The sequence below is a fragment of the Populus alba genome, chromosome 3 (genome assembly GCF_005239225.2).
Source record: "Populus alba chromosome 3, ASM523922v2, whole genome shotgun sequence".
Taxonomy (NCBI): domain Eukaryota; kingdom Viridiplantae; phylum Streptophyta; class Magnoliopsida; order Malpighiales; family Salicaceae; genus Populus; species Populus alba.
This window is the reverse complement of record NC_133286.1, coordinates 4,711,445-4,840,895: the sequence shown is the minus strand read 5'-3', so window position 1 is coordinate 4,840,895 and position 129,451 is coordinate 4,711,445. Positions and strand designations below refer to the sequence as shown.

Below are 129,451 nucleotides of genomic sequence, written 5' to 3'. Positions count from 1 at the left end.
ATTTTTTTGACCCGATAAATAACAAGTAAAGTATGGAATATTGCTAAACCTAACTTGAAATCTGTCTTAACCTAACATAAAATATATATTTATATTATATAAAAATATTTATAGAATAATTAAATTTTTTTAGTACAATATTTTACATGCATGTATGCATACATACATTAACTAATTGTTTTATTTTTTTATTGATTAACAAATAATAATAAATAATGAAAACTCATTGAATACCGAAACATTAATGAATAATTTATGAATATTTAATTTTTTTTATCTAATGAATAATCGGTAAATTATGGATATCAAGAAATCCAACCTACAAGTACCCATTGTCATCTTTACTTTTGTTTTTCATATAAATAATTAGGTATAAAAAATTAAGGAGATAAGAGGGAAAAAAAAATGAATGAATTATATGAGCCATATTAGATCTACATAGTTATCACATGTCATTGTAAGAGAAAGCTGCCCCGTCAAGACTATTTCAACGACACTAAAAGATGTTACCATTAAAACTTGAAGAAAGTTGCATGCACCTTTATTTCCTCGCTTGTCCACACATATGGTATGGTTTCTAAGAAGTAAGATAATTAAACTCAATTAGAGCTGTAATCGGCAATGTGTTTTCAAAAATATTTTTAAAAAAATTTAAATTTTTATTTTTTTACTTTGAATTAATATGTTTTTTATGTTTTCAAATCATTTTAATATGCTGATCTCAAAAATAATTTTTAAAAAAATAAAAATAAATTACTGACATAATTTTTTGAGTGAAAAGCACTTTGAAAAGCAACCGCAACCACACTCTCAAACACACATATAGAACATGGGTTGAGAGGGTTTACCTGGTTCAACCATGGCACTAAAAGATATAATTTTTTCAGAATTTTTTGCTATAAAAATGCTAAATTAATATTACTTTTAAAATATATATTTTTTTTAAAATCAAATTAAATTTTTATCAGATCAATTTATTTGTAAGTAAACCTACCAAGTCGGTTGTCCCATATCTGGTCAGCACCAATAAATTTTACTTTGAAACTTTAATAAGTCCAGCATTCAAGTTGAAAGGTCGCAGTTATTAAACTTGACTTAAGCATTGTAGAAAAAATTCGTTGCATAACTCTAAGCAGAAAAGTAATTTCTCATCTTTGGCTAGAAAAATGTTTTCCTCCAAACCCATAATATTGAATGTCAAATCTTATAAAAGAATTTTCATCCAAACCATTGAAAAGTTTTTTTTTTTTATTTATTTACAAAGCTAATATAATATATATATATCTCGAAAAACCTAAATGGATCAACGCAAAGTTAGATTTTACATTTTTTTGGTATGAAATTCATATTTTAAATATTTACAGGTATAAAAAAATATATTTTATGATGAGATTTTAATAATTATCCCTCTAAAACACTATCCAGTTGTAAAATGAAAACAATTCTCAGCATATCCCATGTTTATTGAGTTTAAGTTTAAAATTATTCTTGTATTATATTTATTTTTTTATTGTGTTTTTATAATTTTATTTTTGTTTATTATGACCACTTACATTATAATCTGTTTATAAATGTGATTGTAGTTGTTTTTTAAATTTTTTTTATTTATAAATATATTAAAATAATTTTTTTTTATTTTTTAAAAATTATTTTTTATATCAGTGCATTAAAATAATTGAAAATACTAAAAATATATAAAATTAAAATAAAAAATAAAAAAAAATTTTTTTTTTAAATTATATTTAAAACATAAAAATAAATAATACTTTAATCTCTTTCTATGACCTTCGATGAGGACCGACACTAACATGTTTATGGTGATGCATGCCTTTTTCTTTTTTTTTTTTCCAATTTGCTTTTCAAATTTCTCTCTCTCTCTCTCTCTTTTCCTGTTTTTTTTTTTTTGTTACTTAAATATCATTAAGGAACTGCACACAACATTAAAAAAAAAATTAAAAAAAATCACCATTTTCTTTCACTCCCAGGTCGCATAGTGTGAGCTATTGTAATTCCGAGAGATACCCGGCCTCAAAATTTGTTGCTTAGTCAAGAGGTGAATAATTAATTATTAATTTTATTAAGATCCTCGTGTGCTAAAACTGTGATTACAGTCTAGATTAATTCCCCTCGTTGATTGAAGGCAGATATTTGTAGAGGAGTTGGAAATTACATATTTTGAATGGTAATATTCTAGCGGTTATTTTATAAAATATTTATTTAAAAAATTATTAAAATAATTTTTTATATTATTAAAAATTTATTTTTAACACTAGTATATCACACCGATTTAAAATTATAAAAAAAATTAATTTAAAATATAAAATAATATTTTTTTAAAAAACATAAAAAACAAATAAATTACTGGAAAAACTCTTTTAACTTTCCCTTAATCAAATTTCTTCTCGTTTCTCCACAAATCTAAGGCCAAACAACAAGAGAGGTGTTGTTGACTCAAAAAAAAAAAAAAATATATATATATATATTACTTATTTTAAAAAATTTATATTTAACACTAGGTCTCTATATGAAATTTAATTGAGATCCTGCATAAGTTTATGCTACCATCCACGTGCTAGGAAGTTTGAATTTTTTTTCCCAAGAAACAAAAATATGATAGTTTCTATGGCGGGCTATAAAACCTACGTGATATTTAGTAGATGTTTGGTAGTGTGGTTGCAGGTGAGGTTTACCCACAACCACACATTTTGATGTTTGGTTAACCAAACAAAAGCAATTTTGCTTGGTAGGACCCACAGCATTTCTGCTGGCCAGCCGCAGGAATTGAGAAGCAGCATTTTGCTGCTTATTAACAGTCGCCATGTCTTTTTTTTTTCTTTTCTTTTTTTTTTTTTAATTAGTAAGAAAATTTTATTTATTTATTTTTTTTTGAAAAACCAATGAGTAAAGTTTATTCCCCCCCAAAAAAAATCAGTGCAATTAATCGTGAATAATATATTTTTTTTATTTTTTAAAAAAATTAGTTTAAGGTTAATTAAATTTACTCGTACTGTAATATTAATTTTATTCATGATAATATTTTATCTAATTTTATTGCACGCTCAAAAAATCATGAAAATTGTAGTTCTTGTCGAATAACTTTTGTACGTAATGAAATTGTAATTTTTTTTAAAAAAAATTATGTTTTACTCAAAAAACTAGTATTTAATATTATTTAATAACACTACATAAATTAGAAAGATATCGCATGATGACGTAGCATTTATGGAATTTGATTGCAATTCCAATAATAAATATATCACAATCTTTATTATTTAATAACACTACATAAATTAAAAACTTCAGTTTTTGTTGTTACGCGCTTAAGAAACCATGAAAAATATAGTCCTTATTTGATAGATTTCGTATATAATGACATTACATATAGTTTAATAGAATAATAAAAAATATTTGATATTAATATTATTTATTTTATGATGTAATAACAATAGTTAAATCTACAGTATTTAAATTAAAAATTATTAATATATATATATATATTAATTATTTTATAACCTCAATTTGAAAAACATTTTTTTAACCAAACACATTAAACTACTTTTTGTTCAACCTCAATTTCAACCACAGTTTTAACCAAACATATATTTTTTCAAACCAACCTCAACTAAAAGTACTTTTTATAAAACAACTTTTTTAAAACCACAACCACAATACCAAACACACCCTTAAAATTATGGTGGATGTTATTTTTTAAATATATTTTTAATACTAATATACTAAAACGATAAAAAATATTAAAAAATTAAAAAAAAAAAAATTACGTTACCAAATACATTTCCATTATTGGTCCACCTAAATCCAAGCAAGCCTTTAATTCTAAAGTTTTTTTTTCTTGTAATTCACATCATTTTAGCTTTTTTAAAATAAAAAATTTTAAAAAAATATAATCTTGAATTAACTCATATCATCCAAATCCTATTCCATGTTAAATTTAATTATTATACGTCGGTGGGTTACTATTGGAAGAACACAACCTCTCTCTCTCTCTCTCTCTCTCTCTCTCTCTCTCTCTCTATATATATATATATATATATATATATATATAATTGTTTTATTTATTCATCCAGTTTTCTATTAAAAAAACTTCTCAAAATTATTAGTTATCATAACAATTGGTTTACTAACATCATTTTATTCTTCTTTTTTTTTCCATTATTACTAATCAACCTATTAAGTTAAGAAAATTTAATTCGATTACAACTAATCATTTTCATTGATAGTTATTATAATTATTAATTACCCTACTAAATTAAGAAATTCTATTGAAATTTAAAATAAAATAATGTTAATAAATTAATGTTTTGATTTACAATATATTATCAGTCTCTCTCTGTGACCTTGGATCAAGGACTGACACTAGCATGCTTTTATGGTGATGCATGCCTCTCTCTCTTTTTCTTTTTCTTTTTCCTTTCAATTTCCTTTTCAAATTTCTCTCTCTCTCCCCCCTTATTTTTCCTTTTTTTTTCTCCCTTCTCCCCACCTTGCCTAGAAATATCATCAAGGAAAACTGCACACAACATTAGAAAAAAAAAAAAAATCACCAAGAGAACTAGAAAATTGTTGTAGAAAATCTCCATTTTCTTTCACTGTCAGGTCGCATAGTGTGTGAGGCTGTGAGCTATTGAAATTCCAAGAGATATCAGGCCTAAAGATTTGTTGCTTAGTCAAGAGGTGAATAATTAATTCTTAATTTTGTTAAGATCCTTGTGTGCTTAAGCTATGATTACAGTCTAGATTAATTCCCCACATTGATTGAATGCAGATATTTGTAGAGTAGATTGGAAACTACAGATTTTGTAAACCGTGGAAATGTTGAAGCGGTTATTTTTTAAAATTATTTTTATTTTAAAATATATTAAAATAATATTTTTTATTTTTAAAATTTATTTTTGATACTTGCATCCTAAAACAATATGAAAAAATAAAAAAAACTAATTTAAAATAAAAAATAAAATAAAAATATTTTTAAAATACAAAAACAAATAAAATTCTCAAAAAAAAACTTTTTTTAACTTTTCCTTAATCAAATTTCCTTCACGTTACTTTATAAATTTGAGGCCAGACTTGCTAATTTCATAAAAAAAAATATATATATAAAAAAATTATTTTTAATTTAAATATATTAAAACAATAAAAAAACTCTTTAAAACACAAAATCAATCAGAAAAGTTTTCAAACTTTCCCCTAAATCAAATTTCTTGACATTTCTTTTACAAATCCGAGGCCAAACAACAAGAGAGATGGTCCCCCTCGTAAAATGGTGTCGTATAGGCGAAGCCATCTAACGCGACAGCCATTGGAGAAGAGGACTTGTTTAATTAATGAAGGTTATTATTAGCGAAGTGGACTGGCCGGTGCTTCCACTTCGCCTCCTTCTCTCCATGCCACGAGTCATTGCTTACGTCATTTATTTTGTTTTCTGTTTATATATTAAAAATATTTCAAAGTCATTCTTGAAATTAATTATTGAGGGGTAAATTCATCATTAATTTCTTGAATCCCAGATATAGATATTTTTCTACATTTTTTTTTTGGATTTAAAAATATTTTTATTAAAAATAAGCAAAAAAACTAAAAAAACAATTAAACTGAGAAAATAAAAAAAAATTAACTAAAAAAACTAAATCATGAAAAAAAACCGATTAAACCAATTAAAATTTTTAAAAAATCAACCGGTTTTGTTCAGTTTCAGTTTTATAAGCTTGAAATCGAAAAAACCGAACCAAACCCAAACCAGAAAAAACCGAGTCAAACTAAAAAAATCGGAAAAAACCAAGTCAAAATAAAAATCGAGCCAAACAAGTTTTTTTCCTAAAAAACCGAACTGAACTGAAATTGATCGATTTGAACCAGTTTTGATTTTTTTTTAAAAATTCATTTGATTGCTTTTTTTAATAAAAACCGAACCGAATCGAAAATAATCACCTCTAATTTCTTTTCTATAAAGCTTGTGTATTTATCTCAATTTTGATGAATTTTTTTTCTTTAAAAGAAAATAATGGAACAAGAATATATTAATTAAAATACACGTATTTTTTAGTCATAGAGTATCAATGTTTTTTTATTGTATATTTTAAAATACATTTCGGTATGTAAAACGTGGAGGAGTACATGGAGGTACTCTTGTCTCTTTTTAAAGTGTCAAAAGAATCCTCTCTGCCTACAAAAGAATCCAGAAATTTAATTTACTGCATAAGTCTATGCTACCATCCAAATCAGGCTAGGAAGTTTGAATTTTTTTCCCAAGAAACAGAATATGGTATTTTCCGTGGTGGGCCACAAAACCTAGATGGTGTTTAGGATAACTGTTATGAAACCCAGCTCGGCTCGGGATACGGTGGTTGGATCGGTCTGGATTTGTTAAAAAATCAGCCGGTGCAACAACTCAGCAGAACCCGGTGAACCCGGCGGGTCAACCCATGACTCGAGCGACGTTACTGAATCTGGACGAGACCTGATATTTTTTTTTCTTTTCAAATATGATTTTTTTTTCTTATACCCTTTTTTCATATTTTTTTAGTTGATTATTGATACTTTTTAAATTTTACTATATAAATATTAGAAAAAAAATTTATTTTTTCAATGTGGGATTTGAAACCCTTTAGTATATATATTTTTTGTTCCCAATAAAAAAAAAAAATTCAATGTGAAATTTGAAACTTTTTCATATATATATTCTATGTTCCAAAAAAAAAAGTTATTTTTTCAATGTAGGATTTGAAACCCTTCCGTATACATACTCTATATTCACAAGAAAAAAGTTATGTTTTTTCAATGTAGGATAAAAAACCTTTTGGTTTAAATACTTCAACTTAAAAGAATAACAAATTATCTTTTCAATATGAGATTTAAAACCATTTAATATATATACTCCATGTTTCCAAGAAAAAAGTTATATTTTTCAATGTGGAATTTGAAATCTTTTCATATATATACTCTATATTCGCAAGAAAAAAATATGTTTTTGTAATGTGGGATTTGACCTGGTCAAGGGGCCAATATTGGTTTACAATTATTAAACTCAATATGGTTCACTAGGTCAACTCAAAAATCAACTAATTTTTTATTTAGCCTATGCTGATGTCAAAGAGAAATTAACTTAGATTTAATTCAGTTTGCTACAAGCCAACTCATAACCTGATCAAAATCTTGTTTGACTTTTATTATTATTATTATTTTGCAAAATAACATCATTTTAGCATTTTTTGAATAAAAAAGTTAGAAAAATATTGTCTTGATTGACTTGGGTTAACTCATGTCAACCTACTCAACCCATGATACAAATCCTGAACCATGCGTAATCTAATTACTATACGTTGGTGGATTACGCTATTGGAATAACATAACCCCCCCTCCTCTCTCTCTATATATATATATAATTGTTTTATTTTTTTATTATTATTATTATCAATAGTTATCTTTTCTATTAAAAAAACTTCTCAAAATTCTTAGTTATTAAAACAACTGGTTTACTAACATCATTTTATTCTTTTTTTTTTTTCATTATTACTAATAAACCTATTAAGTTAAGAAAATTTAAATTGATTACAACTAATCATTTTCATTAATAGTTATTATAATTAACCTACTAAATTAAGAAATTCTATTGAAATTTAAAATAAAATGATGTTAATAAATTAAATGTTTTGATTTGCACGGGTTTAAAAAATATAAATTAAACTTAAAAAACTATATTTCAATAAGTTAAACTATTCCTATTGAATTGAGCTTTTTTTTCCTTTGTTACTTTTTTTTTTAAATAATCTTAATTGTATTATTTGAAACGAAAAGATTGTACTTGAATTTCATACAAATACTCATCAAATAACTATAAATTCTTCAATTTCCTTCCTTAGAATGATTGTGGAAATAATAATAAAAAAAGGAAAAAAAGCGTAAGAATGAACAATCAATTTATATCCTTTTTATTGGAGGGATGTCTCGGACTCTTAGTAGCAAAAGAATTGAAGGTTTCATATTTTTAAGATCTGAATTTCAATACCTTTGAACTTTCCTTTGTAACCATCATATGCTTTTCATGTATATAAGGTATTGGCTTCCGAGCTTTAGTGGCTGTTTGGCGTTGCGGTCGCAACAACGGTTGAAAACAAAAGCTGAAGTAAAGTATTTGGTTAATTCAAACTTCTCATTTTTTTACATGGGTCCCACCTAATAACTGAGGTCGAACCTCAGCTCATGAGAAGTAGATTTTATCTGCTTCTCCTGCGATACCTGTCTTCTTAGGAAGCACTAAAACAAGTAATTCACTCTCCACTGTGCACTTAAGTGACAGTGGAGAGTTCCTTCACTGTTCATATAAACAGTGGAGAATTCTTCCACTGTTTCACATGAACAGTGAATACCGGACCTGGTCCAAAACTATAAAAATGTATTGAATTGGGTCTGATCCAGTAAAAAAATATATTTTTTATTTTTAATTGTGTTTTATTTTAAAAAATTAGTGTTTTACATTATCCAATAACACTATATAAATTAGAAGAAGATCGCTTGATGACGTAATATTTATAGAATTTGATCACAATCCCAATTTTATTTCTGATGATATTTTACCTGATGTTGTTGGGCGCTTACAAAACCAATAAAACTATAGTCCTTATCGGATGTATTTTATACGTGATGGAATTGTAAATGGTTTAATGAAACAATAAAAAAATATTTTATATAAAATATTATTTATTTCATGATGTAATAACAATAGTTAAATCTACAATATTTAAATTAAAAACATATATATATATATATATATATATATATATATATATATATATATATATATACCTCAATTTGAAAAGCATTTTTTTAACCAAACACATTAAACTACTTTTTACTCAACCTCAGTTTCAACACACAAACATATATTTTTCCAAACCAACCTCAACTAAAAGTACTTTTTATAAAACAACTTTTTTCAAACCACAACCACAACAACAACCGCAATACCAAACACACTCTTAATATCGTCTCCTTTTCGAGGTTAAAAAAAATATATATGTGCTGGAAAAAAAAATTGATTTTAAATATCTTAACCTTAAACCCATAATAATCAATTAAATAAATCAATTAACAAATCTTTATTTCTAACAACACATCCAAAATCAATCATTTAACCTTAAACCCATAATAATTATGAATCAATTTTAATAACATAAACTTCAAATCATGTAACATATATTATTAACTATAAGCAAAATAGGGATAATGTAGTTGATGATGCATTATCTAGGAGGTATGTTATTCTTTCTACTTTAAATGCAAAATTGTTAGGATTTGAGTATTTGAAATATTTGTATACCAATGATAGTGATTTTAGTAACATGTATAATACTCATGATAAGTCAACTCATGAATAGACTTGATGATTATTTATTTAGAGAAAATAAACTTTATGTGCTTGATAATTTTATGCATGAATTACTCATACATGAGGCTTATATGGGTGGTTCAATGAACACTTTGGTGTTAGGGAGACTTTATAGGTTTTGCATGAACATTTTTATTGTCCTAAAAAAAAGTGTTGTCCAATACTCATTTACCTATACCCAATAAATCTTGAATCAATATTTTTATGGATTTTATTTTAGGTTTATCTAGGTAAATAAATGGTACAAATTTTATTTTTATGATTGTAGATAAGTTTTCTAATATGAAATATTTCATATCATGTCATAAAACTAATGGTATAACCAACATTGCTAGTTTAAAACTAAATTTTTGTTATTAATTATTTGTCATCTATAAATGGATGGTCAAATAGAAATAGTAAATATAACTTTAATTGTTATATTATGTACTATCATTTAAAATAATTTGAAAAATTAGAAGGATTGTTTGTCATTTATTGAATTTACATATAATAAGAGTGTGCATTTTACTATAGATCATTTCACCATTTGCAACTGTTTATGATTTTAATCCATTAATCTTTTTGGATTTGATTCCTTTACTTGTTGATGAAATGATCAGTTTTGATGACAATAAGAAAGCATATATGATAAGATAAAGACACTCCACAAGAGTGTTTGACAACATATAGAAAAAAAAAAAACAATATGCAAACTAACAAAGGTTGTGCATGCGTTCCTTTTTAACCAGGTGATTGAGTTTTGGTGCACATCAGAAAGGAAAGAGTTCTAGCCAATGTGATATTTAAGTTGCAATTTAGAGGAGATGATTCATTCCAAGTTCTTGAATGAATTAACAACAATGCATATAAAGTGGATTTTTTTATGAGAGAATGGTGTTAATGCTACTTTTAATATTTTTTTTTTTATCTTTCTCTATTCAATGTAAGTAATGATTTGAGATCGAATTATTTTAAGGAGAGGAAAAATGATGAGAACCGATAAACATCATCAAAGGATCCATTATAAATTTAAATTGGGTCAATTATAAGGTTAAAGACCAAGAAGATTAAAATGATTTTCAATGAGGTAATTCAAAATATTCGAGTTAAGTTAAGTTTTAAAACTTTAACAATGGATGGAAAAACTTTAATTAATATGATCCATGCAAATGAATGATATCTTTATTAAACTTAAATATGCGACAAAGCTTGGTAGCAAAGGGGGAGGCAATAGTGTTAGTTTCTTAATGGTTTGTGGACTTCATATAAGGCAACCTCTTTAATTTTATATGGAAAAATATTTTTGACAACAAATTGTTTCTTCATTTTACAAGGAATCCTAACTTTTCAAGGCTTCTTAGTTGGCAGTCTAGAATTAATTACTTAACAAGAATTCCTTATTTTATAGCAAAGTCAAAGTCGACAACATTATCCTTTTATTTCAAAGACATTACAGTCAATAATTAGGGAGTTTAACTTGCAAAGTTTTTCTAATTGTTTAAGGTCACAAAAGGTTAGTAATAATTTAATTTTACAAGTATTATATAAAGTTGATAGTCCAAGTTTTCTACAAGGAAAGTTTGAGAGCTTCTTTCTCTCCAAAGAAAATATATCACAACATGTTATTTTACTTAGTTTTGGGGTTTTGTTATTTATTTTATAATTTTGGGTTATTTTTAATTAGGTCTTAATGTCATCATACTAGTCCATCAGGGTTTGGTTATTTTGTAAACTATAAATACTCTATTTAAAGGGTCAAATGATTTAGCTTAGATTTTTTATTCAGAATAATATTGTATGTGCAAGGTTGCTTATACTCTTAGTTTTTCATTGAACTGTTCAAAACTTGTCAAAGATTAATTATCTTTGTAGTGTTCATCCTTATACTTTGATTTTTTGGTAAAGTAATAATTGGGTTGGGTTTTTTATGAATATGATTTTACCTTTCTTATGTTTTTTTTTTAATCTTGATCATGAGTTCTAGTGTTCCTACCCTCCAAGTTTGCACTACCTTGGTTAGAGGGAGGAGAGAGAGGGGATCACTAAATCCGATGGTAGAGAAAGAAAGTCATTGTTAACACTAATTCCAGCCACAAAAAAGATCGATCATCATGTCAACGAGTTTCATTCAATGAAGGAAGTTTAACTTGGGTATTATTTTACCTTAACATTGCTTGAATGAGTAGATCTAATGTCGAAAAGTTTTTGGGTTTCAAGTTAATTTTTTGTTTTGGATTGAGTTTTGGGTTGTTTGAAGGCATACACAAGTTTATCTAGGTCTTTATATTATTTTTAGGTGTTATTGAGTCAAACAAGGATTGAAAATTATTTTTTTTTGTTGAAAACGACTCTCCCGTCACCATATTATTGGCTTACAAACGACATGTCATCTATAGGCTCTGAAAATACGTTGTCTACATGAGCTAATAACATATCATTGGCATATATAGACGACACATCATCCCTATATGTAAATTGTACATCATTTGTGTTGTCTTTTCAAAAATAAAAATAAAAATAAAAATAAAAATAAAAATAAAAGTGCATTATGCATCATCTGTCATCTATTATTTGGGAACAAAAGCCTCTTTACATGTCTGGGTATATATATATATTATGTGTTCTTCATAGTTATTAATCCTATCTTAGGGTAAGGACTCGGGATGAGTCATGAGCTAGGCGGGTTAATCAAGAAAAAAAATTCATTTCATTTTTTTAATAAAAATATCAAAATGACATTGTTTTGTGTTTTTCAAAAGTTAACAGGTTTTAGACTAGGCTTTAACCAAATCAACCCTGGCTTTTGAACAGGTCATGCCATGTCAATTAGTCCCTTTATTTTTTTTTTTAAATTGACCTAATCTAGACCTTGGATCAACCGAGTTACAAGGTTAAACAGTTATATTGATACGAGTTTTATAAATATAGTATTTTCAATCCCTTGAACTTAAAAAAATATTATTTAATCCTTTTTTAATATTTTAAAGTCTGTTTTTTGTTTTTATTTGGTGTAGTAAAAGCATCTTCTTCAAATGTGTTTTTTATTTTATTATATAGGACTTTATTTTTAGTACTACGTGCTACCTATGTTTTTTTCTTTTTTGAAAATCTCCTTTTCGGTTGTTTGTATATATATAAAAAAAATCTTATGGTATAATTAAATAAAACATAATTCTAAAAATAAAAAATTGTTTAGTTCTCGAGTGTATAATCTAAATCACATATTTAATAGATTAATCTGAATTAATTTAATTTTTAATTTTTTTATTTTAATTTGACATTTTTGTTTTTAGTTTTATTTATAATTTTTTATAGTTTTCTTTTTATGATGTTAATAAATTCTCATAATTCAAGTTATAATTTTAATTGATTAACTAAGGTTTATCAATAATGTTTTCAATTATAATTTTTAGGCAAAACCGAAGGCGAAACAAACGACGGCAAAACCGAAGGCGAGCCCCAACGTCTGATGAAACAAAACAGACCGGCAGCATGCCACGTGTCAACAAACAACGGCCGATTCATCTGGACCCCCCACGATTATTTATTTATTTATTTCCCTCTTGGTGCATGGGTTTCTCCTGGCCTTAAGAAGGCGCTCTCTAGCCACGGGGAGACAGAGAGAGAAGGAAATCAAGGTTTAAGCAGGAAGCAGAGGTCAGGATTGCTCCCATATCTCCAAAAGGGCAAATCCTACAAAAATACTTATCCTATCCTTTCTTTTCATCGAAAAGCTACCTACTCTCACCAGGTTTTCCCCTCACTCGTTATCAATGGATGTTCTTAATTTATATAGCTAGTTTGCTCTCTCGCCCTCCCCTCTACACGCTTCCTTTCTTGTGTTTTCTTTAGCACTGATAACAACACCTCCATCAGGTTCATTGTTTTCTGGGAAAAAAAATGGGTATCTGAAATAGTGTGCTGCCGACACACACAGAGGTTTTTTCTTCATCTTTTTCCTCCTATTTCCAGTGCACAACGCGCACCTCTGGTTGAAGAGGAAGAAGAGAAACAATGGCGCCAAGGTCAGGGAGGGGGAAATCAAACAAAGCTAGAGCAGAGAGGAAAAGGAAGGAGGAGAAATGTGATTATACTACCTTTTTTTCTCTCTCTTTTTTTTTTAATTAATTTTTCGACATTGATATATGTTATGATTATAAATTAACTTGATTTGCAGCTGTTCCTAGTGTTGTTGATGTCACCGTGATCACTCCATATGAATCGCAAGTTGTGCTCAAGGTGGTGCCACTACTCCTGGTATTTTTAATCATTTGATTTCTTGAATATTTTAAGCCCTCTAAATTGATTATCTGGGCTCTCCTCTTGTAGGGCATCTCCACTGATAGGATACTTGATGTGAAGAAGTTATTGGCTGCAAATGTGGAAACATGTCATCTCACAAACTATTCCTTATCTCACGAGGTTTTCTACCATTTATGTCCTCTGTAAAGCATGTGTAGAGAGAGTTATTAGTAATATTATTTTTAATTTTTTTTTTTAAATTTTTTAGGTGAAAGGGCATGGGTTGCATGACAGAGTAGAAATCATCTCCTTGAAGCCCTGCCTGCTCAAAATCATCGAAGGTAGGTGAAGCTCCTTGCCAAACAACACCATCTCTCTCTCTCTGTTTTTTTAGAGGAATTTACAACTTTTTTTTTTTTTTTTTTTAAATACGTCCAAAAGAGCAAGGAACACAGAGCTCTAATTGTCGTATTATCATCCCATCATCCCAACAAACTATATTAAAATAATTTAGACACAAAAAGACAGTTCTCAGCTCTCATTGGAGACTCCCAAGGGAGAGGTCACCATGGAAGTTCCAGGAAATGGAGGGACATGCACTGAGCTCATGTCACGTGAGGTGGGTCCATGATAAAATGGATCTTGACAAAATCTCATGTCCTAAATCTTAATTAACTCAAGGGAAAACTCTAGATTTTATTTTTTTAATCTTTTAGATATTGAACACATATATCTTAGATGATCCTATCATTGTCACTTCCTACACGTTACAGTGTGTTGGTTAATAGATTTAGTTTAGAAATGGAGGTTGAGTTTTAGGTGTGGAATTTATAAAAAAACTAAAAAAGTAAAAAATATTAGTTTTTATAATTGAATTTTGTTTATAATTAGATTGTATCTAATCATAATTTCAATTACACAAACTAAAATAAACACTTAAATATATACTCTCATGTTCTTATTTTTTTTTATTTTTTTTTTGGGTATAAACAAAGGGTTTTTTTTTTTTCAGTTTTGAATTTTTTTTTTATTTTGTTTTAAAATAATTTATTTTAATATTTTTAAATATTTTAAAAAATAACTATTATTATACTACCAACCCTCCTTCTCTAAGAGAGATAAAAGTTAAGCTGCAAAATCTCAATAGATATCTTTATTTTCGGTTAGCTTCTTATGATATTTTTGTTTATTTTATATACACGCACATTGGGATGAATTTAGCTTAATTTGTTTTTTCAAATTAAGAATATATAAATTATTTCCATTTGCTCAATGATTGTTGCAAAATAAGGGAAGAAAGAGGTTTTGAGTTTGAATCCCATATTTACCGATTCCTGATTAATTTCAGAAAGTAAGTAGGGAAAATTATATTTTCATCCCTGTAGATTCCACTTTGTCTCCTATATTTAAATCTTAGAAAGGACTATATTGAAATTTTGTAAATACTGGGTCTGGTACTAAGAAAATAAAAAATTAGGGATCAAAGTGGAATATTAATGAATATATACAAGGAATAAACTATAGTTTTCCATAGAGGTAGCAAGATTACAGATTAGGTACCAGGATGTGTTTGTTTTAGCTTTTGTGGTTGAGGTTGTGGTTGGATACAATCCAATTATGCACAAAACTCAATCACAAAAGCTATTTTATCTTGTTTTTTATAGCTTTTTTAGTAGGTTCCACACCCAAACTCAACCTCAACCTTTAAAACAAACACACACTAGGGCAACGACCAAAAAAAAAAGAAGTTGTTACATGCAATGCATTTCACATGTCAAACCCTTGTTAACATATGCTTCTCATTTTCCTTTTTTTTTTTTAAAGCATGAATTTCACATGTTATGGTTGTGCAACTAAAATAATTTGTATAGAAATTATAATTTATTAATGTAACTAGTGCTCTACAATTATTAAAAAAATGCAAGTAATTTAAGCCAATTGAGTCAATAGATTTTTAATTTAGAAAAAAACAATGAAGTAATTGAAAAAAAATATCTAAAATGACAAATCTCATACAAAACTGAACAATTAACTAGAAGACAAAAAAAATTGATTACTTAAAAACAAAAAAAAGCTTAAGTGAAGGTATTTGTTTACATAATATCTTTAACTTTTAATGTAAATTGTGTAACTAATTATTTGAAAAAAAACAATTTACTGTTTTGTAGGACCCATAATTTTTTTTCTCAAACCACCATTTCGCACACAATAGCTAAGAGCTACTTTTTATATAATTCACATGGCATTGTTCACTTCAAGAAGTGACAATGCCCATGCCACGTGATAGTTCACCTGGCAACGCGAGAAGCAACAGTGACGGGGGAATTTATTGGCACTGTTTATATGAACAATGTTTATTGGATTGATAAAAAAAATTTAATTTTTTTTTAAATTATATTTTACTCAAAAAATTAATATTTAATATTATTTAATAACACTATATATAAATTAAAAAATATTGTATAATGACGTAACATTTATAGAATTTGAGTGCAATTCTAATTTTATTTTTGATGATATTTTACCTGATTTTGTTGCACGTTCAAAAAATTCATAAAAATTATAGTTCTTATCAGATGAATTTTATATGTAATGAAATTTATAGATAAATTAATGAAATAATAAAAATATTTAATATAAAATATTATTTATTTAATGATATAATAATAGTAGATAAATCTATAATATTTAAATTAAAAACTATATATATATATATATATATATATATTATAACTTCAATTTAAAAATCATATTTAACCTAAAAATAGTAAATTATTTTTTATTCAATTTTAATTTCAATTAAATATATATATCAAATCAACCTTAACTAAAAATATTTTTGATAAAATATTTTTTTTTAAACTACAACCATAAAAATTATCACAATATTAAATCTAAGATATTAAAAAAAAATAATAAAAAAAAAATAAAGTAAATCTGAGTAAATGTTTTCCCCCATAATTATCTGACAATTTTATATCTGAATTTGTCCAGCGAGTGAAAGAAAAGAAAATGACTAAAACATTACCCGACATTGTGAGTTAATTTACACACCTTGCCACTGTGCTTTTGTAATTGCAGAGGACTACACAGAGGAGTCGCAAGCCGTAGCTCATGTACGGAGGCTGCTGGACATCGTAGCCTGCACAACCAGGTTCTCCAACAAATCCAGGCGACCGTCACAGTCAATATCACAATCCAAACGGTCTAATAGTTCTAGGTCACCACGGACCAGGACTCCTGCAACGCCACTGTCCGACGATGCAGCATCCGAAACGACGTCGGTGTCGGCGGCGATGTCGGAGAGTATGGACATGGCGGCGATTCACCCGACGCCGAAGCTGTCTGAGTTCTATGACTTCTTCTCCTTCTCTCACCTCCCGCCTCCTATTCTCGGTAATTAATTAATTGCATTTTTAGCTTATTTTCCTAGGCTTAACTTTTTTGTCTCCTTTTTTTTTGTGTTAATTAGTTGTTAATTTTATATTGTTGATGATGTTGCAGATTTGAGACGATGCAGTGAGGTTAAGGATGGTGAGGAAAGGTCACGACCGGGTGATTATTTTGAATTTCAGGTTCATCGTCTTCTTTATTTTGACTTTTATCCTCAAGTTTTGGAATTCTGTAATGTTATCCTTATAGTTTCTAAAACGTTCCAACATGACCCCTGACCATTAAATATCTTCCTTTTGAATTTAGTTCTTTAGTAGGGAATAAGCATTTTTGCATGATATTACAAGGTAATATGCGAATTAAAATGAAAGAAATGTGATGAAAAATATGAAAAAAGGTTACATTTTTGTTTGTTATTTAATAGTAAAGGTTGACAAAGCTAAATTTTTTTTAAAGTGCAGAAAATCTTAAATTATAGGGTAGAAGCATAACATTGATGAATCTACAACGGGCTAAAATTTTCAAATAAGGACCAATTTGTAAATAAAATAAATTAGGGACTAAAATATTCTTTAAAATTCAGACACTATAAGAAAATTATCAGACTCCACTTCATTACTAATTTTTTTGCAACTAAATAAATGAATATAATAAATCATCTCATTACATTACATTACATTATATGATACCAAAGATGTCGTGAGTGCGAAAAGTGTAGATTACTTGCATAGAAATTTAACTTTTCATGAGCTTATGGCTTATCAATCCTTTGTCATGGTAACTGAAGCTGCATTGATGTGATTGATATATTCCAGGTTAAGATATGCAATGGAAAGCTAATAAAGGTGGTTGCTTCAGTAAAAGGGTTTTATGCAGTGGGAAAGCAATTTTCCCAAAGCCATTCCATGGTGGATCTTCTTCAAAATCTCAGCCGAGCTTTTGCCAATGTTGGTTTGCTTTCTTCCAAGTTCCAGCCATTCTCTTTTGTTGCATTTGTTTTGAAATCAATTGGCTTGCTATTTGCCTTCGGTTTGTAATTGATGGATGTGTTGCTGTGGTTACTACAGGCATATGATTCCCTTATGAAGGCTTTTGTAGAGCATAATAAGGTCAACTTCTTATACTCATTTAATATAATATAGACTTTTTCCATAGACATCATTACTGTTTTGAAGGCAAAAAATATGTGACATCTTATGTTTTTGCTTCTTCCTTTCCAGTTCGGTAATCTTCCTTACGGATTCCGCGCAAATACATGGCTTGTTCCTCCATCTGTTGCGGACTCTCCATCAAACTTTCCATCCCTTCCTGTAGAAGATGAGAGCTGGGGTGGCAATGGTGGAGGGCAAGGAAGATATGGTGGATATGATCTTCGTCCTTGGGCCACTGATTTCGCGATATTGGCTAGCCTACCATGCAAGACAGAGGAGGAGAGAGTGGTGCGAGACCGGAAGGCTCTTTTGCTTCATAGTCAATTTGTTGATGTTTCAATTTTTAAAGCTGTTGCAGCGATACAAGGTGTTATTGATTCCAATCTTCAAGCAAGAGATACAATTTCAGGCTCTTTCTTGCTTGAAGATCATGTAGGAGACTTGTCTATAGTTGTAGAACGTGATGCAGCAGATGCAAGCTTGAAGACTGTGGTCAAAGTCAACGGCAATCACTTATCTGGTATCCCTGCTAAGGAAATTGCTCAAAGGAATTTGCTCAAAGGGGTAACCGCAGATGAGAGTGTAGTTGTTCATGTAAGTATAGTTTCGTTTCCTTCTTCTCCCTTCAAAGCACCATCATTCCACATTTACTCGCATTGACATGCATGCTGTGGGACAACCTGCTATTACAAAATTGGATGTGTATCCATGGAAAAGCATCTCTAACAATAACAATTTTGGGTTCCATCTTATTTAAGGAAATAAGCTGTCTTCCATTTCTGATCTTATCACTCTTCCCCTCCCCTTCCTCTCTTCCTTGCTTGCACATTTCTATTTGTGCTGCACGACTGTTAGCATGAGGACTCATCTTTCCATTCTAAGTTCATCATTACCGCATTTTTCGCAGAGTCGCATTATGCCAGATGGCATTAAGTTTTCTTCCTGAATCGACATCCTCTTTAGCTTCACCTCCTTGTAGCGCTTCCAAACTGAAACTCCATGACCCCCTTTTACCATCAATATGATGATGGAAATGGAAATAGTGCAGCCAATTAATCTTTGTTGCACATGACCAAATGATCATCTCAACTGGGTTAATGTCTTCATTTAGAATGGCAGAAGCAAAGTTACATGTTTATATTTGTTCTGTATTTCAAAAGTACATAAATAGAGACTGCTGAAACAACAGCATTGATTTCTGCAGGATACCTCTTCATTGAGCACTGTCATTGTAAGACTTTGTGGATACACTGCAACAGTGAAAGTTGTTGGCAATGTGAAGAAGAAAAAGTTTGATGCTCAAGATATTGAAATTGATGATCTACCAGATGGAGGAGCTAATGCTCTTAATATTAACAGGTTTGAACTACAAGCTAGATCTCTAGTCAACCTAATATCAGTGTTTGGAAGATTGAGCCCTGTTGGATGCACATAGGATACACATGCTAATACTCAGAAATTGTGGAATTAATGGGAACTAGGATACATATGCTAATACTCAGAAATTGTGGAATTAATGGGAACGTATTCAGGTAGCCCAGGTCTTACACATATCTGTTATGAGTCTCTTGTTTGAGTTGATTGTATTCAGAGTCAGAGTATTAGTGTTGTTTCTGTAGATTATGTTGTAAAAGATATTTAAAAATGCAAGCTTAGGATCCCTGTTGAAAGGACAGCAAATTAGATTTATGATATTTGCTGCTCAGGATCCAATTGGAGAGCTGCATGCTCAGATTGCTTTCTAGTCCTAATTTGATGACCAAAGCAAAAGCTTGAAACATCTCTTTAGAGCATGTTTTAAACTCCTGCTTAAGGAATGAGGAAAACACAACACTACAAAAGTGAGTTAGCTTTTCTTCCTTTAATAGGTGAATATTTCATGATATATAAGTGTCCATTCTTCTAGCACATGGCACTAGACCCTGTAAATTGCTAGGATATTCAAGAAAGAAACAAATGGCTATTATGTGTCCTTCACTTGTCGAAAATTTTTATATGTTTTCTTCTAGCACATGGCACTAGACCCTGTAAATTGCTAGGAAAATCCTGAAAGAAACAAATGGCTATTATGTGTCCTTCACTTGTCAAAAAAAAATTATTTAGTGTCCCATCCTTCGGTTTCCTTATCAGATCTGAAAATTTTTGTCAGACATTACAAAAATAAGTTTCAAGTAAAATAACTTGTTTTCAAAGACTATAAAAGCTGACATTAAAAGAAAAGATAATCATGCAATTACGTTATTTCAGGAGTCAATTCTACATTTACTAAAATATAAAATTATTTAAATGCATTCTGAGAGTACAAGATTTTTTAAAGCAAGTACTCTTGATTCATGTACATGTTTTAATCATGCACTATGGACTTAAAGGGATAAGCTATCCAAACCTTCTTGCAGTTTAAGGGTGCTGCTGCACAAGTGTTGGAGTGCTGAATCATCTCTAGGACAGTCTTCTCACTCTTCTATGGAAGAGTTAGAAGCATCTAGATGTCTTATTCGGAAAGCAAGTACAGAGAGTTTAACCAAGCTAGAGGAGAAGCCAATTGCTTTAGAAAGGTCTATTAGATGGGAACTTGGCTCATGTTGGTTGCAACATCTGCAAAAGCATGAAGCTTCAAAAGATACCAATTCTAAAAGCCCAGAGGATAATAGTGAGAACGGACAAGCTGTGAAAGGTCTTGGAAAGGAATTCAAATTTTTGAAGAAGAGGGATATGAAGCCTACTGTGACTTCCACACATGATAGAGAAGAAATTGAATCTGGCATGTGCAGCCAAGCTATGGGAATTAATGCCGGACAACATAGCAATGATGAGTCCAACATTGGGTGCGAATTGAGGAGATTGGTTTCTGAAGAAGCCTTCTTGCGTCTGAAAGAATCTGGAACTGGCCTTCATTTAAAGGTTGACTTGTTTTGTCATTTTCATTGTTGTTGTTGATGTTGTCTTTATTATGACCTAAGTTTTCTTTATTGTTATTTCTGGGTCTAACTGTATTTTCTTGCAACAGTCAGCAGATGAGCTTCTTCAAACAGCATACATATATTATGATGAAGTTGCATTGCCTAAGCTGGTAATATTTAATTTATGCAGTGTCTTACTTTGCTGACTAGAGTTTTAATAGTTTATAATCCAGATCTTATACTTTATTAGGTAATGGATTTTGGCTCCCTTGAACTTTCGCCTGTTGATGGTCGCACGCTGACTGACTTCATGCATTTTAGGGGACTGCAGATGCGCTCTTTGGGACGGGTGGTGAGAATTCTCTCTCTGTCTGTGTGTGTGTCACCATATCTTTTATGCCAGTCATCTGACTCAGCCTCATCCATAATAGGAATATTTCCTCTGGGAAGCATACTGCTCGATGACTTTATTATTATCAGTCCTCTCGCTATACTTTGAACCTATCTATGTAGATGCAAGTTTTGGGCAAAAGCCACATTAATATCCTTGAAAAATTCTTCACTGTCTTATGCTTAAGTAAGTCGTTATGATTTTGTTGATTCTAAACTTCTTGCAAACAGGTTGAACTTGCAGAGAAGCTTCCTCACATACAATCACTTTGTGTTCATGAGATGGTTACTCGAGCTTTCAAGCACCTACTTAAAGTGGTTATTGCATCTATCAACAATAAATCAGACTTGTCTGCAGCCATAGCTTCATCCCTAAATTTCTTGCTTGGAAGTTGTGGGGTTGAAGGCAGTGATCAAACTATGAAGGATGACCATGCTCTCAAATTGCAGTGGTTGCGAACATTTCTTTCCCAGAGATTTGGTTGGACACTGAAAGATGAATTTCAGCATTTGAGAAAGCTTTCAATTCTTCGTGGACTTTGCCATAAGGTACCAATTGTTCTTTCTGCTGCTGGCTGCTGCATATGTCCCAATCATGGTTTTTACAATAAATTCCCCTGCCAGGTTGGATTGGAGTTGGTTCCAAGAGATTATGACATGGAGTGCTCAAACCCCTTTAGGAAATGCGACATTATCAGTGTAGTTCCTGTGTGTAAGGTGTGAAATTTTGTTCTAGATCTCTCAAAAATTCTGAGCACATAGAATTTCAACCTAAATTTGATATATGCACAATGCTTCACAGAATGTAGGATGCTCTTCAGCTGATGGACGGACTCTGTTGGAGTCGTCGAAGGTTGCTCTTGATAAAGGAAAGCTTGAGGATGCTGTTAATTATGGAACGAAGGTAATAATATCCCATCGAATCTGTATGTTAATGCTATATGAATTCCTTTATTCATTTAGACATCATTTCATCTCAAAAAATGTACTGCCTCCATTCAAGGCTCTAGCAAAGATGATAGCTGTATGTGGTCCCTATCATCGGACTACTGCCAGTGCTTACAGTCTTCTAGCTGTTGTTCTCTACCACACAGGAGACTTTAATCAGGTAACTAATATTCTCTTTAGCATTTTCTTTGGTTTTAGGGATTTGATTTGTTTCCTTTATGAAAAGGTACATCTATAATTAGAGTAGTGACTGAAAAAGATATAATAGAATGATGCTTCAAATTGGTTTTACTGCACATGAATGGTATTCTCGACTTCTATAGAATGGTTATTTGAAAAGGTGGGAAGTTGAACACGGAAGCAGCTGGAGTTTTGCTAGATTTTATGAACATGTTTGGTACTTCAATTTTGAAGCATTCATGCAATTCAGTAGAAAGTTCAAATGTTTTCACTTCTATGAAATTATTGTGAGCTTTAACCACATCACGCAGTTTTTTGGCATCTCTGTCTATCTTATTGAAATATTATATGAATCTAAGGAAAGCTACTTTTTGGTTGCTTTTATTTGTTAGGCTACTATATACCAGCAAAAGGCTTTGGATATCAATGAGAGGGAACTTGGTCTTGATCATCCAGATACAATGAAAAGCTATGGCGATCTTTCTGTGTTTTATTATCGTCTTCAACACGTTGAGTTAGCTTTGAAGTAAGTTCAAAGTGATCACCTTAAGAACTCATTTTGACTTGCTCACCTTTCATTATTGACGTAGTCATTCAAATTAACGATATCATAACTACCAGAGATTTTCCAAATCTAAATTTATGGTGAAATTGTCCCTTCACGTGTTTGTTTAATTAACTGTTACCATGAAAACAGAGTTTCTGTAAATTTAAAATTTTAATGGAAATCTGCCCCCTCACCTGTGTGCTCATAACGTATTCATTAAGTGATGTGCACAATCTGTAGTTCTGTTGTTGGACTTCTTGGAGTCTCTGATTGAACTGGATAAATTTCAACAGATATGTGAACCGTGCTTTATTCCTTCTTCAATTTGCTTGTGGTCTGTCTCATCCTAATACTGCCGCTACATACATCAATGTGGCAATGATGGAAGAGGGTATGGGAAATGTTCATGTTGCTCTCAGATACCTGCATGAAGCTCTAAAGTGCAATCAAAGATTGTTAGGGGCAGATCATATACAGGTTCTTTTCACTCACTAAATAACACCGTGCATGCTAATCTTGTCAAGAGGTGGACATTTTTATTTTGCACTTGTCTAAAACTTATGAAAAAGGATAAGAATGAACAAACACTTCTATTTACCTTCCTTTTCTTGGCCTGACAGACAGCTGCAAGCTACCATGCTATAGCCATTGCTCTTTCTCTGATGGAGGCATATTCCTTAAGTGTTCAACATGAGCAAACGACACTCAAGATACTTCTGGAAAAACTTGGAACGGAGGATCTTCGTACTCAGGTAACGGAAAATATGCAGTCGTGATCTAATTTACATGACTTTCCTCAAGGTAAAAAATATATATAAATAATAATAATAAAATAAATAATTAAGTAGAAGGATATTTTTTTACAGAGACTTGTTTTCCATTGGTTGGTGTGGGCATGCTTGGAAGTGCTTGATTCAGCTATCTTTAGGATTTTTGCAATTATTTTGGAGTGTTCAGCCTGGTTCCTGCATTCATGCCCAGATCTTAAGGGTCTAGAATCTGGATAACTTTGTTCATAATCATAATTTTGTTTTTTGTTTTGTTGTGTCAGTGCTGGTTGCTTATAATTTTCTGTTGTCAATCTGTGAAACTCATCATTAATATCTGCTAGTCTGTAACTCATCAAGGTGCTGTGTTTTTTAATGCAGGATGCTGCTGCGTGGCTTGAATATTTTGAATCAAAAGCCCTAGAGCAGCAAGAAGCAGCACGAAATGGAACTCCAAAGCCAGATGCATCCATCGCAAGCAAAGGTCACCTTAGGTATTGATATGGTATTCTCCACATTACTTGTTTCTTCATTTGCATTTATATGTTGGGATACCAAAGCCTGTGACTCTCTGCTGCAGTGTATCAGATCTCCTGGATTACATTAGTCCTGATCAAGACTCTAGAGGAAGTGATGCACTCAGGAAACAGCGTCGTGCAAAGGTAGTTAATGATGCAAAGCTGTTTGATTAGAAGTTTTAAACAAACACATTTTTTCTAATCTGCATCATTTTCAGATAGTAAACATGCTCCATATAGTTTTAAAAGCCAGAGAAATCCTGAAAATGTTATATTTCTGCTTCTTCTGAACATAATGTCACATCTCAAGTTCCTCTGGAATGTTACTGAATTACAAGTATCATCCACACCTGACAGCTCTCCAAAATCTGATTTAATTTATCTACTATATTATGAGAACATGACCCCTATCTTCCTTTAATCTAAATCCACAGGTACTCCAGGTTAGTGATAAGTCCTATCTAGTCCATCAAGATGTAGTGGTCAAAGATGGCTTGGGAAATGCAATGGTTATGACAGATGATGGCAACACTCAAGAACAAGGGGTGGATATGATTCATAATGAAGAAGCAGAGGAAAATGATGATATCACCAAGTACAGGCCCACAGTTGCGGGGGAAGTTGTTGAAGAAACAACTTCAGATGAAGGATGGCTAGAAGCCAATCCAAAAGGACGGTCATGGAAAGCTGCTGGCAGGAAATCTGGTCGTAGACGACCAGCTCTTGCAAAGCTAAACATAAATACTGCAGAATATTCAAGTAATAGAGAAAGAAGCTATAGGAGTCAAATCATTTCCCCAGCGCAAAGAAAAACTCCAAGGACAATTACAATGGAGGTGTCACCTGTGAAGCAATCAATTGAACTGCAGGCAAAAGCTACCGTCTCCAAACCTTTTTCTGCTCCGGCAAATCTCACTGCTATGGCATCAAAATCGCTCTCTTACAAAGAAGTAGCTGTGGCACCCCCTGGTATGGCTTTGAAGCCATCTCAGGAGATAGTAGAAGAATCAAGCGGGGCAAAACCTGAAACTCAGATATGCGGCGTTGTACCTGAGACATTTAAGGAGGAGGAAAGCAATGATATCCCTGTTATTGATAACAAACCAGGTCCTGATGAAGCAGAAGGAACTCATGAAAGTGAAACTCAACCCGAAAAATCTGGCCCTGAAGTTGAGGAAATTTCTTCTTCTAATCAGGAAAAGTTGATTGAGAAAAATGGAAGCAAGCTTTCAGCTGCAGCTGAACCATTCAATCCAGGAGTGTGCCCACTGGTTCACCCTTTAAACTCAGCTTCTGTACCAAGCATATATGATGAGACAGCTAGCAAAGGAATGCTTGTAGTCCCAGTGGCACCTCCACTTGCAAGAGTTCCTCGTGGGCCTAGATCTCCGCTTTATTTTAGAACTGCTCAATCTTACCACATGAGACAAGGTTTGCTGAAATACCGAACTCATTTGGCAACACAACCTAGAAGCATGAATCCACATGCACCTGAGTTTGTTCCCGGTAGAGCTTGGCAAACAAATCCTGAAAATGGAGATTCTGCTATTTCAACCGAGACGAAATCGTTGCTCGAGACAAGCAAGGCAAGAGAGGAAGAGGAGGACTTTGGTAAGGAATCCGGTAATGAAGTTCAAGACTGTTCTTCAAAAAGGACCACCTCTGAGACCGAGAAGGCAGAACTTGCAAGGCAGATATTGCTCAGTTTCATTGTGAAGTCAGTCCAGAATAATATTGATGGTGGAAGCGAGAACCTAGGCAGTAAAAGGTCTGACAGTTCAGAAAACTCTTCGGATGCAATAGCTAATGACAGTGCAATTATAAAAATCCTCTACGGAAATGAAGGAAAGACAAAATTGGTTACTCAGTCCAGCGACGGTGAACAGCCAAAAACCCCAGATGCTAATAATCACGGTGACGGTGAAGGATTTATAGTTGTGACAAAGCGGAGAAGAAACAAGCAGCAGTTCACAAACGGGGTTGCTGGGTTGTACAACCAGCAATCACTCTGCGCACCTGTTCTTTGAAAGAGTGAACAACTCAAAGCAGACGGCAGAAAAACGGTGGTGTTTTTTTCCATTGTCTTGTTTTTTATGGATAAAATCTCTTTGCAATTGCATCTCTAACACTGTAGAAATGATTAGAGGACGATGTTGAAGAGAGCCTGTATTTCGAGTCTATTGATTTTAGCTGTTCTTTACTTCCTAGGGTGCCAATAATCTTTTTGTATAAATTGCAAAGTTTTTCTCTTAAAAGATTTTGTTTGATTAATAAAAAGGCCCTCAGATTTGGCAACTTCATCTATATGATTTCCTCTCATGTCATCATCCCTCTTGTCTTGTACAGAAACAGCTTCAAGCCCTCCGTTCCATTACGCCATTGTTAGGGTTTGGCTCCCCATCCCATATTCAATTGGATTGAAGGGGTACAGAGAACAGCACCATACTAGCAGGCAGCCTCAGTGCAAGTTCACAAGTTCTTAAAGATCCAAAACATATGATTTCACCAGTCACAAGAAAACAATATGAACTTGGGCAAGAACAGGGTTTTTTGCGTCTGAGTTGAAAAAAACATCAAATTTGATATACTGATTAAAAAAAAACACAAAAAATGTACTCTGATAAACGCTGTCCATGCATTACCAAACTACCAAACACAAGTTACAGAGTTGCAGGCAACCAGCTGAGCCCCATGAATTTCCAGGATGGCCAGCTGATTTTAGCGTGCAGAAATTGATCATATCATATAAATTACAGATAGGATTGAAGTGTTGGTTGAAATTATTAAGCTTGTAACAAAGATAAGGATGGAAGCGTAATTAATAAAAAGTGTCAAATGGAAAGATCAGCCAAGTCAAAAGTCCTTTCAACAGCTTTGAACCACGAATCCACCTTCTTCTTCCTCAGCTCCTCATTTAGCTTGGGACGGAAAGTGGTGTCAGACTTGGACTTTTCTCCAGAAGCGAAGATCTCTTCTTCTGTCCAAACCCCGACAGCTAAACCAGCAGCATAGGCTGCTCCGAGGGCTGTTGTCTCGATATCAGCTGGTCTCACCACAGGGCTCCCTAGCAAGTCAGCCTGCGAGGGACGATCAAAATTGTTGCAAAACAGTAAATAAGAGCAAACATGATTGGTACAGTAATAAGAAGAAGGCTTTAAAGCTCAAACCTGAATCTGTATCAAGAGGTTGTTGACAGTAGCACCGCCGTCCACTCTAAGCAAGAACTCTTCCTCCTCGGAACCTGCGGCATCTTTATGCATTGAATCCAACACATCCTTCACTTGAAAACACATGCTCTCAAGCACAGCTCGAGCAATGTGAGCCTTGCTTGTGAACCTTGTGATCCCAATACAAACCCCGCGAGCATCATCACGCCACCATGGAGCAAACAATCCATTGAAGGCAGGAACAAAATAAACTCCACCGGTATTGTCAACCTGAGAAGCCAGTTCCTCGATTTCACTAGCGCTTTTAATCACTCCAAGACTGTCTCGGAGCCACTGAACTGCAGCCCCGGCAATAGCAATTGAGCCTTCAAGTGCATAGTTTGCTGGCGCTTTTGAGCCAAGCTTAAATGCCAAGGTGGTTAGAAGCCCATGCGTTGAATGCACCACCTCCTCACCGGTGTTGCGAAGTATGAAAGCACCAGTTCCATAAGTGCTCTTAGCCTCACCCTTCTTACAAGCTTGCCCAACCATCGCAGCGTGCTGGTCACCAAGACATCCAGCAATTGGGAAACCAACAAGAGGCCATCCCTCTGTGATCTTTCCAATGATCTCAGAATTACTGACAATTTTTGGAAGAATTTCAGCTGGGATTTTTAGGGTTTCTAATGTATGTTTATCCCACTCAAGAGTCTTCAGATTCATGAGCATAGTTCGAGATGCATTAGAGACATCAGTCACGTGTAAGCCACCGTTTACTCCGCCAGTTAAATTCCAGATCAACCAAGAATCTACTGTTCCAAACAAAGCATCTTTCTTCTTGATACCCTCTTTAACCGCATCCACGTTTTCCATCAACCAGATTAGCTTCATGGCACTGAAATAAGTGCTAATTGGCAACCCGCATGTCTCAACGAAATGAGTCCTTCCTCCTGGCATTTCTTTCTCCAGCCTCCTGTTAGAAGAAAATATGCTTACAGTAATTCTTGGAAACACAGCAAATGATCAAATATTAAAAAAAAAAAAAAGTCAAAATCTTTTTGAATCATAAATTTCCAGCAATAGCAATCAATCAAAAGGGATACATTAGATCCTTACAATAAATCTTGGAAACACAGCTCATGATCAATGATTTGATAAAAAAAAAGAGAGAGACAAAAAAGTCAAACCTTCTAGTATCACAAATTTCCAGCAATATCAATCAATCAAATGGGGGTAATATCAAAACGAAAGCAACAATAAAGAAATTCTGATAAAGAAAATCCTCAGTCATAGGAAAAAAAGAAAAGAAATAATTATGGAGTGAAAATGGAAGATAAGCGAAGTAAAGGAAACCTGCAAACAGAAGTGGTGCGAACATCCATCCAAACAATGGCATTATAGAGGGGACGACCAGTGGATTTGCTCCAAACAAGAGTAGTTTCTCTCTGATTGGTCAAACCAATAGCCTTCAAAGCAGCGTCCACATTATGCCCCTCTGCTGAAGCCTTGTCCACTGCCTTCGCCATGCACACCTTCACACTCTCAAGTATTTCCATTGGGTCATGCTCCACCCATCTACAACCACCACCAATATCATCATCATCATCATCATCATCATCATCATCATCATCATCATCATCATAAAGAAAAAGAAAAGAAAGGGAAATAATTTAGAGTACCCGGCTTGAGGATAGAGCTGGGTGAACTCAACCTGGTGAGATCCAACACAGCGAGAGTCACGGTCATAGATGATGAATCTGGTGCTGCTTGTGCCTTGATCAATGGAGCCAATGAAGGCAGCCTCCTTTGTTTTCGCCATTTCTTGATTGAGAGACGGACAGAAAACAAACACGAGAAAAAGCACTGCCTAAGAGCAACTCTTAAATGGAAAGCCACAAATTAAAGAAATATTTATACTATTTTTTAAAAATATTATTTTATCAATTTAGCTTTCAAAATACAGCATCTTCATTTATACTATTTTTTTAAAAAAATTACTATTTTATCAATTCATCTCTTCAAAATAACATTGGAGAGCTTGACGCGATAAAGAGGGAGGAGTTGATGAAAACAAGGCATGTTCCTGTACTTTTATTTATAGGATAAGGAGAGTTGCCTTGGGATCGTAGACTTGGTCGTTTATCCACCCACCATGTTTGGTGTTGCTGTTATCATGGATCTTCCTTGAGTCAATCTCCACGTCTTTTGCAATTCACTTATTCAATGCTAGGAATATTATTCTTTAAATAGTTTAAGGGTTAGTGAAAACTAGATATCTTCTTTATATTTTTAAATTTTTTTTAATGTAAATTGATCTAATTATTTATGTTAATATATATATATATATATATATATAAACTTCAATGCAATATAATACTTTTTCTCGTAACAAATGGTTTGTAACCACGCTTTAGAGCATCTCCAATGGAGAAGCTAAATGAATAGCTAAAAATAAAAAATTAATATACTGGCTTTTCTTTTGCTTATTTTTTATACTCGGGAAAGCTAAATAAAATGCTAAAATATCTTTTCTTTCCCATAAATACTATTCCTCTATATCTTTCAAAAGAGTCAAAACTAAGTGGGGCCAACAAAAAAAAATAAGCCAATTAAATCTAGCTATGTGAAAAAAAAAATAACATCAAAATCATTTAAAAAAAAATAAAACACTTATTTACTCAACTGTAATAGAATTGACTTTTCGAAATGGCTTTTTTCCATTGAAATATGCATGGTAAAAAAAACTATATTTATACTATTCAAAATGCTATTTTATTAATTTTTTTTTTAAAATAACATCTCTCATTGGAGATGCTCTTACTAAATTTTAATTTTTTCTTTTTTAAAAAAATTAGTTTGTTAATAAAAAAACAAAAAAAAAAAATCTTCAATACATTATCATAGCCTTTTCTCATAACAAGGTGGTTTGTACCACTTTTTACTAATTTTTTATTTTTCTCTTTAAAATTAGTTTGTTAATAAAAATACAAAAAAAAAAAAAATCTTCAATGTAATATCATAGACTTTTCTTATAACGAGGTGGTTTATAACCACGTTTCATTAATATTTAATTTGTTTTATATATATTTTTGATATTATAGACTTTTCTTGTAATGAGGTGGTTTGTAACCATGTTTTAATTTTTGATTTTTTAAAAAAATTAATTTGTTTTTTTAATTATTTTGATATATTTTTAAACAAAAAAACACATAAAAAAACCACACTTGTAACCATATTAATAAAAAAATCTTCAATGCAATATCATAAACTTTTCTTGTAACGAGGTGGTTTGTAACCACATTTTATTAAATTTTATATATTTTTAATTATTTTGATATATTTCTAAAAAAAACACATAAAAAAACTGCTGCCACCCTCTCAGGCAGCAGAGAAGAAGTTCAATCCGTCTTTTTTATATAGTAGAAAAGTAGACCGATAGGAGAGTAGGGTAAAAATAAAAGAATAAGTAGTGATGTGAAATCAAAAGATAAAATGAGCGGTGGAGATGGCGTGTGTGGCCCAAGACCACGGCGCATTGGAGATATCGGGACTTTTAGGTTTCCTATCCACGGGGATGGGATGGTTGGATTGACACGCCATGCTGGTGCGTCGTCACGAGGAGCATAAAAGTCAACATAATTGATTTATAAAAGTTTTATTCCTTAGTCTATGATTAGATTTCTTAAGATAAAAACATTCACAGCCTAAACATGTTTACTAATTTATAAAAAATCTTATTGGTCAGTCAATGATTGTTGATAACCAATTAGGCTTCCCAAATCATTTTTCTTTAGTCTACCAATTAAGAATTAACATCCTAATCCATCCAAACTAACCCCAAATTCCTGTCTTTCTTTTTTATTTGATAAAAATTATTTATAAAATTATATAAGCCTAAACAAGTCTGATTTTCAATTGAAAAAAATATATTAAACAATAAAATAAATCATGTTTTAGAATTTTACTTAACAATTTAAATTATTTAATTAAAATAATTATTTGATGTAAAAATAAAAATAAAAAAGTTATTTAGAAAAACGTTCTCAAGCCCTTAAAACTGTACTTCTTTCTTTTCCATAGAGAGAATACCATAGTTATAGCCCTCATTTATGGTTTGACCTAACTCAAATTTAATTTATTTTTATTTTAATTACTAAAATTACATATTTTTTTTATTTTTTTAAATGAAAAGATGTTTTTAAATAAATAAGTTAATCTGTTAAGTTTTATAATTATGGTGGAGTCTCCTAAATTACCGGGGACGGAGAGGAATTAAATTGAGCTTTCTTTATGAAATGTCATGGGGAAAAAAAAAAAAAATTAGCTTTAGGAATGCTAAGAAATTATGGACAGTCCCATCTACCGAGACACCAATGTCATTTCAATATTACTATTATAAGTCATCATTATAAGTCACCGTTACTGTCACCATCTCCATTATCTTTATTATAAATATTGCAATTCTTCTTATATTATTATCATTATTTAAAAACCATGAAAGAAAGATAATTTACTTTATAATCAAATATTTTCCTTAATACATCTAAATGATGAAGAAAAAAAAAAATCAATATATATATATATATATATATATATATATATTAACATAGGTTGTTCGAACTAACTTGCGCATACTTCAATTAATTCTACAAGTTCTCAAGTTAACGACCATATAAATCTCTAATGACTATTAATATTAATAACCACAATATTTGAATATAAAATAAGCATACCCTATGTACGAAGCTAATTGATTCCAACACAACATCAACACTTAAGGCTAGTGTATTATTAGTATTGTTAATCCTAAAAGCAATAGTTTTATTTTATTTTATTTTAATATGTAAAATTTATTCAATCTCTTATTCGAGAGTCTTGAGATGAATTAATATTGAATCAAGTTTTAAGTATAGTTTTAAGACTTGGTTTGGTTCAAGATCCGGGTTCTAGGTTTTGATTGAATCACCGAATTAGTTGGGTCAATTTTTTTAAAAAAATTAAAACGATGTTGTTTTAGTAAAAAAACAAAAGTCAATGGGTTTGTAGCCGGGTCTTAACCTGGTCAACCCGTTAGGTCAGCTAGGTCACGCCGGGTTTTTTCTTCTCCTATTTTTTCTTCAACCCGACTCGATTCTAGTCCCGGGTCGACTCGTTGAGCTGGGTCAAGTTTTAAAACTATAGATTTAAGTCATACTTTAAATAATTTGGGTTTTTTTAATAATTAAATTCATCAAATTTAATCACATCAATTTAATTATAAACCTTACCCCAGTTGGATGGTAAGATATTAGATTTTGAAGTAAACTTGTTAGGTTTGATTCCATCGTAAAAAAAGAGAGAGTAAATTCAAAACATCCGAAATCTCAACACATTTTTTTTAATATATAAAACGACATCCAACGAGGATCCAAGTTGTTGGGTTGGCTAACATTTTATCGAGGCATTTATTTTTCTGTCATGTTTGGCTAAAGTCTCAGCAACTACAATAAAAATTAAAAATATAATAATAAAAATTAAAAATACGATATGTATGATTTAACTTATCAGGTTTTAATTTAATTTTTAGAATTTATCAGTTCAAGCACCACAAATCTTAGAATTATTAAAAGTTTATATGGTTCACACAAGTTGACACCGGACATCCACATATATATATATATACATAAAAAATAAGAAGTAACTTAATGATCAAACTTTAAGTTTGCTCTCTAATGATCATAAGTTCAAATCTTCTCAGGATCACTGGAATCTTATATGGATGCTACCTTTAAAACTTGTGAGATTAATCAAGGTGCGTGCAAGCTGCTCTAGATAATTATATTAATTAAAACATGAAATAAAAAAGAGAGTAAGGATACAATTTAATTAAAAAAAAATAAGTTTAACATCTATATTTATATTTATAAATTAGTTTGCACAACAATAAAGGCTGTGTTTGAAAAAGCGGGCCAACCTATATTTTTTTAAAAATTAATTTTATTTTATATATTTTGAATTGTTTTGATGCGCTGATCTTAAAAATAATTTTTTAAAAAATATAAAAAAATTTATTTTAATATATTTCACAAAAAATATGTTTAAAAACAACCACAACCAAAATTGATTAAAGATTAAAAGTTATTTTTAAAGTATTAAATAATACACTTAAATATCCATGTAACAACAACGAGTCATATCAGACAAGAAAACTTGCCAACCACCATCTTCACCCTTACCCTAAATTTTTTTTTTCTCGTTTAATGTCTTCATCATAACCCCACCTCTGCATTTTCATGAAGCACTTGGTATTCTGCATTGGAATCCCCGTCCGGCGGAGCTGGCGAAGAACCTCGCTCCCCCTCCTCCCTGTAGTAAATAAATCAACAAATTCATTAGTTTTCAAAGGTGAACATACTAAGAAAATATTTTCTGATTTTCAATTATATATATATATATATATATATATATATATATGTGTGTGTGTGTGTGTAAGATCCTATGAATTCTTTCAAGTTAGGTCAATTTTTTTTAATAATTACATATTTTATTTATAAAATTTAAACTCGAGATTTTATTTTAAAATAAAAACATCAAATTACTTGAACCACAGTCGTTTATGTGTGTGATTTACACTCATGGCATAGAGTTAAAATTGATGAAGAAAAAAAAATAAACAAAAAAGTGGCTAAGATTATTAATTTTCTTATGAGCACAATTAATAGAGAGGATGAGAACATACGTTATCGAGTAAATGATTAATCCAATCGCTACAATTGCAAAAGAAAGAAAGTATAACCAATCAACCTGCAATTAAAGATTAGTTAAATACATGAATTAATTAAAAGAAAATAATATACATATATTAATTGTATTTTAGTTATTAATTACCTGTTGGTGGTAGAAAAAGACACGGAAAACGACAGCCCACATGTCGGATGTGAGAATAGACAGGTTGAACATTGTGGCTCCGCTTAACTGTATGCATTATAATTTCATCACAAAAAGATAAATATAAGACAATTCTTCAAATCTTAAATTGATTCTTTGTTAAATCCACAGATCAATTCAATTCCTTAAATTATTTTATTTTAGAAAATAACTATTTAATAATGGAACTTGAGGGAAAATCATGCATGTGTGTGTGTGTGTGTGTATATATATATATATATTTGCTGTTAGTCATGGTTTCTCATTAGAAAACCTATATTAAAAAGATTAGGAGTTTGTTTAAGAATGTAGTTTTGATTATTTTTTAAAATATTTTTTATTTGAAAATACATCAAAATAAAAATAATATATATTTTTAAAAAATTATTTTTGATAACAGCACATCAAAATAACCTAAAAACACCAAAGAAATATTAATTTAAAGTAAAGAAAAAATAAAAAAAATTTAATTTTTTTTTAAAAACATTTTTGTAATGTAAAAATAAATAAGTTCTGAAAAGCCAACTTCATCTATAAATTTAAGTTCGATCTTCAAAAATAACTTTTTAAAATTGATAGAAGCTTGATATATTATTATATTCTAGTTGTGATACACACTGCTCTCAATATAATTATTTTTTCCCGTTATTCATGATTTCTAATTAGAATTAAAACCTATATTAATAAGATTAAAAAAACAACTTAATCCAGAAATTTAAAACTTAATTCTTCAAAAATAACTTTATAGTTGTAGTGTTCTCCCTCGACTAAAAGCTAAACCTTCTTGAACTTACAAACTTAGAAACAACAAAGGGAGATTTTACCTTTAGAACGAAGGGAGCGAGAGAATAGAATAAAAACATGGATACAGTGTAGCCAGCAATGGCAAGTAGCTGAAACCAAAGTAAATATAAATGTCAAGGTCTAGTATATATCATTCTTATAGTTCTTAGCATATATATATATATATATAAAATACTTACAATATCTTTAGACCAGGTGACTGCTTCCAAGCTCTTTAGCTCCACTATAGATCTAAAATGAAGTTATGGAATATCGAAGATAATGTACGTTATATATACACACTCCAACTTATAATTATATTCGAAATCTTTGAAATTTAAAAAAAAATCAAGAAAGACAGGCACTACTTGATGTTTTTTCATATTTTTTTTTTTTGTAAAAAAATTGAGTTGACCTGAATTGTTCCCGAACCGGCCGGTCGGGACCTATGAACATATTCATGAGTTAGCTTTGACGTGTCTCTCCATATATTCAAGTATTTTCTTAATTATTATTAGCATATGAACAGGATACAACTCAACTGCACTCACTAGGAATCCATAAACACCGAGCATTGTCACCACTTCAACACGACCTTTTTTCTTCACGCAGAATTCCTAGCATTAATTTCATAGAAGAATTCGGTAAATATTAAGATTTAGTGTTTCAATTACTTTTAGTTGACGAATTAAAATTCTTCATAAGATTCATATTATTTGCATGCAAACAGGATTTACTAACCTCACCAACATTGCTCAAGGCGAAGAAAATTGTCCCAGCAATAACAAGGAAATCACCTAAAATGGGCTTTGAACCACCTGTAATAACGACAAAAATATGTGCTTGCAAAAATGATATTGCGTTTATAAGCATGTATTCTTACATAAAAAAAAAAACAGAGTATAAGAAAAGTGTCCCAGCAATAACAAGGAAAAGAGTGTGTTTATTGATTATCTAATGCTAATTATCTCTAGTTTGCGAGTAAATACGAACACAGTAACATGTTTACTTATATTATTTATACACGCACACAATGAAGGCGTCAAGGGAGCTGATTTTGTTCATCCCAAAGTATCTCTAAAATGAGTTAATTTGTGAGATAAAATGATTCAAAACCTAATTCGGATCAGTGAATATGTTTAAATGAATATATATCATTAATTATTTCTTTTAAAAAAATGGATCTAGTAACATGATCTTCAGAAATCTACAAGGATCTATATATCATTTTTTTCTTATTTTTTCAAGAAGCAAGGTAGATAGATCTTACTTTTAATTAATGGGTTTTGACCATGATTATCTATATATAGGAGAATATTCTGAATATATATGTCATTATGTCGTTGCCTAGTTTAGCTTATTTTTTACCTAGATTAGAGATGTATATTTTGGCAAATATCATGGACAAAGATAGGCCTTCTCTCTTCCATATATACATGTAACGCTCACAAGATTCATATAAGATAATATTGTTGTTTTTTTAATCTTCTTCATTATCTTTGATATATATACCTACAATATTTCCATTTATAGACACGTGAGTTATAAATCCCAAGAAGAAATCAAAATAAAGCAAGGACAAGATCAGTGATCATGAGCATATATAGAAATATAATGAACAAGGAAAAGTAGTTGCTAGACAAGGAAGTAATGTCACCTCCTCCACCCACCCCGGCATCGGAGAGGAGCACTAAACCAAGCCCTACAACGCAGATGGCAGCACCAATCAGCTGCCATAAGGTATAGCGAGTTCCGAGAAAGAACCAAGTGAGAGCTATAACCCATGCTACTGTCCAGCAGTCCAATAATGTCACGCTAGTTATTGATGAGAACTGGTATGCTTTGTTAACTACATGATCAAAGAAATCATTCAACAAGAAGCTAATGATTTTATTTAAAAAATAAAAAAAATACTTAGTTCTATTTTCAGAATGCAAATTTCAATCTTCAAATAAATTTAATAATAGCAATGAGATGAGTTTGGAGTGGCTTATACCTCATCCATCCCTGCTCTAATATTAAGCACATAAATATTGAATATAACCATTATCATTACCAGAAAATTAGCAAATACAAATGGATACACTAACAAAGTATTTTCGTTGGTAGATTGTGGTAAATTTTTTTGACTGGTTATGCCCTTGTAGTATCCATCGGTAAACATCGGCAAAAATACTCTTTTGGTATATACTGAGGGAATTACAGTAGGAAAAGAAGGAATGAAAAAAAACCCAAGAAGTACAATGACATGTCATTTTTACAGACAAAATTATTGAATGGGTGAAAAATATTTTATCTAAAGGGAATAGGTTGACTTTTATACTGCTAAATCCATGTTAAACCCCTCGGCCTAGGATACTAGAAAATTTGACAAGCATTCAAACTTCTACATGTTGTACTACCTTGAAAATATAAAGTTGATTGGGTGCAAACCATGTGGGCATGCTCGTTATAACCCAGAATTGGTAGCAGAATGACTTTTATCCCACATATAAACTTAGAGACTTTATAATCACACATAGACTGTAAAGGTTATTCATGTCACCAAAAACTGCTCAACACATGATATAACATCATTCTTATGATGCGATGGATGGAGTGATAATGCGCCCTTTTGATGGTGAAGCCTATAAACATTTTAATAAGGTGTATCCTAAGTTTTCAGTGGAATCAACGACATGTGTCTTAGGTTATATATGGACAAATTCAATCCATTCGAGTCATTTGTTGTTCCTTATTCTTGTTGGCCGATGATATTCATAGTTTACAACTTACCACCAGTGATGTGTATAAGGTAGAGTTCATGTTTTTATATACATTCATACTTAATCCTAATAGTCCAGGTTAGAGTATAATGATTGTCTTCATCCATTGATTGATGAGTAGAAGTAGTCGTGGTCATTTGGGGCTTTGACATATGATGTATCAAGAAAATATAATTTCTAAATGAAGGCAGATTTGATGTGGATTATCAATGATTTTTCTATGTTTGAAATAGTTTCTTATTGGAGCACGCATGACAAACTTGCATGTCCATACTATATAGAAAATAACAAGGCCTTCACGTTTACAAATGATGGTAAAATATCCTTTTTTTATTTCCATTGGTGGTTCTTACCAATAGATTATAAGTATAGAAAGAACAAAAATAACTTTTTTGTTGGCAGAGTTGAAAGGAATTTTGTATGATGTGGTATTAGAGTATGATAAAATTATGTTTGATCTTCAATTTGGTAAGCAAAAGTTTTTTGTTTTTGGTTTGACTTACAATTAGGTAAAATAAAATATTTTCTAGGAGCTTCTTTATTGAAAAACTAATTTACTCTGCCATAACCTTGATGTCATACAAATTAAAAAGAACATGTTTGAGAATATTTTCAACAAGGTTATGGACATGAAAGGGAAAACAAAGGATAACATCAAGGCTAGAATGAATATATCTTTGTTCTGCCACTGTAAAAATATGGGAAGACAAAGAACAACAACAATGGCCACATGTTAATAATTTTTAAAAAATTAATTTAAAGCAACATCATCAATTTCAAGTTTACAACAAACATTAAGGCTTTCAAAACCATAACATCGACAATGAAATCATCAATAAAAATTTCATGTTTTAATGGAGTCAGGTTTCCAAACATTCTAAATGAAAACCTATGATTGATGCATGATTTGGAAGGTTTAAGGTTAGTATTAATTTAAATAATTTTTTATCATGTTAATTTGGTTAGTTTCTTAACTTATTAATGAATTTTTTTCTTGTAAAACTTTTAACTGCAAGGAAAAATTTGAATGGGATAGAGCTGACAATGCTATTGCAAGGAGAGTTTGGAAGAATCACACTACAAATAGGTAAGATTGAAATCAAAATAAAATTTTTTAATCCTTTTATTTAATTTTATTATTCATTTACTAACAAATAATTCTTTTGTACTATCTAGGTTACATGATTTTTGGTACGAGATGCAAAAGAAAACTAAAAAATATAGAAAAGAAAAAAAGCTTATAGGCTAGAAGGAGGTGATGATTTGGAAGGATTTCAGATATCTGTATGTCTCAGAGGCTGTGTGGGCACAATCTATTCAGCATGTAATGCCTGATTATTTTATGTGACGATCACACTCCGATACAAAGAACTAGAATCGACGTGTTCATGATTCCATTATCACGCACACCAACGACTCCATTCCGTTCACTTTGCATGCAAAACAATTACATATATTTTTTTATTTGTTGTTTTTTTTCTATAAATATATTTAACTAACAATAATTTTCTCTTACCAGCTATGGTTCTTGGACGCGAACCAATCCTGATGGAGCTTTTTGTGAAAATACATGTGCGGATTGATGATCATAAAAAAAGGTGCAACAACTCGTGAATAGCCGAGCTCAACACTTTGTGGTATGTTGTTTTCAACCATTTTTTTTTAAGTTACTTATTTTTTTTGAATTTGCTGACTTTTGTCTTCTAGGATACATATAACACTCTAATCCTGATGGAGCTTTTTGTGGAAATGCATATGCGGATTGATGATCGTAAAAAAAGGTGCAACAACTCGTGAATAGCCGAGCTCAACACCTTGTGGTATGTTGTTTTCAACCATTTTTTTCTTAAGTTACTATTTTTTTTTTGAATTTGCTGAATTTTGTTTTCTAGGATACATATAACACTCCAATCCTGATGGAGCTTTTTGTGGAAATGCATATGCGGATTGATGATCGTAAAAAAAGGTGCAACAACTTGTGAATAGTCGAGCTCAACACCTTGTGGTATGTTGTTTCCAACCATTTTTTTTCTTAAGTAACTATTTTTTTTTGAATTTGTTGAATTTTTCTTTCTAGGATACATATAACATTCGGATGAAGGAGAGATACATTGACGATCTTTCAACTCATCTGAATCTTGATTCAGATTTGTGGTTGGAGGCATGATCGTTTGTTAGACTCGATAAAAATTGAGTGTATGGTCTCTTTAACACTACAACCAATGGCTCGTGGACGACTCATAGTGTTTCAACAGTTGGATGCCCGCAATCAGTTCTGAGCACTCAAACTCCAAAGTTCGAGGTGATTTTATACCAGCGACTTCAAGCTCGAATGATCCATCTTACTGCTAATTATTAATGACTCAGTGGTGAGACGACCAAACTCCGCCAATTGGTAATGAAGATGAGATCACAGATGAGTAGTACGCGTGCTCCTTCTTATTTGATCCACAATCTAGACCCTACTCCTTCAGTGCATCTTTTCTAGATTAATTCCATATGAACTTATAAATGTTTAAATTTATAATAAATATTTTAATTTTATATTAATTTATTTTTTTTTAATTATTTTCTATTTCTGTCTAATAGATTTTTTTTTTAAATATGTTTTTAAATTATTACTAACGGGGTTACCGACAGACTTAGTCCGTAGGTATATTCTAGAGAGTTGAAAAAGAATTACTGCAAATATCACTAACACTATTTATTCACTGACGAAATAATAGACGATCTGTTTGACAATTATATATTAAATTCATCGATGAAAATGTTGACAGATGAAAAAAAGTCACCGATGGAATGAAATATGTTTTTTTTTTTGTTAGTGATATTTTATATTCAGTGATGAAACTACTAATGGAATAAAAAAGGTAAATTTGTTTTTTGAGCGCATTTTGCCCATCGGTAAAATTATTACCAACGGACTCACCTATAAATTACAAATCACTGACGAGAGTTTTTCCGACAGATTATTTCTGTTCGTGAGCCTATTGGTAGGTTTCATGCCGATGGATTGTGAGTATAAATAAATACCCACAAGAAATTCTATTGATAAATATAAAAATTCTAATAGTATATTGTCATGCGTAGTTAAATATACATAATTAAAATATAAATCTAACAACACATTTATTTTAAAATATCAATAATTCAAGGAAAAAAAAACACAATGTATAGTCTAGTTTCTTACAGGATGGGAGGCATGCATCTCCATTTTGTTATCGCACCTCGTGTGGCTGGGTTTTTTTGAGTACCCATCATGAGATGTGATTTTGCCATTGATGCCTTAAAGAGCAGAAGCCAGAAGGTAGGGCTAGTAAGGTCATGTTTGGCAGTAAGATTTATTGACGAGTTGAATTCTTAAGAGGAAAGATTGTGGTGGTACATTTGCCTTTCAAATGGGTGTTTTTGGTGGGTAATTAATATTATCCTGCAAGCATGGATAGATGGTATTAATATTATTTTATAAAATATTTTTTTATTTTTATTTTTTAAAAATTATTTTTGACTTCAACACATTAAAACTATTTAAAAATACTAAAAAACTTAATTTAAAAAATTACATTTAAATTTTCTTAAAAATATTTTCAAAACACGAAAAACAAACATTGCCTCGGAGAGCATAAATGGCCATGTGGTTTGGTGTGTGTTTGTATTAGAGGTGGAGGTTAAGATTTGGGTGTGAGACCCACTAAAAAACTATAAATAACAAGAAAAATTAGTTTTTAATGGTTGAGTTTTGTCCATATATAAATTATATCTAACCACGAAAACTAAAACAAATCCACTCAGACCTATGACTCTAAGCAGCAACCAGCACTCACTCAAGCTTAGGTATCAACGACAACACATGCCATTCTTTTTCTTTAGGAAAATAAAATGATTGAAAGCCAATAGGTATTAAATTAAACATCCAATATCCAAAGCATCAATCTCGAAGGTGTCTTGATGTTCACCCACACAATGAAATGCAAGCATGATTAATTTTGCAGAGTGAAAGGAGAGAGAGCTTAGAGAAATAAGCCACCATTAACGATTAATTATGCAGAGTGAAAGGAGAGATCAGAGCTTAGAGAAATAAGCCACCATTACTTACCAAGATAATTTCCTTGAACATCAACTAAGCCTAGAAGGAGATACCAGTACCAAGAAACCTGCAGAATATCCCAACACAAACATGTTAATCATACCCTCCACCCCCCCAAGAAGAAAAGGAAGAAGAACAAGGTACCTGTAGTTTTTGGCGTCTGTACAGCAATACGCTGCCATAAATCAAAGCTAAGGCCAAGTAATTGAAGGATGATTGTGTAAGGGGCGCGTCAACACCTGCAGCCAGATGCCCACAACATGCAATATCTTGAAATCATATGTAAAGCTAACAAGAACAGCAGCAGAGCAGCAGTGAAGAGGTTACCAAGACTGGCCACTAGAGAAGAAGTGATACTGCCCATTGCAAGCACGAAAGACACCATCTGACCTAGGAACAGCAAGTACAGTGTCCACAGATTTACGTGGCTTCTCCACCACCTGTTTATTTCATACAAGCAGCTCATTCTTAATCTACACAAAACCAAAGCAGAAAACAGAGCCAAGACTAATACAGAGGACTCTCTCTCTCTCCCTCTCCCTCTCTCTCTCTCTGTATAAATATAATTTACACTTGTTTAGTCCATTTCAAGCTTTCATCTACCGTTCTTTCTCTGGCAGGGAAGACTGCTGGTGGTTGGGAAAGTTGTCATGTGCAACCTTCCCTATTGCTATTTATTTATTTACATTGGAAAAGATAGAAAAGTAATTTACTGCTGCAGCAGCAGCAAGCACGTTTTGGATCTAACTAATTAAAGTTATCTGTGATTGCTGTGGGTTAATTTTTTTTTTATTTTTTTTTAAATTATATATATAACCTTCATAAACAATATATTTACATATTTGTTAAGTTTATTTATTAAAATAATTTTTTATTTAAGAAAACGATAATAGCAATAGAGATACAAATTAAATTAATTGAATAAAAAAGAAATCATGCAAGGCTGCACATATTAGAAATATTATCTAAAAATAATTTTTTTATTTTTTAAAAATAAAGTTCATCCATACAAAAGATAAAAAAAATATAGATAAATAAAAAAACTCTTTAAATTTAAATGTATAACAAAAAAATAATCATCATTTAAAAGATGATCTCTAAACAAAATAAAAGAGATAAGGGGTATTAATCTAAATATAAATTAAGAAATTTTAAAGAAAAAACCATAAAAATATTACTAATTTAAAAAAAAATTAGAAAAAAGAAGAAGCAAAGGTCAGGTGTTGTTGCCCACTTGGCCTATTTTATTAAGGCTTGCACGACTGAGCACCTATTTTTTTATTGCAAAATCTATTTGAAAAAAAATATTAAACGATGCGTAGTTTGATTTCACTAGATTCCGGCTATATTAGTGGTTAGAAAATCAGGGCTTAAGTTGTTTTGACCCAAAAACATGTTTTTCAACCCCTTGTTTGATCCAAAACACCTATAAAACATTTTAAGAACTGTGATAAACTTATTCATGGCTTAAAAAAAAACCCTAAAAACTGTCTAAAAAATTAGAATCAAATAAAAAACAAAAAATCAACCTGAGCTTAGATCTATTTTTTTCCACAAACTTTAAAGGAAAAAAAAAAACCCATCTAATATGAACTCCCTTCATCAATTAGAATCATTTGACACAAATATCGTCTGTTTTGGTTGTCTAGATTGATGTCAACGACATGTTTCTCTCTCTACTGCTGAAATTTAGCGATCTCTTTCTCTCTCTCCTCTTTCAACTAGAGGCTAAAACATAACAAAAATAAACTTTTATACTAAAATTGAATTTGAAAAATATTGAGGTACCAAATTATATAATTTATGTTATTTCTAAATTTTGAGGACCAAAATATAGTCAAATGCCTAAGAAGAAAATAATAAAAATATGAAATTAATATCCTAGATATGCTAGAATCATATCTTCCACCCTTAAAAAATCCCAAATAGACTAAGAAATTTGATTTGAATGTGAAATTAATTATGAAGTTTTCTTGCCTTATTGTGTTTATTTTCCTTGTTTCACGTGGACAATTAATAAATAAAATCTTTCTTTTTTATACCTGTCAATTTAGTTTCCTTTCTAGCTTAGGAAATTAGATTTGGTAGTCCCCTAATATCAATTGTTGAATATGAAACTTTCTCATTTGTTGATAAATATTCTCCTAAATAATAGGTAAAATAATGAACAAAATTTCCTTGAATCTAGAAGAATATTTTGCTAATTTAAGTCTTTATAGAATTAGAAAATCAACCCTCAAACAAATCTGATCTAATCCCAACATCTTAATTAACCTAAGCTAACTTTAGACCTCTTGTGGCCCAAACTCATATTTATTAGTAGGGACCAAATAAGATAAAAAATACACTCCAAATAAACTTTCTTTGCTGTCTAAAACCATCTTATGCATAGCTTGTCCTAATCTTGATGAATTACTCGCAAAAAGAATTGGGCTGAACTCGTCATCCATAAGAACCTCAATGTAACCGAATGCATCCATAGGTAAGAACCCATCATGAAAAACCCAAGGCTGAACTATATACTAAATCATATCAACAACCAATCTTAAACACATAACTGAATGCTTACTATAAGGAATCCAAGGTTGAACCTGAACCGTATCATTCCCTCCCTCTTCAATAAGATTCACCCTCGAATCTTGAATATGATTAGTAGTGACTTCATTAGCCTTTTGTTTAATCCTTCAGTATTCCTTTATTATTAACACCTTTCTCCAATAATATTGTATGGAAGTAGTGACTGATAAGAATTTCAAATACACACATTGTACTAACCACTTGTGTATATATTTTTGAATGATAACCATAATAGCTCTCCTTCATCTTTTGTTCTTTTGGCCTTATACCTCATTACCCCATGAAGCTTGAAGTTCATAGAATAATCTTCTACACTTATCAATTTCTCATTCTAAAACCCTTAAACCATGACTTAGTTTGTCGCATCCTTGAGCAAGAATCCTCCTTCATTCCCTCTCCCTTACTGAATACATGACATAAATAGAAAAGAAAAATAAAAAAGAATAAGAAAATGAAGACACAACAAGAATAGAGTTTGCGACAGGAACAACACCGATTTAGACTCGAAATTGCAAATCTGACTTTTGTTTGGACCAAAACTGATAAAAAACAAATAGATGTGAAAGTGATGAAAATGACTTAAAAAACAGTCAAATATCCCAAATATGATTATAATAAACTGGAAGGAATGAAATTAATAAAAACAAAATAAGTTTTGAAAGCTAATGCAAAACATACTCGTTACGGCAAAACAAAACTTGATTCTAGAACCTAAAGAAAACTATATCCAAATGACCTCAAATTTAATATATTCTATGATTAGGACCCTTGGAAATAGAATATAAATTTTGAGCTAATTCCAAGTTGATTTGATATATTGATACGAAACAACCCCTTTAAAACTTGAATTTATAACCTACGCCCCATGATGTCCAAATGACTTGAAACTTGATATTTAGTGCAATTTCACACTTAATAAGCAGAATATAAATTTTGATATGCTATTGTGAAACATATGTGTTACAGACCTATCTTAACCCAAATAATGTTTTCTGATTACTTTTTTTATTTTTTTATTTTGTACTCAAAATAGAACACAATAAACACAAAATAACATGAGAAAGAAAACAAATACTAACCCAAAACAAAACAAAGATAGACAAAGAGAAGCTGACGTGAAAAAAAATAGATAAGGAAAACAAGAAGGATATAACCTGATTCTTAAGCCTAGCTCTAATAGCAACTGATATGAACCTCTTGATCACATGGTCAAGCAACCCTCAATGAAGATGATACTTCCCTAATAAAGCTGAAAATCAAGTTAGAGAAGTGTGACACAATGAAAACCTGTCCCAAAATACCAACACTATTGAAATTAAATCGAATGATGCCACGAGGTCAATTATACCTTGATTAATCAAATTTGATCTTTGTCGCCCCAAAAATAACATGTTGTATTATGCAAAACAAAATTTTATTTCATAAATCCATGGCTATTTGCTTTTCAGCATACAAAATACTTATATAATACTTCAAATAACCCCAATGGATCCCCATATATGGGTTGGTTTGAGTCTACTGATTAGTACTTAAAAGTGCATTTTTATCAAGGTTTTATATCATCATTTTGCACTTGAAGTATTAATAACTCTTTAACTAAAGCATGTTTTATAATAACATATCTAATAATATAAGATACCTTTAATTTATGGTAAATGGTCATCTTAAATGCAAGCCTATCATATAAATAAAAGAATTGATTGATGAGTTTAAGTACTGAAATTGAAAGGACAAATAGAGGGCCAAACTTATAAAAGAGATGTTGGTTCAGTTCAAACTGAAACACTGTTTGGTAATTGAGTCATATCTAGAGCTGTAGATTTCGGATTTAGGTCTGCTTTGTATGGATGAAAAGATAAGACATTGGCCTAAAACTTTCATGTGGAGTCCAAGATTTAAAAAGGCTATTTTCAAGTCCAAATTACAGCAATAACAGAGAAGTCCGAATTTATCCTGCAGCCTAGATACTGTTCAGTGTTCAACTCATATCTTGAATTCTAGAAGTCAAAATGACCTCAATTTTTTCCCCTAGAAAGATGAGACAATTTCCTAGAAATTTCATGGTATAGATGGTTCAAATTTAGACGTTATCAATGATGTTTTGTTCATACAAGAAGATAAGGATTGTCACCAAGTCAAAATGTGGCCACCCACTCAATAATTAGTCATCAAATCAATAGTTCTAAATTTTGGCCTATAAAAGGAGGCATTTGCCATGCATATAGGCATCTTGGTTGTTCAGATCAAGATCATGCTCTTTATTTCTCTCTTTATATTTTTGTAATGCTTAAGTTTTTCTTTCATTAATATCTTGTTTATGCTTTTCATTTCCTTTCCTTTACTTAGTTAACTTATATCTTATTTATATTCTTATCTTGTTTATTTATGTTTCTCTTCTTCATTATGTTTAACTAAGTTTATTATGTCAAGATGAAAAGGTTACACTAATGGTGTAAGAATAAGTATAATATAAACTTAATATGGACTTCAATGCTTATATCCTAATCAACTTGCTATTAACATGTCTTATCATTTTTATCTTATTAATTCTTAATACCTTGCTTGTTAAATGGTTAATCTAGCTTTTTGTTGTATAACACTTGATACAACAAATGTTTGGCACTTTCATAGCTCAACCGTATGGTATAATCTACATCTGTGCTATGAAAGGAACTTGATTTGTTGTTAATATAAGTTAGCATTATGAATTCCTGACAATATTTAAAAGTTTGATGTTACTTAAATAAGATAATTAATATGATCATGTTAACAATTTATAATGAGCTATTAATGACAAATCATCTGATTGGAACCTCCTTTGTGTGTGGTTTCCAGTTGAGTAATAAAAAGAGTTTATATTATACTTGTTTGAAATACCATTAGTGGATCCTCTAACCTTGACATTTGTTTTTATCATTGTTTAATCATCACATTAATCAAACATCTAAAAGTCCTCTTGAACTTCTTCTTCTTCTTCTTTGTATCATCATCATCATCATCATCGTTATTATATAGTTAACCTCCCTGTGGTTCGACCCCAGTTTTGTCGGGTTATTTATTACTTTAACATTCCTACACCTGGGAGAAGATATCAATCTTTTGATCACGTCATCCATTTATAAAATTGACCTAAATGAGTAATAATAAATCAAATACTAAGAAGAAAATAATAAAAATAATAAAAATCTAAAATTAATATCCTAGATATGCTAGAATCATATTTGCCACTCTTAAGAAGTCCCAAATAGATTAAGAAATATAATTTGAATATAGAATTAATTTTGAAGTCTTCTTGTCTTGTCGTGTTTATTTTTCTTGTTTCACATGGAAAATTCATGAAGAAAATATCCCTCTTTAATACTTGCCAATTTAGTTTCCTTCTAGACTAGAAGAATCATTAATTAATCATTTCTATTTTAGAAAATCAGATCTGACAGCATCCCTAGCATTCTTTGGTGACCAGGAAACTTCATCCTTTGTTGATAAATATTATCCAAAATAATAGGAAAAATAATAAACAAAATTTTCTTGAATGTTAGGAGAATATTTTCCTAATTTAAGTCCTTGAAGAATTATAAAATCAACCGCAAACAAATCTGATATGATCTCAACATCTTAATTAACCCAAGCCAACTTTGAATCCCATATGGCCCAAACTTATATTCATTAATAAGGATCAAAACAGACCCAAAATACACTACAAATAAACTTTCTTTGCTACCCAAAAAATATCGCATGCATAGCATGTCTTGATCTGGTTGAATTACCCATCAAAAGAATTGAACTAAACCCATCATCTATAAGAATCTCAATTTGACCGAATGCATCCGTAAATTAAAACCCATCATGAAAAAACCAAAGGCTGAACCATGTAATGAACCTTATCAACAACCAATCTCATACACATGACTAAATGCTTACTTTAAAGAATCCAAAGGTGAATCTGAACCATATCATTAATTTACCTTTTACATTCCAAACTTGCACCAAAATACAATCAAGAAAAACTGCATATAATAATTTTATCTAATTAATAATTTATTTCAAGGTTTCAAATACCTACCTAGCACGAGTTAGTCTCATGTTGTTGATTGGGCCTGATGACCTCTCATGTACCAATAAAATCATGGCATCATTTGTTGTTCATCCATTATACCATTCAATTTCATTGTTCATATCAATTTTAAATTCTCACTTTATTATTGTCAAGAATTCCCATTCTAGTTATGTATAATATGCATATCTTTTCTTCTATTCATTTCTATTTTCTTTTTAATTGAAACATTTTTGTACAACTTGCTCATTATTTAATTTAACCGATCCAATTCGTTTACATGAGGTTAGTCGGGTTTCTTACCATAACGGATAAAAAATTAAAAATAAATAAAATTAAAAATATTAGAGTGATTAATTGCTATAAAAAGAACAAATCTAGAATAAAGAGAATACATATTTAAGATAATTTTTCATAAGAAAAGATATAGTGAAAGAAACATCATCCTTTTTTATGATATAAATAACTCCTTACTTGAATCTCTAGAACTAACTAGAGTTATTTATTAGAATTCCTAGTTTTCTTTTAATTATTTAGGGGGAATTTCAACTTTTTACAATATATTTTTCTTTTTGCTGTGACGACCACCGAGATGCGACAACACCATCCAAAAAGTACTAATGATACTGCAATTTGGTGCCCATACTACTGCAAGCCTGCAACTCCCATCTCCTTTTTATCTTCTTAATTATGCTGCTTAGCTAGCCCAAGGAACCTCCCTGCAGCCATGGCAGGTTCAAATGCTACCTAAAGCTAACTGAGCTACTTTCTCAGTGCAGTTAAGAACTCATCCTTTACTTGAATGAACTTAAAGCTCATCGTTAGCAATAAATTTTGGTGGTTCTTTCCCGTCCTCAATTGCCCAGCAAGCTGTAGATGTGCTTAAACTATCCAACCACACCTCGTCGGCCGAAAATGAGTTGGAATCATTGTTCCGGTGCCATGACCAGTGTGCCCGCGTTTCATCCATTATCCTCAACCTTCCATGCCCGAAGCTCGCCTCTCGATACAAAGAAAGAGGCGAAGCAGGATTTTTAAACCTAGACATTAACCGCAGATGATCAGCATGCTTGCAGATAGATTGGATAATGCGTGCAATTAGCAATTGATATTAATTTCCTATTTTCTATAAATTATCTGTTTGATAGCTTTAAGATGCTGCAAAAGTAAAAGTGGAATGGAGATCTGAGACTTACGTTAATGCAAGCCCTTCACGATTTCCACCATCTCCGATTGTTATATACACAGGGCCACATGGATCAACCTTGTTATCGTAAATCCTTGTCTGCAACAAAGCATAAACGAAAGACGGCTTGTGGGTAAGATTTAATTATTTTTCTAAGTAAAAATGTGCATGTAAAGTCAAAAAATTGAAATAGAGAGGCAAATATGACCGATTTTTTTAACTTGAGGGACGATGAGAAATGTATTTTACCTGATAAAGCAAATATTATATACTGAGTTAAGTGGACTTACAAATCGTTCATACGCATGGACATGCCCTGCAAACACGACATCGACTCTTGCCTCGTACAGCAACTCTTCCATAGCTTTTCTCATGCTCTCTCCTTCACCTTGATGTGCATTATTGGTATTATACCAGGGGGCATGCAACAACACGATGACCCACGGCGTCTTCTTCCTATCAACGCTGCCCAAGTCAGCTTCAAGCCACTTATACTGCTGCGAGTGCTCGTCAAAATCCGTGTAAGATCCTAACATTATAACATGAGTGCCAACGACGTTGAATGAGTAGTACAAGTTTGAGCTTGAATTGCTCTCCTCGTATGGCATCAGCCACCGTGCATTATAGGCCTTGAAGCCATGTGGCTGTATAATCGGGAAGATTTCGGTCTCGTGGTTTCCTTCAGTCACCATCCACGGCCGCTGGCTGGCATATTTCTCCACGAGGCGGCCAAATGAGTCCCACAGAGGTTGATTGGTATCTGCGTAAGATAAATCACCCGGTAGCAATAACACATCGTAATCACGGCTGTTGATATGTGCTAAGGTCGAATTAGTCCATCCTGTTTGCCCGAGATCACCTGTAAATTAAGTTGAAACAAGCTTGTTTAACAATTCTTCCAGGGAAAACAATTCTTGAGATAATTAGTTCATAACTATTGTCATATTTGTTACGATGTATATATAATGTAATTTATTTCCGGATATTTTTGCTATTTAAAGGATTCTATGCTAATATGTTTTTAGCTATTAATTTCTTGTGCTACTATAACCATAGTTATTAAACCAAGTTAACTCAATAATTTACTTACGTAAAACTTAATCTTGACTATTTATATCGAATCAAATTAAAAATTAATTTGAATAAACTTGACCGAACCGATCCATCCATCTTCTTGGCTTGAGGTTAGAAGTATTTTTTAAGCCAGCTCACCCAAAGACTTCGCTTCAAGATGCCTAGGATATATTCCTTTTATGCCTTACACGTCTATCTATCTTTTGAGAGAGACATTTGAGAAATTGGGCAATTTGTTTTTGACTTGCAAGTGCTTAAAGAACCTTTTAATTCGCTTAAAGGTGTATATATAGTAAATGCTATGTGTAATATTCTTCTCACTCTTTGCCCTCTAATTAGCTAGATGTTGCTTACACTCGAAGCACTAACCTACAATCCAACCGATCTGCAACCTTCTAAGCTTTATCAATTAAGATAGGCTCGTGCAACAGTTTCTTAGTTTCCTGCATGACCAATTGAACCGAAATTCACTTTGGTCACAGTAACTATGGATTCATTACTTATAATGTCGAAGATAATGGGCATTGTAATTAATATGTGGTCATGAAATAATTTAAAAAAAGGCTCACCAATCACAACGAATTCAAGCGGAAGAGTTGCAGGAGGGGTCTTGAAGGATAACTCCGGGCCAGAACCTCCACATCTGTAGTAATAAGTTGTTCCTGGCTCCAACGGTCCGATCTTGACATGGTGTATCTTGCCTGAGCTATAGAAGAAATAACGATAGGAAGTGTGGTCTCCGGTTGCCATTGCATTATATGTTCCCGGTTGCTTTCCATATTCTACCGTGGACGGTGCATGCTTATCATCAGTAATCCATGTGACTCTCATGTGGTCTCTCCCCACCAGCGAAACGTGCACCTGAAACCATACATCTGTTATCCTCTGCCGTTGAGCTAAACATATACGATAAATTACGCATTGTATAATATCTGTAACTAGATGGAGGGAGAGAAAGAAATTAACCTGTTGGGCTTCAGGTTCCGATCCGTGATGATCAGTGAAGATGATGTTGCGAGCAGGAGGTCGAGAGTAACTTTCATCTTTTGATGCGTAGCACTGCGAGGTGAATTGGAGGAGGAGGAAGAAGACGCTAGTTATTAGAGCATGCAGAGATTTCTCCATCTTTCTTTCTTTCTTTCTTCTTGTTTTGAGATGACAAGGCTGGCTATGGATGGAGGGATATTTAAAGACGGGTTTCAGAGCTTGAAATAATATTTTATCAGATAGCAATGGCGTCAAGGAAGTTACTAGGAATAATTATTGGATATGCTTGCAGCAATAAAACTACGAAAATGGAAGCAGCTTCTTGAGGAGCTTGGCTAGCTATCGACTTAGCTAGCCAGCTTTCCTTAGCTCAGAAGGCCCATGTATTGTCGGCAAACATATGGACATCATTGTACCATTGAATTTTTTGTTTTTTGTTTTTTTTTTTTCCCGTCTGTATACATGGAGTTCATGCCCGTGATAGGGCCAGCTCTTAGCATGGTAATATAAAGTCTACAAGTGAAGTTTTGATATTATAACGTCCATAAGTTTAACTTAGTTGAGATACGCATAAGTTAATCTGAATATTTATATTAAACTAAAATAAAAATAAAATCTACAAGTGAATTTTTCATATTATAATTATAATTATAAACAGAACTAAAAAAAAAACAGGAGTTGGTAGTGTTTATATTAAAGATGAATTACATTAATATTTTTCTTTAATTGTTTTGATAATAACTTCAGTTGGTTGACATGCGGGGCTTGCTTATGATTGCAGCTTCAAGCGAAAGGAGACTTGTCTCCTGTCATGTATTTTTTGTGAAAAACGGGTTGTTATGTATAAATAAAATGCAGGTTAACCACTATTAAGTATTTTACTATACAAGAGCTGACATTTACATAATTCCCTTTAAATTATCTTAATTATATCAACTGAAGTGTTCAATCGGAAATCAGTTTAAAATATCTTTTAAAAAATATATATTAAACAGAAATAGAAAAATAATAAAAAAAATTAAAATAAAATAAAATAAAATAAAATATATTAAAATAATATAAAAATTAAATATTTATTACAAACTTAAATATTTATATGTTCAAATACAATAAATCTAATATTGAAGTGGTGTTGGAGGAGGAGGAATAAATCTAAAATAGAGGCGGCGCTGAAGGAGAAGGTGGAGGAGGTGGTCATCGTTAAGACCGTGGGGCCAATAAGAAGAAGCACATAGATCACCTATATGTGATCTCATCTTCATTTACCATTTGATAGAGTTTTTCATGGTCTACAGTGAGTCGTTCATATGTTTCATTAAGATAGGTCGTCCAATCATATACTTGCTGGTTTAACATCACCTCGAACTCAAGAGTTTGAATGCTCGAAATCGATTATAAGCATTTAATGGTCAAAACACTACTAGTCATTCTCAAGTCCTTAGTTGTAGTGTTAGAGAGTCTGTACACCATATTTCTATCGGGTCCACCATACGATTCTGCCTCCAACCATAAATTCATTTCGAGATTCGAATAGATTGAAGGATCGTCCCATTATCTCTCCTTCAAGAGGTTGTTGTATGTATCTTGGAAAGAAATAATAAATTCAACAAATTGAAAGAAATTATAACTTAATAAAAAAAGAGATGAAAACCAACATACCACAAAATGTAAAGTTCGGTTATTTACAAACTATTGCATCTTCTTTTGGCGGCCATCACTCCATATATGTGTTTCAACAAAAGTTTCATTAGGTTTGGCTCACATTTAAGAACCATAGCTTGTAAGATAAAAATATTGTTAGTTAAATATATTTATGAAAAATAACAAATAAAAGTAGTAAAAGTAGTAAAAAAATCTTACCATTCGCTTCACATGCGAAACAAATAGAACAGAGCCACTAGTGTGTATGGTAACAAAACCGTGAACATGTAGGTGCCGATTCTCCATACCAGATTGTGACCATCAAGTGAAATACGTGGACATCATGTGTTGAATGTAGTCCATCCATACAACCTTTAAGATATATGACGATCTGAAATCCTTCCAAACTGCCACATCATTCTAGGTTGAAAGCTTCATGCAACCATATTATTCGATAGTTTTACCCATATTTAACTAGTGTTTTGCCTATGTTTTTTTATATAAAATGCCTTGATATTCTTCATTTTATGTTTTGAAGGTGCTTTTGGATGAAAGATGCAAAAAGAAGTAAATTGGAGGTAATTAGTAGATTTGACCTTCAGTCGATGTTTTGTGCAAAACGTGAGCTCTAGAGGTCAAAATGAAGTGATTCCAGTGGCATTAAAAAGCTAATATCCATATCTTTCTGTACATCTAAGGTGAGAAAATAAAATAAGGTAGAGGATGGAGATCACATCTTTCAAAGTCAAATATCGCAATCTGTCAATGTTGACCTTTGACTATTCTGATTTGAAAATCTGGAGCTATAGAAGTCCAATTAGCAAACTCAATTTTTTTAAATTTCTAACTCAAAAGCCTATTAACGCTCCAAATTTCATCCAAAAAATATGTCATATAAGGGAGATATGATTTTTCAAAGATGACAATTGAATTCTGCTAACAAACAGGTTTTGTGAAGAAACAAGCCTAAATTACATTCCGAAGCATCTAAACCGATATCCAAGTTTTTATTTTAGCAATTTAGCTCCTCTAAGTCAAAGCTTGAAGATTTCATGTAAGGCTATTTCTTTTTTTTTTAGGAAAATAGTTACTGAAGTACTTAAATATAAACAATCTACTTAAGGAAGGGCTATTTTGTAAAATAGAGACTAGGGTTTTCTAGAATATAAAAAGAATGAGAGAAGAGAAGGGGGGTAGCCAGCCAAGAGGAGAAAAATGCCCCCTTCCTCTAAGAAACCCGAAATCATGCATTCTTCCTTTTTTTTTATTAGTTATTCAACAAACATGCAAGGCTAAACTCGTTTTCTTGGTTGCAAAGACACAAAAACCTTCGAATTTCAAGAACTATAAGATTTATTTAACCTTTCCTTTTCTTTTTAGTTTATATGACGAATATGCTTGTTCTCCTATACTTATTTTTCCTATGATTGTTTATTTTAATTGCTAGAATGGACTCTAAGTTATTATTGTAGACAATTTATTACTAAGTTTGTTATCAAAACCGGAGTAGTAATATATGAACTTGTGAAGCAATTGAGTTTAATAATTGTAGCGGATCTAGTTATTAATCTTAGGGAGAACATTCAATCAAATCAAATATAGACTGTGGATAGTTCTGTTTTCTTGATTAATCAACTTATCTAGTTCTTAAGGCTGCCATTGAATTAATTTACTAGTGCGAACACTGTGGTTGTTTAATGGTTAGGGTTAGTTATACGACAGATATTTGAACTAACAATTGTTAAGAAGAGATAAATATTCATAATATAAATTGATGTTTCATTTGCATGATCAGTTCTGATTTCTGTAGGTGGATGTGTGCTTGCGACCAAGGTTTGTTCTCTTGATAATTTTTTTATTTGATTTAATTTCGCTTGATAGTTTTTTTGTTTTCTTTTACTTTAGCCTAGATAACATCCAACCCCCCTAAATTACATATCATCTAGCATAAAAATCTGACTTGAACCTTCCTCATGGGATCGACCCCTTACTTGCTCTATACTATCTTGTGTGTTGTATTTGAAGTTAGGGTAATTAATTTGTGCGACCGTGACATCGCAAAAAAGCTCGCTTTCTCTCATATTTTTTTTTTGTATCCTGCTGTAAAGGGGCGCCCCCTTGATGTTACGACATCACACTCAACACTCTTGTGTCATGAGTCGATGGTTTTGCCTTATGTGCCTATTCTTGGTCAGCATCTAATGACTTATGGTCATCAATATCACTGCTAGAATAACTAGTAGTGATCTTGTCCTCACAACATGCAATGGATTTTCCTCATGGCATCTATAGAAATTAACAAAAAAAAAAAGAATTATATGATATCTAATTTTTTAAAAAAATCGCCAATACCACCCCTATACAGGAGGCTACCAAAAATTTATAAACCTGTAAATACACAACATACATGCCACAAACCAATTGATTCTATTCAATTTCTTCCAACAAATTAGAATAACTCAATTTTGCACAAAATTCTCATTTTCTAAGTGATAATATATGACACGACCAAAAGCTTGATGTCTCTTCCCAAGTGCAGGAGTGTCGAAGTAATAAATAACCCGGCAAGACCGGGGTCGAACCACAGAGAGGTTAATTGTATAAATTATAAATAACAAAACAACAACAACAACAATAATAATAACAATAATAATTACAATACTCAGTACGTGGCGTTGTTACACCTGAGAATGATCCAAAAGACCGGGTCACAGGTTTCCAGCCTATATACTGACTTTATGAAAAGATCAAAGATATATATTATATAATATAAACAGAATGTAAATAATAATAATAATAACAATGATAATAATAATAATAACAGAAGATGAAGAAATTAATGAGAACTTTGAGATAAAAGATTAACGTAAGGATTAAACAATGATAAAAACAAATGTCAAGGTTAGAGGATCCACTTATGGTACTTCAAACAAGTATAATATAAACTCTTATTACTCAATTGGAAACCACACATAAAGGAGGTTCCAATCAGATTATAAATTGTTAACATGATTACATTAATTATCTTATTCGAATAAAGCTAATACTTGTAAATGTTGGCAGGCATTCATGATTATAACTTATGTTAACAACAAATCAAGTTCCTTTCATAGCTCAGGTGTCGGTTAAACCATACAGTATGGGCTATGAAAGTGCCAAGTATTTGTTGTACCAAGTGTTACACACAACATAAATCTAGATTAACCATTTAACAAGCAAAGTATTAAAGTGAACAAGATAACAAATATAAAACATGTTAGTATCCAACGTTAAGGTCCATGTTAAGTTTATATTATACTTGTTCTTACACGATTAGTGTACCCTTTTCACCTTGACATAATTAACTTAGCTAGACATAATAAAAGAAAGAAACATAAATGAGCAAGACAAGAACATAAATGAGAAAGAAGTTAACTAGACAAAGGAAAGGAAATGAAGTGCATAAACTTGATATTAATGAAAGCAAGACATAAGCAATACAAAGAGAGAAAGCAAGAGCATGATCTTGATCTGGAAACCAAGATGCCTCAATACATGGTAAGTGCCTCCTTTTATAGGCCAAAATTTGGAACTATTGATTTGTTGACTAATTGATGAGTGGGTGGCCATATCTTGACTTGATAACAATCCTTATCTTCTTGTCTGAACAAGACGTCATTGCTAACATCATAATTTGCCCAGAATCCTCAGGAATGTTCTAGGAAATTGTCTCAGCTTTCCAACAAAAAAAAGATGAGGTTATTTGGACTTCTAGAACTCAAGATATGGGTTGAACACTAAATAGTGTCTGGGCTGCAGGACAGCTTCGGACTTCTTCGTTGTTCCTATATTTTGGACTTGAAAACGGCCTTCTTAGATCTTGGTGTCCAAATGAAAGTTGTAGGCCTATGTTTTACCTTTCCATACATATAAAATGGACTTAAATCCGAGATCTAGAGCTCCAGATATGATCCAATTACCGAGCACTGTTCCGGTTTGGACTGCACCGACATCTCTTTTCTAAGTTTGGCCATCTCTTTGTCCTTTAACTTTCAATGCTTAAACTCATCAATCAATCCTTTTATTTATGTGATAGTCCTGCATTTAAAATGAGCATTTACCATAAATTAAGGTATCTTATAATATCAAATTTGTTATTATAAAACATACTTTAGTTAAGGAGTTATTGATACTTCAAGTGCAAAATGATGATATAAAACCTTGATAAACATGCACTTTTAAGTACTAATCACACCCCCCAACCAGCTTATTACTAGTCCCTAGTAATCTAAAGCGTTAAAATAGAGAAACAATTTGCAAGTTCCACAAAGCAAGGCATTCATCATTCAACTTCCATTAATCTATCCAGATAAACAAACTCTCATTAAATTTATATTCCTGCTTCATACTTCTTAAACAAGATATTAATAAACCTTCTTTTTGTGTGCTCAATGAAAACATAGATGATGGGGCTTTTGTTGGAAGAAAACAATATTATGTTCAAATGTTTAAGGTGAACTTCCTTGGGTTGGGATTATTTTTTTTTCTTTTTATTTATATACACATACAACTTAAAACACAATGTATCTTTAACCCATGTAACGAGTTTTAGGCTAATGACTCCCAGACCAGTTGGTCTTAGGGCATTAGGAGTTGAGACACCCCTACGAGCTTAACAACTCGGGTTGCAGATACTAATACGTAGATAGTGCAATGTTTGATTCCCTTAAGCTTTTCTCCTTAACCCATGTAACAAGCTTTGGGCCAATAGCTCCCAAGTCAGTTGACTTTAGGGTATTAGGTGTTAAAACACCCCTTCGGGCTTAATTGCTTAGGTTATGGAGGCTACGAAACCAAACTTATCCACGTTTTATTATCATCAATACTATCTTTTTTTTTTCTTTTTCTTTTTTTTTTTTTTTTTTTTTTCTTCTTTTTTTTTTTTTTTTGCAAATTATATACTATCCTTTACCCTTAGTTGTTACCTTCAACAAAAGAACATAATTACTGTAATAATCCAATGTGCAACCCACAATCATATGTTAAAATGTGTGTGTGAAAATGAAGGTTTAATAATACTTGTTAAATGAGTATATGAGCAGAATCAAGTGATAACAATGTGAGAGTTTGTAAACCTGAATATTTCAAGAAGTATTATGATAGACCTTGGTAATGAAACTTACTAAGATGCGTCTCTAGAGTCAATAAAATTGATTCCATACTCTGCCATCCTAAGAACAATTTTGTCAAATGGTTTTAATAATAGCAAAAACAGTTAGCAAGTTAGTTTTTTTTTTTTTTTTTTTTTTTTTTTTTTGAAGTACTACCCTCTCCCCCCAACCAAAACGAGACATTGTCCTCAATGTTCGAAGGTAGAAAGATAGAGTATAGAAGACATCACCTGAAACAGCGAACAATGACAAACCTGAAATACACTTAAACAAACATAAGAAGTAACAAAACAAAATAATATGCTATTAATAAAACCAAAAGACACAAGTTTTCACAGATGAAGGCTCAAATCTAATCTAAGCTTTTTACGGCTTTCCTTAGTTGACCAATCTAGGCGACTCATGCAGGGATCAATGATAGGGATGAAAGATTGTAGTTGGTCAATCAATTGTTCAGCAGTAGCAGCAGAGATTATGATTTGTCGTGCCGAAGATGTTAGAAATTCCTGTTCCACAGCTTGATCAAGGAAAGACAACAACTTATCATAAAAACCATTAACGTTTAACAAACCTATAGGTTTATGGTGAATGTGCAGTTGGGCCCAAGATGAAATATGAAAGATCTCTTCCAATGTGCCCAGACCACCTGGTAAGGCAATGAAGGCATCAGCATGGTTAAACATGGTATTCAGTCGATCAGACATTGTTGGGACCTGTAGTTCTTCTCCAATTGTTTTTCCAATGATGTCCCCATTTGCTAAAGCTTTGGGGACAACCCCCAAAACTTGACTGCCTCCCAAAAATGCAGCCATTGACACACCTCCCATTAACCCAAGGCTACCTCCCCCATACACTAAATGAATCTTTCTCTCAGCTAGTACCCGACAAAGATGATTTGCTGATTCTAAAAACTCTTTTTCTTTCCCAGGACTGGATCCACCGAAAACACAAATATTTTTTATGTGATGACTTGAGGAACCTGCCATTTCTACACACTTCTATATTTGATGAATGTATGGGATGAGTAGAAATGAAGGGAAGGAAGAGAAGAATTTATAGATGAAAATTGAAAATGCAATCATACCACCTATATGTAGGCCAGCTGTAGTCTCACAAACTCTCTCTCTCTCTCTCTCTCTCTCTCTTTATTAATTATTTATTTTGAAAAAGCATGTGTATGTACAGGTAGTTGTGATTGTGGCTCACATCTTCCCTTGGTTTTACGTCCAAGAACGGCTTAAACGCCCTCTATGGGTCGGGGATAGGCTTCCCATCCAGTTTTCTTAAAAACTGGCAAACAGGGTCTTTTTTAGTCAGATTCCCAAGACTAAGTCGATCATGTTCTTTATGGAATTGTGGCCATAAATCATGAATTACACGATGCACATCTCCACTAGGATGCGTCTCAAGGGTCAATAAAAGATTATCTAAAGACCCCTTACTCAGGCCATCCTTAATGAATTGTATTTTATCTTCACGGTTTACAGATACCATTCCTAAAGAACGACATGTCGCATTACAAGTCCATCTGGCACATCGATGACAGACTTTCAGTCGTTTTGCACGACGTTTCTTTGCAAAAGTGCTTTTACCTGTTCCAGGCATGTGTGAAATGAAAGAATTGGAGGACTCACCTGATAATCGGACCTTTGCTTTAATTAGCCAGCGAATATCTTCAGGAATTCCATGATTCATTAACAACCTCAATCTTGCACACCTAGCACGGTAAATTTTTATAATCGCATTCTGAGGCAGAGCGGGAAAATACCTTTTCAACTTTTCAAGAGTGGTGTCCATTTTAAAATTAGAATTGGGGAAAATATTCAAAGAAGGGAGAAAGAGCAGAGAATTGTACAAATATATACAAATATCAGTTATTTGGGAAACTGAAAGAACCGACTTAAGAGTCACGGAGTACCGTTATCCGCCATTTGACCGGGGTGAGAGACTAGCAAAACAAAAGTCACACTAAAAAGCAACAAAAAAATGTGAGAAAAACAAAATAATCAACCTTTATCAATAAGATTATTCAAACCAATGGATTCATTTTCACTAGGAAACTCATCAAAGTAAGCTTTTAAACGATGTTCATTTACCTTCAAAACATTGTCATTCTTTGGATTCTCAATATCAAGGGCCCCATAAGGATACACATGTTTCAAAATAAATGGACCGCTCCATCTTGATCTTAGTTTTTCAGGAAATAAATGGAGTTGAGAATTATAAAGCAAAACTTTTTGACCAGTATCAACTTTTTGACAATTTTCACAAGTTTTGCAGAATGCATGTGTGTCCTTGAACATGGTGGGCCAATAAAATCCATTTTGTAAGATTTTTGCAGTCGTCTCTCTTGATGAGAATTGACTCCCACATGCTTCAGAATGACAAAGTTTAATGACATTACTTACCTCATTGTCGGGAATGCATTTTTGAAATATTTGATCAGGACAATTTTTGAATAAGTAAGGGTCATCTAAGTAAAATTTCTTCACTTCGTTCAAAAACTTTCCTTTGTCTTCGGTACTCCAGTGAGCTGGCAAATCTCCTGTTGCAAGAAAATTGATATTTTTAGCAAACCAAGGCATTGAACTTAGAGAAAGTAAGGATTCTTCAGGAAAGTAATCATCGATTGGTGTGATGTCAGATATCAAATTTGTTGTCACTCTTGACAAAAGATCGGCATCAATATTTTCGGTGCCTTTTTCATCCGTGATTTCTTCCTGAGAATAAATCATTTGCAAATCTTCATATTCATCCAACTCAATTTTACTCAAAGTAGATTCAAGTTGATCATGAACTAATTCTTCAATATGATCTACTTCTTGTAAATCATTATCATCTCCAGGCTGCTTGCAAACGTTGAAAATATTCATCTCTAATGTCATGTTTCCAAAAGATAACTTCATGAGTCCATTCCTACAATTAATCAATGCATTAGAAGTTGCAAGAAACGGACGTCCTAAAATAATAGGAAATGAATTACATGCTTCAACATGTTGCGTGTCCAAGACAATAAAATCCACAGGATAAATGAATTTATCGACTTGTACTAACACATCTTCAATTATTCCTCTAGGCACTTTTACAGATCTATCGGCGAGTAAAAGAGTTACAGAAGTTGGTTTTAACTCACCTAGATTGAGACTTTGAAAAACTGAATATGGAAGTAAATTCACACTAGCTCCAAGATCAAGTAAGGCTCTTTCAATTTTATGTTCTCCAATAAAGCAAGAAATTGTAGGACAACCAGGGTCTTTATATTTCAAAGCATTATTGTTTTGAAGAATGACACTTACTTGTTCGGCTAAAAAGGCTTTCTTTTTCACATTCAGTTTTCTCTTCACAGTGCACAAATCTTTCAAAAATTTAGCATAGGAAGGAACTTGTTTAATAGCATCCAACAAAGGTATATTGATCCTTACCTGTTTGAAAATTTCAAAGATTTCAGAGTTGTGACTGACTTTTCTTTGTTTGGTCATGGCATGAGGAAATGGAAGTGATGGCGGGGAATCAGCCTTTTCTTTGCAATGTTCAGGTTCAACCCCTTCCTTACCCTCAGAGATAGACTCATCATCTTTCTCACAAGGTTCAAGAATGGGTTTTTCAATAACCTTACCACTACGAAGAGTGATGACTGATTTGACTTGATCCATGTGTTGGCTTCTAGAACCACTTGCATTTGCATTGTATTGCCCCTTTGGATTTTGCTGTGGTTGAGAAGGAAACTTACCTTTCTCTTGGAAACTGAGAGCAGTTGTTAATTTTGCAAGAGCATCTTTAAAATCGGTCATGCTTTGAGCAAGTTGAGTATTGATTGTCTCCTGCTTTTCAATGAATGCATGCAATGTTTCCTCAAAATTTCTTCTAGGAGGTGGAGCATAAGGAGGTGCATATCCATGAGAATTTTGGAAATTATGGTGTGCTTGAAACGGTGGCTGTGAAGTTTGTGTATTATTGTTGTCACTCTTCCAACTGAAATTTGGGTGATTTCTCCAACCAGGATTGTATGTTTGCGAGTATGGGTTATGGTTGGGCCTTTGGAAACTGTTTAAAGCATGGGCTTGTTGATGGAGACATTCCTTAAAAGAAGGCAAAGTTGGACAATTATTTGTTGCATGCTCATTTGTTTCACAGATTTGACATACAATGTCTTGAACAGATTTTAATTGACCACTCTTTTTCAATTCTAGTGCCTCGACTTTTCTAGCTAAAGATGCAAACTTGGCTTGAAGGTCATGATCTTCCCTAAGGTTGTGCATACCTCCACTAGATGTATGAGGTTGAGTTTTACTTGGTGCCTCATAAGTACCTGTGGTATCCCAATTTTGAGCATTTTCGGCTAGCAAGTCTAGGTACTCCATTGCTTCATTAGGGTCTTTATCTTCAAAGGTTCCATTGCACATCAATTCAACCATTTGCCTATCTCTAGGTGTTAAACCTTCATAAAAATGTGAAACCAATCTCCATGTTTCAAAACCATGATGAGGGCAAGTATTAAGCAAATCTCGATACCTATCCCAACATTGGTAAAATGTTTCTCCTGGTTTTTGAGTGAAAGTGATGATTTGTCTTTTGAAAGAGTTTGTTCTGTGAGATGGAAAAAACTTCTTTAAAAATTGTTGTTGCATTTCATCCCAAGCATGAATAGATCCTGGTCTCAAATTTTGTAGCCATGTTTTAGCTTTATCTTTTAATGAAAAAGGAAAAAGCTTTAATCGAATGGTGTTCATGCTACAATTTGAGTCATTATAGGTATTACAGACCTCCTCAAATTCCCTTAAATGCAAGTATGGATTTTCTAAGTCTAAGCCATGAAAAGATGGTAAAAGTTGAATAATGCCTGGCTTAAAATTAAAATGAGATGCATCAGGAGGGAAAACTATGCATGAGGGTGCACTTGTTCTTGTGGGATTCATGTGGTCTCTAAGTGTTCTCATACGGTTATTCTCATTATGAAGTGATTGATTATCTTCTTCGGCCATATTTTCTGAAAATGATGAGGATACCCTACAAAGTCTACCACTTAATGTACGTGACCAAACTCTCATGCACGTGTAAGAAGAGAATAAAAGCAAGAAAAGAAAATAGAAGAAAAAGAAACAAAACAAAACAAAGGAAACAAAAATAGATAAAATGAAAAGTGAAAAGAGAAAATAAATTAAATATTATAATTTATACAAGAATTTACCTCCCCGGCAACGGCGCCAAAAACTTGACACGACCAAAAGCTTGATGTCTCTTCCCAAGTGCAGGAGTGTCGAAGTAATAAATAACCCGGCAAGACCGGGGTCGAACCACAGAGAGGTTAATTGTATAAATTATAAATAACAAAACAACAACAACAACAATAATAATAACAATAATAATTACAATACTCAGTACGTGGCGTTGTTACACCTGAGAATGATCCAAAAGACCGGGTCACAGGTTTCCAGCCTATATACTGACTTTATGAAAAGATCAAAGATATATATTATATAATATAAACAGAATGTAAATAATAATAATAATAACAATGATAATAATAATAATAACAGAAGATGAAGAAATTAATGAGAACTTTGAGATAAAAGATTAACGTAAGGATTAAACAATGATAAAAACAAATGTCAAGGTTAGAGGATCCACTTATGGTACTTCAAACAAGTATAATATAAACTCTTATTACTCAATTGGAAACCACACATAAAGGAGGTTCCAATCAGATTATAAATTGTTAACATGATTACATTAATTATCTTATTCGAATAAAGCTAATACTTGTAAATGTTGGCAGGCATTCATGATTATAACTTATGTTAACAACAAATCAAGTTCTTTTCATAGCTCAGGTGTCAGTTAAACCATACAGTATGGGCTATGAAAGTGCCAAGTATTTGTTGTACCAAGTGTTACACAACATAAATCTAGATTAACCATTTAACAAGCAAAGTATTAAAGTGAACAAGATAACAAATATAAAACATGTTAGTATCCAACGTTAAGGTCCATGTTAAGTTTATATTATACTTGTTCTTACACGATTAGTGTACCCTTTTCACCTTGACATAATTAACTTAGCTAGACATAATAAAAGAAAGAAACATAAATGAGCAAGACAAGAACATAAATGAGAAAGAAGTTAACTAGACAAAGGAAAGGAAATGAAGTGCATAAACTTGATATTAATGAAAGCAAGACATAAGCAATACAAAGAGAGAAAGCAAGAGCATGATCTTGATCTGGAAACCAAGATGCCTCAATACATGGTAAGTGCCTCCTTTTATAGGCTAAAATTTGGAACTATTGATTTGTTGACTAATTGATGAGTGGGTGGCCATATCTTGACTTGATAACAATCCTTATCTTCTTGTCTGAACAAGACGTCATTGCTAACATCATAATTTGCCCAGAATCCTCAGGAATGTTCTAGGAAATTGTCTCAGCTTTCCAACAAAAAAAAGATGAGGTTATTTGGACTTCTAGAACTCAAGATATGGGTTGAACACTAAATAGTGTCTGGGCTGCAGGACAGCTTCGGACTTCTTCGTTGTTCCTATATTTTGGACTTGAAAACGGCCTTCTTAGATCTTGGTGTCCAAATGAAAGTTGTAGGCCTATGTTTTACCTTTCCATCCATATAAAATGGACCTAAATCCAAGATCTAGAGCTCCAGATATGATCCAATTACCGAGCACTGTTCTGGTTTGGACTGCACCGACATCTCTTTTCTAAGTTTGGCCATCTCTTTGTCCTTTAACTTTCAATGCTTAAACTCATCAATCAATCCTTTTATTTATATGATAGTCCTGCATTTAAAATGAGCATTTACCATAAATTAAGGTATCTTATAATATCAAACTTGTTATTATAAAACATACTTTAGTTAAGGAGTTATTGATACTTCAAGTGCAAAATGATGATATAAAACCTTGATAAACATGCACTTTTAAGTACTAATCAATATATTTTTAATCCTAAAATTTACAAGAAATAATCTAAACTAACAAAAATTCAAAAATAATAATTAAAATTAATCCTACACATTTAGAATAATTGAAAAAAAAATTAAACAATTAAAATTCACACAAAATTGAACAAAAATAATGACAAAAAAATAATGAAAAAAAAAACACAAATAAATAAGAACAACGAATGAAAAATCCTTACTTTTATAGCGTGCTTAACATCGGTTGAGAATTAAAAAAATCAATGAAATATAATTGTTAAAACACTTGAAAATATAAAATTTAGAATAAAAAATGAAGAATACAACATACCTTAGGATGAGAAGAGAAGATGATGCTTGATTTTGGCTCGGGTCATAAACAAAAATAAGAGTGAAGAAGAAGATATAAAGTAGAGAAAGGATGAAAGAAGAAGAGTGAAGAAGATGAAGCTTGTCTGCTATGCTTGTGGTCTTTTATATTAGGTTTTACCAACATAATTCCTGACGGAATAGAAAAATATTAATATTTTTAAAATTTTTATCTGTGATTTCATTTATGAAGTCAAAACACTTTTTATCGGTATATCTATCGGTGCAAAATAGTGTTTGATGCTAGATTGTATATGTATTCCCTATTTATCTATCCTACAAATACTTAAATTTACAGCTACACACTCAACACAATAACGCTTGTTCATATCACAATAATAAAATAAATAATTTTTTTTGTCATTCAATAATATATTAACATTATTGTCATTACATTGAAGTGAATTTCATCCATAAATATTACATTATATTTTATGGCATTACAAATTAATGTTGTGCGAATTAATCAGAATTATTTTTTTTCTTCGTCAATTAACTCGTCCCAATCTCCATCGCAATCTTCTATGTTAATTTCATTGCTATCATCATCTTCCTCGACTTATGTATGTTCGATGGAGCTCAAAGCATCATTCAATTTCTCAACGTCAACATTAACAAAAATATTATCATTGATGTGAAAATTTAAATTTTCTTTTAAGTCATTAGACGAAGTAACTCGATATGGATCAACTAACTCACCAAGTTGAAAAACATATATCTCACAGTTAATTTATTGTTCCCATCCTGAACAACCTTAACACAACCTCTAGATTTGGTTTTCACTATAGATAACCAATCAACTCTTGAATGATCATTTCTAAATGATGGAGTGTATATGTAATAAACTTGTTGGCATTGCTTGATGAAAACATAAATACTATCAACGTTGTGGAGTTTAGCCTTTGAATTAATTTTGAGACCATGATGGGGATCTACTCTGATTCTTTTGTCAATGGTGTCATAACAATAACATTTGAATAAAAAAATTATATGTTTTTCGCTGTGATATTGCAATTCAATTATCTCTTTTAACTTTCCATAATAGTCAACTTTAAACTCAATAGAATTTGATCCCTTAATAGAAACCCCACTGTTATATGTCTTTCTACCATTCTCATATTTTTTAGTAAGAAACACACATCCATTGATAAAATACCTATTGTAGCACTTCACCTTTATTTGAGGACCTAGACTTAGTAAAGACAAAGTAACACTAGCATTCCTTCCCGATTGATAAACTCGGTAAATGAGGTACAACTACAAATAATTAACGAGAAATGTGTAATGAAATCAAATATCTCGAGAGATAAGAATAATTAAATAGTATTTACATGTGTTCTAAATTGAGTGACGAATTGTTCATCTTATAATCGAAAGATTTGAGATTCAGTCAGTTGCGAGTCTTGGAATAGTAAATATTGATGAAGTTGCCTATGAAGAATTCAACAATGTATCAATTTATGATATTATAAGAGATAAATTGGTAAAAAATAATGACATGTTAAGTAGTATACTTACTGAATAAAATGTCTTAGCTCGTCGTAATTAAATAACACATGATTATATACTTGTCTGAATTCTGTTTTAGATAAATATCTTTCCATCACATCATTTTTTGGTACATGCTAGCTAGGATAGGAGAATATTGACAAGTGCCTACTTGAAGGAACTTCCCTACCATCATCATTCCTTGGAATGCTATTAATTTTTGTTCTTAATTGAGACTTGAAATAGTACGAGATAAATATTGAGATTTATTCAATAATATAGGCCTTGCATATTGAAACCTTAACTATATTTAAAACCTCTCGAATGGATACATCCATTTATATTGGACCGGGCCTCCAACTTTTGCCTCAAACAATAAATGTATGGGTAGATGCTCTATTGAGTCAAAACATGATAGAGGGAATATCATCTCAAGTTTGCATATTGTTTGGACAATATTCATTTCAAGCTTCTTCATATGTTATGTCTGCAACTTGTTGGAGCATATATCTCTAAAGAAATGATTAATCTTCGTGAATGCATTTCATATCCCCTTTAACAATAAATAATGGTAAGTTGATGGAATGAGTATTTGCATAAACACGTGGCAGTCGTGGCTTTCAATTCCATACAATGTATAATCCTTCAAATTCACCAACCTTATTATGTTTAAGGCAAGTCCATTAGAAAAATACAAACTTTTAAGTTATTGGTAGACAAATAATTTCTTGTCTAAGGTGAAGCTGACATTAGGGTTTACGACCTATGACCCAACATAAATCAACTTCATATTTTTACGGTGACAAAATAAAGCTATATTGTTTCTAGCCTTGATGTTGTCATTTGTCTTCCCCTTCACGTCCATAATCGTGTTGAAAATATTCTCAAACATGTTCTTTTCTATTGCATCACATCAAGGTTATGGTGGAGGAGATTAGTCTTTCAATAAGAAAGCTCCTTGAAAATACTTTGCTTAGCCCAATTATGGGTCAAACCAAAATAAAAAACTTTTGCTTATCAGATTAAAACCCAAACATAATGTCATTGTACTCTGACACGTCATACAATTCCTCAGCTAAAAGAAATGACGGTACAACATCCCTTTCAACTCTACTAACAAAGAACTTATTCTTTATGTACTTGTGATCTGTTGGCAAAAATAGCTAGTAGTAGTAAAAAAAGACTTTATACCATCGTTTTTTAAGGTGAATGACTTGTTATTTTCCATACAGTATGAACATGCTAGTTTTCCATATTTGCTCAAACTAAAAACCATTTCATAAGCAGAAAAAATAATTGATAGTCCATATTAAAGTTGTCATCATCAAAAAATTATGTTTCCTCAATACATCATAAGTCAAAGCCCTGAATGATCACAACTGCTTCAACTCATCAATCAACGGTCAAACAAAAAAATCTATATTTTAACATAGACTATTAAGATTGGTCAAGTATGATTGTAGATAAAAATATGAACTCCAACCTCATACATATCCTCGTTGACAAGTTATAAGTCATGAGTATCACCAACCAACAAGAATAAGGAGCAACAAATGACCTGAATAGATTGAATTCCATTTGTACATAACCTAAGATGTTGGTTCCTTGATTCCACTGAAAACTAAGGGTGCACATTGTTAAAATGTTTTAAGGCTTTACCAACAGAAGGTTGTATCATCATTCCATCCATCACATCATGTGATTGGTGTCATATCATGTGCTTAGTAGTCTTTAGTAACATGAATAACCTCTATAGTCTAGATATGATTGAGAAGTATTTAAATTTTTTGTTTGTGATAGGAGTCCTTCCCCTTCTAGTTTTGGGTTTATAACAAGAATGCTCATATGTTCTACACTCGATCGACTTTGTAGTTTCAAGGTAGTTCAATATGCAGAAGTTTGGACACGTATTAATTTTTGGTATCCTAAACTGAGGGGTTTTATCATGAACTTAACATCATAGAAGTTCTCTTTCAGTTTGTTCCCTTCAGGTAAAATGTTTCTCGCCCATTCCATAATTTTATTATAACTAACCTCTTTCAACCTATGATCCGACTTAATGGTGAACAATTGTGCAACGACCAATTATTTATTATGATTTGTGCAACCATCCTATAATGGTTTGTCAGAATTTTTCAAAAGATCAAAAACCCTGGTCACGTCTGGTTTAGGTTCTTCATCTATGATTAGACATTGGTCGACATGACCTTAATTCATTTTCATCGCATCCATAACCATATTCCTATAAGAATTATTGTTAACATCTACAACTTCATGCACATTGCTAGCACTAGAAGTTGACTCATCCATATTCTCTACAATGATATTGTGAGGAACATATGGTTCTTTATGTGCATACCAACACAAATATTTCTCCATGAATCTTTTTTATGGAAGATGCATCGTTACAAATCTACATTGATAAATGTTTTATTCTTGCACCTCTTATATAGATATCAAATACCGTCTCCACTAATATTTCTTGGATTAGATAGTGCATAATTAATAAAACCTTGAACTTTATTACGATAATCCATTCTTCGTAACCCCTGGGGTGAATCTTGATACATCGATAAACAATCATCCATTACTTATATCAAACCTATTTAAATAATGATGACAACTTGTGCTAATTAACTACATTAACTAAATAAATTTACAAAAATATTCATTTAGCTCAATCTTATTCAATCTATTTTAATAGTTCTTTTAATTCATTATCAATTATATATCTATATAAATTTAAATTTCTACACATTTACTGAAAATTAAAACTTGGCAATTAAAAAAATATAAAAATAAATCCGTTAAATAAGCTATTATTTATTTCATCAAAAAACACCAAAGTTAAAAATTCGACATAAGTTTCATCAATTTTCAAGCAAATATAATTTTACAAAATATAAAACAAACCATAACATGTATAAATTATAAATCCATATAACAAAATTGTATGAGGAAAAACTATAAAACAAGTAAACACCCAAATAAAATACATATACTACAAAAATATGCAAAAACAAAAATTAAAAATTGTGTTCAAATAAAAAAATGGTAGATTTGCTTACTTAAGGTGGAGAATTCTCAATAAAATTTGAATAAGAACAAAAATACTGACAAACCAAATGTTGTGGTGGCTATATTTGTTGTTTGAAATTGAATTGTGTTGAGATTAATAGAGAGTGGTTGTTTGCGGAAAAAAAAATGCATAAGGAAGAAAGAGAAATGAGGGGGGGGTCAATCGTCAGGTCATAAATTAAATATTATTGATGAATTTACCAACAAAATTATTATGTCGAACATTCCTTTAGTTATTCTGTCGGTAAAAAGTGTCACGTCACCATACAATTTTAATTTTTTTAAAACTCACTGTAATATTGTATGTAATTTTATCGTTATATATTGAGGAATTATTTTTGTCGGTATATTTACAAACAAACTTTACCATCAAGTTTATTTTGTTGATAAATGTTACATGTCATTGTACTTTTCTGACTTTTTATTTCTTTTTTTTCCATTGCAATTCCCTTGGAATATACCAACATAATGTTTCTCTCCATTTTTATCGATGGATATAATGATGTAAATTTTTGTCGCCAAAACTCACCACAATATACCGACAGAAAAATTCCTTTAGCTATTCCGTTTGTATTCGCCAAATTTCTAGTAATAAATGCACATGGTTTTTGTAAATAGCCAATGACTTTTTTTAGTTAGCTCTTTGATTTTTTTTTGCTTTTTTTTTTTTTAATCAAATTCATGATTTAATGTTAGGTTTTTATTGAATTTTATCATTTGATATTGGGTTGATAGTAAATCTGTTTTTGTATTTAACATCATATAATAAAATTCAAAAATTAACTAAATTCAGTGGATTGACCTGGGCTTTATGGTTGAATTTGCAAAATTCGTGGTTTGGATCATGAATTCCATTGGATTTTTAAAAAAAAAAAAATTAAGAATTATTTTTTATTTAATGATATAATAACATAAATAGACTCTTGTAAAAATTAAGTATAAATTAAATCTTAAAATATTTGTTTGAAATTATAATAATTTTATAAAAAAATTGAAATAAATAATAATGCTCAATTCAAAATTAATAAAATATTAAATGATCAAATTGAAAGAAATTGAAAGAATTTTTTTTTGAAATGTAGCATTAGAAAAAAAAAGTTTTAAAAATATTTTTTTAAAAGAAATTGTAACGTATATGAACAGTGAAACACTCTTCGGCTTAACTTTTTTTTTGTGCAATTAAAGCTTTAGATGACTTTGAACTTTAGTCCTTGGATTTATAAAGACTACATGATAGTCCATTCGAGTTATTTTATTGATTTTAAAAAAGAGTGCACGACAACCTTAATGTTACAGTCGGTCATGCACATGTGTTTTATTAGAAAGCACGATTCCATTGAAATCTGAAGGACATAAATAAAATTAAATATCCAAGCACGATTCCATTTCTAAATTATATTAAAGGGAAGGGAATCTATTATTATTATTATTATTATTCAATCATTGATCGATGATGGCTGTCCACATATAATTTATTTATTTATTTAGAATATGCTAAGAATCTACATGAGAGAAAATTAATTATCGCCAGCTTTCATAGGATGAAGCTCCTGGTACTCATTTAAAATAATGTTCGTGCTAATCAATGATTATATAAAAGTCAACTTCCCTAATTTTAGAATTAGTCGCTTGATTCAAAGATAACTATAATTTAATCAGTTTCAAAGTCTCAATCAATCTAATTAATTATCACTATTTTTATTCTTTTATAAAGGTTCATCTACGTCAACAAGAGTTAGATTAGAACAATATTATTAAATACAAAGTAGCTTAAACAAGTTTTCTTCCTATTTAAATGGTTAAATGACCCGCTGCAATAATATATGTAACATTTTTAAACCTTCCTCATCCACCAGTCTATGCTTCCTTGTAACCCAAGAAAAAGTACATAAATTAATTTTGAAGGGTATAATTTAACTAGTCAGGTTCTATATTTATTTTCTATAAATAACCAGCTATTCGAGTCTCACAAATCTCAGAGCTACTGTAGACTTATATGGTCGTTAATTTCAGGACCTGTAAAATTAGTCGAGATACACACAACCAGTCCAGACACCTATATTAATAAAAAAATTTTTACAGAAACTAGTATGTCTTGCTTCGACAAAGGCATGATACTTTCAAGGTTATGATTCGGGAGGATCACAAGCATCATAGCTACAATTTAGACCTTGCCATATAGCAATTTTTTGGTGCACAGGGATCACCTTGCCACTACCTCTTCACATTGTAGTATGATCGGATATTTCTGTTTACTGAGAAATTTCTGGACAGTTGAGGTAATGCATGAAAACAAGAAAGAAAATGGCTCACCTGAGCCAACCCTGTCAGTCAACAACTCAGATACATTGTTGCCCAAAAGCCTTAGCTCCGATCAGATAATCTGAAGACAAATGTCTATATAATCTGAAGAAAGGATATGGATGATTTCTGCTGTGAAGGGCGTGGATTCATCGTCCAGCCTCCCTGTTTCCCACCGGTCGACTCCGAGAAAGAAATCAAATTTTGGGACATCGTCGAGTTCATCATAGTTACCATGCAAAAATCCTGCTCGGATCAGATACTTGTTCTTGCTGTGCGCGGGCTTCAAGGTGTAACAACTTGTGGTTCCATCAGGGAAGCTTCTGAGATTGAGATATTGCTTATATATAGTGCCTGTTGTGTTGATTTTGGATCATTAAAGTATATTGGCAGCGCAGCAGGTTAGTATAATTTTTTTAAAAAAAATATAAAAAAATATTAAGAGCATAAGAAATATTTTAATAGTATTATTAAATTTAACCAAGTGGGTTAATTTTTAAACCTCAACTCAACTCTTTACAAAATTCAAGTAATGTGAATCAAGCAACTATGCCAGATCCAAACACTTTTAGCTACCATGCCAGGCTAGCCCTATATTACTTAGGTTTGATATCCAAGTAAAACATAAGTTCGACACAGCTTTTCAATTTTCAAAATAATAAAATAATGTTAAAATGTTAAAATTTTATAAACAACAATGTGAAAGAAGAAATATACCCTTATATGTAAAGCTATTTTTTTCAAGACTAAAGATGTATTTTAACTATTTAACAGTTTATAAAATGTCGAAGAACTTGTGGGCAATAAGTCTTAATTTTGTTAACCTTGGAGATAGAATAATATTTTTATTATGCAAATAATTGTGAAAAGATTATTATATCCCCACTCAAACTTTTGATAACCAATCAACTTATGAAAAATACTGAAATATCCCAGCAACTAGGGCTTCAATTTTTTCAACCAATTGACAAAATGATAATTTAACTTTATATGAAAAAAAAAACAACATTAACCCCATCCCACACTTTCATAGCTTTGAAAATCCACTATACAAGTTTACAGTGGACTATGTCTTGGTCCACAATACACTTGCATGGGGTTGCCAGACCCAATCGTTATGGGCAAGGACGGAGCCAGAAATTTTTTTTATCCTGGGCTATAAATAAATATAAAAATATTTTTTAAGATTGATTATTAATTTATGTACATAAATTTTTAAAATTAATAGTAAAGTTTTAATTCAAATATACTATTCAAAATATTAAAAAATAAATTTGAAAGTACATAAAATTAAAGCAAAAGTAAAAATAAACTCACTATTAAAGTTACATCCTTCGATGTTTTGTGGAATATAATTCATCTATAATTGAATCTGAATCGATATTGTAACAACCCCTCAACAGGGATAAAATAACAATCTCATGTCAACTGAAAAATAAAGTAATTAAATTTTTTTCCTCTTTTAATTCCTTCTTCATTCACTTGATTCTTCCCTATATTAATATTTTATAAGTTGGACTTTGTTAGTTTACAAGGTTATTTTCTCACTTCTTATTTTTTTTTCCTTGGAATTTTTTAATGTTTTTCCCTTATTTTTTTCTATTTCTCTCTCGCCTTTTCTTTTCTTTCTTCTTCTATTCTGCTTCTGCTCAGTCGGCAACATATAAAAGGAAGGAGGAGCTTATTTGTTTTATTTTTTAATGGCAAATAACCATTTTACTCTTAATGAGTCATTTTGCTTTTATTTGACGATCCCTTTTTTTGTTAGCACTACTAAGCTCCGTTCATTCTAAAATCTTAACTAGATTTTATTCAATATATTTTAAGATCCCTCGTAAAATTTCAACTCAATCTGATGGTCGGATTGAAAATTACATCTAATAACGTAAAACTGATCAAATTGTGATTTTTCTCAAATTTCTAAATTTCTCTAAAAATTCTGAAATTTTAACCCAAGCTAAAATATCATATTAGAAGGCTCCACGTAAATTTTCAGAATTTTTTGATAACTTAATTGAGAATTATAAATTGTTTTTACATAAAACTAGTTAAAAAAATATTGATAAAATCTTGACCTAGGCTAAAGCCCACCCTAGCCTTTGGCATGCCTCCGCCTATGGTTATGGGTTTGGCAACTATGCCACACCCAAATATTTTGGGTCTAACAAACATGCCGGACCTACAACACTTGAGTCTAGCAATCATGTCAGACCTAATTTTCTTGGGTCTGACAAACATGCTAGACTCACATTACTTGGATTTGACATGTTTGCCAGACCTAAGTAAATGTGGGTTTGACGCAGCTTTTTGAATTTAAAAATAATAATTTTTTTTGAAAATACCAAAATATCCCTTATGATTATTTTAAATACTCGTAAATGCAAAGCTTATTTTTATTTTTTCGAAGGCTAAAGATGTATTTTTAACTATATAGCAGTTTGTGAAAGGTTCAAAAAACTTTTGGACATCAAGTCTTAATTTTTTTTAACCTTGGGGATAGAATAATATTTTTTTTTCTATGAAAATAAATTTGGAAAGCCTACCATAACCCGCTCAAACGTTTAATGACTAATGAGCCTATGAAAAATACTAAAATACCCCATAATCAAGGCTTCAACGTTTTCAACCAAAAGGCAAAATTTTAATTTAATTTTTTTGTTAAAAGATAGCATTAGCCCCATCCCAAGCCTTCAGAGCTTGGAAAATCCATTGTGCAAGTCTACAGTGGACTGTATCTTGGTTTATAGTTTACTTGCACAAGGTTGCCAAACCCAATCCGTTTGGGTTTGACAACCATAAGGTACTTGAGAATGACAAGCATGTCTAATTTGACAAATAACAAATAAAAAAGATTATTGTGCACTTTAGTTGTCAAGAGAGAGAAAAAAAACATAAATAATTAATCACCAACGACAATCCAACCATTATCTGTCTATACATGTCACACCATGTATATGGCTGCACATCTAGTTAGATGGCAGATGACTATATATATATATATATATATATATATGGCAATCGGGAAGCAACATACGCGTCTCCTTAATAGCATGGGCGCTGCTTATTTGCTAAGACGTGAGGAATATGTTTCAGTAGCTTTTCGTTTAAAAATAAAAAATAAAATATGACAATATTAAAACACCCTCCATGGTCCTTTTAATTACACACAAAATACTTATATAAAAATACCAAAATACCCCTAAAGGCAAAGCTTTTATTCTTTTCTTTTCAGAGGCTAAAAACGTTATTTTACTGTATACTGAAATTAAAAAAACCTGAAATATCCTAGTTCAACAGCCCATCCTTTTTTATTTTTAGGGCAAAGAAGTATTTTCACTGTTACGAATATTGTGAAAAGCTAAGAAAATCTTTGATCAACAGTTCTAAATTTTATTAATTTTTGGGGTAAAAGAGTAGTTTTATTGTGTTTAAAAATTGAAAAAGACGTATGCACCATTAAACAATTTTTTAAAGTCACTAAAAGCTAAAAAGATAATTTTACTATTGTAATTCATAGCAATATGTGTCTATAGCTACAATAAAATCCCAATACTATATAGTTTTCTTTTTAATATCCTTATTTAGACTAGTGTTTGTGTAATTTGCATATGAAATGTAATAGATGCATGTGATATTATCTTTTTTATAGCTTGAACCTTCTGTTATGCCACAGTCTATGCTAATGAAACCTGAAAGAAGTGCCTAAAACAAATAGTAGTGGCTTTACAGTGATGAGATTATTGAACCTCATTGATCTCAAACAAGCTGAGCTTTGAGTCTTCCTAGATAGCTTACCTGTTGCGGGCGGCCTGATTTAAAAATATAATATATATATATATATATATATATATATATATATATATATATATATATATAAGCATTGTAAGTTTATTTAAAACAAATATGAAAGAAAATAACAGCTCCACGTCATAGAGAAAGAACGGAAAAAATACCAATAGTCAATCCTAGAAATCCAAATCCTATAAATCAAAAATTAAGAAAGATAAAATCAGAAAAAAAAATCAATAAATAAACAAAGTAAAGAAAAGAAATCGGGGAAACCCATGTTTATCTAAAAAAGTCAAAAAAATCTGTTTGAAAGTGAGAAAAAAATATTAGATGATCCAAAAAAAAAAAAAATTCAAACCAACCCAACATAACTTCAATAACTTGCAATCCAAAGAATAAGATAGGATAACATCATAAAAAAATAAATCAGAACAAATCACAAAATTTAAGGCTTAATAAATCAATATCAAATAATGAAAAAAAAATCAATTTTTTTAAAAAAAAAACAAAGAAAAATTCTCAACGATAAAAAAATTGAATAAAAAAAATAAAGTATAATGAGGACTAAATCATGCATAAAAATAATAATTGAAAGAAAATAATTAGATATTAAATTGAAAAAAAAAATAAATGAAAAAAAAAGAGCAATATACAAATAAAAACCAAAATTGAAAACAAAATAATATTAAATTAAATTTTAAATGATAAAAAAATAATGCAAAGGATAAAACAATAACAATTAAAAGAATAATAACTAAATTAAATACAAAAATTATATGAAATAAAATGTAGATGGATGGAATTGAAATAAAAGAAATTCAAGAAGCTTTAAAATCAAAATAAATAAAAATTAAAAAGAATAAAAACTAATTTTAAAATAAATATAAATTGGAGGACATATTTGAATTTTTAAAGATTATAAACGCATATGAAAAGAATAAAACAAAAGGAGAAGAAAAAATCCCATCACCGTAACAGGTATTCCGCCACCAGTATCTCATGTATATTCGCATCTCTCCTTTGGCTAGGAGAGTGTCAACCTGTTGACACGTGCGTGTATTATGTCAACCTTTTATATTGACTTATATTCCTCCTACTCTTGTAAGTTATTAAAAAATCTTAAAACATAATAACCCAAAAATAAAAATAAAAATGAGAAATTTTCCTCTTAAAAACATGACGTTCCTATCTTTCTTCTTTTATATTATTATTTTTTTATTTAGAGTTTTAGATTTTCTTTTTAAGAAATTTATATAATAATAAAAGTAATTGTCAATAATTACTTTATAGATCCATTTTTTTTTTTTAAAAGGGACAAACAAATATGTAAGAGAAAATTATATTTGGTCCATCAATTTTTTTTTTAATCCTGAAATATAGTAATTGAAAGTAACACTAAAAATGAGATTTTTTTTTTTCTCTTTATGATTTTGTCAAGTTAGCAATTAGAATGCATTTACATGAGAATTCTTAACCCTTAGACGGGTTTTTAGTTGTCAGGTGTGAAATGTTTGGAATGGAAATGGAGGAATTGAAATGAAAATTAGAATTATATTTTAATTATAATATTGTACCTGGACAACAATAAATAACTAAAATGAAATTTTAAAATTTTTATGAGTCATTCTGAAAATAAAAATAATTAATAATTAAAATAATGATTTTATCAACTATAATATTAGTGAAAAATAATAGAAGTAATTTATGTGATCATGAATCTAGTTAGGTAGAAAAGAAAGGGATGAATAAATAATGGTGATGATAATATTAAAGTGATAAATTAATAATAATAAAATAATATTATTAATAAGTTTTATTTTTAAATATAATATTATCAACAATTAATTTTTTGATATAATAGTATCAAATTACATTAATAACTAAAAAAAATTAATTTTTTAAATCAAATTAATTTATTTTAGTATCTTTAAATTGTTTTGATATGTTAATATTAAAAATAATTTTTTTAAATATTTTTTAATATATCAAATTAATTTATTTTATTATTTTTGAATTTTTTTATATGTTAATATTAAAAATAATTTTTTTAATATATCAAATTAATTTATTTCAATATTTTTAAATTATTTTGATAAGTTAATATTAAAAATAATTTTTTTTAAAAAATATTTTTTTTAGTATATTTTTAAATAAAAAATATTTTAAAATTTTAAAAACAACCGTAATACCTAGCAGGCCCTTCCAATTTCGAAGCACCCAACCTGTATTTCTGCAACAGAGGAAAAGTCTTCACCCTCTTCCAAGACGACAAGTCTTCTCTCTTCTCTTGTCTTTCTTCCGTCGACAACGACAAAAAACGAAATATGATCACTTTAACCTCAACAAAACCCCATAATCACTTTCCCTCCCTTTCCTTCCATTTCCCTCCCTTCCCCTCCCTCTCCCTCTCAAGAAAACCTCCCCTCTCCGCATCCGCTCTCTCGACGCCGCCCAGCCATACGACTATGAGTCTCAGCTCCGCACCCAACACCTCAAGTCCCAATCCATCAAGATCGCCATTCTGGGCTTCGGCAACTTTGGCCAGTTTCTCTCCAAAACTCTCTCTCGCCAAGGCCACACTCTCCTAGCTTACTCTCGCACAAACTACACCGATGCCGCCAAAAGCTTAGACGTCACTTTCTTCAACGACCCACATGACCTCTGCGAGAGCCACCCTGATGCTGTAATCTTATGCACTTCGATTCTCTCGACCGAGAAGGTACTTCTGTCTTTCGCATTTCAGAGATTCAAACGTAGTACCCTTATAGTTGATGTTTTGTCTGTTAAAGAGTTGCTAAGAATATCTTGTTGAGATATTTGCCTCTCGAATCTGATATTCTGTGTACACACCCCATGTTTGGACCTGAAAGTGGGAAGAATTCTTGGGCTGGTTTGCCTTTTGTTTATGATAAGGTTAGGATTGGTAAGGAGGAGGATAGGATTGATAGATTTGAGAGGTTTCTTGATGTTTTTGCGAAAGGGTGTAGGATGGTTGAAATGAGCTGTGCAAAGCATGATATGTATGCGGCCGGATCGCAGTTTGTCACCCATACTGTGGGCAGATTGTTGAAGAGGTTTGGGTTGGAGACTTCTCCGATTAATACCAAAGGATATGAGACTTTGTTGGATTTGGTGGAGAATACGGCTGGGGATAGTTTTGAGCTGTATTATGGGTTGTTTATGTAGAATAAGAATGCTATGGAGCATTTTATTAGATTGGTTAAGAATTTATGAGATAAATTATATCCATCATGTGGTTCCATACAAGAGTTTTTGATAACGTGGTTGAAAATACTTTTAAAAAACATTATCTTAAAAATCACGAAATTGATGCAGACATTCTTAAAAGCACTTCAAAAGTACCAGGACAATAATACCAAACGATGCCTTAGATTTTAGCACCAATACCTTCAATCATATTAACGTGGAGCTAAATGATGGGAAATAACGAGGGAGTAGTTTTAGGAAACTTCTGCAGATCGATAATGTACATAAATTATCAATAATATACACGACATTATAAGGCAAGGTGTATAAAGATGATGTGATAAAAACCACAAGGCATCATGCTGATGGCAAAGCTCTAAACTTTTGCCACATGAATTGATCTCTTTCCTTGCTGGTAGTGTTCCCAGTGCACAACAGAATACCCTTTCACTTTCTTGTATATTTGTTTTCTTTCCTCGTTGATCAAACCTTCTTCTGGTCCAATCTCTTTATTTGGTTCAGGTGCGTAGAAGACAGCCACAGATATCCTCTCCTTCTCCGAGTTGGTCAAAACTCTATGAACTGGGCTCTTGAACATCCCATTAGTCATTATCTGCATTAACTTAGGTAATCAGTCACGAGATGTTTTGTATTACCAAAATTGCTTGTTAGAGTTTAAACTGTTCGAGACACCTGTTATGTAATACATTTTTTCCTTAACATTTATCTAGCCAAGTGAATTATGTCACTGCACTGGTCAAGATGTTTTTGCCAGATCCAGCATGTTTAGGCACAGAGCATTTGGCAAGCACCATGTGTTCCTGAATCTTAGAAACACCCCTTTCCAACTGGTTGTGACAGAATGATGGCTACCATAAAGGCTGCTTAAATTGGTCAAGCAAGAAGAGTGAAAACAGCATTTTCAAAACATAAATTCTCCTGGGGGCTTGCCTGTAGTATCAATGTGTCCCTATACTGTTAAGATCATATAATAGAGTAGCATCAACCATACCTCCATTTGATCACCCATGAGTACTAGGAGAGCATCAGAAATTGCAGGAACTGTGAACCATCGCTCATCTTTGAAGACCTGAAGACCTTCTACATCGTCTTGCAAGATAATGGTGTACCCTGATCCATCTGCATGGGATCTCAAACCTAGAACAAGATCAGGCCTCTGACACCGTGAGTAGTAGTTGAACCTTGCTTTTAGTGTTGCTTGTTCGCCAAACTGATTCAGGAAGCAATCTGCTTCCAAGTTCAATGACTTTGCCATAGCTTTTGAAACAAGCTCTGTGAATATTTGCATCCTAGAAGTGTATTCCTCTAAAACCTCTCTGCATAATTATGAATATGTTGTGTGCATATTAGAAGTCACAAAAATTCTGATCTGAATGCAAAATCTTTGAAATTCTGTGGAACAAGTCATTGTGAATCCTCTAGTTCTGCTTGCTAGTTTCGTATAATCAAGATCTTTTACCAGTTCTTCCCAAGAAAACTATCAGATTCTTTCCGAATCACTGTTGCTACTTATGATTAAGAAGATAATATGAAACATATGTTTAGGACATCTTACTTTTTAACTGTTCTGTCATGTGGAATGTTTTGTGCATCAATTAAATCACAGTTTAGAATTGAGAATACACACACACACATATATCTTGCTGGAGTTTATTGAGGATACAGGTTTTTTGATAATATATCTGAACTGCCCAAAGCTATTTTTGATATGTTCTAGCAGTCGATGTATACAAGGAGCATGCTGCAGACCTGAATGATTTTGGATTCTCAGGCCAAAACTCATGCTTCCTTCGATCTTCTGGGTATACGTTAAGAAACAAGCGATCAGACCAGTCAAGCGACTGTCCTTCTGCTGGGACAGGATCAGCTCCATATCCTTCAAACTCTTCCACTCCTTTAGCATGCCTTTTCTTCTCCTCCATTGGCTGCTCGAAGAAATCCCTTGCTACTTGGCGAATCTTATCAAGAAATGATTTTGGAATACCGTGACCTGTTGCCTGAAATCCACAAGTAGTTTTAACAACGTAGCATGGAGCACAAAAAGGAAATCAACTCAACAAAAAGCAAAAGAGGTAGCTTTTTCATTTTTTCTGTCAGGTTCTGGGTATATAGTTAGGGCATATAGATAATGATTCTGGATCTCTTGTTGAATATTCACGCTTCTAATGCAACTTGCCTACACATCCCTCGATCTTTTTGCTAAGATCATGCTTGACACTGGCTTTAGACTTCTAATTGGTGGTATGTTCGGTATTCTGGGCTATCATTTCAAGTCTCGGTCTCCGTGAAGGGTAAATAAAGTTCATACCTGAAAGCAGCCCCATGAACAAAGAGCTGATCTAAGCCGCTGCAGTTCTTGTGCAGAGCATGGCTCTGAAGAAGAGAGGAGGCTGAGGTCTATGATCGGAATCAGATCAGATGGGGGACTGGGAATTACTTCAATAGTGCCATCATGTCTACTGATGTATGGCTTTTGTGGTTCTTCATCGTTGAGGACCATTTCCTGAACACGCTTTGATAGCAAAATCTTTGCAGGGAGAGCTGAAACTCCAGCCATTTTTGTTAGGAAGTTCTGATGTGATTGCAAGTCTGGTCTTTCTGTGATTCTTGCTTATGTGTTGTGAGGTGTTGTGGTTGGTACCTATCAGGAAAAATCATGTAGAGAAGAGAGCTCAAGTTAGAGGAGCTATGGACAATCTTTATATGAAAGGTGAGGTGTGCTGGAGCTGGAGCTCAATGAACCGACTCCTGAGCTTAGTTTTGGAAGATTGGCTTGGCTGATTTGTCGTTGAGCTTGAGGTAGTTACTAGATTTGTGCCCTGTGATCCACCGAGGGGGCGCAAAATTTTTCTCATGAAAAATGCTAAGGAAAAAAAATAATAATATGAGAATCCAATTGTTAGTTTAATTGATAATTTAAATAATATGGTTTAAAAAATATATTAATAAAAAAAATTGATATAAAAAAAAAATTTATGTTTACCTGAATTATAAAATAACTCAATATTAAAAAAAAATCTCTAGTTAAAAAATCCTAAATTTACTTGAATTTTTTTAAAAGAAAATTCCTAGTTAAATTAAATCCACTCGCAAACTTCGTGATCACACAAAATTGATATAATATCATTAAAAAAAAATTCCAAGTATCTTCACTTTTCTTTTATATATTTATGGTCCTTCATCATATAATTGATTAGCATCTCCCCATCATTCTAACTTATCCAAAATACATGTTAGTTTCTCATTTCCACCCCTTTAAAAAGGGTAAATAGACTCTTATAAACAAATTTTATTTATTCTAGTCTAGTTTATAAGTTTTGAAGAGTTTTGTTCTTCAAATAAATTTCAACTTAGGGTTTACGTGACCCAAAAAAACCAATTAGGTTGACTTAAAAACACTGGTTCAATCTTGAATCATACCGAAAACTATGGTTTGACCTGAAATTAAAGTGAAATATACAATTAAACCAAAAATAGATAAAAACTAAAAAAAAAACATAAAAATATCTAACAAAACTAGATCAAACACCAAAAACATAATGAACATTCAAACCAAAACCTAACAAACACAAATCGCAAACAACATAATTTTTCATACAATCAAGGGCACAATTTTGTTCATGATCATGCATAAATCAAGAATCAAGCATTCATATTTTTTTTTTATTGATAATCAAAAGCCATAATTTGATCAAAATGTGTTTTGCCAGTCAAAAGAATCTTAGAATCTAAATGTATGAATATCTGTTACTGATGCATTTTAACCCTGCATTAATTGGTAAAGAAGACGAGCTAATATATCTATGGAAACAATTAACCTAAAAATTTTAAAAACAAGAGCCTAATGCAAACTTCATGCAAAGAATATGAACCCACAATCTAAAACTTTTTTATAAATTGAAGAACTAATGTCAAAACCCAGATTTGACATTTTAGGCCTCTAAACATACCATTTTTTTTTTCATCACAACCTAAATTACCAATAACAATCATAGTTGAATCTAAAAAATAAATAAATAAACATCAAATCATCATAAACATGTATTAAATTCGAACTCCAAAATTATAGCTCTAATAAAGCCAACAAAAACATCAAATTTCAATTCAAAACTAACTCTTCTAACACTTTAAACCCAACCATCCTTAGAAACCAAAAACATACACTAACAAAATAGAAAAGACGTTAAACACCCACTACCACCTTTTGGTAGAATCCAAAACTACCTTATTTTATCAATATCAATCACAAACATATTGTCTTGACACTTAGTAACATCAACAACAACTTCAAAAAAGATTAAAACAATAAAAACAATAGTTTTACATATCAATCAAAACAAAACTAGAAAATATCTTAACACTAAAACAAGTTCAAAAAAAATCAAAAAAGGTTTAAACATTAAGAAAGCATGAATAGGTAAGCCACATGAACTCCACCCTTGAGTTTTTACATGGTTATATCTTCTTCAAGCTTGCTGATTATAGGCTATTATTTTTCTACTCTTTTCTTTCCTTCTTTCCCTTTCACTCTCTTTCTTTCCAAAGCTTTTTAAACATTTCTATGTTAGGTCTATTAACATAGTATTTTCCTATGTTTTTCCTCTCCTTTCCTTCTTGTCTGATTTCCAAAGGTATTTTTAAAGTTTTCCTAGGTTTTGTCAGTGAATTCCTTCAAACATTAATCAAAACCTACCCCTTCAATCAAAGTGAGAGGGTTATAGACAAAAGCTAACATTTGGAAGCTCTTGTACTAGGTTGGTTTTGCAATGGTAGTTTTGGTTTTAAAGGTACTTGATGGTTTTGCTAGATTTAAAGAGAAAATAGTTATTTGTGGCCTTTTGATTTTGAGAATAAACTTTTAAAAGTCATTGATAAAAATCCTTTGAGAAGCTTTAAGTATGAACACGCGAAAAAAAAAATGGGCTTGTTTGAAAAAACAAATAGGTGTCACAATCAAGGTTGATTTGGTTGACCAATTTCAAGGCCTTTTCATAGCAACTCTAATGTAAATATAATCAGAAACCACCTGAAGTTAGTAAAGGAGATGCACATCTTTCATTTGGATCTAACCTTGCTCAATTTGGAGATTCATAACTTCACATTTATTCATTCAAATGAGCTAACTCAATCATCCTAGAATCTGAAAACATAAGGAAATGAATTGGGGACAAGATGTTGGAGACTTCTGTGGAAGAATTAGGGTGTAAACATCTAATTTTATAGGCATGCTACGTTGAACATGCTTACACAATCACCCAAAATTTCCAAGGAAGGACATGAACAATGGGTGAACAACACATCGTCTAGGTAAACCCTAAGAGTTAAGGTTTTTTTAAATTTAGGATTTGCTTAATTTCAATTTGGTCCTTACTCTTCCAATTCCTTTTAATTGCATAAAATTGCATCCTTGTGAAATTCCAATATCATCCCAAGAGTTCAACACCTTTTATAGACAAGTCATTGGTTTTTAATTTGTTTAATTTTATCCTTAATTGACCATAAAAATTTTAATTTCTTTCAATTTGACTCCTCATTAGACCAATTTCTACCCCTAAAATTACATGCCCACTTATAAGTTAGTCTTTGGTCTTGGAAATCTGCAATTAAGTCCTTAAATGACCTCTAAACTTTTTTTTTTTTCATAATTAAGACTCTGATTTAACCAATTAAACATTTCAAAGTCTAATTTCAATCACCAAACTTCAATTTCTTCTAATTAACACCCAAATTAACTAAAAAATGATTTTTCTTATATTAAACTAACCTAAGATCACTAAGTCATCATATATAAAGAATGTTATGTTTTAATCTTGTTACATGTTATCTTAATCGAGGTAACAAAATGGTAGATATTGGGTATAACATGAACTATATGAAGGTACTTGAGTGATTAGGAGAGGAATCATCACCTTAGGTGAATTAGGAAAAATATTTCATCAATTCTCAAATAATATTGATTGAGAAATCCTTAGCCAAGACGGAATGAGATTTGAAAAGGGTTTTAAATCTTATTCAAATAATCAATGACTATTATGTGGAGAACATGATTTAATATGACAGACATACTCCATACTTTAATGTTTAAATCGGAACATTATTAAAGAAATAATATTAAGTACACTGAGAAACCAGCCACTAAAAAGTTAAGTTAAATCACTAATGATTTTTCTAGTACTTGGGGGAACATGACACGTTACTAGACGATGCACTTGATCTTTAAATATAAATTAATTAATTATTGAATTGATAATAAATTAATTTATTTAAGTAGTATTGAAATGTATATTTGAGCCAACATATTAAAAGCCTAATAGGTCACATATATTTAGAATCATTAATAAGAAATTAAACTAAGATGATTTAATATAAGTTTAACTTGATTAAAAATATATTTTATAACTTAAGAACTAGAATATAAGTAATACATAGATTATATTTCTAGACCTAGAAAAATCAAGGACTTGATTGAGTTAATTTCTAAAATTCTCCTCAATTAATACATAAATATTATTTAGGGGGCAAATTAATATTTTGCCAATTTATATGGTTTTTAATATTTTTTTTATAAATAGTAAGTTATGCCTCTTATTTTAAAATGGAATGAGTGGTTGTCTATTAGATAGAAAAACTACATAAACACAATATTAGAGCTAGCACTCTAGGCATAACAATCCCTCTCACTTAAATAGAGATTTCTTATGAGTAGTTCGTGTGGATAATCAGAAGACTTATAGTTTGTGACAACCCAACCTTTAAAGAATTATTCAAAGTAAAAAAAGATCAAATTTTTAGATAATAAATCCCTAAATAATTATAAATCTATCTAACAGGATTATAAAAACTCCTGTATAATTTTGTTTCATAGTTTTCACTACGTGTAAAATATTAAGGAACCCAACAATAACACTTGGTTATTAAATTAGTTAAGAACTTATGAGATAAATATGTATCCATCTTGTGGTTGTATGCAAGTGTGTTTGACACCGTGGTTGAAAATGTTTTTTTTTTTTTTTTTTTTTTTTTAATGAGTACTAAATTGATGTTGAACAATAATGCCGAACCGTCCCTAAATAGATTTTAGCAGCAACACCTTCAATCATATTAACATGGAGCCAAATGATGGGAAATAACGTACATAAATTACCAAAAATACACACTACATTATCAGACATTGTGTATTAAGATGATATAATAAAAACCACAAGGCATCATGCTGATGGCAAAGCTCTAAACTTTTGCCACATGAAGTGCCCTCTTTCCTTGCTGGTAGTGTTCCCAGTGCACATCTGCATAGTCTTTCACTTTCTTGTATATTTTTTTTCTTTCCTCGTTGATCAAACCCTCTTCTGGTCCAATCTCTTTATTTGGTTCTGGTGTGTAGAAGACAGCCACGGAAATCCTCTCCTTGTCTGAGTTGGTCAAAACTCTATGAACTGGGCTCTTGAACATTCCATTGGTCATTATCTGCATAACTTAGGTAATCAGTCAACAGATGTTTTGTATTACTAAAATTGCTTGCTAGAGTTTAAACTGTTTGAGACACCAGTTATGTAATACTTTTTTTCCGTAACATTAATTTATCTAGCCAAGTGAATTATGTCACTGCAAAGGTGAAGATGTTTTTGCCAGATCCAGCATGTTTAGGCACAGAGCATTTGGCAAGCTCCGGCGAAAGCATTTTCCAAACATAATAGATTAGCATCAACCATACCTCCATTTGATCACCCATGAGTACTAGGAGAGCGTCAGAAATTGCAGGAACTGTGAGCCATCGCTCATCTTGGAAGACTTGAAGACCTTCTACATCGTCTTGCAAGATAATGGTGTACCCTGATCCATCTGCATGGGCTTTCAAACCTAGAACAAGATCAGGCCTCTGACACCGCGAGTAGTAGTTGAACCTTGCTTGTAGTGCTGCTCGTTTGCCAAACTGATTCAGGAAGCAATCTGCTTCCAAGTTCAATGACTTTGCTATAGCTTTCGAAACAAGCCCTGTGAATATTTGCATCCTAGAAGTGTATTCCTCTAAAACCTCTCTGCAGAATTATGAAAATGTTGTGCGCATATTAGAAGTCACAAAAATTCTGATCTGAATGCAAAATCTTTGAAATTCTTTAGAACAAGTCATTGTGAATCCTCTAGTGCTGTTTGCTTGTTAGTTTCCTATAATCAAAATCTTTGACCAGTTCTTCCCAAGAAAACTATCAGATTCTTTCCGAATCACTGTAGCTATTTATGATGAAGAAAATGATATAAAACATATGCTTAGGACATCTTACTTTTTAAATGTTCAGTCATGTGGAATGTTTTGTGCATTAATTGATGTCAAATCGTAGTTTAGAATTGAGAACACGCACACAGACACACATATCTTGCTGGAGTTGTTGAGGATACAGGTTTTCTGATAATATATCTGAATTTCCCAATGCTATCTTTGACATGTTCTAGCAGTCGATGTATACAAAGAGCATGCTGCAGACCTGAATGATTTTGGATTCTCTGGCCAAAACTTATGCTTCCTTCGATCTTCTGGGTACACGTCAAGAAACAAGCGATCAGACCAGTCAAGCGACTGTCCTTCTGCTGGGACAGGATCAGCTCCATATCCTTCAAACTCTTCCACTCCTTTAGCATGCCTTTTCTTCTCCTCCATTGGCTGCTCGAAGAAATCCCTTGCTACTTGGCGAATCTTATCAAGAAATGATTTTGGAATACCGTGACCTGTTGCCTGAAATCCACAGGTAGTTTTAACAACGTAGCATGGAGCACAAAAACGAAGTCAACTCAACAAAAAGCAAAAGAGGTAGCTTTTTCATTTTTTTGTCAGGTTCTGGGTATATAGTTAGGGCATATAGATAATGATTCTGGTCTCTTGTTGAATATTCATGCTTCTAATGCAACTTGCCTACACATCTCTTGACCTTTTTGCTAAGATCATGCTTGAGACTGGCTTTAGAGTTCTAATGGGTGGTATGTTCAGTATTTGGGCTATCATTTCAAGTCTCAGTCTCCGTGAAGGGTAAATAAAGTTCATACCTGAAAGCAGCCCCATGAACAAAGAGCTGATCTAAGCCGCTGCAGTTCTTGTGCAGAGCATGGCTCTGAAGAAGAGAGGAGGCTGAGGTCTATGATCGGAATCAGATCAGATGGGGGACTGGGAATTGCTTCATTAGTGCAATCATCTCTACTGATGTAGGGCTTTTGTGGTTCTTCACCGTGGAGGACCATTTCCTGAACACGCTTTGATAGCAAAATCTCTGCAGGGAGAGCTGAACCTCCAGCCATGCTTGTTAGGAAGTTCTGATGTGATTGCAAGTCTGGTCTTTCTGTGATTCTTGCTAATGTTTGTGAGGTGCTGTTGTTGGTATGTATCAGGACAAATCATGTAGAGAAGAGAGCTCAAATTAGAGGAGCTATGCGACAATCTTTAATGGTGAGGTGTGTTGGTGCTGCAGCTGGAGCTCAATGAACTGACTGCTGAGCTTAGTTTTGGAAGATTGGCTTGGCTGATTTGTGGTTGAGCTTTAGGTAGTTACTATATAAGTTGCTCACGTGCTACTTTTACGCGTGATACTTATAACTAGCCTTGGTACCCGCGCTATGCCGCGGGTCATTTTTTTTATATAAAAATATAAAAAAAAAAACAACAAAAATTTAAAAATCTTGGATTTTTTTGCAAGGCCATACCCAAGAATCTTGAGTTTGGCTGCAACGCCTGACCTAAAAGTAATATTTAGAATATTAATAATAAAATTAAACTTACATGACCCAAGTTTAAGTGAGCCTAATTGCAACACCGGACTCAAGAATTTTGGATGTGGGTCTGGCTATAAGGTCGTGTTATAAAAGTGTGATAATTAAATAAATTAATTAAAAAAAAAACAAAGAAAAAAATCAACAGAAAGGAAAAAACTAATGAAGAAAAAGAAAAATAAATAAATTAATTGGGTTAACCTTTTAAACCAGGTTATCCCGTAAAACCTGTGATTCGTGTAATGAAAGTTTGATAACTAAATAAAAAAAAAATAACGGGTTTATCCAGAATTAATTGGGTTAACCCATCAAATCAAGTTAACCTGTCAAGCTCAGGACACGTATCATGAAAGTATGAAAGTCTGATAATTAAATAGAAAGAAAATTAACTTTAACAAACTAAACTAAATGAAAAAAATAACTCGTCAAATCAGGTCAACCCATCAAACTCGAGATCTGTATCATGAAAATCTGATAACCAAATAAAAAAATTTAACATTAACAAACTAAATCAAACAAAAAAATTCATTAAAAAAAATTAAATTCTATTTAGTTATCAAAACTTTCATGACGCAAATCCCAGGTTTTACGGGATAACCTGGTTTAAAGGGTTAACCCAATTAATTTAATTTCTTTTTCTTTTCTTCATTAGTTTTTCTCTTTTAGTTGATTTTTTTTCTTTGTTTTTTTTCATTAATCTATTTAATTATCACACTTTTATGACACGACCTTATAGCCAGACCCACATCCAATATTCCTCGGTCCAGTGTTCCAGTTTCTTGACTTTGGCTGCAACACCTGACCTAAAAATAATATTTATAATATTAATAATAACATCAAACTTGCATGATCCAAGTTTAAGTGAGGGTGGCTGCAATACCAGATCTAATAGTCTTGGATGTAGGTCTGGCTGCAAGGTCGTGTCATATAAGTGTGATAATTAAATAGATTGATTAAAAAGAAAAAAAAAACTAATAGAAAAAAAAAACTAATGAAGAAAAAGAAAAAAAATGAATTAACTGGATTAACACGTCAAATCTGGAATTCGCATCATGAAAGTTTGATAACTAAATAAATAAAAAAATTAACGGGTTTACCTAAAGTTAATTGGGTAATGATAATAATAATATAATGAGTAAAGTGAGGTGAGGCTTAAAAAAAAAAAAAAAAAAGAAGAAGTCTTTCATTCATTTATGCACAGGAGGCGTGGGGAAAGCTACAGTACTTTCCCCACGCGTTTTAGAGTTCTATATAATTATGAAACAATTAAAAAAATATTCTAAAGATGGAATCAGGAGCAGATAACATTTAACGTTATATAATTTAGCTTTCAAGCAACAAATAAATAATATATAAAAACTTGTTTAATCTATCTTAAATTTTATATAAAAATTAAATTATAAAATATAAAGAGACATCAATCTAACATAATTATTATTTGAACAACTCAAAAAAAAAATGATATAATGAACAAAAAAAATATGAAGGCTCAGCTTTTGAGTGAGAAGTGAAGTTTCAAAAATTACTAATAACTAAAAAGCAACAAATGTTTATTAACTTCTTGTTATTGCAAAAATCTAAATAACTTGGTTAAGTGTATGCAAAAACATTTTATATATTCATTTGTGCCTGGAGCTAATATATAAAATGGGTATGGTAAATTTTTCTTCCAAGAAAAAACAACCTAAAAACACCTAAAGCCTTTAAATTTTTTTGGGAAAATATCAACCAAATAGTTCCCTCCATCAGATTCTATATATAGCAAAACAACTTCTAAATATAAATCAAAAAAATTATGCACACATCTAATTAAACAATCCAATAACCATGGTGTAAAGTAATAAAAAATAATTCATCAGCAATAAACAAAAATAAAATTAAAAAAAACCAAGAAAAAATAAAGATTAAGATATCTATCATCACAAAACATGTAATTTATCTGGTTATATTTAATAAATTTCTTTATCAAAATAATTTTTTAATAAAAAAACACATAAAATTTATTGAACAATAATTATATATTAAAAAAACAATGCAAAGCTACATATGTGAAAAATCTTATAAAAAAATCAATATTCAACAAAAACATTAATATATATAAAATTAAGAAAAAACCATAGATGAATCATACTTACTTCTTTAAAAATTAAACACAACTAATATCATTTAAAAATATAACAATCTAATTAAAACATAAACCAATATTTTATTTGAAAAATTATACACAAATAATGCATTAAGCAAAAAAATGAAGATCAAAGTATCTAATATCGCTACATAGGTAATTTACCTAGTTATATTTAATAAATTCCTTTATCAAAATAAATTTATAATAGAAAAAACACATAAAATTTATAATAGAAATCGACACACACATAAACTTTATTGAACAATAATTTTATAAAAAACAAAGCAATGCAATGTTGCTCATAACATATAAAATTTATTGAACAATAATTAAAAAAAAAAAAAAACAATGCAAGGCTGCATATATAAAAAAATCTTATAAAAATCAATATTAAAAAATAATCTATATAAAAAAATTTAAAAAAAAAAAAAAAACACAGATGAATCATACATAGCTCTCTAAAAATTAAACACACTTAATATTATTTAAAAATAATCACAATCTAATTAACACATAAACCAAAAATTTATTTAAAAAACATATATAAATAATGCATTATTTAAGAAACTAAAAATGTTAAAAAAAAAAAAAAAAAAAAACCAAGACAGGCGTTGTTGAGCCTGGTAAGTCAGGCCCAGCACCTGGCCTAATAAAGCAATGACCCGCATGCAGGCTTGCAATGCCAAGCCCAAGCATTAAAAAAATGACACGTCATCTATGTCAACAGACGATGAGTTGCCTAGAAAACCAAGAATCTAGCCACTATGGTGGCCGAAAAAATGGTCACACAAAATCTCATTTTCAACCACCCAATTTTGACCCAAAACACTCTACAGACATTGTTAAACTAATCCATGACCACCAAAAAAAGCCCCATAACCCGAAATCCACCCAAAATAAAAATTCTTCCCGATCTTAAATCTATTATTTTAGGTGTTTTCAAGGTAAAAAAAAAAATACCTAAATGTAACCCCTCTCATCATATGAAACCTCTTAACATAAAAATCATTCATTTTAGTATCCTGAATCTTTACCAACGACCATTTTCTCTTTCTAGATCGGAATCCAGTAACTCCCTCTCTCTCCTCCCAAAAGAAACGGACTAGAAAAAAAAATGAAGTAAGACATCAAAATATATTGTCTTGAAGTTCAAGGGATTGGCCACCTGATATCTAAAAAATATGAGGAATTAAAATGAATGTTTCAATAAAACTTTCAACCCGTCCCATGTTACCCAAAAGTTTTACTTCAATCCCTTATCTTTTAATTCAATCCTCCATCCTAAAAAAAATGTAATTGGGGGCTAATTTAGACTCAAAATAGCCAAATCACGTAAAATAAAAGTTTAAAGATCAAAGTGAAAATTATCAAAAAAAAATACATTGTTCCAATCCACAATAAACTGTGAGAAAGTGCACAGTATTTTTTGCTACAGTAAAAGGCTAATGCCTTTTAGTTTTTTGTTGTAACTAGATTTGTGCCTTGTGCTCCACCAAGGTGGGCAAAAGTTTCCTCAATGTAAAAGGAAAAATGATAAGAAAAAAAAAAACGAGAATTAAGTTATTGGTTCAATTAGTAATTTAAATAATATGATTAAAAAAATACATAAACAATAAATAAACTGATAAAAAAAACAAAAAAAAAATAAAAAGAACATGTTCTAAATCTATCTGGATTATGAAATAATTCAATGTTGAAGGATAAAATTAAAAAAAAAAACCCTAGTTAAACCGAATTAACTCGTAAACTTTGTGACCATAATATAAAATTGAGATAATATCATAGAAAGAAATGTAAGAAAAAAATTTGAAGATCAAATCATAAAAAATCAAATGAGAACATGATAACCTTAAAAATTATATATGGCTTGACCAACCAAACTTAATTGTCTCTTTGTCAAATAGACTATAACTGAGAACCAAAATGAAAATACAAAAATATCCTTACACACTTTTTCTTTTTCTTTTTTCTTCTAAGAGTAATTTCATCCATTTAAAATTTCTATTTTTAAGATTAGTGAGATTTATAGTTGAATCCTACTTTTAAGATTATGATCAAATGGTTGATGTGCATTTTAAAAAAATTCTCAATGTGTAGCATTACTCAAATTTGGAAATGCCTTTTTCGAATAATATTTAAAGCCAATTGTCATGAAAGCGATGAACATAGTATTTTATAAAAACAAATGTTTTTCACTAAAAGTTTTTAGTGATAATATTTTTCTATATTTTTTTTATATTAACAAATCAAAACCATAAAAAAACACATAAATAAATATTAATTTGATGAAATAATATTTTAAAAAATATGTTAAAAAATAAATAAATAAATAAATATAAGTGCATGTTTGGCAACATATTAAAATAATATAGTAGAGAGAGTTTTTAAAAAATATATATTTTTAATTGAAAATATATTAAAATAATATTTTCCTATATTTTGTTATATTAACAAATTAAAATCATAAAAAAAATATAAACAAATATTAATTTGATATTTTTTAAAAATAAAAATAAAACTAAAAAACATGCTAGAACAAAAAAAAAAAAAAAAAAAAAAAAAAACCTCCTCGTGTGCAAAGCTAAAATAAATAAATTGAACTTTGCACTATTTTTAAAGCTATATGGCTGGGAAGCAAGGTCGAAAGTTGGCTCATATATATGATTGTGGAAGAGCTAAATTAGGCTTATCCGGAGAACATTGACTAGGAGCAGGGGATAGCAGATATTTTGGTTGTGTAGCCAATGAGGATAGTGGAACCAAGCCATTCAGTACTGTAGAGGATGGGGTTCTTGATAGTGAAATGCATCATCATGATCCATAACCTCGCCTCAAAATCATTGAGGTGGTGTTTGATATATTGGATTAAAGGACCTACTAATACGGTTCAACCACGTGATACAATCCAAGTAAGGTCAGATTCGGATTTTGATGTAAAAAACGCAACAGTCCAGGTTTACAGCAACAGTCATAATTCTCAATCTGACCGTTGGATCGGGATAATATTTTATGTGGACTCTCCAGACATATCTTACTACCTTGGGTTAAAAATTCAGGTCAATCGGAGTTCGGGAAGGAACCGCAATACTGGTCAACGGAGGCTGTACGGATTTTGTTATTTACTTCCATTTGACTTGTGAACTTCCTATTTGGTTAGGATTCTTTTCCTACAAGGATGTGGCAACTGGTTTTGGAAATTTCCTAGTTCCACAAGGATCTTTAATGAGCTGCAATATAATCTACAAGTGTGGCAGTGATTCATTAATGTTTCAGAATCCTTTTCTTATAAGGATTCCTTATTCATCCTAGCTACACAAGGAAAGAAGGGCTGGTGGTATTTAATGACAGATTAGTTATTTTTATTATTTTCTTTAATGTTTGGGCTTAATTAAAACTTTGTTTTGAGATAGGGTCCAAGGCTTGTTTGGATCAGGTTATGGGCTTTTAAGTTTAGGGTTTTGGGCCAGTTTTGAGTGGACCTCATATAAGTCCACATAAGGGGTCCATTAGAGTTAACTTTTCAAGAACTATTTAAACTCATGTAAGCCACAATTTCGGCAGCTTTGATGATTATTATTCTAAATTTTTTCAGTTTTAACGTGTGAGAGTGATTCTTGCATTCTTCAGTTCTTGAACGAACTGAATCTGACTTATCGAAGATTAACTGGCTTCATGGCGTCATTCTACTCATTCCAATAGTGTTGGTGCCTTGGGGCAGGTTTCCATTGTGTCGCACTCATATCAGACCTATTTCGGCTTTCCGGGATCAGATCTCAATCTTGATTGTGGGTTGCGTGACCACGTGATCACGAGGTTCGCATCACCTACGATGATAATTTTGTGTGTATTTGAATGGTATAATTTTATTTTATTTTTTGGTAATGTGTAAATCTATTTTAGTGAAGAAATTTTTATTTAAAAGGAGTGAATAATCTTGTCTAATTCTTTAAAGGATTAACTGAGTTAATGTGTCAATAAAATGATAAAATTAATTATTATCAAAGTCTTAAAACTCAACTATGAAATTAATCAGGGTAAGGCTTAGATTATGGATCGGGTTGATTATTGACCAGAGTCAACTTAAGAATAAAAACATTTATTATTATAGTTTTAAAATCTGACTCAATGGTTGACTCAGGGCAAGTTCTAGGTTACATGTCAAGTTGACCATTGACCCGGGTTAATGTAAGGATAAAAATAAACTCGACTCAAGAGTCAACCCGGGTTTAGTTTTGGGTCACGAGTTGGGTTGATCATTGACCTAGGTCAATGTAATTATAAAAATAATTATTCTCGTAATTTTAAAACTCAATTAGGAAGTAACTCCAGGGTAAGACTCGGGTTACGAGTCAGAATGATCAACCCATGCCAAGGCCTAGATCAAGGGTTTGGATAATCAACTCAGATTGACTCGGGAAAATATAAAAATAAAAATGATTAATACCATAGTTTTAAAATCTAACTAGGAATCGATCAGGGTTACAGATTGAAAAGATCTATATAAGGATAAAATTAATTATTATCTTAGTTTTTAAATATAGAGGATTGACATGAGAGAAGGCCTAAGTCACGAGTTAAGGATTAATCCAAGTTAACTCAAATTAAAAAAAAAAAAAAAAAAAAAAAAAAAAAAAACCTTATTTTGAGCAAAGCAAATATATATTAATCTAGTATAAAACATACCAACCATAAAAACAAGATAGTAATTTGTCATTTACAATCTAGTTCTATCTAAAGAAAAATCTATTCCCTCTTTTTATCGTACATTAGATTGTTCATTACTTTTCGAGAACATTATTATTCCTTCTCCGTCATCACGTTTGTGACCAAATTACCAAACTAGTCTCTCTTTCTATCATAGAATCCTAATAAAAACTATTTATGAAATTTTTTATCTTAAAAAAACATAAATTCCAAAAGTCATGATATCATGAAGTGGACTAGATAAATAATATTACATGTAATATGATATATAAATAATTAATGTTCTATATAATGATAATAAAATTTTCGTATCATATATAGCAAGGCTAATAATAATATTTCCTAAAAACATGGGAAAATAAAAATGAAACATAATTTAACATAATCCCAAAAATTAAGAGAATACTTCATAATGTAGCATTGTATTTGTATATGGTTTTCCGGTTACAAGACTTTCTTGAAAATTTGATCATTTAATGTCACGAAATTTAAAATCCAAAAAACAAAAAAGTCTAAGGAGTCGTCTAATTTAGCCACTTTTAAAAAATTTGGAGTGATATCTATTAGGGGTAAGGAAAAAAAATCAATTAAACCGAGAAAATAAAAAAAATAACTGAAAAAACCGAACTGTAAAAAAAACCGATTAAATCGATTAAAATTTTAAAAAACCAACCGGTTCGGTTCACTTTCAATTTTATAAGTCTAAAATATAAAAAAAAATCGAAGCAAATTGAACCCAAACCGGGAAAAAAAAAAGCCAAACAAAAAAAAAATCAAACCAAATCGATATAACCGGTTTTTATCCTAAAAAATCAAACCGAACCAAAACCGGTTGGTTTAAATAAGTTTCAGTTTGGTTTTGGTTTTTTTTTTAAAATTCGGTTTGGTTATTTTTCTTTTTAAAAGACTGAACCAAACCAAAAATAATCAATATGTATTATTATAATTAAAAAAAAAAAAAAGTAAAAGAGCTATTAAATCACTTGGATTCAAACAGTATTTCTCACGAAAAATTTTGGGATGTCTCGTGAAAAGTTTTACTTCGTATTATATGAAGTTACTACGATAGTTGAGGAACTGGAAGAACAATTCTATTAGTGTTTTTTTTTTTAAAAAAAAGGTTATTTTTTTTATATGCCGATTGGTGACCATTTTTTTCTCTATGCTTTTTTACTTTTAGCAATGCTAAATCAAATCTTTCACTTCACCGGCTTTTAAATACTCATTTTTTATGCCCCTTGTAAATAAAAAAAAAAAAAAAAACCTAAAAGAGCTCATTAAATTACTGTACATTGTATCTGTTTTTATTGTCGATTCAAGTAGTATTTTTCATGAAAAATTTTGTGATGCCTCGTATATTAGCATTACTAACAACCATAAAAGAATAGGAAAATTACCCTCATCATCTTGTAATTTAGTTATATTTTAATTTTGTTTTAAATTTTTTTAGAACTTACCGTTTATATTCTGAGTCAATCCAAATTTTTAAATTGAACAAAATAACCTAAGAATCATTATATATATATATATATATATATATATATATATATATATTATTTTTAAAATTGAACTAAATGACCAATTTTTTTCACTTTGTCTCTCTTTTATACACCAATTTCTCTAACATTAATTGATCTGAACCCAAATCAAGGTGTTAGTCTAATGTTTTTAATAGATTTTTCTTACTTTTCTTGTCTTAAACAACTAAATACCTAAAGTTTTTAGAATAAATGTGAAATACATTTATAGTGCTTATGACCTTCTCATGAAATGGAAATTTTTTTTGTGGAATGCCATACCTTTACTAATGTCTCCCTTCGTAGGATCATTTGGTGGTGGATCTCAAGTGGTTGTTGGTGTTGGATGTGGTTGTCGGTGTACTACTATTGATATGTGATGTGCTACAACAATTAAAGAAATAAATTGTGTCAGATTTAAGCAATGGCTGATTTTGAAATGATAATCCTAAGAGTCATTAGTTGATCCTCGTACAAGAAGCACTTCATCTTTGTTTTAGCTACTTCTTACCTCGCAATGGTTGAGCCACAAAACCAAGCAAACTAATCTCCATTTTACCATATTGATACAGATGAGGATGATGACAATGTTAAGGAACTCAAACAAGATAAACCTAGCAAAGGTATTTTCATTGGTCACTTACTTGAATAAACCCTTTTTTTGTGAAGAAGAAATGATAAATCGATCATAAAACTACTATTGTTGTTGTCATTGTGCTCTAAAAACCATGTTCATCATATCTTCGTTAACCCAAAAGACAACACTAGGAACTTGTAATGCCCATAACGAGTCCTAAAAGCAATTTTAGGAATATCCTCATTCATAATCCTCAACTGGTGATACCCCGATCACAAATCAATCTTTGAGAAACATTGAGCTCCCTGTAACTGATAAAAAAGATCATCAATGTAAGGGAATGGGTATTTATTCTTAATAGTGACCTTGTTCAACTGCCTATAATCTATACATATCCTCATTAATCCATCCTTCTTCCTTACAAATAAAACAGGTGCTCCCTACGGAAATACACTCGGATAGATAAACTTTTTATCTAGCAAATCTTGAATATGCTCCTTCAACTCTTTTAATTATACTGGAACCATCATGTAAGGTGCCATAAAGATTGGTTTCGTTTCTAAAACTAGATCAATACAGAATGTGATCTCGCTATTAGGAGGTAGTCCAGGTAAGTTATCGAGAAAAACATTAATTGAACCTTTTTAATTGACTTTTTTTTGGAGTGATGTAAAGTGTTGTCGCACGTGCAGGCACAACATAACGTTGATGTTGGGATCGAGGAGTTGCCACCTAGTTACTTGGTTTAGAGTCATTAGAAGACCCAGTGGAGTAGTCTTATATGAAATTCTAGGATAGGGGGTTGGTTATGACTAGAGAATGTATTAACACCCTTAGCACATCTTACCTGGGGTAAGTTGCATTGTATGATCTAAATATGGCTTAAAGATATTAATGAGTTCCTAATTGATGGTCCATCCATGGCTTAAAACAAAAATTTACTCTCGAGAATAACTCCAATATTTTGAATTTATAATTGGCTAATATACCCAAATAAATTCTCGTTGGAAAAAAAATCCATATAAGTGCCCTAACAAGGGTTTTCCACAACTCGTTATCATGGTGAAAATACTCTCAATTAAAATTTGTGAATATCCAAAATAATCTTGAAAATTTTTGAATCAACTCCTGGTATTTAAATATCAGCCTATTTGTAGGTCCAATATTCATATAGAATGTTGACCATTAATTCTTTAAAAAAAAAAAAAAAAGAAGGTTTTTGAAAATATTGGTCAAGTTCTCATGAATTCAATAAACTGGTTATTAAATCTAAAAAATATATACTAAGATATTTTTAATTTTTTTGTATATAAAACAATTTCCAAATCATACCATGTCTTTTTTATATTTTGTTTTAAGCCAAAATACGTTTTATTTTTTTTTATTTTTTTGAGAGACTTGGTTGTATGCATACCAAATAAAACATATTTTTTTAAAAGAGAGAATTTTATAAAAATATTTGAGGTTTTCGATGAAAAGCGAGTATTTTAATAATAGGTCAACATCTTAGAGTATAAGTTTACAACCTTGATATTAAATAAAATTATTGAAAAAAACATGCAAAGGACCCATAAATAATTTTAAATTGGTCTTTAAATGTTTTTTTAATTTTTTGGAATTTATTGGGGGCCTATTTGGAAAAACAAAATCATTTTTATTTAAAATTGTCAAAATTGATCTGAATGTGTGTTTGCCAAAAAACCCTTTAGGCAAAAAAATTTCTTATAAAAAACAATAACAAACCAAACAAAACCTTAGTACCTGACCTTAAAAAATCAATCGGGTTGACTCGAAAACATTGGTTCAACCCTGAACCGAACCAAAAACTATGGTTTGACCCGAAACTAAAGCAAAACATATAGTTAAATTAGAAATAGATAAAAACTAAAAAAAACAAACAAAAACATAAAAATTTCTAATAAAAATATATCAAACACCAAGAACATGATAAACATTCAAATTGAAACCCAGCAAACACAAATAACAAACAAGACATGTCTTTTTGCAATAAAGGGTAAGATTTTATTTGTAATCATGCATAGATCAAGAATCAACACATTCATTTTCTTTTATTAATAATTAAAAGCTACGATTTGATCAAAATATATTTGGGTAGTTGAAAAAACCCTAGAATCTAAATGCATGAATAAATGTTATTGATGCATTTTAACCCTATATTATTTGGTAAAGATGACAAGCTAACATGTTTGCGCCAACAATTAACCCAAAACAATTCAAAAACAAGAGGCTAGTGCAAAATTCATGCGAAAAGCATAAACCTAGAATCTAAAAAAAATCCAAAAATTTAAGAATTAATGTTGAAACCTAGATTTAGCCTTTTACGCCTCTAAACACATTGTTTTTTATCCTCACAAACTATATTATCAATACCAAGCATGGTTGAACCCAAAAAACTAACAAAAAAATATCAAATTATCACAAACATGTATTAAATTCCAACTTCATAATTATAGCTCTAATGATAGCCAACAAAAACATCAAAATTCGATTCAAAATTGAAACCCAAATCATGCTCAGAAACCAAAAACATATACTAACAAAACAGAAAAGACATCAAACATCCATTGTCACCCTTTGGTAGAATCCAAAACTACCTTATTTTATCAAAATCAATCATAAACATATTGTCTTGACACTCAATAACATCAACAACAACTCTAAACTAGATTTAAAGAATAAAAACATTTTTTATGTATTAATCAAAACAAAACTAAAAAACATCATAATATTAAAACAAGTTAAAAAAAAAAAACCATTAAAAAAAAGGTTTAAACATTAAGAAAGCATGAATGGAAAGGCCACATGGACTTCACCCTTGAGTTTATACATTGTTATACCTTCTTTAAGCTTACTAACTATAGATTGTTCTTTTTTGTATTATTTTCTTTTCTTCTTTCCCTTTCACTTCTTTTCTTTCCAAAGCTTTTTAGACCTTCTATGTTAGGTCTATTAACAAAGTATTTCCCCATGTTTTCTTCTCCTTTCTTTCTCCTCTGATTTCCAAGGGTATTTATAGGGTTTTTCTAGGTTTTCTTGGTGAATTCCCTCAAAGATTGATCAAAGTTTACCCCTTTAATCAAAGTAAGAGGGTTCTGGACAAAAGCTAACATTTGAAAGCTCTTGTACTAGGTTGGTTTTGCAATTGTGATTTTGATTTTAGGGTGTTTGATGGTTTTGCTAGACTTAGATAGCTATTTATGACCTTTTGATTTTAAAAGAGAAGCTTTAAAGCCATTGATAAGAATCCTTTGAAAAGCTTTAAGTATGAACACACAAAAAAATGGGTGGTTTTTGAAAAATATATGTCATTGTCAAGGTTGATTGAGTTAACCATTTTCGAAGTTTTTCCAGAGCAACTCTAATGTAAATTTCATAGGAAACCACCTGAAGTTGGTAGAGGATGTCACACATTTCATTTAGATCCAACCTTGCTTAATTTGAAGGTTTGTGGCTTCGCATTCATTTGTTCAAATGTGCCAACTCAATTAGCCCAAAATCTAAAAATGCAAGGAAGCTAATCGCAAACAAGATATTGGAGACTTTTGTGGAAGAATTGGGATGTAAATCTCCAATTTTATAGGCATGAGGTTGTAGATGAGGTGTTTCTCAATTTAATTGGTGGTAGTTACAACCCCTAAAATGGTCGGAGACACCACATTCATTTCCCTAATTATGTTTACTCAATCATCCAAAAATTTTAAGGACAGAGATGAACAGTGGGTGAATGACATGTTGTCTTGGTTAAACCCTAGGAATTAAGGTTTTTTTTAATTTTGGTCTCTACTATTCCCATTCCTTTTAGTTGCACCTATAATTGTCTCCTAACTTTTAATTATATACAATTGCACCCCTATCAAATTCAAATATCAACCTTAGAGCTCAACGTCTTTTATAGACGAGTCCTTGGTTTTCAATTTGTTCAGTTTCATCCTTAATTGACCATTAAAATTTCAATTCCTTTTAATTTGGCCCTTGATTTGACTAATTTCTACCCCTAAAATTACATGCCACTACAGTTTGGTCCTTAGCCTTGAGAATCTACAATTAAGTCCTTAAATGGCCTCCAAACTTTATTTTTTTCATAATTAAGCCCACGCTTCGTCGCAAGCTTAATATTTGAAGATATCATTTTCTACCTTAAAATTAATATTTAAAAAGATATATTAAATAAAATTATTTGTAAATAACTTGATCTTGGTTAACATATACTAATTTAAAAATATACTAGATTTGTTTCCGACGCTTCGTCGCAAGCCATGTAATTGTTTTTTTAAGTAAAAAAGAATAATATGGTAAAAATATTTGAGACCTGAGTCATTGGTTCAATCAATAATTTAAATAATATGAACAGGAAAAAAAAAAAGCAACAATAATAAATAAACCGAGGGAAAAAACAATGAAAAATTGGTAAAAGAACCAGACCTGAGACCATCTAGATTACCAAACAATCAAATATTGAAAAATAAAACTGTAAAAAAAAAAAATATAGAAGAACCATGTTAAACCGAGTAAATTCACATAATCCACGACCATAAGCATAAGATTGAGATAATCTCATAAAAAATACAACAAAAAAAAATTGAATGATAAAATTAAAATAAATCAATTTAAAAAGGACAAAAAAACATAAATTCAAACTGTGTTAATCTTCAAAACCGGTGATCCTAGTCATGAACCTAAGGCTAACTTTATAGAAGGCAAACTATAAAAAAGAACAAAGTAAAACTAAAAAAAAAAAAACATTAACTTAAAAAAAAAAAAAAGAAGAAGAAGAAGCAAGCTCGGGTGAACCTTATAAACCTAGTCTTATCTCTAAAACTCATAATCTGTAAAATTCTAGATTCGAGTTCTATCATGAAACATAATTCACAACTAATTTATTTTTGAAGATGAAATCTTGAAAAAATATTAGTAAAAAAACTTGCAAAAGAAGAAAAAATAATAAAAAAAAACGAGGATAAAAGTTGATAAAAAAAAAAAACTCAAGGATAATGAAATTATATATAAAATAACAATTTTATAAATAGACCCAAACAAAATAAATAACAATAAAAAAATAGAGACTAAATTTGAAAGATTAAAAACCAAGGGTGAAATTAAAAAAACAATTGTGATTTTATAGACTATTCAAATTTAAAAAAAAATAGTAATAAAAAGAACAAATACTAAATGTGAAGGAAAAATAAATTGCAAGGACTGGTTTGAAATTTTTTAAAGGGTTGTCATAGAATTCGAGGTGGAGAGAAAGGAAAAGAGAGAGAAAATGGTCATGGACACCAAACTTGAGAAGCTTTAAGGACACGCATCAGCTCATCGTATAAAGGATACTGAATTCTTTTAAACGTTGTCATGAAAGATAGTGTTTGGTGACTGAACAATCCTAAACGCATATATAAAAAATAATTATGTGATAATAAAAATATCATATAACTCCAATATAGTTAAAAGGTATTTCTGCCATGGTAATTTCATCATTAAATAAATATTTCCAGGAGAATTAGTTTTTTTTTATTGTATAATAAATTTATCATTAAAAGAAAAAAAAGTTAGAGACATAGTGAACTGCTACTCATATGGATCTGGGGATTAGCATGAACATAAAATTCCTCGTCAGCAAGCAATCAGTCAATTAGGGGAATGGAATAATAATGCTTTGTTAAATCCGGTCGGGTTTTCAAGCATCGATGATGACCAAGTAAAATAAACCCAAAAAGCCATCCCTGCCTTGCTCTGCCCCTCCCCTCCCTTCCCCTGTCTTCTACACACACACACACCTCCGCAATCCTTCTCTATCCATTCCATCCTCCAATCGGTTCACCCATCTCTGCTTCACTCTCAGGTCTCTCTCTTTTCGTTCCGCTTGTTTGGTTGTCGGGAAAAAGTTTCATGCTTTAAAACTCAGTATACTGATTCTTTGTCTGAATTGTTTGTTTTTTCACTGAATCATAAATGATGAAAAGACGGGCTGAATTTTTGTTGGAATTTCCAATTTGGGGTTTTATGGGTATGATTTATATGATTATTACTGGCTTGAAATTTGTGTTTTGGTTAATGGGTATCGGTAACTTGTTATCTATGAAATGGTCCTTTTCTTTATTTAAATTTGTAGATTTTTTCTTTTTCTTTTTCTTGGTGAAGATTCAATGGGGACAGCCTCGTCAATGCTAACTCAGTATGACTTAGAAGAGGTTCAACTACACTGCCATAATCTATGTAATGTTGTTTTTTCCTTATCTTGTTTCTCCGTCTCTCTACTTATGTTATTTTGATGTTTTAGCTCTCAATTTGGTGTTTTTTTTTATTGAGAAATTTAGTCTCCCAGCAAGAAATAGTGTCACTGTATCAAAGGTTTTGCCAGCTAGATCGAAATGCAAAGGGGTTTATCTCAGCTGATGAATTCTTATCAGTGCCTGAGTTTGCAATGAATCCACTCTCTCAGGTAATCTTTTTGGCCCAAGTTTATATTAATTAATGGAGAACTAACTGGACATTGAATTTATGTTTTTTTTTTCTTTGTTCATTTTATGTTGAGAGCATGGGTGGATTTCTGGCTTCTTGCAGAGGCTGCTTAAAATGCTTGATGGCTTGAACTTCAAGGACTTCGTTGCCTTCTTATCTGCTTTCTCTGCTAAAGCAAATATGGAGCAGAAAATCACACGTAAGTATTTGATACCTTGATTTTACAATATTTGAATTTGATCACAACTTATTCATGATGATTTGTTTCTATTGGTTTTACCTTGTAGGTGGGAGTAAACTAAATAGTTTATAGATGTGTTATGAGGACTAGAGAAAGCATGTGGTGACTTGTAAGACATATTAGTCATGTTAAACTTGTTTTGAGAGCTTTATGATTGGAAAAAAAAAAAAAAAAAAAAAGAGGAATTAGTTGTTAATATGATGGAATTTATCCAGTTAGGCCAGCATTACGTGTATTACATGCATAATGCACCTTTTACCCTTGCCATTCTTTCATTTTGGGTTGCCATTTCCATGTTGATTGAGAATATTTATTGTCCTAACTCTGAAGAAAGGTAAATGTTCTGCTGTTTTTGGTGTTATTCTAATATTATTGAATGTCTTTGTCCCAGTTATTTTCAAAGTATATGACTCGGATGGGAATGGAAAAATATCTTTCAACGACATACTAGAAGTTCTTCAGGATTTATCTGGTGTATTCATGTCCAATGAGCAAAGAGAGGTATAACCAAACACTTCCTGTTCTGTTATCTGATCCTGCTATTTGCAACACCATAAGATTTGAGGTTTGATATTTGCAGCAAATATCCCGAAAGTTCATAATGCATGAAATCATTTATGAAAGACATTATAGATGAATGTTTGGGAATTATTGTAGATGGTGTCTTTGTCATTAAGGGATGAAATGATCAGGTCATGACTTATTTGAAAGGAGTTAATTCAATGTCTGTCTGGCTGATGACCATCATATTGATCCATTTCCTTTAATGAGATCATCATGTTTTATGATGGTTTCCACTTGATTTAATATTTCTTTATGGCTGGTTATTTTGAAATTTGCAATTTGTTCGAACGAGGGAATCATCTATATGCTAGCATCTATATTGTTAATATATTGGTATTTATCTGGACCTTTTTTGCTACTATTTTAGGTAAAAACATAGCATGAGTAATTTTGTGTTGCTGCCACATGTCACTGTTTCTTCAGATATCACACTAGCATAATTAATTCCTTGCACTTTCTCTCATTTGTCCTGCAGAAAGTCTTGCTCCAAGTTTTGAAGGAGGCGGGTTACACAAGGGAATCATACTTAATGCTGGATGACTTTATTAAGGTGTTTTACATTTTATTTGTATTTACTTCTGCTAACTTAATTGTCTAGAATACAGTATTTCTTATTACAATTAAATGAAATTTAATTAATTAATTTGATTTACTTCTTATTGACTAACAAAAGAGTAGAGTCGAAGAGAGCGAGGATACATGCATCTCTATCAGCACCAATAGGTTAGAAATGAAATTTGATTAATTTTATTTTGACTGGTAGAATAAAGAGTTGTTGCGAGGATCATCCACACGAAAGCTACATATTACATTATCTTCTGTACCTTTCTTTGCTAAAACATGTGTTAGCTAGCATTGGCAGATTTTTATGAATACAAGGGTAAGATAATTCAGGGGGTTGGAAAGGCCTGTGTGCCCTCGTAAGGGATTTAGAACTGATATTTTATTCTTAGAAAATTACAGAATAATTCAGTGCGAATCTTAGACTCTAAAAGTTGCCATAAATATCAATGTTTGGAAGATAGTTCAAACTGCATTATTTTGTAATGCTGCTGCATTCCCAGATAAGCACAAAGAGATCGCACTATCTTAAGAACTTTGGTATTCAGGGCTCATACAGCATGAAATTCCTGTTGATCTTACAGGCCATCCTGCTGTCTGTAACTGTCTATTCCCATGCTGTTCATTCGAGTGCTATTTTTCTGGCGTTTAGTCCTGTATTTTTTCTAGAGACCTTGGGTGGTCGTTGGCTAGGATGCTCCTTTCTCAGTAATGGATTTTAATTATTATTGTCTTTTCTACCAGCAAATACTTTTAGCCGTCTTAAGAATGGGTTGGAATTTTCATGTCTCAGTTTTCTTTTTCTTCGTTTAATTTATTCTATATTATTTATTTGTGGGAAAGGAGGAAGAGGGTGGGGGTTGTTCTTCCTTTTAGTGAAGTTTTGATGTGAGAAAACCTGTAATAGAGACTAGACTAACGCAGCAGTGTACATTTCATCTTGAGTTCTTGTATATAGTTTTAGGTCTTCAATTGTTTATTATTATTATTATTTACTCTTTTCTTTTTCTACTCTCTTTTGAGTGAAAAGGCAACCGAGGGTTGAAGAACAAAAATGCTTGGTTTTCCTTAGTTGTCCCGCTCTAAAATTTCTAAGTTTTCTCTATTGACACGCATGAGCATGATGCTAAGTTAAGATCATCGTATCTGGTAATTTCATGTAGAAACCCACCTAAATGGTCCGATCCAGTCTACATGTTCCTTGCAATATCCTTTTGAGCTATTCAATGATGGATTTTGCTTTGTATGCGAGGCAGGTTTTTGGAAATTCTGGCCTAAAACTGGAGGTCGAAGTCCCAGTTGACTGAGCAACCCAGCAGTCTCTCCATGCTCAATGTACGGAAAACAACCCTCTACTACAGTGATCTAATTGGCATGACACACACTTGTAATAATGTCTTGTATCCTTGAGGAACAGATTGAGCAGCCTTGTGTATTGGAATAATCTTTTGGCTTCCCTGTAAATGGTTCGTTATCACAATGAAATTTTCCAGTCTCTCATGGTATGATTAGCATTTAGCAGTTTACAAATTCTTGTTCTGGTGCCATGCGTTTTATTCAGAAAGGATTTGTTTAGTTTATAAGGTTTGTGGGGTTGTATGGTTGCTACTACTATTGAAGGTTTTGGAAAAATAAATAATTTTCTTCGTTAATTTTTTTATATTTTGTATTGTTATATTTTCTAAGTTTTTTTATTTATTTATTTGAAAGGAATATTTTTTATATATAAAAGGTTGTGAGCCTTCTAAGTATTTTGAAAGTCTTCTCATAGCAATGATGTTCTTGTTTTTTTAAGTGGTTTGATTTGTAATAAACTTTGTTATTAATCACTCTTGTTGTGGTATTACAGCTATGTGTCAATTGATATCAAAGCTTAATAATTTCCGTTGATTTTGATTGGAGGTTGTGTAAAACATGTATCAAAGCTCAATGATTTTTAATAGATAATTGTGTGATGTTGAAAAATCATTGTTGGAAGAAATCACGGAATATAACGTGCTTGTGTAAAAAAGGATGAGGAAATTTCTCCTTGGAAAAAAGATATTTTTGAATTAATTAATTGTTTTTATTTGAGGTAATTGTTATTGAAAATTTTAATAGTATGATTTAGAATAGGTGATCTATACAAAGGTTTTATGTTATAAATTTATGATGAAATGATTCATACAAAGATATTGGGTTAGGAATTCATGATATGGGTAGCCAACACAATATATTAGGGATTTAGGATAGAGTGAATCACATGCATAAAGATGTTTGTAGATTTTTTTATTTTGTATTATTATATTTTTCTAGATTTTTTCTTATTTGGAAGGAATAGTTTTTATTTTATTTTATTCTTCTTATCCAATATTATTATAAGTGTTTTCTATTTTTTTTTTTATATAAAGAGTTGTAATAGTTGTTTGGTAAGTAAAGACATAATGAATAAAATTAAGTATTTTGAAAGTTCATAATAACAATGATGTTCTTAATTTTTAAGTAATTTGACTTGTAAAAAAACATACTATCATTAAACCCTATCTAAGTTAGTTGGTATTAGAGTTATGTGTCAGTTGGTATAAGAGCCTAATAATTTTTGGTATTTTTTATTGGAGGTCACAGAGAACATGTATTAGAACTTAATGATTTATAGTAGTTAGTTCTTGTATGTTGTTGAATAACCATGGTTGAAAGACATTGGAGAACATTATGTGCTTGTGTAGGAGAGAATAGGGAGATTTTTCTTAGAAAAAATATGTTCAAGAACTAGTGTGTTGTTTCTATTTATGTCAATTATTGTTATTGGTGTGACTCATGATGGGGTAACCTATATAAAAATATTATGTTATGAATTTATGATGAGGCTTAGGGGTGTTCAAAAAAACCGATCAACCGATTAAACCGAAAAAACAGAGAAAAAATTAACCGAAAAAACCGAACCGATAAAAAAACCGAATAAACCGATTAAAAAATAAAAAAAATTCACTTGGTCCGGTTCGGTTCCGGTTTAAAACAACTTAAACCGATTAAACCGACCCAAACCGAACCGGTTTAAAAAAAGTATAAAAAACAACCGCCCCCTCATTTCCAGCCGCCCCCCCCCCCTCATTTCCAGCCTTCACTTCGCTTCCATTTCCCTTTCCCCCTTCTCAACCACCCCACCCCATCCCCCTCATCTTCAATCCTTAACACAAGAAACACTAACCTTAATTGCTCAAGCCCCTTCGAAACCATAGTCACAAGATTTTGCTATATACAAGCCTCAAATCTTTAACACACCCGTTTCTAAGAAAAAAGAGGGGGAATTTTGGAGTTTTTGCAGAGGCAGGTTTTGTTGAAAAATTCGAAGGGAGGTTAAGGGAAGTGGAGACAACGGAGCTTTGTATTAGATTTCAAGCCATTTGTGGAAAGTTCAGAAGGTTTGGATTGCAGTTTTGGTAGGAAGGAAAAAGGATGTGGACTGTAGAGTATCTCTTCTGATGAAGTTTGTTTAGGCTTTGAGTGGTGGTGGTTGTGGTTCTTGGCTCTGCTGTCATCTTCTTGAACTTATTTGATTACCCTTGCAAAGAACAAATCCAGAAGCAGAAGGGTCGGTTTTGGCAGACAATAGTCATTATCAAAGGGAAGCGAGTGAACAATGATTATCGCTGTTACCATGGAACAATCCGGTTTTTTTGGGTTTTTTTGCTAAAAAACCGACCCGAACCGAACAAAACCGGTTCGGTTTGAACCGGTTCTCGGTTCGGTCCGGGTTGTTAATATATAAAATACTATTTTTCGGTTTGGTTGTATTTTTAAGTTAAAACCGGACCGAACCGGACCGTGAACACCCCTAATGAGGCTACTCACATATATGTATTGTATGAGAAACTCATGATGGAATAGCTAACATAAAGGTGTTAAAGACCTAAAATAGTATAAATCACACATATAAAAATGTTTGTTAAGGTTTGAATTTTTTGAAAAGTTACTTCCAATCCAAGAGAGATAGGTGCATAAGCTTTTTTAAAAAAAATAAATATTTTTCTTAGTTAATTTTATTTTTTTATTTTATATTATTATGATTTTCTAGTTTTTTTTTTATTTGAAAGGAATAGGTTTTATATTTATTTTTTCTATCCAATATTATTGTTAATATTTTTCCATATAAAGAATTGTAATATTTTTGTAACAAATAAAACATGAATCAATAAAATTAAATATTTTAACAAATTTAATAATCCTTTGCCCTCGTCAGCATGACGTACTCTTACTGGAGAAAAGAGGGATGGAGGGTTTCGATGCTACCATGAGCTTTGAAGTTCTAAGTTGCTGTTAAATATCACTTTCGTTTCCTTCAAGATGAAGCATATGACCTAACCTCTCCGTTAATGGAGCCAAACTTCGCCTCCCTAAATATGATAATAAGCCAAAATATATTGCTGCTAAATGGCTGCAGTTCCTCAGGTTGCAGACATGTTAACCACGTCAAGTAGCAATCGCCTACATTTAACAACAGAGGCAGATCAAGAGTGAAGACATTTTCTTGCAGCTGCTTGGCAATTTCCCATGGACCTCCTCTCTCTCTGTGACAAAAGGGTCTAGATAGTAGATACTGCGCACCACTCCTTGCATCCCTGACACTCACCTTCTCTTGCAAGAAAAGCGAAGGGAGGTCCAGAAGCATGTTCTCGGTGTTTTCGAGCATGGAAACTGTGTCAGGTAAGCAACCATCATTTAACCATGCACTCTGCTATACTCCCCAACCAATCTCTTTGTCTACCCAGATATTTCTCTTTTATTCTAGTTTTTATATCTTGGATTGTCCAGCGAGCCCTTTATAGCTCTTATTTGGCTTCTCATGGTGATTGCGGGATGGCTCTTATGGTTATTCTTTGATGGTTTTGCCGTTTCCTGACATGTCAACTGTTCCTTTGTTTTCCTGGTAGGTAATAAACAATGGTCTTCTGATCAACTTGGTGCAGGAAATTTGCATGCCTTGCAAAAACTTGGAGGAATTCTGCATTGCAATAAGATGCAGATCGCAGCACTCGAGTTACAGAGTTTTTCCTCACCGAAAAACCTTTCATTTTCCAAGCTTCTGGAGAGCCCTGCAAGTATTCGTAAGCATAGAGCTGGTGATGGACTGAGGTTTTTGGATGAGATTGGAAAAGATTTCAGAGGTACAGATGCAATGGAAGAACAGCGAAGAGAAATGTTTAGGTTGATGAATGGAAAGAACCTGCTAACAGAATCAAGGGCCTCGAGTTCAAACGAGCTAGTGGAAATATCGCCAAAGAATTCTTCAAGAGTTAAAGCTTGCAGTGATTCTTCTAAAGGCAAACAACTGAAACAAGTTTCAGAGGCTGGTAAGATCAAGCAGCTAAGTAAGCGATTGAAGACTCTTGAAGAAGAAACTGAACCTATGAAGCAAGAGTTTTTCCAGCACATGGAAGAAAGAAAAAAACTGGTGGCTGAAATACACCAGCAGTTTCAGACAATCCACCATTTTCTCCAATTTGAAAATCAAGAACTTGAAGAGGGATCACATGATGATGGACCTTCGATTGTCGAATTTCTCAAGGTAATATATCCTCTCTTGTCCAAACACTAGAGAATTCCTGCAGGGTTTTTTTTCTTCTATTAAGTTATGTTTCTCTCAATTGTTTCACGTACAACAATTAGTCATCCAAATCAGGTATTATGTATTCACTTTTCCTCAAAGTTCTCATACATTTTCCTGATGAATGCTTGATTTTTGCGAGGATTACACAGACATGATCAATTACTGATTGCTTACTAACTGATAACGATGCAAATGGTATCAAACAGAAAGCAGGATTGGGACTGGCAGGGCAGAAGTACTATACTGATAGGCATCAAGATCATGCATTGTCTGAAGAGGACATGGAAAGACTAATAAGGTGGCTGCAAGAAGCTGCTGATGCAGAATCAGAACGCGTTGCTTTCAAAAAATGGATGAGAGGGCTGTCTAACTAACCACGTATAACCCTTGCCTGCTTGATAGTTTTTTATGGCCAAGGATTTGTAATTGTTGCATATATATATATATATATTATATAATATATATATATATATATATATATATATATATATATATGTTTGCGTCTGTGTTCTTCAAGATTCCACCGAGTATATTTACTTTAGTGATGTGGAAAGGGTACTGGGAGAGCATGGCATGATGTGCACTTGTTCTTTTTCTTTGTCCTATCAAAACTATGTCGTTTTTGGAGTGTGATTGTTCTCTCATTCTCTTCTTGAGCAGCACTTGTGTTTCATTTATGCCGTCGTATATATACTTGCCATCCATTGTGTACCTTATAAATAAAAGGAATCAGTACTATTTTGTATAATTAAGATATTTTGGGTGTGCTTTTTATTATTTAATTTATTTTTGGATTGTTTCATATTTGCTGTAATTGAAAGAGGGTATTGGTATATATTATTAGTTTGGGGACTGTTTGGTAATTGACAGCACATGCTAGAGCTAAATTTGAATTGTCAAATATAGACAAAAGGTGGAAATATGACGGTCCACGTGACCATAAAGTGTCACCTCTTATTTCAATATTAGAAATTTATAGATATAATTAAAACGAAAGAAGAAGACAAGAAAAAGGGCGTTTGGTCTAGTGGTATGATTCTCGCTTTGGGTGCGAGAGGTCCCGAGTTCGATTCTCGGAACGCCCCTTTTACTTTTTTAAAATTCTCAATTTCGGTGTGCTTGCGTTTTCTTTTCATCCATCCTCCACGTCATCAATTATTCAATTACTTTTTAATGGCATGGATTGGAAAGATAACAATCGCTAGGTTTTTTTTTTTTTTCTCATTTGTAAGCAAACAATAAATAAGTGTTCTTATGATTAAATCGTAGTTTATCTAATTTAAAACTTGAATTAATAGATTTGTAGATAACATGATGAAGCTACATCTTGTGGTACAAGGAATATCTCTAACCTATCACCTTGTTAGAAAATGTTACCCTTCATTGATTTAAGTGACAGATTTTGTCATTAACTTTCTAATTTAAGATTAAAGATGGATGTTTCATAGGTGTTTTTAGCATAAAAATAAGTAAAAATAAGTTATTTTCTTTGCTGGTCAAAATTTATAAGAATAAACATGTCATTTATCATAATAAATGACGTGAAATTTACTTTAAAAAGAAAAACATATAACCCTTGTAAAAAAAATTAATAATAATAAAGTCCAAGTATATGGGTCTGCTCAAGCACATTAAGCCACTCATGATGTTTAATTTTTTTTTTTTTTAGTTTTATCTTTTAATATTGAGGTTTTTATTATCATAATCTTTCAATGTTTAGTTGATTTTGGATTTGATTTTATAATTTCTTTTGTTTTAATTTTTGTAAGTTCATAGCAATATCAAAGAAATGTCTCAATATTTTGTTGATACTCAACTTTACTAGCATTTTTTTTTTATCATATAATTGAATAAAAAATAGTTAAGAAAAACAAAATTATTAGACCTAATAAAATCCATGACTCAGGTCATAAATTTAGTAAGTTAACTTATCTAAAAATTAATCTTTATAATTTGTTTTGACTTGTTTTATATAAAATTACAGTAACCTTAACCAAATATCCTAACATTGCAACTATTTTTATTATCATGTAATTAAATAAAACCTACTAAACCTAATAGCATCCATTACTCGTTCACGTTGAGAATTTGACGAATTAACTTGAGTTTATTTAAAATTTACATTTATAATTTGTTTTGATTTATTTTTTATAAAATTATTTCAAACAAACATCTTGCCATCAAATTGTTACTCAACTTTGCAAACGACTATTTTTATTATTATATAATTAAATGATTATTAATTATAATTAAAATTATTTTCTATAGGGTTATTTTTTTTCAACTTCAGTTGTCTAACTATCATAATTAAAATTAAAACTTAGGCTAAACAAATATCTAGGTTAAGAGGTTTCAAATTTAACCGCTAAACATAACACAACAAAAAGTTCCCAGCAGAATAAACTTTTTTTTTTATGCTAAAAACAGAATTGGCCTGGCTGAGCCAATTATCTAGAATATTCCATAATGGGTAAAACTGCTGACGAAATGGAACCAGCAAACCAGGTCCTACTGAAGCTTCTTAAGTTTACCAATAAAGATTAGCCTAAAACGCAAGAGCCCTATGGAAAAACAATGAATCAAGCTCAAGAGTAAGCCACTCGGTTCTCACACAGGCATTCTCCAAGAGCAAGAAGAAATCCCACTACCGCCACCATTCAAAATAGCTCAGCCATCCCTTTTCAGTGGTCCTTCTATTTTGAAATATATGTTGGAAACAACTCATTGTTTCTCGAAGAAAGTTAACAAAAAACAATCAGTTGCACATAAATTGTCCACTAATCAAGAACACAATATAAAGAGATATTAACCAATGACTTGATGTTTTAAATCTCACAGTAAACAGGCTTTAAAGCCCTTCTCCAATTCCTGAGCGTCCAAGTTCTTCCCTATGAACACAATCTTGTTCGTTCTGGGTTCATTGGGACCCCATAACCGATCAGGTGAACCTTGGAATATATCATGAACACCCTGTCAAATAAGATGAGGCAATGGAAAAATTGATTACGATCTAATTCCAGTTCAATCTGCAACAAAGCCAACACCAGAACCCCTTGCTTGCCAGAGTAAATAGCATACAGAACCTAAATATAAACTAAGTAGCGTTGCTCAGAGCTGTATACCAGTCGAGCCTTCGGTCTATATAAAGCATTCCTGCTAGTTTATGGTACAACCCCCAAGCTAGCTTAAGTTAATAATAATAAAGAAAATAAAATAAAATAAACACCATCATGAACTGAACATATTGTAAAGCAGGAGTCCTTGTCTTTTATTACCACCAGCATACAAAATCATTTTATGTTGAACAGATTATTTAGCAACAACTATCCACCTGATGGAGAACCGTATAGCACAAATAGGTCATAGGACTCACATGCATATCCAGAATGCGGAACACACTTCACCTTCAGAAATGCAAGACAGAATTTACTATGACACATGATAATAAACTTTAACATTTGACACAAGGATGACCAGATAACAAAGCAAAAGCATTTCATTTTACTCAATGCACCCCCTCCATACAAGGTCCTCCTTTTTCAAGGAGCCACACATTAGCATATTGACCACTGTTTGACAGCCAAGCAATTAATTAGTCACAACATATCAGTGTTGTCATAAGGCATCCGGGCGGTCGATTAAGCGCTGGAGATGAGGCGAGGCCAAGGCACCTTTCTTAGCCTAAGGAGATGGTGTTTGAAGAGGCACTGCCTAGGCAAGCGCCTGTGCATGGGAGGCAGGCGATAAAGGCATCGCCTGATGAAAATTATCTACACTGACATTGAGGATTAGTTTGAAGAGGCGTCTCTTGGATTTCTACTTTTTTTATAATAAAAAAAAAGGACTTGTGTTGTCTTGTTTGTCTCTTTTTCTGGTCTTATACAAGAAATAATTTAAGGTTAGTTTTGTAAGAAAAAAACATAGATTAGGGTAAAAAGAGAGACAGAGAGAGACCGACATAAAAGTTAAAGAAAAGGAGAAACAGACATGAAAGTTGAAACAAGAACAGCATAAACAAACATGAAACACCATAAGAGAAGAAGATAAAGAAGAGTCTAGAGTGAAGACTAAAGAGCAACAGAGGTATTCCTTTAACTTTTTTTCTTGTCATCTCATTATTTTGTTTCTTAATTTCTCATATGGAAATACTACGAAGTTATATCATATAAAAAAATCTGTTTGGGATGATGGTTGGGACGATAGGTGCCAACATAGAAAATAATATTGTAGTAGAAGAAACTCTTAGGGGTATAGCTCAATTAATCAGACCCTAATTTTGCTCCCTAGAGATCACCAGTTCGAGTCCCACAAACCTCAGAGCCACTGGAGACTTACATGGTCATTAACTTCAAGGCCCGTGGAATTAGTTGAGGTGTATTCAAGCTAGCCCAGACACCCATGTTAATATATATTGTAGTAGAAGATGAATTGGTGTTTGATGGAGACATTTAACTTGGGGTGATGTGGCAAGGGAAATAAGTTGAAGAACCAAGAAACAATACAACAGACAAAGTTGAGAAGTATAGGAAAATCAAGTGCTAGAACCACACATAAAGAGGGATCAAGTTCAAATTTTAGACAGGTGCAGCATGGTTTAAGAGATGAAGATTTGGATTATAATCATGAAATGAAGGATATTGATGACTCAAGTGAAGGAGACGAAAGCATAAATGAAGATGTTTTTTAAGATTAAAGAACAATGACGATGATATATAAGTTTTGTGTTTAAATCTATTTAGCTACATACTACTTTAAATTGTTTTGTTTTGTTTTAAGGGTGAAAAAATGTAACTTTATATGAATATATTATGGTATTTTATTTTTTCTTTTTATTTTCTAATGATCTAATCATAATTGATATATGTTTTAGATTTATATATCATAATATAATATTATAAATGTAATTTTTATATCATCCAGGTTGAGTGTCTTGGTTCGTTTGGGTGAGAGCCTAGGCATGCGCCTCGGGCATTTTCCAGGCTTGGTGCTTTTTAGTGCCTTTCACCTTTAACAACACTATAACAAACACAAAGCATAAGGATGCACATCCAACGCATTTGAACCTTGAAAAAACAAAGAAAAGGTTTTTGTTTCTTTGCTTCTACAATAATAACTAAAATGACAGTCATTTTAATGGTGATGGTTCAAAAAATAAAAAACAAACAAACAAAGGTGATTTTAAGTAGTCAAATAGAGTTAACAAATATGGAACATAGAATTTTCTTTTATCAAGATAATATTGGGACTATGGAACTTTGTAGCTCACCTGGAATACAAATCTCTCATCCATTCCCTGAACAGACAATAAACCTTTCATCCGGTAGATGTCCTCACTACGTTCCATCAATAAAGTACCAAGCCAGAAGTTAGCCTGAAAGTGAATACAGTGGTCACATCAATCCAGTATTGTTAGTTTTACACATCCCATCGACAAATAAATCAAACACAGATTGAGCAACTGTTGGAAAGTAGAAATGCTCATGTGAGGTTATTTCAAATATGTACAATTCTTCTGTAATTCTAAGGTTCACATGGAAATTGAACAGCCCACATGTAAAACCAACCTTTTCTAGATCTAGGCTCCCTTCACAGACTATACTGACAGAAGAAACACCAGGGTCATGAGTGTGGTCATGCGAATGATGATCATCATGATGATCTGCACGATAGCATCCAAAAGCTTTATGATCAGCCATAATATCATCAAAAGAAGAGTGGCAGAGTTCATTCATAAAATACTCAAACCAGGCATTTACAATAACTGAATTACAATAATGAACATCCACAAAATAACTAATCATAAATGTTTAGGCCAGAGGTATACTATCTTTAAGCTTTAGCCACAATAATAGCTCAACAGAGGAAAAGAGAGCTAAACATGAAAAGTAATATATAACTGTTTCTCTTGGCTAGTAATTATAGGTCATAGGCCGAGGTTTTTTCTTAATGCTTTTTCATTTTCCTTCTTTTAATTTGTTGGTATGAAAGCTTTTCATTAAATAACATGAAAGCACAACACATAAGAAAGGTCATCTTAAATGTTGCTGCTAAAATTAGTGATGAACATGAAGTTAAATTTCTAAATACACTAATGTGTAAATTTCATTGCCTACTTCTAACAGCTAGAAAAAGAGTTTGGAGAGGACTGTGAATTTCTACTGCAATGATTAATGCATGTAATAAATAGCGTTTCATCAGACAATAATACATCTTTATCAGTTTTCATGTTTCATATTTTACTTGAAGGTTTCATTATGGGTGATCGTCAGCTTGATACACATAAAATTCCAATTTTTCCATGTGGCAGAACAAATACAAATCAAGTTCCAAGTTATAAAACAAAATGTTTATCCAGTGAGAACCTAGTTATTTTTTATTGGGACAAGCAGAAGCTTTCTTCACTAAAATATAACAGCACCTAACAGTTTGTGCATGCTGCTTTAAGTTAAGTACAGACGCTGTGAATGAAGAGAAATACCATGCTTATGGTCATGTTCATCATGATGGTGGTGGTGGTGGTGATCATGATTGTGATCGTGATCGTGGTCATGGCTGGCATGATCTTCCTTTCTATCTTCATCACTGACAGCACTCTCAATCCTGAGAAGAGGAGCAAATGTTAGCCAACAACCCCAGATATTGCAGTTTAACTGTGAAGTGACCTAACACTTCTAGAAAAGCAAGCATCTTCAGCAAGAAAAAAAATAGTATACAGAAAGAAAAGATAAAACAAGAACAGAGATAAGATTAATAACAAGTTCAGTTAATTGACAATGCAACTACAGAAGGAACATTAACAAGGCAGCAAGAATAAGGTCATTGGGAAAGTATAATCAACTCATTATTTAATAAAACAACAAAATGATTTAACACCAGAACGTTTCAAGCATAGAAAAGTGTTGTAAAGGCACATGCTATAACTAAAAATCTCAGCATTCTGCTACATAAATAATTTTTCAAGCTACAGCAAATCCAACCAGCAAACATTCTAGTCAAGGACAAAAATTAGTATCACCACATTCATTGAAATGTCACCCTAAGTTAATGTCTGTCTATGCACAGATCACCGTATTTTATATGATCAGTGTTTCCCCCAAATGAGCTAATTGAATAGCATGACTCAGGGTATGTCTTGGATTGAGCTTTGCAAAACATCTTCTTTGGCAAGACTTCGATTTGCTAACTCTGCAGCAATCCCAAATACTCTTAGCGTGGTTTTAACTCCTCAAAAATTCAGGAGTACTTGAATCATTTTTCTTTCCCTTTGCATGAAAACTTCACCTCCTTTTATGTTCGGATATAATTAGATTTACATCCAAAATAAAGAAGAAGAAAAAACTGCTACAAGACTATTTTTTGACATGCAGATTTAGGGTCAGGTTCTTTAAGCCCTCAAAATATGACGAGAATAGAGCTCATGATCCTTTTTTATTCTATTCAAGTAAATTTGTTTCTTTCTAAAGTGTAAAAGAAAAAAGAAAAAGGAAAGGAATTAAAGCACTCAAATGTTTGCATAAATAGTTGAATACCAGATAGTAGTATGGTGCGAGAGGCACTAAGAAGAAGTGTATCTAGGTTTTACTAATTTTGCAGAAATAAATGCAATTTTTCAGGTGGACAGTGTACCATAGTGATCCCAAAAAAACCTGGAAGGAGTAACAGTTATGAGCTTTTATCTGAAAGTGTTGATTTTCTGTGTTTATCAGGTTTACACTAATAGGATTAGTAACGTATCCACAATAACATGGGATTCCAGTAACTTTAGAAGAGAACCAAGTAATAAACTGTCAACTTCCATCTTCGGGAGCATGGAACTCTTTTCTCGGGTTTGAGAAGGATCTCAAATCACAGCTGAGAATTGGGTCTGTATTTCTATATCTTATCCAACTCAGTAAGAGATTTCTGATGGGTACAGCTGCGATTAGATCTCTGGTTCCTGTGTAAAACTTGTTGCTAGTAAATTCAAAGATTGGTTTTTCTATTATTGATTTCAACTATATAGCATTAACTTGCTAAGTGTTAATCATTTCCCAAATGTTTCTGAATCCAACTACAGTGTTTTTATAGAGCTCATAATCCGATATAAACCTGGAATTTCATAGAATGACGTTGAGTTCCCTAACTTGTTTTTATGACATAGAATGAGGGCACCCTCCCATCCATGCTCTCGGTCCCCAGCAATGAGAGAGAAAAAATGAATACATGAAAGGAGAAGAGCAGAGGGATGTGAAAGAGAGAGAGTGTGTCTAAATGCAATGCCTAGCACATAGTAGTATCCGTGTCAACACAGAAAGTATAAACCAATAGTGCAATATACACATTTAAGCATTTAACAAGCATGGAGGTTGAATTTAATGGATGAGCTCATTTAAAAAATAAAGTTAGATGCACAAAATGGTCTCCTCTAGCCAGAGTGAAGAATAAAAAAACATTCAAAATAAAAGATTAAGAAATTTAGTCCTTTTTTAGTCAATTAAATATTCATATTCATATACATGTACATATACTAGGAGACAAGAGTGGAAAATAACCTCTCCAAATCAAATCCTCCAATGCCGAGGACATAATCCAAGTCAACTTTTCCATATTGTGTGCGCTTCAAATTAGCCATACGATTAATGTTCTGCATTCAGAGACCCACATCAGTATTCAAAAAGAATTAACAGTGAAGAAAAGGAAAAGAAAATAAGCAAGACACCAACCCTTATCCGCTGCACCAAAGAAGCGATTTCTTGCTCACCAACAAGATCAGTCTGGCAACAAGACAAGTTATCATATGGGTCAGTAATAGACCAAAAGTTTGATAACTGACTCCAAACTTGCATCCTGGACTAATTTCCCAACTGACAAGTTATCCATTGTCACATTTCTAAGAGGCAATAAGCCCATTGTTTCATTTATTCAGCATCTGTTAAGTCCCTCTTTAAAGAAGTATTAAAATGAACTTGCCAGCACGTGGGTTTTAAATTCCTGGGAGAAAAACAAATAAGTTTCTATACCAGCTAATGAACAACAAAAAACAATTTAAAGCAAAATGCAGATAATAATGTCAATATGCTAAAATCTGATACTTAAAAGTTGAACTGATTAAACTTTATCCAGTATTAGATTTATAAATCGAGCAAATTGAAGTCTAACAAAGTCAAATTTAGGCAAAAATATAACTTAAAATCAAAGTACCTTATTCACTATAACCCGATCAGCATAAGCAATTTGCTCCACTGCCTCGTTCACCACTCCCTTTGGCTTAACCTCATCGAGATGGAGATGAGCATGTTTAGCATCAACCAACGTCACAACACCATCCAATTTGACATCATTAAAAACCTGGTCTTCGGCATAAAAAGTCTGAATGATTGGTGCAGGATTTGCCAGCCCTGCAAAGTTGCATAAAAGATTTGCAGTGAGCAACAACTAACTAGAGAATCTATTTCACCTGAAGTGAACTAATCTCACATGCAAAACAGTTAGTAAAAACATAATATATCCTGCATTCATTCCCGACCAGTCATACGCCACATATAAATGTCAAATTGAATAATTACCTACCTGTAGTCTCTATTACAATATGATCAAATTTATCTTTCTTCCTGTTAACCAAATCCGCAATCATCCTGACAAGATCACCCCTCACCGTACAGCACAAACAACCATTGTTGAGCATTATAATGTCCTCAGTCCCAGCACTTTTCGCAGCAACAAGAGAGCCATCAATGTCAACTTCACCATACTGAAAGAAATTCAGCATAACCACTTAAGTTCTCAATTAACATCATATAACAACAACTAGGGCTTGAAAACCCATCACAAAGATTCTTTCTTTTTTCTTCTGCTCACATTCATCAGTCATCATATGATATTTGCAGATTATATGGGATGCAAAAAGATAAATGAAAGATGATGACAGAGTACCTCATTCTCAATCACTGCTATGCGCTTCCCATGGTCAGCAGTCAGAATATGATTAAGTAACGTTGTCTGTTATACATAATCACCATAAAACAGCACAACCCATTATCGTAAATCAAATGAAATGCACAAAAAAAAAGAATGAAAGAAAGAAAGGAGGATAAAAAAAGGACCTTGCCAGAGCCCAAGAAACCGGTGATAATGGTGGCAGGAATCCGATTATCGGGAGGAATCTTGGTGGTTAAGTCCGAGTCGTCAGTCTGAGGGGCAGAAGTAGTGGCGGTGGCAGAAACGGAGAAGCGGCGGCGATGAAAAGGGGGTGTAGTTTTGAGGACGGGATGATGGGTTCTTTGTGGTTTTAGTAAGAAAGGGAGGATGGTGAAGCGGAGTGTGGTGGGATGGCGAGAAGTTAAAGAGGCGAAAGTAGTGGCTATGTCTACTGATAGTGATGACAGTGAAGCCATGGTCATGACTTGAGAGCCTTCTGGTCTAGTTTCTTCTGGGTTTTGGCCTTGTGGATTTTGAGATAGAGGGACGGGGGGGGAGATAGAGGTGGCCTTAAAGCTGACCAACAGGTGAACCTTAAAATTCTTCAAGTAAATATCTTATTTAATTTAGGTTTAAAATTAAAATCAATAATGGTCAATTAACTTTAATAAATCAAAGATAATCTGATGGTTAATCCTTAAAAAAATCTAAGAAAAAATTTAAGAAAAAAAAATTGATAGCAAAAGAAATTTTTTGATTTATTTGAGTTTAAAATTAAATCGTATAAAAATTATTTTAAAATAATTTAATTGATCAATAGAAAAAAAAAAAAAAAAACAAAATGATATTTGGTTTATAAATTTACAAAGTAAAAAAGATATTTTTCAACTCAATTTATAAATTTGACTTTGTTAAAAAATAAATAACAAGTAATAACATATATATTCAAAATAAACTTGAAAGAGAAATTCATATATTTTCTTGTATATTTTTTTTAATGTTTAAAATATAAGACAAATAATCTATTTATTAGAAAATGAGAATATTAAAGGAAATTAGAAAACCCAAGTATCATGGAAAATCAAGAAACTAAACCCAAGAGTCATTAAATATAAGAGATTCTAATGAGTATTTAATATATATAATTATAGATTTTATAACACTTCCTCTTGAATGACCATATACTAAAAATATGTCTCATTATAACCTTGTAAAGAAAAACCTGATGGAAAAAAAAAAACATGAGCAAAGAATAAAAAAAGTACAATATTCTTTAGTGATTTCTAAATACTTAAGAATTCAATAAAAGGTTTTATATAGATACTTCAAAATATATATTTGAATATTTTGGAATTCAAAAAAAAAATATCAAATTGCCTCGTTAAAACCTTACAAAAAAAAACTCAATGGAAAAAAACCTAAACGGAGGAAAAGGAGTGCAATTTGCATTAACTTCACCTCAAAAGTACATGCCATATGATAAATATTTAAGATCACACATTCCAATATTATGGATAAACTTCTTGAAAGTTGAGGCTGGTAAAAACTTTGTAAATAAGTCTGTTAAATTATCAATTAACCTAGTTTGCTTGATACCAATTTTTCCCTTTTGTTGAAGCTCGTAAGTATAAAAGAACTTTGGTGAGATATGATTTGTTTTGTCTCCTTTAATGTAGCCTCCTCTACATTAAGTAATACGGGCAGCATTATCTTCAAATAATATTGCGGGACTATCTTCAACAGTTGACAATTCACACTTTTCTTTTATGTGCTGGATAATTGACATTGGCCATATACATGCTTGACTTGCTTCATGGATTGAAATAATTTATGAATAATTTGATGAAGTAGCCACTAATGTTTGTTTGACAGATCTCCAAGAAATTACAGTATTATGTAAACAAATAACTTGTTTGTGATCTCTATTTATAGAGATTAGAGAGATAATAACATGCATCTACATATCCAATCAATTATGAATTTGATCCATTATAAAATAACCTCATTTTAGTTGTTTGATGGAGATAACAAAGTATATATTTGACCATATTCCGGTGTCTTTTATGGGAGTGGAACTATATCTTACTAGTAAATTGACGGCAAAAGCTATGTTTGCAAATGAATTTAACTTTGTTTGGATTACTTATTTTCACATTAGCCAATCATTTCTATGTCAATATTCTTTGACAATTTATGGTTTAATTTCATTATCACTTTTGGTGATGCCAAAAGTAACTTTAAATGTAAAATGTCATTTATGAAAATTTTATTTTGATCCAAAATCTCTTATATGTGAACATAGTTTATGGGATCTCATTATTTATAGGTATCTAGATCTCTTCAGAAGATGTCTCTTTAGAAAGTTCCTCTTTAACAGGATCAATATTAGAAGATGATTTTGACACAATATTTATCTTATGTTTTATAGATGATGAATCTTCAGAAGTATCATCATTTATTTGTTGTAATTTTTATTTTCTAGGATTTTTGTCCTTAAACAGGTATAATTCTAACCAACAATGCAGCATGTCCCTAAACAAATGTAAGAAATTTTGATTTCATAAGTAATGGTCTAGAAATTAACTAAAAACGCTTTTATAAATGATTATGCTAAACCATTTTGGTATGTACATGAGCAATAAGATGTTTAACATCAATTTCAATAGAAGTGCAAAAATTATCAAATGTTTGAGAAGTAAACTTAACATCATCATCCCATTAATTATCTTGATTGGATAATCAAGAAATTGCACTTATAGTCTAATAATATATGCATTAATCTAGCAAATGCAACATTTCAACTATAAAGTAAGCAAACATGTGACCATTTACTTAACGTATCAATTAATATCATAAAAGATGTAAAAGATCTGTATGGTGGATATATAGGCCCACGTATATCACCTTGAATTCTTTCAAGAAAAGATGGTGATTTTTAACAACTTTTGATGGAGATGATTTGGTAATTAATTTACCTTGAGAACATGCAATGCATGGATTTTTACATGGTATAAAAATCTTCAGGTTCTTTAAAGGATGCCCATATGAATTTCCAATAATTCATTGCATCATTATTGATCCTTGATGTCCAAGTCAATCATGTCAAAGCATAAATATTTTTTAGTCGAAACACTTTTGGTGTATCACAACAATTATTTCAATGGATTTCATGATCGTGTAATAAATTCCAAAAAAGAAGCATGTAATTTTTCAAGTACAAGCTTTTGACCTGAAATATATGAAACAATATAAAAATATTATTTTTTTTCTTCATCTCTTGTTTAAATATAATAACCATTAACATGTATATCTTTAAAATTGAGTAAATTTCTTCTCGACTCAAGTGAATATAATGCATCTTTGATGCCCAGTTTTGTGTTATTTGATAACAAAATATTAGCTCTTCCAAAGCCTTTAATCATGTTTGTTAGACTTGATACTATAGTGACATTAGCTTTGATTAATGTCGAATATTCAAAGTATTTTTTTTCCTTGAGAATTGTGTGTTGTTATATTGTCTACTAGACATAAATCTTCATCATGAAAAGTCATGTCTCTATTCAAAATATAATTAAAGTTTATTATTTAACTAAAATAAAATTGATATCGTTTATTAAAAATACAATAAGATAAATATCCTAATACAAATACAAATATTAATCATCCTCAAGGATCCCACTATTAAGTATGTTATTTGTTTTATCTAGGTTTTCAAAGAAATCAAAAATATCAAGATAAGCATTAACATCAAGATAAGTATTATAACTATCAAAATCATTTTATGAATAACATTAGTCTCAAGTGCATTTTGTTTCAGAGAGGCTTGATATAAATTTGTAAGATGTTTTGACATTCAATAAATGCAAGATCAATGATCATGCATACCATACATATGACACTTATTTTCAGGTTTATGCAAATTTTTGCCTTTATCTTGTTTAGGTTCATTGTGTCTCCATTTCTAGTAGTATGGTGGATTGCCTTTTGAAGGATTATCTCGTCTTCTTTTCAATTTATTTTTCCATATCTTTGGTTCTTTCTTGTCTTTTGTATAAAGGTTTCCTTCACTTCAAGGAACAGTTTCGAACATAAGAGACAAGATTAATGATTTTTCATCAAAAGCTTATTATTTTGTTCATCAACAAGAAGACATGAAATTAATTCTGAATACCTCTTGAAATTACGTTCTCTATGTTATTGCTACGTGACAATATTTGAGGCATAAAAAGTAATGAATATTTTCTCTAATATTTGATCTTGTGTGATATTTTTACTACACAACTCAGCTGTGAAATAATTTTAAAAAGAAAAGAATTATATTTACTAACTGATTTAAAATATTACAATCTCGAGTGCAACCAATCATAATAAGTTTGAGGAAATATAGTAAACTTTTGGTGGTTTTTTTTCCTTTAGATTTTAACACAGAACAAAAGGATCTTTTATTGTGAAAAATTCAACTTTTAATCCTTCATGAAGATGGTGATGACTGAAAATCATTGCTTTTACGTGATCCTATAAGGATACATTATTTTCTTCTTTGATGGTCTTTCCATGATTCATAATTTCCAGATGAATCTTAGCGCCAAGGATCCATAATAAAAAGTTATTCTCAGATATATCAAGAGCGGTAAATTCAAGTTTCATTAGATTTGACATTATCTATAAAAAAGGAAACAACTTATTAAATAAAATCATGAATATATATATATATATATATATATATATATATATAAGTCTTTTAAGATTGTTATTCAGTTTTTTAGAAATACTAGTTTTTCAAGAACTGTATTTAAATTATTTAATTCTTCAGAAACTTACAATACTAGTTTTTTAGGAACTTTAAATCTTAATGAATAAAAAAGAAATAAAATTTGTCAAAACAAGTTACAAAGTCAAATATATTCTATAAAGTATAAAAAATAATGAAAAGAGAAAAAAATATTGAAATTGATACAAGCCATATAACATAGGAGTTCATGTGTTCAAGATTTCAATACAAATTAAGTAAAGTGATTATGCTGATAACATATTAAAAAAATAAAGAATAAGTAATAAAATACATATTCCAAATAAAACTTAAAAGGGAAGTTTATATATTTTCTTATATATTTTTCTCAATGCTTAAAATACAAGACAAGTAGTCTATTTGTAAGGGAAAAAAAATGTGAATAATAAAAAAAACATTGGGAAATCCAAGTGTCATAAAAAACTAAAAGACTAAACCCAAGAATCATGAAGTCTAAAAGATTCTAATTGGCATTCAATATATATAATTGTAGATTTTATAACAAGTTTATACTTATGTGTTAAGGGTTTTTGATCTTATTTTTCTATTTTTCTATAATAATAATAATTAGAATACTTTATATTCATATACAATATAATTTTTAAATATACCTGGTTTATAAATTTGTAAAGTAAATGATTTAATTTGCTTTTATATAATTCGATAAGCTTTTAATTTAAGTTGTCTCTATTTTTTCTTCCGCCTATAATGTCCTTATAAAACTACACATTCTTCAATTTATCTTTCTATTAGAAATGTTTGAAAGGGATGTAAAGGAGGGGGGGATTATAAGGGTAACTTTTTACCCCCATATGTGTTCAAGCCCAATTTATGGGGAGGAGGAATTTTCAAAAAGAGTAACATTACAATTACAAATTACAATTAATTTATATATATATATATATATATATATATATAAAGCATGGAAAAAACATAATGTATCCTTTTGAAATTCACTTTTCATCAAAATAATGCCTTATTTTTTTTTAGTCTTTCTGTGCTTTTTTTTTAATTCAGTAAGCAAACCTTTTTTTATATCAATTTTATCCTTTCTCACTAAATTGTTTAGGATTTAGACCTTAAAAATTGTGTTGTGTTAGCTTGCTATGGGATTCTCAAGGTATCAAAAATAATCCTAATATATTTTTTATGCTTAATTTGAAATAATCAATTTAATTTTAATTAATTGAAAGATATTGAAAATGAAGAGCTAATTTGACATGAAGTTTTTTTTATTGTTTAAGTCTTCCTTTTTTAATCTTTTTTTGCCTTTAGAATTGAGTTTCTCATTCTCACCTCTTTAGTTTTTGAAAATTTTGTTCTGGTTCAAAACTTTATTTTGTGTATTTTTAGTTCTAGGGTTAAGGGATGAGAGAGAAATTCATTAAATATTAAAAAATAAGAGAGAAAGTCAATGATTGGCCTAATTTTGATGATTAAACTAGTTAACAACAAGTACCATATGACAATAGAAGTTCTATTTAGGTTTTTTCTTTCTTTACCTTGTCGAAAAAAGTAGAACGGGCTTGATTTTCCATGACTTTTTTTTTATGTAATTAGAGCAATTTAGGTATGTTTTGAGTCAAAAGATTAGTTTTTTTGGGCTTATAAAGTTGTTAATGGGCATTTTTAGATGAAAATGAGTTAAGAATCGTTCTTTAGGGTCAAAAATCACCTAGCCTTGATTTTCCAATCACCTCTCGGTTGTCAGATCTTGGGCTTCCAAACAAAACATCGTCTACATTTCCAAATCCTAACTAACAAGTAGTCAAAAAATCAAGCAATGGTTTTTCAACTAAAAACATTTTCAACCTATTTTAATCAAGCACCTTTAAAACCTCAATGAACTAGTTTCTCAGCCCAAGACAGCCTAATTTGATCATAAAAAATGCAAAATTAAACTAAAAAAAATAATTCTCAACCCCAATCTATTTTTTCTACCAAGACGAAAGGAAAAAACCCCAACTAAACTCCTCTCACAAAATAAAATTTATTGATACCAGCACATAGCAAAACCGATAACTTTCTCTCTTCTCTCATGTTTTTCAACAACTCTTTCTTTTCTCTCTAACTCAGGAACTAATAGAATTTTGGATTAAAATGAAAAAAAAATCAGAAAATAAGGATTAAAAATGAAAAAATAAAAAACTTTAAGGACTAAAAAAACTAAAAACACACCTCACTTACTAAAAAAGGAATTTACCTGAAATTTTAATGATGTTTCATCAAGAAAATTGATTTTTTCAACATATTGAGAAACCCTTACAATATAAACCAAAAAAAAATTATCAAGTTTAATTTTAAATAAATCAAATGTCGAAAGATTATATTGAAATAAAAAATTAAGTGATCCAAATACAAATTAAAGAAATTAAAAAAAAATCTTTTCCTTATAGTGAACAGGGGAATTCTCTAATCCCTTTTAGATTTTTATTTTAATTTTAATATTGCAAATAAAGAATGTACAAGGAAGATTGTATTGAAGAAAAAACCAAATGAAATTTATTGCCAAACTTGCTAAAAAATAATTGATATGCACTATGTTTAAAAGATACGGTTACAAAATGATCAAAAAGTTACAAATGTTTTTTTTTTTTTTTTAAATACACAAACCACAAATAAGGAAAGTTGAGTTCCATAAGCAAGTTGGAAATATCACATATAAGTTAGGAAGGAGAAAACTGAGATGTTTGTA

General features: G+C 31.4%; 9 protein-coding genes, 1 non-coding gene and 1 pseudogene across 20 annotated transcripts; 5 read left to right on the top strand and 6 right to left on the bottom strand.

Annotated features, from left to right (window-relative positions):
• Positions 1-12,995: 12,995 nt before the first annotated feature.
• On the top strand, positions 12,996-29,188 carry LOC118037863 (protein REDUCED CHLOROPLAST COVERAGE 3). 5 transcript variants are annotated; one of them, XM_035044005.2, is made up of 24 exons: positions 12,996-13,136; positions 13,358-13,469; positions 13,563-13,624; positions 13,715-13,807; positions 13,896-13,968; positions 16,709-17,023; positions 17,132-17,202; positions 17,836-17,967; positions 18,088-18,129; positions 18,241-18,765; positions 19,376-19,530; positions 20,568-21,072; positions 21,179-21,241; positions 21,322-21,423; positions 21,693-22,010; positions 22,086-22,178; positions 22,264-22,365; positions 22,465-22,569; positions 22,982-23,115; positions 23,430-23,613; positions 23,757-23,888; positions 24,285-24,397; positions 24,484-24,565; positions 24,856-26,725. In XM_035044005.2, exons 2-24 carry the CDS (start codon positions 13,400-13,402, stop codon positions 26,446-26,448), a joined length of 5,064 nt encoding a protein of 1,687 aa, XP_034899896.1. In that variant the 5' UTR covers positions 12,996-13,136; positions 13,358-13,399; the 3' UTR covers positions 26,449-26,725. The 5 variants fall into 5 exon arrangements, with proteins under 5 accessions (XP_034899896.1, XP_034899894.1, XP_034899899.1 ...); XM_035044003.2 differs by having other exon boundaries at positions 12,999-13,136; positions 13,262-13,469; XM_035044008.2 differs by lacking the exon at positions 12,996-13,136 and adding an exon at positions 26,774-29,188 and having other exon boundaries at positions 13,212-13,469; positions 24,856-26,484.
• Positions 13,134-108,135, top strand: LOC118037857 (uncharacterized). Of its 4 annotated transcripts, none has more exons than XM_035043997.2 (9): positions 13,134-13,212; positions 104,419-104,497; positions 104,797-104,871; positions 104,973-105,097; positions 105,220-105,316; positions 105,750-105,859; positions 106,398-106,472; positions 106,601-106,645; positions 107,740-108,135. In XM_035043997.2, the coding sequence occupies exons 3-8, from the start codon at positions 104,802-104,804 to the stop codon at positions 106,643-106,645; spliced, it is 522 nt and encodes a 173-aa protein (XP_034899888.1). In that variant the 5' UTR covers positions 13,134-13,212; positions 104,419-104,497; positions 104,797-104,801; the 3' UTR covers positions 107,740-108,135. The 4 variants fall into 4 exon arrangements, with proteins under 4 accessions (XP_034899888.1, XP_073263999.1, XP_073264000.1 ...); XM_073407898.1 differs by having other exon boundaries at positions 106,596-106,645; XM_073407899.1 differs by lacking the exon at positions 106,601-106,645.
• On the bottom strand, positions 27,035-29,537 carry LOC118037865 (glycerol kinase). The gene is made up of 4 exons (XM_035044009.2): positions 29,247-29,537; positions 28,921-29,142; positions 27,589-28,540; positions 27,035-27,498 (listed from the first exon to the last, which is right to left on the bottom strand). The coding sequence occupies exons 1-4, from the start codon at positions 29,384-29,386 to the stop codon at positions 27,253-27,255; spliced, it is 1,560 nt and encodes a 519-aa protein (XP_034899900.1). The 5' UTR covers positions 29,387-29,537; the 3' UTR covers positions 27,035-27,252.
• LOC118037862 (uncharacterized) lies at positions 33,667-42,772 on the bottom strand. Its single transcript, XM_035044002.2, has 11 exons — positions 42,436-42,772; positions 42,253-42,347; positions 42,118-42,175; positions 36,914-37,105; positions 35,998-36,074; positions 35,791-35,873; positions 35,457-35,508; positions 35,298-35,366; positions 34,435-34,521; positions 34,286-34,350; positions 33,667-33,912 (listed from the first exon to the last, which is right to left on the bottom strand). Exons 1-11 carry the CDS (start codon positions 42,572-42,574, stop codon positions 33,816-33,818), a joined length of 1,014 nt encoding a protein of 337 aa, XP_034899893.1. The 5' UTR covers positions 42,575-42,772; the 3' UTR covers positions 33,667-33,815.
• LOC118037861 (purple acid phosphatase 22) lies at positions 49,118-52,220 on the bottom strand. The gene is made up of 5 exons (XM_035044001.2): positions 51,966-52,220; positions 51,569-51,860; positions 50,216-50,784; positions 49,936-50,024; positions 49,118-49,779 (listed from the first exon to the last, which is right to left on the bottom strand). The coding sequence occupies exons 1-5, from the start codon at positions 52,122-52,124 to the stop codon at positions 49,548-49,550; spliced, it is 1,341 nt and encodes a 446-aa protein (XP_034899892.1). The 5' UTR covers positions 52,125-52,220; the 3' UTR covers positions 49,118-49,547.
• LOC140955416 (arogenate dehydrogenase 2, chloroplastic-like) lies at positions 79,087-79,964 on the top strand (annotated as a pseudogene).
• On the bottom strand, positions 80,124-82,784 carry LOC118037860 (codeine O-demethylase-like). Of its 2 annotated transcripts, XM_073407801.1 has the most exons (5): positions 82,267-82,784; positions 81,708-81,955; positions 80,950-81,274; positions 80,286-80,550; positions 80,124-80,241 (listed from the first exon to the last, which is right to left on the bottom strand). In XM_073407801.1, exons 1-4 carry the CDS (start codon positions 82,513-82,515, stop codon positions 80,314-80,316), a joined length of 1,059 nt encoding a protein of 352 aa, XP_073263902.1. In that variant the 5' UTR covers positions 82,516-82,784; the 3' UTR covers positions 80,124-80,241; positions 80,286-80,313. The 2 variants fall into 2 exon arrangements, with proteins under 2 accessions (XP_073263902.1, XP_034899890.1); XM_035043999.2 differs by having other exon boundaries at positions 80,124-80,550.
• Positions 87,076-89,474, bottom strand: LOC118037859 (protein SRG1-like). The gene is made up of 4 exons (XM_035043998.2): positions 88,995-89,474; positions 88,439-88,686; positions 87,670-87,994; positions 87,076-87,422 (listed from the first exon to the last, which is right to left on the bottom strand). Exons 1-4 carry the CDS (start codon positions 89,241-89,243, stop codon positions 87,186-87,188), a joined length of 1,059 nt encoding a protein of 352 aa, XP_034899889.1. The 5' UTR covers positions 89,244-89,474; the 3' UTR covers positions 87,076-87,185.
• A 2,548-nt stretch (positions 108,136-110,683) lies between the features above and the next one.
• LOC118037856 (uncharacterized) lies at positions 110,684-112,500 on the top strand. 2 transcript variants are annotated; one of them, XM_035043994.2, is made up of 3 exons: positions 110,684-111,166; positions 111,430-112,028; positions 112,277-112,500. In XM_035043994.2, exons 1-3 carry the CDS (start codon positions 111,130-111,132, stop codon positions 112,442-112,444), a joined length of 804 nt encoding a protein of 267 aa, XP_034899885.1. In that variant the 5' UTR covers positions 110,684-111,129; the 3' UTR covers positions 112,445-112,500. The 2 variants fall into 2 exon arrangements, with proteins under 2 accessions (XP_034899885.1, XP_034899884.1); XM_035043993.2 differs by having other exon boundaries at positions 111,394-112,028.
• Positions 112,501-113,083: 583 nt separating this feature from the next.
• TRNAP-UGG (transfer RNA proline (anticodon UGG)) lies at positions 113,084-113,155 on the top strand. Its single transcript has one exon. It is a non-coding gene; the product is annotated as a tRNA-Pro (tRNA).
• Positions 113,156-114,733: 1,578 nt separating this feature from the next.
• LOC118037855 (uncharacterized) lies at positions 114,734-122,554 on the bottom strand. Of its 2 annotated transcripts, none has more exons than XM_035043991.2 (10): positions 122,153-122,554; positions 121,983-122,048; positions 121,620-121,800; positions 121,251-121,447; positions 120,773-120,823; positions 120,602-120,693; positions 118,549-118,670; positions 117,635-117,729; positions 117,337-117,441; positions 114,734-115,040 (listed from the first exon to the last, which is right to left on the bottom strand). In XM_035043991.2, the coding sequence occupies exons 1-10, from the start codon at positions 122,447-122,449 to the stop codon at positions 114,903-114,905; spliced, it is 1,344 nt and encodes a 447-aa protein (XP_034899882.1). In that variant the 5' UTR covers positions 122,450-122,554; the 3' UTR covers positions 114,734-114,902. The 2 variants fall into 2 exon arrangements, with proteins under 2 accessions (XP_034899882.1, XP_073264422.1); XM_073408321.1 differs by lacking the exon at positions 114,734-115,040 and adding an exon at positions 115,379-115,474.
• Positions 122,555-129,451: the final 6,897 nt, after the last annotated feature.

Coding starts and splice junctions, on each gene's coding strand:
- LOC118037863 (XM_035044008.2), top strand. CDS start 13,400: ATGGCGCCAAGGTCAGGGAGGGGGAAATCAAACAAAGCTAGAGCAGAG. Junction 22,570..22,981: donor ACACAGGAGACTTTAATCAG/GTAACTAATATT, acceptor TTTATTTGTTAG/GCTACTATATACCAGCAAAA. Junction 23,889..24,284: donor CGGAGGATCTTCGTACTCAG/GTAACGGAAAAT, acceptor TTTTTAATGCAG/GATGCTGCTGCGTGGCTTGA.
- LOC118037857 (XM_073407898.1), top strand. CDS start 104,802: ATGGGGACAGCCTCGTCAATGCTAACTCAGTATGACTTAGAAGAGGTT. Junction 105,317..105,749: donor TATGGAGCAGAAAATCACAC/GTAAGTATTTGA, acceptor TCTTTGTCCCAG/TTATTTTCAAAGTATATGAC. Junction 106,646..107,739: donor ATCTCTATCAGCACCAATAG/GTTAGAAATGAA, acceptor TATGCGAGGCAG/GTTTTTGGAAATTCTGGCCT.
- LOC118037861 (XM_035044001.2), bottom strand. CDS start 52,124: ATGGAGAAATCTCTGCATGCTCTAATAACTAGCGTCTTCTTCCTCCTC. Junction 50,785..51,568: donor GCTTGAATTCGTTGTGATTG/GTGAGCCTTTTT, acceptor CTTAATTTACAG/GTGATCTCGGGCAAACAGGA. Junction 49,780..49,935: donor CGTGAAGGGCTTGCATTAAC/GTAAGTCTCAGA, acceptor GTTAATGTCTAG/GTTTAAAAATCCTGCTTCGC.
- LOC118037855 (XM_035043991.2), bottom strand. CDS start 122,449: ATGACCATGGCTTCACTGTCATCACTATCAGTAGACATAGCCACTACT. Junction 120,824..121,250: donor ATCGGGTTATAGTGAATAAG/GTACTTTGATTT, acceptor TCTTGTTGCCAG/ACTGATCTTGTTGGTGAGCA. Junction 118,671..120,601: donor GGAGGATTTGATTTGGAGAG/GTTATTTTCCAC, acceptor TCCTCTTCTCAG/GATTGAGAGTGCTGTCAGTG.
- LOC118037865 (XM_035044009.2), bottom strand. CDS start 29,386: ATGGCGAAAACAAAGGAGGCTGCCTTCATTGGCTCCATTGATCAAGGC. Junction 29,143..29,246: donor CAGCTCTATCCTCAAGCCGG/GTACTCTAAATT, acceptor TGGTGGTTGTAG/ATGGGTGGAGCATGACCCAA. Junction 28,541..28,920: donor CGCACCACTTCTGTTTGCAG/GTTTCCTTTACT, acceptor TTCTTCTAACAG/GAGGCTGGAGAAAGAAATGC.
- LOC118037862 (XM_035044002.2), bottom strand. CDS start 42,574: ATGAGCTGCTTGTATGAAATAAACAGGTGGTGGAGAAGCCACGTAAAT. Junction 42,176..42,252: donor ACAGACGCCAAAAACTACAG/GTACCTTGTTCT, acceptor GATATTCTGCAG/GTTTCTTGGTACTGGTATCT. Junction 33,913..34,285: donor TTAATCATTTACTCGATAAC/GTATGTTCTCAT, acceptor TATTTACTACAG/GGAGGAGGGGGAGCGAGGTT.
- LOC118037860 (XM_035043999.2), bottom strand. CDS start 82,515: ATGGCTGGAGTTTCAGCTCTCCCTGCAAAGATTTTGCTATCAAAGCGT. Junction 81,956..82,266: donor GTTCATGGGGCTGCTTTCAG/GTATGAACTTTA, acceptor TGTGGATTTCAG/GCAACAGGTCACGGTATTCC. Junction 80,551..80,949: donor TCATGGGTGATCAAATGGAG/GTATGGTTGATG, acceptor AAGTTAATGCAG/ATAATGACTAATGGGATGTT.
- LOC118037856 (XM_035043993.2), top strand. CDS start 111,130: ATGTTCTCGGTGTTTTCGAGCATGGAAACTGTGTCAG. Junction 111,167..111,393: donor GAGCATGGAAACTGTGTCAG/GTAAGCAACCAT, acceptor TTTTCCTGGTAG/GTAATAAACAATGGTCTTCT. Junction 112,029..112,276: donor CGATTGTCGAATTTCTCAAG/GTAATATATCCT, acceptor GGTATCAAACAG/AAAGCAGGATTGGGACTGGC.
- LOC118037859 (XM_035043998.2), bottom strand. CDS start 89,243: ATGGCTGGAGGTTCAGCTCTCCCTGCAGAGATTTTGCTATCAAAGCGT. Junction 88,687..88,994: donor GTTCATGGGGCTGCTTTCAG/GTATGAACTTTA, acceptor TGTGGATTTCAG/GCAACAGGTCACGGTATTCC. Junction 87,423..87,669: donor TCATGGGTGATCAAATGGAG/GTATGGTTGATG, acceptor TAAGTTATGCAG/ATAATGACCAATGGAATGTT.